This window comes from Amblyraja radiata, chromosome 14, assembly GCF_010909765.2.
Source record: "Amblyraja radiata isolate CabotCenter1 chromosome 14, sAmbRad1.1.pri, whole genome shotgun sequence".
Lineage (NCBI taxonomy): Eukaryota > Metazoa > Chordata > Chondrichthyes > Rajiformes > Rajidae > Amblyraja > Amblyraja radiata.
Window position 1 is genome coordinate 8,114,167 of NC_045969.1, and position 125,492 is coordinate 8,239,658.

Consider the following 125,492-nt stretch of genomic DNA (forward strand, 5'->3'; position numbering starts at 1 on the left):
TCAGCACACAGAACATAGTAGGCATTTACTACAAAACAGATCAGTGTGTCCATATACCATTATATAAATATATACACACAGGAATAAATAAACTGATAAAGTACAAATAACAGATAATGGGTTATTAATGATCAGAGTTTTGTCCGAGCCAGGTTTAATAGCCTGATGGCTGTGGGGAAGTAGCTATTCCTGAACCTGGTTGTTGCAGTCTTCAGGCTCCTGTACCTTCTACCTGAAGGTAGCAGGGAGATGAGTATGTGACCAGGATGGTGTGGGTCCTTGATGATGCTGCCAGCCTTTTTGAGGCAGCGACTGCGATAAATCCCCTCGATGGAAGGAAGGTCAGAGCCGATGATGGACTGGGCAGTGTTTACTACTTTTTGTAGTCTTTTCCTCTTCAGGGCGCTCAAGTTGCCGAACCAAGCCACGATGCAACCGGTCAGCATGCTCTCTACTGTGCACCTATAATAATAATAATAAACTTTATTTATATAGCGCATTTTAAGCCAATTTGCATTGACCCCAAAGCGCTTTACATAATTTAAATAATAATAAGTTCCATTGCAAACCATAGAAAAAGGTTTAAAAAAAATGAAAAAAAAAAAAATGAATAAAAATGGACACAACATATTACAGGGTTCAACACAAACATCCCCCCACAGCAGAATCAAAACATTTCCACTGCGGGGGAAAGGCACCAGAAAGTTAAGTCCTCTTCCTCTGTGAAGCATCCCGAGGTCAGGGCCCATCTGTGGCCGTGCAGCCAGTCCGATGATTTTCAGGGCCCTCTTGCCGTAAAGATGAAACATCGGCGTCGGGTGAAACATTCCTCAGCGGCTTGGAAAAGTCTGGAGCGGCTGTCCCCTCCCCGGAGACCGGAGACCGCGGCACTCGTAGTCCTCCGGCCGCGCCGGCTGGAGCTCCGACCCTGGCGAACTCGATCTCTGGCTCTGCGGCGCTCCAAATCCAAATCCAGCGCCGCCCGCGGCCGAACGCCCGCAGCCACAGCTCCGCGATGTTGGAAGTCGGCGACCAAAGCGCTCCGGAGCTTACCGCACGGCGACCCGGTAGGCATCGCCCGCTCCTTGTTGGTATCCCAGCGCTGCGCCACCGCCGCCGAAGCTGTAGTCCCAGCCGGTCCCGACAGGAAAACGCCGCTCCCCTTTCGGTGGTAGGCCGCGAGGACGGGGCGAAGAAACAGCACGGAGGGATGCTGCCTCTCCGACCAGGTAGGGGACTAAGAATAAAGTTTCCCCCTTCCCCACCCCCACCCCCCACATAGAAGACCTCCACTAACATAAAATAAAATAAAGAAAGGTGTAGAGGCGGACTGCAGGCAGGCTGCCATACACAGACGGCGCCCACTCCCGCACATCCGCCATCTATTCAACATCTATTAAACTGTAGAAGTTAGAGAGAGTCCTCCTTGACAAACCGACTCTCCGTAATCTTCTCAGGAAGTAGAGGCGCTGATGTGCTTTCTTGATAATTGCATTAGTGTTCTCGGACCAGGAAAGATCTTCAGAGATGTGAGAACTTCAGAGATATCAGAGTAATGGCAAGATCAAAGTATGGAGGAGAGAAGGAACTGCCCAAGATCCAAAGCATACCACCTCATCTGTGAAACATGGTGGTGGGGATGATAACGATCGCTTACTGAAAAACAGACAACACACAATGAGTTAGGTAAACCAACTCAAGCTTTACTGCCCGCGGGCGTGTCGGGGGTACACCAGTCAAGTAAGCAACAGACAATTGACCCTCCCGAGCCACCATTCTAATGAACCAAGACATACAGGGTCTTTTATAGTGTGTAGGAAACATGGTCACATGCTTATACAGCGTTGCAGCAATGGCGTTTTAACACAAATCAATCACAGGCTGTACCCATTCAAAGTATACTTGTTACTAATACAATTAGATTAGATTAGAGGTTAGATTAGATTCCTTTATTTGTCATTCAGACCTTTCGGTCTGAATGAAATTTCGTTGCCTGCAGTCATACATATAATAATAAATAACAAAACACACAATAAACACAAATTAACATCCACCACAGTGCGTTCACCAGGCACCTCCTCACTGTGATGGAGGCAAAAGTCTTAAAGTCACTGTGGTCATACTGTGGTTATATCAATCACAATCTGTGTTTACAAAACTTCTCCATACAGGAACTAGTTAATGGTAATGGTCCTTATCAGTTACACACAGAAATCACTGTTTACACCATTTCCAGTCCACAGATAACCAGCATCCACTCCCAGTATTGTCAATTATTCTTTAACAAACATAACAGGATGAACTTGGTAACAGAAGAGCTTAGTATGCAAACTTTTATGATTCCCACAGCTCCTCCAGCTGAATCAGTACCCAAAAGGTCTAGCTGATCTTTTACTTATTCTACTATTTTATTGCCTCTGTATGAGATCTATCTTTTGAACAACATAAAACTGCAATTCAGACATTGTACATTGATTAACCCAGCCTCTTCTCTTGTTTCACCCCAAGAAGAGCAATCAGAAGCAGGACATAACTGTCTATTTGTCATAAGAGTACTTGAGGGATGCACCCATACAGGACTCTGACATCACATTATATGTGGACGGAAGTGCATCTATTGGACCATGGGGTGAGAGATTGTCTGGGTATGCAATTGTTGATCAGAAAGCGGAAATTGTAGACGCAGCTGCCTTATTCAGCACAGCAAGCTGAATTATTTGCTTTAATTCGGGCTTGTATTAGTGTGGAAAATTTAAAAGTAAATTATTACACTGAATCTCGGTGTGCATTTGGAGTGGAGCATGATTTTGGACAATTATGGAAAAATAGGGGATTTCTATCTTCCGCAGGAACCCAAATCTCAAATAAACAATTATTGAAGGCCTTAGTGCTACCCAGACAAATTTCTGTTATGAAATGTAGCACCCACACTAAAGGACAGACTCCAGTGGATATTGGGAATCGTAATGCCGACTTGGTAGCTAAGAAAGTATCATGGGAACATAAGATGGTAGTACCCAAAATGATGAGGCAGAATAAAAGTATAACTAACAAGTCCCCCTCGGAGAGACTGATGCCAGCCATCCAAGAAATTGTTCAATTACAGGAGGAGGCTACTGAAAGAGATAAAGAACAATGGAGACAGCTTGAGTGTGTACTGGATTGTATGACTAGACTGCGGATCACTCCAGCAGGGCAGACTTGCATGACAGACTCATTGGCAGTATAGGTTATAGAGTGCATGCACTATGCAACCCATTGTGGTACAAGGGCGGCAGGGGACACTCTATTGACTACTTGGTGGCATCCAAAACTACAAACTTTAGCTCAGAAGGTAAGCAGTAATTGTTTGGTCTGACAGAAATACAATCCAGGGAAAGGAATAGGATGTGAAGGAGGAAAAACACCATTGCCTATGGGTCTGTTTGAGACATTGCAGATGGACTATATCGAATTAGAAAGATGCCAGGGGTATAAATACGTACTTGTCATAGTCGATGTATACAGCCGGTGGATCGAAGCTTACCCAGCCCTTGATAACAAAGCGGCTACTGTTGTCAAGGTGTTAATGAGAGAAATTGTCCCTAGATTTGGTATCCCCATTCGACTTAGTTCAAATAATGGTCCACACTTTATTGGACAAATCAATAAAGAATTTTGTGAACAGCTGAGGATCCAGCAGCAATTGCACTGTGCTTATCAACCGCAGGCTACTGCACTTGTAGAAAGGGCAAATCAAACCCTTAAAACAAAATTAGCAAAATTAAAGGTGGAGACTGGACTTGGATGGATTAAATTACTCCCAATAGTTCTATTTCGGATGAGAGTCACGCCTGTAGGGAAATCTAGATTAAGCCCAGCTGAAATTGTTTATGGTAGACCCTTGAAAACACCTTGGAACCAGAATGCGATGAAAATAATCAACTTCCACTATATGACTGCGAAGATGACCGACTACATTCTAGCTTTGACCAGAGCCTTAAGAAACTCACATTGTAGAGTGAGAGCAGCCTATAGCGAGATGCCTTTGTTAGCAACACCCATTAAAGTGAGAAAGTATCAGTGAAAGAATGAACTGCTAACTTACTTCATCCCAGGTTCTCTTAGGAACTCTGTACTCTATTATGTTCCAGGGTAAATGTTGCATTATTCAGTGAGCTAGCTTCCTTCCAGAAGCTTCTGCAAGAAACATTGTTTTAGGTGCTTGTAATTGGATTGGGGAACTGTCAATAATGCATTGATGTAATTGATATGTTTGATTGGATTGTAAGGGGACCACTCCTATGTAGTTCGGCCCCTCAAGGTTCGTGGACCTATAAAAGGTAGCCCCATTTTAGATCGGTGTCGATCTTCTGGAAGGGCGCTTGGGATTGCGTGACCTTTTGGGAAATGACTGCTTGCACGAGGCTGAAGGGCTTGGCCAGGCAGAGACAAGGATCGAACCCAAGGTATCGTATAGGGGAATTTGCTGCTCGTTCTAAAAATGAAGATTAGTTGGTCCAGTGCTTGAGTCAGTGTTTTTTACTGAACTAGACTAACTATAAACCCACTGACTACCATGGCTATCTGGACTACACTTCTTCCCATCCTGCTTCCTGTAAGGACTCCATCCCCTACTCCCAATTCCTCCATCTACACCGCATCTGCACCCAGGATGAGGTGTTCCACACCAGGGCATAGGAGATGTCCTCATTCTTCAGGGAACGGGGCTTCCCCTTTTACTATAGATGAGGCTCTCACCAGGGTCGCTTCTATACCCCGTGACTCTGCTCTCACTCCCCAACCCCCCACTCGTAACAAGGGCAGAGTCCCCCTTGTCCTCACTTTTCACCCTACCAGCCGTCACATTCAACAAATAATCCTCCAACATTTTTGCTACCTCCAACGTGATCCCGCCACATCTTCCCATCTCCTCCCTTGTCTGCTTTCCGCAGAGAAATGCTCCACTTGTCGCTTTACCTCCCCCCTTGACTTCATTCAAGGACCAAGCAGTCTTTCCAGGTGCGCCAGAGGTTCACCTGCACCTCCTCCAACCTCATCTATTGCATCCGCTGCTCTAGATGTCAGCTGCTCTACATCGGTGAGACCAAGCATAGGCTTGGCGATCGCTTCGCCGAACACCTCCGCTCGGTTCCCAATAACCAACCTGATCTCCCGGTGGCTCAGCACTTTATCTCCCCCTCCCATTCCGAATCAAGTTCAAGTTCAAGTGAGTTTATAGTCATGTGTCCCAGATAGGACAATGAAATTCTTGCTTTGCTTCAGCACACAGAACATAGTAGGCATTTACTACAAAACAGATCAGTGTGTCCATATACCATTATATAAATATAAACACTTGAAAAAATAGACTGATAAAGTGCAAATAACAGATAATGGGTTATTAATGATCAGAGTTTTGTCCGAGCCAGGTTTAATAGCCTGATGGCTGTGGGGAAGTAGCTATTCCTGAACCTGGTTGTTGCAGTCTTCAGGCTCCTGTACCTTCTACCTGAAGGTAGCAGGGAGATGAGTGTGTGGCCAGGATACTGTGGGTCTTTGATGATACTGCCAGCCTTTTTGAGGCAGCGACTGTGATAAATCCCCTCGATGGAAGGGAGATCAGAGCCGATGATGGACTGGGCAGTGTTTACTACTTTTTGTAGTCTTTTCCTCTCCAGGGCGCTCAAGTTGCCGAACCAAGCCACGATGCAACCGGTCAGCATGCTCTCTACTGTGCACCTGTAGAAGTTAGAGAGAGTCCTCCTTGACAAACCGACTCTCCGTAATCTTCTCAGGAAGTAGAGGCGCTGATGTGCTTTCTTGATAATTGCATTAGAGTTCTCGGACCCGGAAAGATCTTCAGAGATGTGCACGTCCAGGAATTTGAAGCTCTTGACCCTTTCAACCATCGACCCGTTGATATAAAGTGGGTCCCCATCCGACTCCTTCCAAAGTCCACAATCAGTTCCTTGGTTTTGCTGGTGTTGCGGGCCAGGTTATTGTGCTGGCACCGTATGGACAGTTGCTCGATATCTCTTCTATACTCTGACTCATCCCCATCAGTGATACGTCCCACAACAGTGGTGTCGTCAGCGAACTTGATGATGGAGTTCGCACTGTGGCCGGCTACGCAGTCATGCGTATAGAGTGAGTACAGCAGGGGGCTGAGCACGCAGCCTTGATGTGCTCCCGTGCTGATTATTATCGCGGCTGACACATTTCCACCAATACGAACAGACTGCGGTCTGTGAATGAGGAAGTCGAGGATCCTACTGCAGAGGGATGCGCAGAGATCCAGTTCTGCGAGTTTGGTAACCAGTTTGGAGGAGATGATTGTGTTAAATGCCGAGCTGTAATCAATGAATAACAGCCTGACAAATGAGTTTTTGTTGTCCAAGTGGTCCAGAGCGGAGTGGAGGGCCAGCAGGATCGCATCCACCGTTGATCTGTTGTGGCAGTAAGCGGTTTTTGTCGAGGTTTTGTCCAGGTTTTTGTCGAGGTAGGAGTTGATTTGCTCCATGATTAACCTCTCAAAGCACTTCATCACCACAGGCGTTAGTGCCACTGGTCGATAGTCATTGAGGCACGTCACCTTACTCTTCTTGGGCACCGATATAATTGATGCCCTTTTAAAGCAGGTGGGAACCTCAGACCTCAGAAATGAGAGGTTGAAAATGTCCGTAAAAACTCCAGCCAGTTGGTCCACACAGGTTTTTAGAACACGACCGGGTATACCATCAGGTCCAGGCGCTTTTCGAGGGTTCACCCCTCTGAAGGATTTCCTGCCATCGGCCTCTGTGACTGAGATTGAAATACCATCTCAGCGAATGGGGGCTCGGGAAGGCACATCAGTATTCTCCCTATCAAAGCGTGCGTAAAACGCATTGAGCTCATCAGGGAGTGATGTTTCGCCGACATTCGAGCTGCCTCCTGGTTTCGCCTTGTAGGAGGTGATTACATTCAGGCCCCGCCACAGCTTCTGAATATCTGTCTCATCCTCCAGTTTGGAGCAAAAGTCCCTTTTGGTCCAAGGTCATATCTGGACTTCTTGTAGGCCACTGTATCATCAGACGTGAATGCCCGGTGTCTGGACTTCAGAAGAGTGCGGATCTCAAAGTTCATCCAAGGTGTCTGGTTGGGAAACACTCGGAAGGTTTTTGTATGGATGCAGTCCTCCACACATTTCTTTATGAAGTCTGTAAAGACTGTGGCGTATTCGTTCAAGTCCGTTGCCGAGTCCTTGAACATTGCCCAGTCTACAGACTCCAAACAGTCCGGGTGTTGTTCCTCTGCCCCCCCCCCCCCCCCCCCCCCCCCCCGACCAGCTCTGTACTGTCCTCACCTCTGGGGGTGCAGTCTTCAGGAAGTAGCAGCACCGCGGTATGGTCGGATTTACCGAAGTGAGGGTGAAGGAATAGAACGATAGGCATTCTTGTTGGTGGTGTAGCAGTGGTCGAGGGTGTTTGGTCCTCTGGTGCAGCAGGAGACATGTTGGTGGAAGTTAGGGAGTGATTTCTTTAGGTTTGCCTTATTGAAGTCCCCAGCAATGGTGGTAAATGCGTCGGAGTAAGACGTCTGGTGTTTGTTGACCATGGCGTGCAGCTCCTCCAGTGCCAGACAGAAGTCTGCCTGATGGAGGTGAATTCCCTTGGGAGGTAGAAGGGACGGCACTTCACCGTCAGATGTTCCAGGTGCGGAGATCAGGAGAGCAGGAATCCAACCTTTCTGTCCTGCGCCTCCTCCAGGGCCAGGGTCAGGACCACTGTAAATTGGAGGAGCAGCACCTCATATTTTGCTTGGGCAGTTTGCACCCCAGCGGTATGAACATTGGCTTCTCTAATTTCAGGTAGTCCTACTTTCTCCTCCCCTTCTCAGCTCTCCCTCAGCCCACTGTTTCCGCCTCTTCCTTTCTTCTTCCCGCCCCCACCCTCACATCAGTCTGAAGAAGGGTCTTGACCCGAAATGTTGCCTATTTCCTTCGCTCCATAGATGCTGCCTCACCCGCTGAGCTTCTCCAGCATTTTTGTCTACCTTAGACTAAGGGGGGGGGGGGTAAGCTTTCGGAGCTTATTTACTCCACCCCACCACACCCTCACAAAGCCCCGCTACACCCTGCCCCACCCTCACACCACTCCACCCTCACAGTCCCACCCCACCCAGCTTCACCCTCACACAGCCCCACTCCACCCCAGCCCACCCTCACACAGCCCCACTCCACCCCGGCCCACCCTCATACAGCCCCACGCTCACACAGCCTCACCCCACCCCACCCTCACACAGCCCCACTCCACCCTCATAGACACACTCCACCCTCACAGACCCACTCCACCCTCACAGCCGCACTCCACCCTCACAGTCCTCCATAGAAAACATTGAAAAATAGCAGGAGTAGGTCATTCAAGCCAGCACTGCCATTCAATTATGATCATCTAAAAAAATCTCCACCCTCACAGCCCCACCCACTCCGCCCGCACGCAGCCCACATACAGCCCCGCCCTCACTCAGCCCCGCCCTCACTCAGCCCCGCCCTCACTCAGCCCCGCCCGAACGCAACCCCGCCCGCGCGCAGCCCACATACAGCCCCGCCCTCACATAGCCCCGCCCGCGCGCAGCCCCGCCCTCGCGCAGCCCCGCCCTCACATAGCCCCGCCCGCGCGCAGCCCCGCCCTCGCGCAGCCCCGCCCACACTAAAGATCCTATGGCAGAGCGCTCCGCTAAAGTATCTTTCAAAGATCTTTGCTGAACAGCAAAGATCCTCCAGTGCCAGACAGGCGTAAGGGTGGGGTGGAGTAAATAAGATCCTAAAGCGGATTCTATAGCTATACGATCATTGCTGAACAGCGGCTGCTGCCGGGCGGATATTGCCGTCGTCAAGGGGAAGTCTGTGGGCGGGACGGAGGGCGAAAGAGCGGGCTCTGGGGTGCGAAGGTCAAGACAGGGAGACAGTCCGTTAGTCGGAGACGGCGTTCCCGCGAGCGGTAACGACTCTTCTATCTCCGTCCCGTACCCATGGGCGGGCGAAGAGATGACAAGGACAAGATGGCTGCGGGTTTGCGAGCGACTGTATTACCGGGCCATGGGATCCCCCTCAGCGCAGTGAGTGGCCTCGACTCAGCCCCACACCGCTTCCACCGCCTTCTCCTATTGCCCCCCCCCCACCTAACTATCTCCTCTCTTGTGTTTATTCAAACAGTTGAGCCCCAACTTCCTCCATACCAACTCCACCAGTCATACTTGGCCCTTCAGTGCCGTGGCAGAGCTGATAGGTGAGTGAGTGTCAGTCCCCAGACTGTGGGCTGTTGCTTCAAATGTAGTTTATATCAAAGATCTTATAGCTCCGCTAAAAGATCAGAGCGTAAAAGATCATAGAGCGGAGCTCTCCCACCCCCCCCCCCCCTCCTCCTCCCCCCTCCTCCTCCCCCCTCCTCCTCCTTCCCTCCCTCCTCCTCCTCCCCCCTCCCTCCTCCTCCCTCCCCCCCCCCCCCTCCTCCTTCCCCCCCTCCTCCTCCACCCTCCCCCCCCCCCCCACCTCCCCCCCCCCCCCCTCCCCCTCCCCCCTCCCCCCCTCCCCCCCCCCCCCTCCCTCCTTCCCCCTCCCTCCTCCTCCTTCCCCCTCTCCTCCTCCTCCCCTCCTCCTCCTCCTCCCCTCCTCCTCCTCCTCCCCCCCTCCTCCTCCTTCCCCCCTCCTCCTCCCCCCCCCTCCTCCTCCTCCCCCCCCCTCCTCTTCCTCCCCCCTCTTCCTCCCCCCCCCTCTTCCTCCCCCCCCTCCCTCCCCCCCCTTCCTCCCCCCCTCTCTCCCTCTCCCTCCTCCCCCCCTCTCCCTCCTCCCTTCCTCCCCCCCCTCCCTCCTCCCCCCCCCCCTCCCTCCTCCCCCCCCCCCCTCCTCCTCCTCCTCCTCCTCCTCCAACCCCTCCTCCTTGGGAAGGACTTGTTAGGATATGCAAAATGAATGGTAGAGTTCAAGAGAGTTTTGAGGAAAGGGATTTGCGGTGCAGGACTGTTGATCCTTGAAGGTGTTAGCGCAAGTAGATAAGATGGTGATGATGCTAGCCTTTATTTGTTCGATTACTGAAGATAATTGCATGAATGTTATGGTACATTTATATTTTAGGGGAAAAAAAGGTTAGGCCATAGCTGAAATACTGTGCGCAGTTCTGGTTGCCTATTAGAAGAATGCATGGGAGAGATTGCAGAGGATATTCACCAGGATGTTCCCTGGGTTGGAATGTTGTCAGTTAAATAATAGTGTATAGTTACAGGACCTTCCATTAGTATTAATCTCACATTATGAGTGGAAATGGTTTTACGGTGTTCATTTGTATTGAGCAATTGACATTTTGAGTATCTTTACATGCTCAAAGCTCATGTTAAGTAAACTGGAAAGTTTATTTAGTGCCCAATGTTCTTGGTAGCAACGTCACAAACTGAAGCAATTTTTGTATGTTGCCTGAGTAAGTACTGAGATGTATATAGTCTCGTGTACAGGTACTTCTGCTGCAACCTGATGCATTCCTAAATAACTCGGATTATAGAAAATTGCAGATAGACACAAGAGGCTGGAGTAACTCAGTAGGTCAGGCAGCATCTCTGGAGAAAAGGAATTGGTGATGTTTCAGATCGAGACCCTTCAGACACATTCAATGGGGGGAAAAGGGGGTTAGTGACCAGAGAGTTTCAGACTTGCAATAAAAAACGTTTTTCCTGCGATTGTTAAAATTAAAGGTATTTTTAATAGATATTTAAAGCTATCAATACATTGCAAATGCTACTTTGCAAATGTCAATGCAGGCGATTGTTGTCAATTGTAATGACCACCAGCACAGTAATAGACGATAATAGTGCAGTGTTCTTCAGAGATAAGGGTATCTATAGAAACAGTACTTTTTTCTCCTAGACATTTTTAAACCTAGATGGTTATATTTTTCGGCTTGCCAATTTCTAAAATATCTTTTAAGTGGTTCTTCAGTTCCTAATTTAGTGCTCCAACTAATTCGGCCCACGTGATACAAATGTAATTTCCCTTAATTCCTCAGTCCTGTTATCCAATTAGTCATAGAGTCTTATGGCGTGGAAACTGGGCCTTCAGCTCAAGTTGCCCACACCGGCCAACATGTACCATCTACACTAATCCCACCTATCCTTGTTTGGCCCGTATCCCTCCAAACCTGCCCTATTCACGTACCTGTCTAAATGTTTCCTAAACGTTGTGATAGTATCTGCCTTAACTACCTCATCTGGCAGCTTGTTACCTCGACAGAGATGCAAATTTTTTCCGTATAGTATCTCCGTACCCACGGCGGCCTAACATCATGGAGTTGGTGGCCTTTCCTGGAGACCGACCCGGCGCTCCAAGCCACGGGAGTCTGGGGGACTCTAACATCGCATAGCTTGAGATCACTTTGCCGGGGATCGAAGCTCCAGCCACGGGGCCTGTGTACTTTAACATCGTGAAGCCCGCAGTCTCTGGTCTCAGGGGCTTCGATCGTCGGCTGCAGGGACTTTGATCGCCCGACTGCGGATGGTTTGACTACCCTGACCGTAGGAGAACATAGAAAGAAGATTGAACTTTATTGCCTTCTATCTGAGGAATGTGGTGGATGTTTATGTTAACATTTATGTGGTTGTGTGTCTTGTTGCTTTTGTCTTAGGATGGCGGTGACAATAAACTGATCGTGAAACCTATATCCACACCACCCTTTGTGTGAAAAAGTCACCCCTCAGATTTCTATTAAATCTTTTCCCCTTCACCGTAAACTTAAGTCCTCTGGTTCTTGATTCCCCTACTCTGGGCGAGAGACGTTGTGCATTTAACCGATTTATTCCTCTCATGATCTGAACACCTCTATAAGATCACTCCTCATCTTCCTGCGTTCCAAGGATTAGAAACCTAAATTGCTCAACCTCTCCCTATAGCTCAGGCCCTCGAGTCCTGGCAACATCCTCGTAAATCTTCTCTGCATGTGTTATGAAAACATGCATTGTAGCATACCTGTAATGCCCTGTTTCTCTGGGCTGTCCCTCACATTTGTACCTTTTGAAAAGCTTTTTGAGATGTAGTCGCCATTGTAATGCAGTAAATGTGGCAGCCAATTCTCCCATGTACAGCAACATGTTAAGGACCAGAATTTTTTCAAAATATTATACTTGTTGAACGATGATTTGGCCAGGACACAATGTGGAGGACCAGTCCATAATATTGTTGAAACTTGCTTTTGATTGCGCTTCTCTCCACATAGATTTTTCCCTCAAGTTTTAATTATGTTGGATCATTGGTTTATTAACTAAATTTCATTTTTTGTTAATAAACCATGACCTGCGTGGGTTTTCTCCACGATCTCCGGTTTCCTCTCACACTTCAAAGATGTACAGGTTTGTAGGTTTAATTGGATTTGGTAAAATTGTAAATTGTCCCTAGTGTGTATAGGATAATATTGGTGTGTGGGGATTGCTAGTCGTCATGGACTCGGTGGGTCAAAGGGCCTGTTTCTGCACTGTATCTCTAAACTAAACTAAGAGAGGATTAATGTGTGCAATTGATGTACCTACCTGGACCTTTAAACATTGTTCAACAAAATGCCAGAAAATGGTAGAAATTAAAGATGTGGTTAAAGATGAACATGGATATTACAGTTCAAGGAAACCAGCAACATAGAATTATCTTGCTTCGTGTGAGACAGTAACATATATTTGGTTGCTTGCAGACAGGCAGGCATACTTCCTATCTCCGGGGATATGCCTCTTAACTCCAGGGACCTGTGCTATACTCTGATCTCAGGTGCTGTCTATATGGAGTTTACATAGAATCCCCATGATGACTTGGTTCTCACCCACATCCTGACAATCTGCTGGTAGGTTTAATTGGCTGCTGTGAATTAGTCCTGAGTATGTGGTAAAAGAATTGAGGCTTGGGCTTGTGACAGAATGAGCCGTTAGCTATATTCTAAAGAGGGGGGATGTGATTGATGGAAATGCTCTGTCGAGTCATGATCACATTGAATGGCGGTCGGTGCTGGCTCGAAGGGCCAAATGGCCTAATCCTGCACCTATTGTCTATTGTCATTTCATTTTCATTGGTTCCCAACACATTGAAGGTGTGCGCGTAACCTGTGATTCTATTTCTAATAATCCTTGATTCTCATGGAAATGTTATTTCTTGTTTTTTAAGCGCTTTGGTACAATACATTATCGTATCGGTTAGACAGCACATAGTCTCACCGTTGAACTTTCATCCATTTTTCACATGTGAGGTTGTTAACAAAATGTTTCTAAATCTTTGTGCAAAGTGAATGGTTTCTTGGAACAATTAGAACTTGTAATAAAATGACCTGCAAAATGGATTTATATTACTATATTTCTATTCGTGTTGCTCTCGTTTTGCTTTTTAGATAATGCATATGATCCTGATGTAAACGCAAAACAATTGTGGATTGATAAGACCACAATAAAAGGACATATTTGCCTGATATTCCTTGACAATGGCCAGGGAATGAATCATGACAAGTTGCACAAAATGTTAAGGTAAGTTGTCTGTTGGTTATAAATTGAGCATTATTGCTTGCTGCTAGGTCTTTGTGATGGTGTTGCTGGGATATTGGAATGGTTTGTGTGGCTTTTTACTTTAGAAAACTAGAAAACCTCCAGCAATATCACTGTTGCTTTTGAGAGAATTGCTATCAGACCTGTGTACAGTGTGAAACTGCACATTTGTGATGCAATGTAAAGGCAGTCCTATGTTGTCCTTCAATCTCTGGCACTGAATTATGAAATGGCCTGTGAAATTCATGTGATACTGCAACATTTTACTTTACTATTATCATTTACAATTAATTTTGTCATGGAGTCACACAGCAGAGAAGAGGCCTTGGGCCCATAATGTTTATATTGACCTGATACTAATTCAATTCATCAGCACTCAGTTCACTGCCTACCATGCCTAGGTGATGCAAATGGTTGTCTGGATGTTTCTTAAATATGTGAGAGTACTTGCTTCCCCTACCATCTCAGACAATACAGGTAGACTTCAACTACCCTCTGGGTGAAAGAGTTCTCCCTCACGTCTGTTATTCATCTGTAAGGGTTAATTGCTATTCTATCATTTGCTGCCTTATTTAACCACTTTCTGTAATGAAAGAGCTAATTGCTATTGCATTGCTTACTGGGATACTTACTTTTTTTTTGTAGCTTTGTATTTCTTCTCTCGAGCAGGCTTTCTCTAGTGGAAAAGGACTAGTAGATATGAGGGGCCAGTTAGGGAAACCAGTACTGATAAGGAGACATACACAGACTAGCACAGAAAAAAACCCTCCATGTTACGGGGCTGCCAACAATGGGTGAGAGTTGGGAGTGAGAAATTGCGAGAGACCAAGCCCGAGGGAGCGTAGCGACTGGGGAGGGGGAGGTGGGGGGTCTCCTCCCATTTGTACGGGGCTTTTGCATTTTTTAGCTTGAAATTGTGCAATATGATGCATACTGTAGCGAGTCTTTTAACTTACACTTGAATGCAATACATATGCTTTAAAGTGGATTAGCTATGAATAAGGTTAGACTAAATTACATTCCACAGTAGAGCCCAGGCTCTGATCAACACGTGCAGCACATGACTGATCTTAGTATATTCATGTATGGAAATCAGATTATAATCAAACACGGCCCATGTTGACCAACCTGGGTCTCACTGCACACCAGGTACTACTCCTGACCCTGACTCCAGTTTCATACCTTCTCTCATTCCTGACCCCGAGTCCAGCCTTACACCTGCCCCTACCCCCCCCCCCCGTAACAAACTGTCCTGAAGTCATTTTCACCCCCAATATTTTCAGTATTTTGCTCTCTTCCTCTCAGCTTCCTCTCAGCTGGGAAATCCAATAACTATAAATTTAAGTAATATTATTCTATTAAATGTGATCTTGAGAGTACGTAATATTTTCTGTGGTATTCATTACACAACAATGATAAAAAGTTGTGTCAGTCACAGATCAGTCTGAAGAAGGGTGCACTGATTGTGTGCACAGATCAGTCTGAAGAAGGGTTTCGGCCCGAAACGTCGCCTATTTCCTTCGCTCCATAGATGCTGCTGCACCCGCTGAGTTTCTCCAGCATTTTTGTGTACCAATGATAAAAAGATCTTTGTTTTGATTGCACCTACCAACATGCATACATCATTACATTACAGTTAATATGTACCGAGGACAAATTTTTGTTCCAAACCTCCCCATTCCCAATTACTTTTACATTGAAGTGATTGAAATCCAAGTGAAGTTTAAATGGCATTAGAAAAATAAAACCTCCGGAATGGATGATATTTATTACGTGGTTGGTTGGAGTCAGTATCAGCACAATTACTATATTAAACTTTGACTCTTCAGATGTCCTGGTTCAAGCTAAAACTAAAAACAAATAATAACCTCCTCACACATTCCCCTGCAAGTATCTCTGTCACTCATTTAAAATATTCCCCTTCTTTGAACAAGCTCTTAAATATCGCATCTGAATCCGTTTCCATCTGATTAGAATTTCCGCTATAATTTAGAAGATTGAGGGGGGATCTTATAGAAACTCGCAAAATTCTTAAGGGGTTGGACAGGCTAGATGCAGGAAGATTGTTCCCGATGTTGGGGAAGTCCAGAACAAGATGTCACAGTTTAAGGATAAGGGGGAAATCTTTTAGGACCGAGATGAGAAAAACATTTTTCACACAGAGAGTGGTGAATCTCTGGAATTCTCTGCCACAGAAGGTAGTTGAGGCCAGTTCATTGGCTATATTTAAGAGGGAGTTAGATGTGGCCCTTGTGGCTAAAGGGATCAGGGGGTATGGAGAGAAGGCAGGTACAGGATACTGAGTTGGATGATCAGCCATGATCATATTGAATGGCGGTGCAGGCTCGAAGGGCCGAATGGCCTACTCCTGCACCTATTTTCTATGATTACACTCCTTGAGGATGTTCATCTACGTGTTCAATTAATAAAACAATGAGATTGGGGACATTTCTATTCAACCTGTCAAAGGAATTTAGGTTGGGGGGGGGGGGGGTTAGAAATAGTCAGTGAGGTAAACACACATAATAGTTGAGTGGCAGCGTAGGCAGAGGCAGTGCAGCGTAGGTTCACGAGATTGATCTCTGGGATGGCGGGACTATCATGTGAAGAAAGATTGAAAAGACTAGGCTTGTATTCACTGGAGTTTAGAAGGATGAGGGGGTAATCTTATAGAAACATATAAATTATAAAAGGACTGGACAAGTTAGATGCAGGAAAAATGTTCCCAATGTCGGGCGAGTCCAGAACCAGGGGCCACAGTCTTAGAATAAAAGGGAGATCATTTAAGACTGAGGTGAGAAAAAACATTTTCACGCTGAGAGTTGTGAATTTATGGAATTCCCTGCCACAGGGCAGTGGAGGCCAAATCACTGGATGGATTTAAGAGAGAGTTGGATAGAGCTCTAGGGGCTAGTGGAGTCAAGGGATATGGGAAGAAGGCAGGCACGGGTTATTGATATGGGGACGATCAGCCATGATCACAATGAATGGCGGTGCTGGCTCGAAGGGCCGAATGGCCTCCTCCTGCACCTATTTTCAATGTTTCTATGTAACTGACAATAGTGCTACCTTCCCAATATTTAACTGAAGGAAATATTGGGTTATCGGAGATGTATGTTGTGACAGACAGCCTGACACCTTCCGATCCCCCTGGATATTCCAGATTAATAAATTAAGGTTTTGTCAACTAATTACAAATCGGGCTAATTACAAATCAATAACATTAGCCAAATCCGAAACATGAAGCGCTGAGCATTGGGATCCAGACATCATGGACAACTGGCCTCAGTTCCCCGCTCACATCTGGCAGTGTTCTCCGTCTGAACCAGGGACCGCGGAGCGTTTTTGAAAGTGGGGAGGCTGAGCGATCATTGATCACTGGCTTTGGGAGTACTGGAGAGGGAGTGGAGCAACCGAGTGGGGAGAGGGTATGGACGTGGGGTGTCCCTCCTCCCAGGGTAGGGACCTTTTGAAATTTGGTGTATTAAAATCATGTTTTAGTGCATTGTAGAAGTATGATTTCAATGTTTTTTGTATGAATTATTTTTAAGAGAACTTTTTAAGGGGAAACCTTTTCCACACAAAGGGCACAGGGACTCTCACGGCAGCGGCGCAATGCTTCCGACGCCTCTGATAGCCCGGGACTCTTGCACTGAGGCTGCTCCATGGCCGGAGTTGTAGTGAGCAACTCGCCAGCCCAGTAAACGCTCGCCATCCCCGCTCCCCGTCCGCACCTGTCCCCGCCACTGCTTCTGATTACAACTCCCGTGGCCCATTCAGTTGATATTAGTTTTGAAATTTTCGGTGATCACAGAATTTCTCACGACAGAGCGTGAGAAATTTGTGATCAGCGTGAGAATTTGGCAAAATGCGTGATTCTCACGCTCAATGCATTGGAGTTGGCAGCCCTGCCTCTATATCCCACTCCAAGCTCAAAGGAAAATAAACCCAGTTTATCCACATGACTAATGGATTCCATTCCGGTGATTCTCTTCTGCACTTTCCCTGGTGCAATCCTTCTCTTCCTGTGGTGTGACGACTAGGATTCCTCACAATATTCCTCCTGTGGCCTATCGAATGCTTTGAGGTTGTACCAATTTCATTTTGCTCAAAGAGAAAGCCTCAGCTAATAAAGTTTTGCATCTATATGCCTTCTTCGCCACCTATTAACCTGTGCTACCGTCTACAGACACAAAGTGCTGGAGTAACTCGGGGGAGTCGGGGGCATGTCTGGAGAACATGTTGGGTCGGGCCCCCTTTTTTTTCAGTTCAATTTAGTTTATTGGCACGTGTACCGAGGTACAGTGAAAAGTTGTTGTGTGCTATCTAGTCAGCGGAAAGAATACATTATTACAACTGAGCCATTTACAGTGTAGTGATAAGGGAATAACGTTTAGTGCAAGGTAAAGCCAGCAAAGTCCGATTAAGGATAGTCGGAGGGTCACCAATGAGGTAGATAGTAGTTCAGACTCTGGAAGAGGATCCTGACCCAAAACATCATCTATCCCAGTTGTGGAGACACTGGTATCGTTGTTTCGTTGTAGGACATTGATCATTCTTTTTTATTCTGGATTTTAATTCATGTGTTTTTTTAAATATATAATTTATGATGCTTTAATAAGTGATATACTAAGATTTATTTTATGATTTTATATGCAATGTGTTTTTATGTAATGTTGTCCCTTGTCTGGACATTGAGTCTGAAATAACGTTTATTATTATTATCCACGTTCTGCAGAGATGCAGCTTGACCCACTAAGTTACTCCAGCATTTTATGTCTTTTTGGTAAATCAGCATGTGGTTCTTTTTTTTCTGCCATCTTCCAGCTTCTTTGGACTTGTACAACAAATTCCCTTTGTTCTTCAATACTCTTCAGGGCTCTGCCATTCACAGTGTATGTCCTACCCTTATTTGTTGCCTCATAGTAGATTATCTCACACATGTCAAGATTTATTTCCATCTGCCAAACCTGCATTACCCAATTTACCAGCTGATATCTTCTTTGACCATCAATTTCTGTTTCATTAAGGATATCAATATTGCAACCCTCTGCTGCAATACTTAATGATTTGTTTGCATTTTATATTGTTTTGGGATTATCCAATCTTATTATTAAAAGTAAATGCATATTTTAAACATGAATCCTTTTAAATATTTTGATTTTAAAGCACATTTTTTTCTTTCCAGCTTTGGATTCAGTGACAAAGTTACGGTAAAGGGGCATGCTCCAGTTGGACTTTATGGCAATGGTTTCAAATCTGGATCAATGCGGCTGGGAAAAGATGCAGTAGTTTTCACAAAAGATGGAGCAACCTGTAGTGTAGGCTTCTTGTCCCAGACCTACCTTAAAGCAGTGAAAGCAGAAAATGTGATTGTACCGATCATTTCCTACAGCCATAATATCCTTTTGTTTAACTGCTATCTTCATTTCAAAGATGATTCAATGTTTATGGTATTGTATTTTCCATGCATTTGTTTTCTGATTGTCTTCGTACCCACCTACAGTGGAGTGGGCGAGTGGGGCTGTTTCTGTGCTGAACTAGTCGCTAGGAAATGTGGAGCGACTGTTAGTGCATGTTTGACATCTCTGATATTTTACGATTGGGGAACAATGTGCTGCATGTTCATAAGTGACAGGAGGAGCATTCGACCCATCAAGTATACTCCGCCATTCAAACATGTCTGATCTATCTCTCCCTCTCAAACCCAATCTCCTGCCTTCTTCCCATAACCCCTGACACCTTCATGACACCCAAATTCATATGCTGCATATGAATTCTCATTCTGTCGACCATAACATTTTTTGCACATCAGACAATCAGTGACGTTATTATTTAGTTCAATCCTGCAGTTTTCTCTTTTCCCTCATCCTAGAGATGTGAGTCCTTGTTATTATGGTTTCATGCACAATGATTGATCTCCGAGTTAGATGGAGCTCTAGGGGCTGGTGGAATCGGGGGATATTGGGAGAAGGTAGGCACGGGTTATTGATTCGGGACAATCAGCCATTATCACAATGAATGGCGGGGCTGGCTTGAAGGGCCGAATGGCCTCCTCCTGCACCTATTTTCTATATTTCTGCACCTCCATCACAAGTCACCACTTCAATCGTATTGCATGATCGAAGTAGAAATTTTGTAATAAAAGTGATCAAAAGCTAAAAGATTTTATTTTTTGGATTTATAATTTTACAAGTTGCATATGTGATAAAAAATTATTGTATTGGAACATTTCTCTTAATATTTACACTTCAACAGTTTGCCCATGTTACATATTTATATTCATTTGGATGATTGGATCATTGCTTTCTTCCCAGGTGAAATGGGGCTGAAGAGAGATGTTATTTTCTACTTTGTTCTCGGTGGGGTTCATTTTCATTTGCATAGGAAGCATTTTCAATTTGAGAAATATTGTCAAATCTTCTTACAAGAAAGCAGCTCAAGGCATGGAATAGGGATTGGGATTTGTCTTGGGTCAGGCTGTCAATTTTCATCTATTATTTCATATTCCTTTCTTTAATATTCAAAGTTGTGTGAAATGTTGGGCAGTGGATCTGATCCTAGGTGAAGTAACAAAATCACGTGAATTTAAAAAAAAATCACGTAAAATATGTTTTTTTGAATTTGGTTTTATTCCTTAACGCAGTTCTCACAAAAGCTTTTAAATGAAGACATGCAATTAAGCTTGAACGCAATTTTGACCCATTCTTTATTCAAAACTGAAAAGGAGCTTCATGCTGAACTGGATGCTATCTCTGGAAGAAAAGGAACAAGGATTATCATTTGGAACATGAGAGGGTAAGAATGATTTTAAATGCATGCGACACATTTTTGCAGGTAAGGAGATGAGAGCAAAGATAGGATTGAACACCTCTCGCTTGCCGTTGTAAGACACTCGGTTGTAGAATTCAATGTTTTGCTTAAGTGGGGGATTGTCTAACATTGACTTTGGCACCCAAATTCAGAAATTACAAAATCATTCCCTGCCCATGTAACCTTGCAAAAATCTTATTCAGAAAATGCCTTGGATTGCAATCTAAATTTGAAGAGTTATCCCATGGATTAGTTAAGAAATTACTGTGATACACCATTCACAGTGTGTGATAGACGCCTGGTTTACCTGGCCTTTAAAATGCTTAGGAAGGAACTGCAGATGCTCGCTTAAACTGAAAATGCTGGAGTAACTCGGCGGGACCGGCAGCATCTCTGGAGAGATGGAATAGGTGCCGTTTCAGGCCGAGACCCTTCATCTCGACCCGAAACATCACCCATTCCTTCTCTCCGGAGAAGCTGCCTGTCCTGCTGGCAGCATCTATCTTTAAAATGCTTAAACTGAAGTTTGTGTATTCAAGGTTTCATGGTGTTAATGTTAATTCTAGAACCAAGGATGGAAAGCCAGAGTTTGATTTTGATAGTGACAAGTATGATATCCGAATCCCTGAAGAAATTTTGAATGACAGCACGGAGAAGAAAAAATACAAAAGGCAGGATCGGGTGGATCAGTTTACGCCGGAAAGCGATTATTCATTACGGGTAAGTTAATTTCCCTTGCACACTTGCACATCATAAGTGGTTAAAATGGTGCAGTATCGTCATGCTTCTGCTTCACTTCTAATGCACAGTTTGGAATTTTCATGCTTTGCAATTTTGAAGTATTGTCTGATTTTACGAAGGCAGGCTGTTCAGCCTCGGGTGCGGCTGATACGGGAACACCACAATCTGAAAGTTCCTGACAAAGTTACATGTATCCTGACTTTATCACCTTTCTACCTCTCTGGTGACTTGATCGGACTTTGCTGGCATTACCTTGCACTGAACAAACGTTATTTACTCATTATGTATCTATGAGAAATGGATCAATTGGAATCATATATTGTCTTTCTGCTGACTGGTTAGCACGCAACAAAAGCTTTTCACTGTACCTCGCTCGGTACTCGTGACAATAAACTAAACTGAGGTTTTCTCCATTGCTGGATCTAAGACTCTGAATTCACTTACCTAATAGTACCTAATTTTTTTTAAAGCATAAATCTGAGATGATAGTTCAAATTGTTTTTATCCATCGTTGCATTTTATTTTCAGGCTTATTGTAGTATTTTATACCTGAAGCCACGCATGCAAATAATTCTTCTAGGAATGAAGGTTAAAACACAACTTATTTCCAAAAACCTTGCTTATATTGAACACGATATATACAGACCATCAGCAGTTGTATCCTTTTTGAAAATATCTTTGAACTTTAGCATAGTCTATTGCGCATCCATTTAATGTAACATCTCTTAATCGGGAGCACATATTTTACAGTATTTATGTTTGTAAAATCACAGGTTATTGCACAGGTAGTAATTTACACAATTTAGTAATCCTACTTCACTGGCCTCTTGCTAGTGTTGTCCAATTTTTCCTTTTGTGCATCTGATGTCCCCTTGCATCCCATCCCCCTTCAGGGCCTGTCCCACGAGCATGCGACTCCATGCGGCAAGCGCGACCTTTGGGCCTGTCAAACGAGCATGCAACTCCATGCGGCAAGCGCTACCTAACGTGGTCGCTTGAGCCGTATGGCCTCGCGGGGCAGACCCCACTTCGATCGCCGGAGCCGTATGGAGTTGTGCGGAGCTGGTCCCGACATCGCGCGGGGCTCCGAAATACTGACCGTGTTCAAAAATTCCGCGCGGCAACGGCCTGCTGGCCCGCAGCCGCCCCGACGCCGTACGTCACGCGCGAACTTCCCGCGGACTTCGCTCGAACTTCATGTCACTCACTCTACCTCCGCGCGGCCCCCGCAGTCGCATGCTCGTTGGACAGGCCCTTTAGGTCGTGCTTGCCGCATGGAGTCGCATGCTCGTGGGACAGGCCCTTTCCCCTCCACTCTGCCCCGATGATCAATTTCAGTTCCTAACTACTTGCTACGTTTTTCAAATATCCTTGGATCGCCCTTTCTCTCTTGGTTTCTATTCAGTTTCTATTCAATTTGCTTTGGTTCTTGAAAGTTAAGGGCTCTTCCCGCAACGGCAGAGGGGAAGCCACATTCACTGAAGAAAGAGGGCATCTCAGATATAGAATGCCTTACCTTGGGAGATGCCGTGGAGTTGGAGAAATTGAGACGTCTAATACAAACTAACTGACTCCCACAGCTGCTGTGACTATACATCCTCTCACTTTGCCTCTTGCAAGGACACCATCACTTACTCTCAATTTCTCCATCTCCTGCTGAGATATCCTCTTTCTGCAGTAAATGTGGTTTCTCCCCAGATATTGAAGATGGAGCCATCACCTGTGTCTCCTCCGTCCCATAGAAGTGCTCTCGTCCCATCTCCCCCTCAGATGGAACAAAGATAGAGTTCACCTGGTCCTCGCCTTTTATTCCATCAGTCTCTGCATCCAGCGCATTATTTTTTGACATTTCCACTGCCTTCAACTGGATCCCACCACCAGTCACATCTTCCCATCCGCACCCTTTTTTACTTTCCACAGACCATTCCTTCCTCAACTCCTTGATTCACTCATTGCTTCCCATCCATCCTGTCCAACCCCCCCCCACCCCAGATACATTCCCCTGCAATTGTATGAAATCAGGAAAGTGTCTCTCCACTTTCTCTCCTGCTACCATCCAGGGAACTCTTCAGCCCTTCCAGACTCAAGTTCGCCTCTTCCAACTTTATCTATTGCATTCAGTGCTCCTAATGTGGCATCCATCACACCGGAAAGACCAAGCATAGGTCAAGCGACTATTTTACCGATCACTTGCGTTTTGTCTGCCAACATCTTAACCCCATCTTCCCATTCCCATACTGATCTTTCTTTCCTTATCCCCTCTCCATTGCCAGATTGAGGCCACACATAAACTGGAAGAAACAGCACCTCATATTCCTCTTGGGCAGCTTGCAACCCAATGGTATGAACATTAAATTCTCCAGTTTGAATTAATACCCCTGCTAATTTCCTTTTCCCCAGCCACAACCTCACCGCCCCCAAACTGGTAGGCAGACATTTCTCCCACCATCTCAAATGCAGAAGTTTCAAGATATTTAACACAATTCTCGGTGTCTAGTTAAGATATATTTGCTCGAGTGGAAAGGGATTCCAGGAAAATGATGACAGGTCCCAGAAGTATGTGTGCTAAGTTTCATCAATATGGTGGGACACTAGTGTAATTTGAGGCAAAAATGCAGACTGTTTATTGTTAACTCAAAAGTGCAAGAAAACGATTGTTGCCTATTTTTAATTTCCAATGTAATTATGACTGGACTACAGTTTCCTTAATGCTCTTTGAAGAAAAGAAATGTAAAAATAACGTTTGGCTTCAATTGGAGAAACAAGGAACATTATGGGATAATGATGTATCACAAAAACCGTTTGATTAAACCCTATGAGAGAGTTGGCTGTCAGCTTCTTGTGAGTGTACTCCGAAATTATAAGATCTATCATCGTTGAAAATTATTATTTACTTTTGACATCCAAAATCAGAATGGTTGAATTCAATTCTCATTTTCTTTTTCAGACAAATGATGTGGGAGTGGGTGTCATTGGAGTTATTGAATGTGACTTTCTCAAGCCCACACACAATAAGCAAGACTTTGATTATTCGAACGAATACAGGTGAAAATACATTTGTGTGTGAGCTACCTTTTCACAATATGTAATATGCTTAATCATGCCTTAAAATTTAATATACACACAAATGCTTGAGTAACTCAGCAGGTCAGGCAGCATCTCTGGAGAAAAGGATTAGATGACGTTTCGCGGGCAGGTGGGACCAACGTAGCTGGGACATGTTGGCCAGTGTGGGCAAATTGGGCCGATGGGCCGGTTTCCATGCTGTATTACTATGATTCGATTTCTCAAACTTAAATGAAAGTCTTGTGTTTAGTAGTGTTCAGGCATTCTCAGTTGACCATTAAATAGTACACTTTGTTTTAATATCATATCATGAAGACCATTTGCCCACCTACGTTGATTTTGTTGGCTGACATTAGTATTTGTCTTTCAATGCCTTGCCGATGTAAGTTTAGCTCTAAATGCCTCTTAAACATGGTAATTGGGCCTAATTTCATTACCATCTCTGGCCGTGCATTACAGATATCAACCACTCACCGTGTTTTAAAGACAACTTGCCCCGAAGGTCCCCTTTAAATCTATCTTAACATAAAGCTATATCCTTTTGATTTGGCTCTGCAGTTTAGTTCGTTTGTATATGGCTAGCTCACAGTGTAATGCTGTATTGGCACCTTTCCTATTTTATATGTATTGGAAAGAACTGCAGATGCTGGTTTAAAACAAAGATAGACACAAAAAGCTGGAGTAACTCAGCGGGATAGGCAGTATTCCTGGAGAGAAGGAATGGGTGACGTTTCGGGTCAAGACCATTCTTCAAACGGGTTAGGGAAAAGGGAAAGGAGAGATATAGACGATGATGTTGAGAGATCAAGAACAATGAATGAAAGATACAGTGCCCTCCATAATGTTTGGGACCAAGACCCATCATTTATTTATTTGCCTCTGTGCTCCACAATTTGATATATGTAATAGAAAAAAAATCACATGTGGTTAAGGTGCACATTGTCTGATTTTAATAAAGGCCATTTTTGTACATTCACCCCCCCCCCCCCCCCCCCCCGCCCCCATTTCAGGGCACTGTTATGTTTGGGACAGCACTGTTATGTTTTATATGAGTGGGGCTGTGTGATGGGAGGAGGTGGAGTGGGGCTGTGAGGGGTGGAGATTTTAGGTTAGAGGGTACTGATTTTAAATGATCAGCCGTGATCATATTGAATGGTAATGCTGGCTCGAATGGCCTACTCCTGCACCTATTTTTCTATGAGGGGCTGTGTGAGGGTGGGTTGGAGTGGGGTTGTGTGGAGGTGTGGTGAAGTGAGGGTGGGGCGGGCCCGGGCGATTAAACCTCGCGTCGGGGCTGGTCGAACCTTCCGTGACGTTGGAGCTCCCGACTCAGCCTCACCCGAAACTGCGAGCCCTTGATGGTGATTCCGCGGTGGGAGTGATCCCAGGCAAGGGATCCACTCCGATGTTAAGTCTGCACCCCGCGGCGGGGCTCACGACAGTCCGAGGCGGCCTCCAGCTCCATCGATGTTAGGCCCCAGAGCCCGGAGAATGTGATCCGACAATTGATCACATCTCCGGGAAGGTAAGAGCCTGGGGAAAAAAGCTTCCCCCGATCCCCTCCCCCCACATAAAACAAACCGAAGAACATTAAAACAAAACTTTTTACAAACTAATAATAACAACAAGAAAAAACAAACAGACTGCCGGCAGGGCTGCCATCTCCCCGGCGCCCCTGGTGGTCAACCTGCATTAAGGATTAAACACACCTGAGCAATTACAAACGCCTGTGAAGCCATGTGTCTCAAACATTATGGTGCCCTGAAATGGGGGGACTATGTATAAACACAGCTGTAATTTCTACATGGTGAAACCAAAATGTATAAAAATGGCCGTTAATAAAATCTGACAATGTGTACTTTAACCACATGTTTCTTTCTATTACAAATCTCAAATTGTGGAGCACAGAGGCAAATAAATAAATGATGGGTCTTCGTCGCAAACATTATGGCAGGCACTGTATGCTAAAAAAACTAAAGATGACAAAGAAAACAGGTCATTGTTTGTTGGGTGAAAATGAGAAGCTAATGAGACTTGGATGGGGGGAGGGATAGAGAGGGGGTTACTTGAAGTTTGAGAAATCGATATTCATACCGCTGGGCTGTAATCTGCCCAAGTGAAATATGAGATGCTGATCCTCCAATTTGCATTTAGCTTCACTCTGACAATGGAGGAGACCTAGCACAGAAAGTTCAGTGTGGGATTGGTAAGGAGAACTAAAGTGTTCGTAGGCTCAGGCGGACTGCGCGAAGGTGTTCAGCGAAATGATCGCCCAGTGTACGTTTGGTCTCGCATAAGAGTCCACATCTTGAACAACAGATACAGTAGATGAAATAGATGAGTTTGGAGACGGTGGAAGTGAGCCTCTGCCTGACCTGTAAAGACTGTCGGGGTCCCTGTACAGTCTTGGGAGGAGGTATAGGGACCGGTGTTGCATCTTCTGCGGTTGCAGGAGAAGGTACCTGGGGAAGTGGTTGTTTGGGTGGGAAGGGATGAGTTAACCAGGGAGTTGCGGAGGGAATGGTCTCTGGAAGCTGGAAAGGGGTGGAGATGGGAAGATGCCAAAGATGTCTATTTTATATGTATGTCATTCTGTTATCTCTGACAGCAGAATTTTCTGTAAATTGTTTGCATAAACCGATATACCACAATATATTAATAATTTTGGGCTATGCAGAGCGCAAGCCTAAAAAAAATTCAATTTTGGTATTGCTGCACAACCTATATACAAACTGAATATAAGACTGGAACTTATTTCTTGGAAAAGAATGTTAACATTTTTATTTTTAACTTAAAGACTGACTGTTAAGGCGATTGGTATGAAACTTTCTGATTACTGGAATGAGAAAAAGAATCGACAGCGTGACTTATCGAACGTTCCTGTTGAAGATTCTCTGTAAGTACTTGCAGTAGATTTGTGCTGTGGCCATTTTCTACTTGCCAACTCCAAGTGAGAAGATCTGGTAAATGAGATGATTTCAATATTTCAACACGGTGGCACAGTGGTAAAGGTGCTGCCTTACAGCGCCAGAGACCCTGGTTCGATCCTCACTAAGGGTGCTGTCTGTATGGAATTTGTACGTTCTCCCCATGACCATGTGGGTTTTCTCCGGGTATTCCGGTTTCCTCCCACAATCCAAAAACATACTGGTTTGTAGATTAATGGGCTTTGGTGACATTGCAGATTGTCCCTAGTGTGTAGGATAGTGCTAGTGTACGGGGTGATTGCTGGTCGTCGTGGACTCCGTGGGCCGAAGGGTCTGTTCTCTCTAAACTAAACTAAACCTTTTAAAATTCATAATCTGATATTTTCCCAAACTTATATACTGTTTCATTTTTATTTATTTGTTTTTTTACAGGAAAGTCCCTGATCAAGTATGGGTTCAATGTGATGGCTGCTTGAAATGGCGAAAGCTTTCAGATATGGCAGGCCCAGATTTGCTTCCTGACAAGTGGTTCTGCGGTATGAATCCAGACACAAAATATAGGTAAACAGACTGACTTTTTGGTTTATCACGTGGATTTTTATCCTTTCACAGGCACATTGTATTGCACCTTTTGATCAACCAAATCCTGAAAGTTAAGATCTCATCTGCAGGTATGTGACTTTATGAAGAAATATACACATAGATTTCAAACTATATTTTTAGACCCTTTAGAAGAAGCAATGAATATTAAGGCTGATTCACAAAAATTAATATCATACTTTTATAATAATATATTATATAGAGAATCACCCTCAACAGAAGCACTAAGGGAAGATTGGGAACATGAGCTAATGATAAAGATCTCGAAGGATAGATGGGAAAAGTATTTGATGAATACACATAACTGTTCTATTAATACAAGACATAATTTAATTCAATTCAAATTATTACATAGACTATATTATTCAAAACGAGGTTGAATAAATTTTATCCAAACGTCTCTCCCAGATGCGATAAATGTTTGTTTCAAAACGTTAATATAACACATTCATTTGTAGGATGTACAAAGTTGAATAAATTTTGGAGTGATATATTTGATATATTTACAAAGCTCTTCAAGTCAAGAATAGAACCCAAAATGGAATGGATTATATTTGGAATAATAGGAGAAGATACCAATTTAAATAAAGACCAAAATGTTTTTTTTAATTATGGGTTAATAATTGGAAAGAAATTGATACTTAAATTTTGGAAAAATACAACCACACCAACTGTTAAAATGTGGATTAGGAATATGATGGACATAGCACGCCTTGAAGAAATGAGACTCCGACTAATAGATAAATATGACCAATTCTTAAGGAGTTGGTCTCCTTTCATCGACTTTTTGGAATCATGTGATGCAGCGGTACCATAAGGATTGCTGATTTCAGTTCATGACGTGGATAGATCTACATCTCCGAATATAGATTTGAAAAATTCTCTTTTAATGGGCCTTCTCTTCTATTTCTACTTTCCATCTTTTCTTTTTTATTTTATTTTATTATTTTTTATATAGACACTTCACATTTTTCTACTCTCTACCATCTATTTTTCCACTCTTTCCCTTTCTATTGTTTTCTTTTTCTTGTCTTGCTTACTTCCTTCTCATAACATAAAACTAGAGGTTGTACATAGAATGGATTACGGTATGACATAGTTGGCACCTAAAATTAGGTGCCACTGTATTGTTTTGTATTGTATTAACTTCTAATAAAATAAACAAAAACAAAAAAAACAAAACAAAAAAAAAGATCTCATCTGCTGTACCAGGTACGGACTCCTATTTTTCGGCGAGACCAAGCGCAGGCTCGGCAATGATTTCGCCTAACGCCTCCGCTCAGTCCACCTAAACTTACCTGATCTACCTGTAAATATGCTCTTCTCAAGCTTACTCCCCAGTCTAGTTCAGTCAAAAACCACTGAGTCAAGCACTGGAACAACTAATCTTTATTTTTAGATTGAACAACAAATTCCCCTATACGACACCTAAACCACCGCGGGTTCGATCTTTGTATCTGCTTGGCCAAGTCCTTCAGCCTTGTGCAAGTAGAAACACTCCAAAAGGTCATGCACTTCCAGAAGATCTAAGATGGAGACACCTTTTATAGGTCCACAAACCTTGAGGGGCTGAACTACATAGGGGTGGTCTCCTTACAATCCAATCAAACATATTAATCACATCAGTACATTATTGACAGTTCCCCAAACCAATTACAGAGTCTCCCATACATTGTTTCTAGGAGAAGCTTCTGGAAGGAAGCTAACCTAACTGAATAATGCAACATTTACCCTGGAACTCAAACAAACCTGCCAGGGCTTAACACTTTGGCCAATGACCAAACAGCAGGGTAACTGTCTCGCAACACTATTTACAATATTTACAATTTGTTTGCAGTAATCCAATCAACTTCATGCATTTTACACTTCTTTGGAGATCCTCTGCAAAAATCTCATTCATTGTGACAATTAAAGAGATACTTATACATTTCTTATCTGCAACTTTGATCTGGGAACTAGACTTACTGGCACCATTCTGCAGCTTGTCTTATTACATACAGAAACACAGACTTGACCAAAATGGCCTTACAATGCATGAATCCTTTGCTAAATTTTGGTTCTGTTCCTGCTCTCTTTTGGCCAGGATTTACATTCCTTCCTTTTGTCATATGGTAACCATCATTTATGATAACTAATTGTACACTGGTGACTGTTACATTCTATCAAACATATTAACAACAAGACGATGATGTATCTTCCCAGAATCTCATCAAGCTTCCTGAGTTTTCGTGGGCGTAGCATCATAATTCCTGTCTGATGAGTCTTCACCTCCCGAGTTTTCGTGCGCGCGAATCCCCTCCATCCATGTTGCCAATTCATTTGTGCTTGATTCATAGTAGAGTATAAAGTTCCTAGGAAAAACCTGGGATAAAGTAAGTTAGCAGTCCATACTTCCACTGATACTTTTACAGTGGTGAAGATATACCCATGCATTACTTTCATCTACTGTCAGCAGAAGGCCTCTCTCTGTACACTGCTGCTACTCAATGATACAATCTTTCCCACACTATAATCTTAACTAAACTGTGGTCAGTTATCTTTGCAGTCAAATGGTGATTTCCAATGTCCTCTTAATGAAGGTTCCTCATTTGAATTTCAGCTGGGTTCAGTCCAGATTTCCCTACAGGCGTGAGTTTTACTTAAATTAACCATGGGGAATGCTACAATCCTGCCAAATTCACTCGGCCTTTAATTTACTATTTTGAGTTATAGGGTCTGTCTTATCCCTTATCCCTTTTCAATCCACACCTTGTGGTCGATAAGCACAATTCAACTCAATTTCTGTGGAATACCCAGCTGTTTATATAATTTTCATCAATTTATTTCAATATGTTGTGGACCACTATTTTAAATCAAGCCAAATAGGAATGCCAAATCTAGGGACAATTTTCTTTACTCCTTGATAATAGTAGCCGCTTTATTGTCAAGGGTTGGATAAATTTCCCTTGATGTTAAATTTGCAGGAGTAGGAATACTACTATGAGGAGCTTTGTCTTTGTCTGTTGGCCTCTCCCAGATTGTAAATGTTAAAGGGACAGGACAGTATCACTTCTTTCTCTCTGTTTGTCTCTATCTGTGGGGAGCTACCTGGATGGAAATTATGGTTACACATCCTACCTGAGCTGTGTCTTCTGCCCGTTCTTGAGGGTCCACATGCCCTTTTACCTCACTCCACATATAATGGCGTTTTATAGGCAGCACTGTTCTGGAGGCACAACTCAACAAAAGGTTTACATTTGCTCCTATTCCTTGCTCCTACACCTCCTGCACAATAGATTCCTTTTCTTTTCCTAGTGCCAATCTGAGTTCCTTTGCGTTATTTTTATTTTGACACCAGCTACTTTGTGTCTTTTCTTTATTATTTTATTAATATAGTTTATTATATTTTATGCTCCTTACTATCGGTGGGCTTTTCTTGATCCCAATCAGATACAATAATAGCAGTTTCTTGGAATTGCTACCTCTTCTTTATAACTTCCTTCTAGGTATTTGTAAGGTTTTTTTCGTTCTGATTTTGAATTGTTTTTTATTTCCCCTGGACCATCTCAGTGTTATGAGGAGGGTATGTTCTATTTCCTCAGATTTAATTTATGGGCTCTGAGGCATGGGTCAGGTTACTCCGTCCACACTCTGGACTGGCTGGCAGCTCAGGACTACAGAAATTGATTTGATTGCGAGGAAGGTGTTTGGTTTCCCGCCCCCTGATCCTCTGGCCAGCGTCCTCTTCTTTGATCTTCAGGGTCCCAAGTATCCCTATAGCCTCTAGGGATCCACAAACTTCTTGGACCTCGTGACCCTCTCCTTCAACCCCTTCCTCCTTTGTTCTCTCATGGGGCAAGCTCTGCTCTCCACAAACAACACTGATCTGGCCTAACTGTTCTGTAACTTCTCCAGTGGAACTGAGGGAAAACAGTCTTCCGAACAGGCATGTCCCTAAGATAATCTGGCGGGATCCAGGCCTTCTTCTTATTTTGATTTAACTTCCAATTTTTGTATCAATTCCACTGGTCCCTGGAAGAAATTTGTAAGGGCCGTAAATATGTGCGTGTGCGTGTGTACGTATGTGTGCGTTTGTACGAATGTGTACGTGTGTACGTATGTGTGCGTGTGTACGTACGTGTATGTATGAGTATGTATATGTATATACGTGCGCGTGTACATACGTGTGTATATACGTGTGTATATACATATACACACACACATACACAGAAAACGGTCATAAATAGTAAAGGCACGGGTGAATTATGCTGCTCTAAGAGATCGATCTCTTATTGAGGCATAGTTCTCCCGTGCCTTTCATCCGCAGTACATTTAAAACGCGGAAGTGTGTGCTACTCAAGTGGCGTTGACGATGCTTCAAGCCATCAGTGGCAACGGTCCGTAAAGGCAGCTGAAATTCTGCCTTTACACCGTGGACTGCGTGCATGTGCTGCACACTGAGCATGCGCGCCTGCCTACTGCGCACGCGCAAGTTTCTTGGCGGGTTTTTGAAAGATGGATAGTGATTACCTGAAGAGTTTCTCGAAGCAAACTTACGAGGAAAAGACCAAAATAATTGAAAATGGCAGACCAACGCTGGAACTTAAAGAACAGTGCAAAGGAACAAAAATAATTAGAGCATTTAAAACAGCTTGATACAACTGGAAACAAAGAGAGAAGAATGGGTTTTGTGTACAAATAATATGGTAAGTAAATTTCTTTGAGCTATATGTTTTTAAATACTTTATTAAGAGATAGGACCTATTGAAGACAAATTACTTGATAAAAGTCGACAGACCAATCTGCGCATGCGCGGTTTCCAAGTTTTGTTAAAGCCGACTGACAGCTCGCCGGGGAGAGAATAATCTGCTCATGCGCGGTTTTCAAGATTTTTAAAAGCCACTGCCTACCCTGACTAATTACGCACGGCACGTGCCTGTACATAGGGTACCCTAAAATTGTCAACAATTCCTTAGGGGCGTATTCCTTAGGGGTGATCAATCGTTGCATTGCCTCCCATAATTATTTTGTCCGGATTTTCATTCATGGTCGTTGTTGAACTGGGCTTCGTCTGTAGCCCGGGGATGGTCTGCACCCACTGCACTATTCAAATCAAAAGTAGGAGTAGGCACTTTCCTAACAGGAAATTGCCTACGGGGAATTCATTCTGCTTCCATGATATTGGCGATATCAGGATGGGCTGTCTTATAGCCTGCAATTGTCTCACCCTCAAACACTGCTTCCTTCGCTAAAGGGATCCTTATATTTTATGTGATTCCTTAACTTCTCCTGCTGTTCATTTAATTTGTTCTGGCACCGGCTTACAAGGAATCTTCCTTCTAGCTCCCTAAACCACTACGCTATCCTTTGCCAGTGAAGCTAGAGAATCCTTTTCCAATGTCTCCGTTACAGGTTTAAATTTAGTGGGTGGAGACAAAGATGCTGCTGACTCCACTCAAGCTGCACAAGGTACTTTAGGATTAGGAACGTGAGAGGGCTGAGAGGAAGGCTGTGTCTCTGTACCAAAAAAGTCTGCCCATCCTTTTAAATACTGGGCTTCCTTCCCCTCAAGGTCTACGCCCACCTCCAGAGCATTACACAAATCTTATTTATTTTAACCTTCAATGTTCCATTTATCCTTTTCATCAAATGAAAACAATCCGTTGTCAAAGCTGATTTCTGTCGGTCTACCAAACCTCTTAATTACCTTATTCATCATAAACGACACTACAGTGCTCTTCCAATTTGTTAGACTAACAACTTCTTTAATCACTTTCTTCTCCGTATAAAACATTCTCCATAACTAAATTCATTTCCGTCTTCGCTATCTGCACACTACGGGATAATTTTCTCTATGTACCTTATCCCCGTCACGGACTTCAGGCCACCCATCGGCCATAATTCACTTCCTAACTCTTTATTTAACTTTCCCGAAAAATTTCGTAACCTTTCGGCTTTCTGAGGGTGATTCATTACATATTATTTGTAATGGGCTTTCAGAAGTGGTAGTTATATCCTTCTCCAGGCTATTCCCCATGTCCTTGCACAATAGAAACAATACAGACAAATTTCTGAGTCACTCACACCGCTTCAATAATTCACTCCTCAGTCTCCGAGGCTACCAAGATCGCTCCCGAACAATAGCCAACGTCTCCAAAACGCTAACCGTCTCACACCTTTCTCAAACAATTGCACAATCAATCTTTCCAATTGCTCTGTTCAATCGCTCTATTCAACTCTCTTATCAGTTTCGTCTCATTCACAACCACTCATCCAACTCCCAATCTGTAAACAGTTCCGGAAGACTCCTCAATCTCCCAGATTAAGGTGCTTAATATTTAAATATACTTTTTAGCAGCAGTTTCTCACACTCAAAATACATCAAATAAGGACAAATAAATGGAAGATATGCCTATATCTTCCGTTTCCCTTTCCCTTGACTGTCACTGAAGAAGGGTCTCGACCCGAAATATCACCTATGCCGCTCTATGATCTTTGCTTTTGTACGTCTGTTCGCTCGACGCGCACGCACGCGCACACACACAAGCAGATCGGTGAGGGCCGAGACCAGGAGCAGGGCGAAGGATGACATCAAATGGGTCATGGCAGCTATCGTAAAAGTCGACCAAATATCACCTAGTCCTTTTCTCCAGAGATGCTGCCAAATCCGCTGATTAACTTCAGCACGCTCATTACACTGCGAGAGGCATAACTGAAGACGGGTCGGGTTTACTGAAATGGTGCAAGTTACGCTCCGGTGCCTACTGAACGTCAGTCCATTGGATTTCGCAGGAGTGGACCATCTTGCTCCGCTCTAAGATCTTGCTCCGCTCTAAGATCCCAAACAAACCAAATTCTTATGTATTCACTTTAACCCATTTTTACCCCAGTCTTCTATATAAAAGTCCTTAAGCAATACACAATCAGTACAATGAAACAATTCACGATCTTAACACACTCTCAAATGTATCTTACAAGCAACAAAATATTTATATACAATTCAAATCTGAAAGAAATATGTACACTTGAAATTTACTCAATTCTATCACCGGCAATGCAATACACGATAAACACAATACAACGATCTTTAATATACAGTTTCAAAAGAAAATCACAATATTTTAATGTCGCATCGCTCTGCTATCAACCAGTGAACCTCTCACTCCGATACAGAAGACTTTCCCCTTCCTAGGGTACTCTTTGCTGAGGGGTACTTTTCTTAATTAGCTACTCTTTACCTTCAGGTACTTTTTTCTCACACTAAATGCTTAGACTTAGGGGTACCTTTCCCGTCAAGTTACTCTTTACTAAAAATTACTTTCCCTCTCTGTTACTCTTCGCTATCAGGTACTAATCAACAATCAATCAGAGGGGGTACAAACTCCTGGTTGATCATCCACGATTCGGAATCGTTTTACACAAACTTTATTCACACTTTGAAGTTTTATACAATACACAGATTAATCTGACAATATGTGCACACTTTATATTATAGTCCAGCACCTCAATGTGAGGTTCTATTAGGCAATTTCAAATCGAAGAATTTCAATTCACTCTGATCTGACCAATTAGCTTTTTAGTGCGTAACTCGATGTACGTCAAATTCAAATTTGTTCGGATATAGAATTCTTGAATTAGAGTATTTTCAACCAATCCTATACTCTAACCACCGAGTGCCCGATACCTTTAAGAGGGTTCTCCCCCATCCTTTCTGAGATCTGAATACCTTAAACAGGCATGGACTTAAACCAACATAGACTCACCCTGTCAAAAAGGCTTCTTGCGACAATTTAATTACAGATTTCTTACATAGCTTCAGTTTTGATAAAGAATGAGAAAAAGATGAGAGAAACTTATAGAGAAAAAAGGCGATGCAAAAGGAAACTACCAATAACAAGATTGTATTTGTATTCAATTTATTGTCATTATCTCATAAGAGACAACGAAATGGATTTTCCTTACGGCCAAGTAACATAAAAATAAATAATAAATAAAAAAAACTTTTTTTTTTTTTTTTTAAAGCACAAACAGAAGTCCACGACACAACATAACCCCACAGTGGCACCAAAGTTAAGGAAGGTACCATAGTCCAGCCAGCCTCCCCGCCGATCTTCCCAGATGTTCACCCGATGCTCAGGCCCTCTCGCCGGGAACGATGGAACCCCGACGGAGAACATCCTCAGCAGCCCGGACCTCCAGATCAGCCACCTCCCACCAGAGTCCGCGGCTCCCGAAGTCCACAAGCCGGGCGGAGTCGCAGGACTCCGCGATGTTGGTCAGCGTCGCCCGCGTTGGGAGCTCTGCGAACCACAGCTCCGCGATGTCGGTGCAGCAGGCCCAGCGCTCCGGAGCTCCAAACGGCGATCCCCGGTGAGGCATTGCCCGCACCGCGATGTATCCAACGCTGCGCTGCTGCTGGAGCTCTGGTTGGTCTCGGCAGGAAAGGCCGCGCCAATCCAGTAGGTAGGCCGCGACTCGAATAATAATCGCATCCTCTCCAGGAAACTACTGAAGGACGGTATCCCCCTTACCGTGCCCTCTTCCCCCACATAAAGACATTTTAAAAAATCGCGCAAAAAAACGCTCTTCAAACATAACAAAAAACAAAAAGATGCCGGACTGAAGGTGGAGGCAGCTCGCAACAGTGCCACCGGATGTCCAATTGTGGAGATAGATCCAGGAAATGTTGAGTATAACTATTCATCCAATCCCAAACTCAGGTTTCAACCCTGATTTTGTGTTAACAAAAGTGAACCAGTTCACTTTTTCAAAAAATCAATAAATGGAGACCATATTCTAACAAATAATTCTGGTTTGTCAATTAAGACAAATCTTATTTTTTCCAAATGCAACATCTCAGTCATTTCCATAATCCACATTTTAATTGTGGGGGCTGCTGGTTTTTTCCAAAATTTTAGTATTCATTTGTACGCAGTTATTAGACTGTAATCAAGAAATTGTCTCTGACATCGTAAAGTTTGTGCTATGTTCTGATAATCCTAATATTATTAATTTTGGCTCTGGGTCCAGTTGCAGTAATCCAATCACCTTACGTGCATTTTACACTTCTTTGGAGGTCCTCCGCAAAAATCTAATTCATTCTGTCAATTGAAGAGATACTCATACATTTCTTAACTGTAACATTGATCTGGGACCTAGACTTACTGGCACCATTCGACAGCTTGTCTTATTACATACAGACACACAGACTTGACCAAAATGGCCTTACAATGCATGAATCCTTTGCTAAATTTTGGTTCTGTGTCTGCTCTGTTTTGGTCAGGATTTACATCCCGGTTGCTAAACACTTTGCCACCCCATCCCATTCCCACATTGACCTTTCTGTCCTAGGCCTCCTCCACTGTCAGAGTGGTATGAATATTGACTTCTCTAACCAACCATGCTTTCCCTCTCTGTACATCCCTTCCCCTTCCAAGTTCTCTGACCAGGCTGACCTGATTAAAATTTTATCTGTTTTGACTTCCGGTGGCGCTATGGAGGCTTGAGTCCAGCGCCAACTAGCTCCGTGCCGAAGAAATTTAAAACGGGAGAAAATCGGGTCTTACCTGCAGCGATCGCGATCTGAACGGCTGCCTGCGTGACGTCATCAGGCGCACGACTTTAAGGTATGTCGTCGGTACAACATACCCCCCCCCCGTGGGACACAAAAAAAAGTCGGTAAAGGGAAACCGCAGAAGGAAGAGGAAGGCCCTACAGAGGCCTCGACCTCAGTTACAACGACGGCCCAGGAAGACCCTCCGAAGAAAACGAAACCGAAAAAGTCTGAAATGGAGGATCTTAAAATCTTTCTCTCTGCCGAAATGAAAACCTTTGGAGAGAAGTTTGGAGAGAAGTTTAAAGAGGAACTTGACTCTTTTAAGGTAGATTTTAAAGCAGAAATGCTTTCTACCGTTCAACAAATGCTGGAAATCTGGAAGAAGACGAGGGAGGAAGAGATCAAGGATCAGATGGAAGTGCTGGAAACCAGGCTTGTTTCGGTGGAAACGAAGGTTAAAAAGGAGGTGGACCCCATTTATCACATACTTGATCAGCATAGAACAGCGATAACCGAACTTGAGAAATCGGTGACGACAAGTGCGGAAACTGTAAGTCGACTCCTTACTGAAAACCAACGCCTCTCCGATATGGTGATCAAATTAAATGATAAGTGTATTGATTTGGAGGGGCGTCAAAGACGTAAGAATCTAAGAATTGTAGGGGTGAAAGAAGGAAGTGAGAAGGAAATGGGCACTCGGGATTTTGTGGCAGACCTATTACAAAAAGCCTTAAAATTGGATCACAAACCTTCACTCGGTCGAGCTCATAGAGCGCAGGGACGTCGTACACAAGATGATGGCCGTCCAAGACAAATTATCGTAAAGGTGCAATTGGATCATGAATTTGATGATATAATGAAGAAAATTGTTCGAGGCGGACAGCTCCTTTTTGAAGGTGCGAGATTCAGTATTTACCGAGATTATCCGGCAGAAGTCTTCAAGAAAAGAGCGCTGTTCACTGATACAAAGAGAATACTGAAGAATGTACCTGATTTGAAATACAGCTTGTTTTACCCCGCAAGACTAAGAGTCCTCTACAAGTCCAAGGAGCACTTTTTTACAGACCATGAAAAAGCACTGGAATATGCCAAAGAAATCAGTAACATGACCATAGACTGAAGAATTTACATTACTCCTTAGGAGTCAAGCCAGATCTAAAAGGACCTTTAAAGTTATTTTAAGAGCTTTAAGGACATTCGGAAATCGAAATGGACGGAGGACATTGGATAAAACCGTGATCTTTGTATTTTTGTTTATTAATCAATATTATTACCTGTATATTCATGCCTAACTATATATGTAACAACTAATACTTATTAAATATCTATATTACCACTAAAATTATTAACATTAACATTTCTCATAAAAATTTAATACTGTATATGATTGATAACAATGATTAATAATTAATAGTCTTCGATTAACGTAGAAATGAATTACATACTTATATTATATAGGAAGATATGCAAGAGGTAAATTAGATTACGTCATTAAAAAAGTAACGGTTTTTCTCTTTATTTTTCGATTTAAAATTAAATTTATAGATTTAGCGAAAAAATTAATATGATATGTGAGAATAATAACGTTGTGAATTTTTGCTGTTTTTGAACTTTTCTGCAGGGTTACGTGCTTATGTATGTATGCATATGGGTATATATATATATATATATATATATATATATATGTGTATATATATATGTATATGTGTGTATATTGTGTGTGTGTGTATGTATGGATATGTAAATAAGTTTGTTACTCCCAAAGAAGTTATTTGAATGTTAGAAATAATCTTTTTTTTTTTTTTCTTCAGGCACGGAGCTGGAAATTTTTTTTTTTACAAAGGCTACGGAAGTCTTTAGAATTCTAGCCACGTTAGTGTGGCTATCACTAACTACACTAATTGTAGATGTAGTTCTTTTTCTTTCACCCTATACTAACCAACTCTATCACTTTTTTCACTTTAAATATTTTTATAACTTAATGTTTGAATGGAAAAATAAGACTAATACAAGGAGATGTGTTCGGAAGAGCGATGTATATGATTTTAAATTCATCTATTTGAGGTTCGGGAGCAGGGTCAGGTTCTATGTGTTGTACCTTCTGATCGGTTATAGACCACCTTAGAAACAATATGCAAGATGTTAATATGATAAGAGGGGGTCAGGGAATAACATTTTGTAGTTGGAATGTCAAGGGAATTAATGAACCAATTAAGAGAGGTAAAGTTTTGGCACATCTAAATTTAATCAAAACAGATATAATATTTCTACAAGAAACACACCTTAAAAAGGAATCTCAACATAGACTTAAAGCTAAGTGGATCGCTGAATCATATCATTCCTCCTTTTCCCATAAGTCCAGAGGAGTTGCAATACTAATTCGTAAAGGAATACCTTTTAAGAACTCTTCAACAATAGTGGATATTGATGGTAGATATATTATATTAGTTGGAGAGTTAAATGGAGAAAAAGTGATTCTTCTTAATGTTTATGGGCCTAATTTTGATAACCCCAAGTTTTTTAATAAAACATTTAATAAAATTCCTGAATTTACACAATATAAATTAATAATTGGAGGAGACTTCAATTGTACATTAGATCCATACTTAGATAGATCATCAAGGCAAAAAAAAGTAAAATCTCAATCAAGTGTATTTCTAAATTCATTTATTAATACCACTAATATTAAGGATGTCTGGAGAATAGAAAACCCAACTGGACGGGAATATTCATTTTACTCACCAGTGCACAAAACATACTCAAGAATAGATTATTTTTTAGTTGACTACGTTTATCCCATTTATTTATAATTCAAAATACCATAACATTATAATCTCAGATCACGCACCTGTAACATTCATGATTAAATTAAATGGAATGTCCGAGAAACAAGCATATTGGAGATTTAACCCACAAATTTTGAACGAAAGATCATGCCAGGAATATATTATTAAACAGATTCAAATATTTTTTGAGGTAAATGACAACCCTGACACACCTACTTCTCTTATGTGGGAAACGTTTAAAGCGTATGTTCGAGGTACATTAATTTCTGCTCAAGCATTTTATAATAAAGAGAACAGGATTAAGCAACAAACATTGGAAATTGAAATCAAGCAACTAGATATAGAAAATGCGAGAATGCCATCTACTTTAAAACATAATAAAATTGCTGCATTGAAATATAAATTAAATAAAATGTATTCAGAACAAGTAATAAAACTTTATCAAAAAACCAAACAACTACATTTTGAATTTGGAGACAAACCACAAAAATTATTAGCACGTCAGTTACGAAAAATGGAAGGGGAAAAAACAATTCATAAAATTAGAACAGAGACAGGAGAATTATTAAAAATGCCCAAGGACATAAATGATAGATTTCTCCAATACTATCATAACCTTTATTCAACTAAAACCGTAGCACAATCAGAAGGAATAGCAGATTTTTTAATAAAATGTAATTTAAAATGTTTAGATTCAAACGATAGAGAATTATTAGAAAGGGAGATAACGATAAAGGATATTGAGGAGTCTATTGGCTCTTTAAAAAATGGTAAAGCAGTAGGACCAGATGGTTTAGGTTCAGAATTTTATTAAAAAATTTATGATTTGCTTAGCCCACGTTTACAAAGACTGTATGAGTATATATATACTCAACAGAAACTTCCAGACACTTTAAATGAATCAATAATAACACTTATTCCTAAAGCTGATAAAGATCTGGAAGACCCGGGATCATACAGAGCAATTGCACTTTTAAATACAGATCAGAAAATTCTAACTAAAATACTAGCGCATAGATTAAGTACAGTGATGAATAAATTAATACACCCTGACCAAACAGGCTTTATTCAGAAACGGTACTCATATTATAATCTAAGAAGATTATTTAATATTATATATTCCAAGAGAATTATTAATGAAGATCTAGCAATAATTTCACTTGACGCTGAAAAAGCATTTGATCAGGTTGAATGGCCTTATTTATTTTCGGTGATGGAAAATATGCAGCTAGGGGAGAAATTCTGTACATGGATAAAACTGTTATATACAAATCCCACGGCTAGAATATTTACAAACCAAAGGTTGTCACCTAAATTTAGCCTATCTAGAGGTTGTAGACAAGGATGCCCATTATCTCCATTATTATTTGCGCTTGCTATTGAGCCACTGGCAGAAAGAGTTAGGGGGCATCCGGAAATATATGGGTATAACACAAAGGACACAGTGAATAACATTTCTCTATACGCAGATGATGTATTAATTTACATTACAAAACCAGAAATTAGTATTCCAAACTTATTAAAGCTAATAACCCAATTTGGTTCACTTTCAGGATACAGAATAAATTGGAATAAAAGTGAAATTATGCCAATAAGGGAACATAACAAACAGACAATACAACAATTTCCATTTAAAATAGTAAATGAAAAATTTAAATATCTAGGTATTTATGTAACTAAGATATATACATCATTATTTAAAGCAAATTTCCCCCCATTACTGAACAAACTACATAAGAATATTCAATACTGGAAAACACTTCCTATCTCAATGGTAGGCAAAATCAATGCCATAAAAATGATTTTTTTACCGCAAATATTATATCTTTTTCAGACAATTCCGATATATCTGGCAAAAAACTTTAAAAAAAAATTGGACTCTATTGTTAATGATTTTATCTGGGATTATAAGAATCATAGGATAAACAAAAGACACTTGTGTAAATCAAAAATAAATGGAGGCTTGGTTTTACCCAATTTTTTGTTTTATTTCTGGGCAGTTAACATTAAAAATATGAATTTCTGGTTGGAAGAAATAGATCATCAACCAGACTGGTTAAAAATGGAAAAGGAAGATTGTTTACCTTTTGATATCGGTTCAATATTATTTGCTACGTCTAAATTAAACAAAAAAATTTATAGGGAAAACCCTATAATATTTAGTGCTATACGAATTTGGAAACAATTAAAAAAGACATTAAAATTAGATAATTTATCACTTTTTCTTCCAATTGTGAATAATCCTTTGTTTAAGCCTTCATGGTTGGACGGGGGTTTTACACAATGGAAGAATTATGGAATTAAAAATATGGGACAACTTTACAAGGAAGGCACTTTTCTGACATTTCAGGAATTGCAACAGACTTATGGACTTCGAGGAAATGATTATTTCAGATATCTTCAATTTAGAGATTATGTAAAATCGAACTCCCAAAATTTTCGAATTAGAAATTCAGAAATTCTTGATGAATGTTGGAACAAACATCCTAATACAGAAAAATTAATATCTTATATATATAATATCTTATTAGACAGTGACATTCCTTCGACGGACTTACACAGACAAACATGGGAAAAAGAATTAAATCAAGTAATAACGAAAGATACTTGGGAAGAAAGTTTGCAACACATACATCAGTGTTCACTAAACGCCAGACATTCTCTAATACAATTTAAAGTAATACATAGGTTACATTATTCAAAAACAAAACTACATAAACATTTTCAACATATCTCACCTATATGTGATAAATGTCAACATTTAGAAGCTACATTATCTCATATGTTTGCAAACTGTATAAAAATTAAAAAATTCTGGGTAAATATCTTTAGTATAATATCTAAAGTAACCAGCACACAATTGGACCCAGATCCAAAATTAATAATACTCGGAATATTAGAATTAAATCAAACACTTAGAACAACACAAAGAAACTTTATTGATTATAGTTTAATAACAGGAAAAAAATTAATTCTAAAATTTTGGAAAGGCCCTACGGCCCCCACAATCAAAATGTGGATTATAGAAATGACGGAGACCTTAAACGTGGAAAGAATCAGATTTTCCCTGTTGGACAAACAGGAATTATTCGTTGGAACATGGTCTCCTTTTATTGATTACTTAAAGGGTCAGAATGGTTCAGCACAGGAACCTGACTAGCACGCGGGCTAAAGAATGGATGAAATACTATACTCTGAAATGTACGAATATATCTCGAATGAAGTCTTTTTTATTTTAATAAATTTTTCCATTCTTCTTTAACTATCTTTTTCCTTTTTTTTTGTTTTTTTTGTTTTTGTTTTTCTTCTCTTTCTTTTCTTTCTTTACTTCATCTATCTCTAGTTCTATCTAGTTTAAAAAAAAAAAAGGCAAAAAGTATTGGAGACAATGTAATAATAATTGACAATATTATCAATTTTAAAATGTAAGACTGTAATGATGTAATTAGTTTATGTACCTATCTCCAATAAAAAATATTGTCTTCACCTTTTCCTAGCTAACAATGATCTATTCTGCATTTTCCTTGATCTCATCTATCTTGAAGTCTCGTATTCACACCTTGCACTTCCTTATTTATGTATCTCCCTCTTCCCTGAAGAAAGGTCTCAACCTGAAACGTCACCCATTCCATCTATCCAGAGATGGTGCTCCAGCATTTTGTGTCTTATCTTATTGTTTAGGAAGTGGTTTTGAAAGTGATTACAACTAACACAAGTTTTTGTGTATTCATTCGTCCCGATGGCATGAACGTTGAATTCTCCCAGTTTTGCTAGCCCTTGCTGTCTCCTCCCCTTCCTTAACCCTCGAGCTGTCTCCTCCCACCCCCCCCCCCCCCCGCCCTCGGGCTCCTCCTCCTCCCTTTTTCCTTCCTTCTCCCCCCCCCCCCACCCCCTATCAGTCTGAAGAAGGGTTTCGGCCCGAAACGTCGCATATTTCCTTTGCTCCATAGATGCAGCTGCACCCGCTGAGTTTCTCCAGCTTTTTTGTGTACCTTTGTGTATTCATTGTTCTTTAAACAATTCACAGAGTTAGTTACAAGTGGATACATAGTTGAAAGTTGTCTTTAAAAAAATGGTGCCCTGAAATTGGGGGACTATGTATAAACACAGCTGTAATTTCTACATGGTGAAACCAAAATGTGTTTTTTTTTTAAATGGCCTTTAATAAAATCTGACAATGTGCACTTTAACCACATATGATTTTTTAAATTACAAATCACAAATTGTGGAGTACAGAGGCAAATAAATGACGGGTCTTTGTCCCAAACATTATGGAGGGCGCTCTATTAGAAGTCTAAACTAAACATAGTTTGCATAAAACAGTCAGCATCCAAAATCGGAAGGTATGTCATTGCTTTACATGAGCTCAGTCACTGTAACATCATAACATGACAACTCTTCTTTCAGTTTCTGTATACACTGTAATTTATCTTTATTCTTTTATTACTCTTTAATTTACTTTTGTTCCCTTTTTTTACATCGTTAGCAATTGCAGTGTCCCAGAGGAACCTGAAGATGATACTGACGATGGCCCCAGTTATTCGAAAAAACATAAAAAGCAGTAAGTCCCTCTCATTGATGAAAGATTAAGGTTGACACAAGGAACTGCAGATGCTGGCTTACAAAAAAAACACAAAGCGCTGGAGTAACTCAGCAGGTCAGGCAGCATCTCTGGGAGACATGGATGGATAACATTTCGAGTTGGGCCCCACCTGTCTAGATCCCGACCTGAAATGTCACCCTTCCATGTCTCCAGAGATGCTGCCTGACTCGCTGAGATATTGCAATTATTACCTAATGTCTATAAAAGTATTAAAATATATGTAACATACTTCTGTGTATTCCAGAGAACAGAAAAAACATGAAAAAACTCAACAAATTGTGGATAAAACCAATCAGGTCAGATAACCTATTGTACGAGTCTTATCAACTTCCAATCTAAATTTGTGCTAACTGCTGTTAAAGATGAATATGAAATTGTTATTGTAGCTTCCAGGCGTATGAAATTGTCTTCATTTTAACCCTTTCCATTTAATGTACCCACTTAATGTATGCAAGAGTTATTTGGGATGCCATGCAAATTGATGATACCTTGCATGTACAATATATCCATGTCCCTTTAGTCCTAGTGTAATCACCTGCCTATCTAAAATCCACTATTGGCACCTTGGTGCTTCCCCTGGCAGTGGGTTCCAGGCACCTTCCACTCTTTGTGTATCGTCCGCCTCTCAACCAAAAGCTATGCCCTCAACAATTGGATATTTCCACCCAGGGAAATATATTCTGTCTACCCCATCTATTCCTGTTATTTTATAAACTTCTAGCAGCCTCAATGCTCCAGAGGATATAATTGAAGCTGTGCCAATGTATACTTATAGCTAATTCCCTCAAAACTACTACTGCACCTTCTCCAAAGTCTCCAGACCTTTTCTATAATGGGGCAATCAGAACTACATGCTATACTCCAAATGTGTCAGAAGCAAAATTTTATAAAGCTGCAACATGACTTCCTGACTCTTAAACTCAGTGTCCCAACCGATGAAGGCAAACATACCATGCTCTGCATTTACCACACTTTCTACTTGTATTGTTACTTTCAGAAAGCAATAAACCTGGACCCCATGATCCTTGTGTACATTAATGGTGTCAAAAGTCCTCCCATTAACTGCATTCTTTACCCTTGAATTTGATTCCCCAGTGCAACATCTTGTACTTGATGGGATTAAGCTCCATCTGCCATTTCTCCCCTTTCTTCATCCTTATCTATAACCTACCTGTATCCTTTGACAGCCTTCTTCACTGTCTGCAACTCTGCCATTTCTTTCCAACCCATCTGGGTTTTTGTCCAATTAATTATATATAAGAATAAAAATGACAAGCAACAGGGGTTCCAGCACTGATCTGCGCAGAACACCACAGATCACAAACCTTCAGTCAGAATAACACCCTTCCACCATTACCTTCTGTTGTCTATGGGTAAGCCCATCCTGACTTCAAACTACCAAGTCATCATGGATCTCAGTCTTCTGGATCAGCCTACCACAGGGAGCCTTGTCATAGGCCCCTTGTTAAAATCCATACAGACAACATCCACTGCCCTCTCTTCATCAATCTCGTTCATTAAATTCCTCAAAAAAACAAAACCTCATCTAGTTTGTAAGGTATGAACTGTGCTGCGCAAAGCCATGTTGACTGTCCCGAATTAGACCATACTCTTTCAAATGCAAGTTAATCCTATCAATGAGAATCCCTACCATTGATATGAGACTCACTGGCCTATAATTTCCTGAATTACCCATATTTCCAGTCTTCCAGAATTTCAATTGGAACTAAAGAGAATGCAAAGATCGTTGTCAAAGGCCCAACATTCTCTCCTCTGTTGTTTCACCCAATAACTTATGATAGACCCATCAGGCTCCAGGGACTTATCTGCTTTAATGCTCTTCAAGAGACCGAACACCACCACATTATTTATCTCAAAATGCTTGAGCGCATTAATTTTTGATGATATTTGCTGGAGTGTGGATGTGACCATAATACACTGAACCATTTAACCATTTATTGATAATCTTGTTTCATTATTGAAAGTGGTCCTTAGGAAACCATACAGCCAAATTAAGGAACAGCTATGAGCAGCAATGAATGAGAAGAAATTAAACTAAATAGAGGTTTTAATGGAACAAGATTATAAAGTTAATTATGTTATTGCTTTTCGATTCACAGACAAACCTACAGAAAATAATTCAGAATTATGGTCGGGAAGCTAACGCTCTTCTAATGGAACAGAAGAGGTTACATGCACGGGTATGGCATTGAATATTTAATATCTATCTTCTATATTACTAAAAGTCTGATCTTGACTGCTTTTGGCTCGCTGTGGTGTGATTTCCGAGAGAACGCCGCCACCTACGGCCGTCATTTTTGGCCACATCGCTCAGAGCCTCCCTACGCCTTCCTGGACCAGAGGATTTTTCCCATCGATGAAAAATCTGAGAAATTAATGTGTTTAAATAATTTGACATTCTCTCTGCTGCCCCTGGGGGAGGGACTATAAAACCAGGAAGTGGTGTGCCTCACTCAGTCTCTGCAAGATGAAGGAAGCCAGTGGGTCACTTGTCTCTGAGCTTTGAATAACGCTGACTACATGTCTACTCAACTGTGAGTGCCCTTAATGTGGTTTGAAAATATGGTTGGTTTGAAGTAAAAAGGCACTGCCTGCAAATGGTTGTTTGGGGAGTTTGGGTTGAAGTAAAAAGGCACTGCCTGCAAATGGTTGTTTGGGGGGTTTGGATTGAAGTGAAAAGGCATTGCCTCCAAATGGTTGCTTGGGGGGTTTGGGTTGAAGTGAAAAGGCACTGCCTGCAAATGGTTGCTTGGGGGGGTTTGTGTTGAAGTGACAAGGCACTGCCTGCGAACGGTTGCTTGGGATGGGGTTGAAGTGAAAAGGCACTGCCTGCAAATGGTTGTTTGGGGGGGTTTGGGTTGAAGTGAAAAAGCACTGCCTGCAAATGGTTGTTTGTCTAAACTTGACAACTTCCTGTTTGCACTATATTGATTTTAGATAAAACGCTACCACTTACGTCTGTGATTTTTGGCCATCTTACTCAGTCCCCCTCTGCTCATCAGGTGCAGAGGATTCTTCCCATCAATGAAAAACAAAAGTGTTATTAGTGTTTTAAAAAATGTTGAGAATCTCCTGTCAATCACGCCATGAAGGCCACACCTTTTCCGGTGGGAAGGGGAGGGATTATAAAACCCGGAAGTGTGGGTGTGGCTCAGTCTCTGCATGATGGGGGAGGGAGAGGTCACGACTCTGTCTGAGCTGTGAATCAACTGAACACACTGAATGTCTACTGAACTGTGAGTGTGGGGTTTTGTGTGGTTTTATGGCGGTTTCACCCTGCATGAAATAGTGTGAGACTGCATTTGAATGTGGTGGCCTTGCACCCTGCATGAAATGGTATGAAACTACATTTGAATTTGGTGGCCTTGCACCCTCCTTGAAATGGTATGAAACTGCACTTGAATTTGGTGGCCTTGAACCCTGCTTGAAGTGGTATGAAACTGCACTTGAATTTTGTGGCCTTGCACCCTGCTCGAAGAGGTATTAAACTGCACTTGAATTTTGTGGCCTTGCACCCTGCTTGAAATGATAGGAAAATCAATGTGAATTTGGTGGCCTTGCACTCTGCTTGAAATGGAATTTCAAGGAATAGCCGTGAGTCAACTGCCAGCCCACCAGCCGTTAGTGAGCTGCCAGCACATCAGGCTTGAGGGACTGAGCTGCCAGCCCAAGAATCCATTTGGCCCACAATGTCCATACTAGCCCTCTGGAGACCAGTAGTCCCTGCAGCCAGCAACACCCATACTAGCGCTCCAGAAAGCCCCCCCCCCCTCCCTCCACTGGCCACCAATATTGGAATTGGTGGAGAGGTGGAATATTGTGTCGGGGGACCAGCCCTCCCGTGTGGACATGGGACCCAACGGGTCCCACTTAGTAATCTATAAATTCTTGCTTGGTTATAGCTGTATCTCCAATCTTTTCCGATTAAATGGAACTAGATGAATAACCTGTAACTGGTTGCTGTCCAACAAGAGAACTGAACCACAGTTTAGATTTTAGTTCAGTTTAGCGTGGAAACAGGTCCTTTGGCCCACTGAGTCCACGCTATCCGACACACACTAGGGACAATTTACAATTTTACCGAAGCCAATTAACCTGCATACCTGTGCATTTTTGGAGTGTGGAAGGAAACCGGAGTGCCCGGAGAAAACCAATGCAGGTCACGGGGAGAATGCACAAACTCCGTGCAGACGGCACCCGTAGTTCGGATCGAACCTGGGTCTCTGATACTGTAAGGCAACAACTTCACCGCTGCACCACTGTGCCGCCATAGGTGATAAACCTCTTATCAACACCTTTATAAAATGCAAGAACACTTTTAGTTATATAGCTTGATAATAATAATATATGGTTTAAATAGACTGCAACACGGAAATAGGCTCCCCATGGTGTAATATGGGCATTGGACACTCGATGGCGGTTACTTTTTTAATCTCATTTTCTATTTAGTTTAATTACTGTGCAACTTTTGGCACTGACGAGTTATGACTTCCTTATCAGTTATTTTATCTAAATCTGTGCAAAATTTCATGTAGTTGATTTCTAGACACATTTTTGATGCTCGGCCCACAGCCTATCTGTCCTGCTGCTACTCTTTCCCATCTTTATTTTCCGCTCACTCTTCAATCAGTCTGAAGGATGATCCCGACCCAGAATGTCACCTATCAATTTTCTCCAGACGCTGCCTGACCCTCCAGCTGAGTTACTTACTCCAGCACTCTCCTTTTTTGTAAACTAGCATTTGCCGTTCCTTGTTTCTACTCGGTAAAGAGCTTGCGTGGTGTGAATGACCAGTTCCTATGCCATACTAAATATGAATGATCTGCATTTTGTGCCTTTCTTTGGTAAACTAACATCTGCAGATCTTTGTTATTGGTATAGCACATTCTCAGTTCAACATTGAATGGTCTTTGTATGTTTAAGTCCTCAAGTCTGTTGTACTTGAACCAATAAACCTGCTGGAGAAAACTAGTAGAATCCTTGACTTGTAAAAGATAGCTCATGGAGAAAACAGTTGTAATGCTTTTATTTGGGGTCAGTTGATCTATTTGTATGTTGTTAATTAACATGGAAATTATTACAATAGTTATCATATCGACCTGTTAACAATCATATGCAAAGGATTGAACACTGCCTTCCAACATTGTGGCATCCTGTTTCACTTGGCCTGTCATTACACTGAGGCTGGATTTGAAGACTTCTGCTAATTTCAGATGTGGTTAAATTTGAACTCTGTTTTTTAATGTAATGGTAGAATTGATATAAAAGTTACGTCTATAATTTTATTTAATAGATGTTAAGGCAGCAGGTAATCTGATGTCAAATACGTGGTTGATAGTGTTATAATATATTTGTCTTTGTATTTGTCTTGCACAATGTTCAGCTTCAAGTGCCTGGGCAAAAGGATTCTCCGGAAACTGCTGGAGTATCTTCGAGTATACCAAAGATCACAATCTGTGTGGTTAGTGGAGAAATGAGTGTGAAATCTGATATGGAAGGCACTTCATCTCTTACTTCTGTCTCTCCTTTAAGTAGTCTTAAAATTATGGATGTCAAATCACTGTCATCTCCACAAATATCAACTGATGGTGAAAGGTTAGTCACATTTTGAATGCTGTTCATATCATAGGACATTTCATAGCTGTAGAGTAAAACCCAAGTACTGTTTTCAATGGCATTGTTCTGGTCCAGTCACATTTAACTCCCCTTATTAATGCGAACAGAGTCATACAAAATGGAAACAATACTTTCTCGTCCTTATCAACCAAGATGCCTATCTAAGCATATCATTAGGTCCTTATCCCTGTAAACCTTTCTTATCTGTATACATGTTCAAGTGTCTTTTAGATGTTGTACCTGCCTCAACTACTTCCTCCGGCAGCTCGTTCCATGTACATATCAGCTTGAAAAAGTTGCCGCTCAGGTTCCTATTAAATCCTTCCCCTCTCACCCGCTGCACGGGTGGGTTTAAACTAAATAATGGAGGGAGGTGGAGTCAACAACATGGAAGTGTATGCATGGAGTTATCAGGAAAAAGAGTGCAGGAAAGGTCACGTCAGTCTCCAGAAATAATAGGACAAAGTTTAAAAAGGGAGAAGAGAAGGGGACTATGAAGGCATGAGGGAGGAGCTGGCAAAGGTTGACTGGAAAGGGATCCTAGCAGGAATGACGGTGGAACAGCAATGGCAGGAATTTCTGGGCATAATCCGGAAGACGCAGGATCATTTCATTCCAAAAAGGAAGAAAAATTCTAAGGGGAGTAGAAGGCAACAAGAGAAGTTAGGGATAGGATAAAACTAAAGAAAAGATGTGTAGCACAGCAAGAGTAGCCAAAAGCCAAAGGATTGGGAAACTTTCATAGGACAACAGAAGGAAAAGAAACGGGCAATACGGGCTGAAAAGATGAAGTACGAGGGGAAGCTGGCCAGGAATATGAAGAAGGACAGTAAAAGCTTCTTTAGATATGTTAAGGGAAAAAGAATAGCAAAGTCAAATGTGGGTCCCTTGAAGGTAGACACAGGTGAAATTATTATGGGGAACATGGAAATGGCAGAAGAGTTGAACAGGTACTTTGGATCTGTCTTCTCTAAGGAAGACACAAACAATCTCCCAGAGGACAAAGGATCTAAGGGGGTAGAGGAACTGAAAGAAATTTTAATTAGTCGAGAAATAGTATTGTGTAGGCTAATGGGACTGAAGGATGATAAATCCCCTGGGCCTGATGGTCTGCATCCCAGGGTCCTCGGGGAGGTGGCTCTAGAAATAGTGGATGCATTGGTGCTCATTTTCCAATGTTTAATAGATTCAGGATCAGTTCATGTGGACTGGAGGTTAGCTAATGTTATCCCACTTTTCAAGAAAGGAGCGGGAGAGAAAACTGGGAATTACAGACCAGTTAGCCTGACCGGTGGTGGAAAAGATGCTGGAGTCAATTATTAAAGAGTTAATAATGGGACATTTGGATAGCAGTAAAAGGATTAGTCCAAGTCAGCATGGATTTATGAAAGGAAAATCATGCTTGACTAATCTTCTGGAATTTTTTGAGGATGTGACAAGTAAAATGGATGAAGGGAAACCAGTGGATGTAGTGTATCTAGACTTTCAGAAAGCCTTTGATAAGGTCCCGCAAGGGAGACTGGTGACTAAAATTAGAGCACATGGTATTGGGGGTAGGGTGTTGACGTGGATAGAAAATTGGTTGACAGACAGGAAGCAAAGAGTAGTGGCGAGTGGAGTGCCGCAAGGCTCGGTGTTGGTGCCGCAACTGTTTACCATATATATTAATGATTTGGAAGAGGGAATTAGGAGCAACACTAACACTCTGCGGATGACACAAAGCTGGGTGGCAGTGTGAACTGTGAAGAGGATGTTAGGAGGTTGCAGGGTGACCTGGACAGGTTGAGTGAGTGGGCAGATGCATGGCAAATATAGATAAATGTGAGGTTATCCACTTGGGCGGCAAAAACAAGGGGGCAGATTATTATCTCAATGGGGTTAGGTTAGATAAGGGGAAGGTACAGCGAGACCTGGGTGTTTTACACCAGTCACTAAAAGTTGGCGTGCAAGTACAGCAGGCAGTGAAGAAAGCTAATGGAATGTTGGCCTTCATAACAAGAGGATTTTCGTATAGGAGTAAAGAGGTTCTTCTGCAGTTGTATAGGGCTCTGGTAAGACCACATCTGGAGTAGGTTCACAAGATTGATTCCTGGGATGGCGGGATTGTCATATGAGGAAAGATTGAAAAGACTGGGCTTGTATTCACTGGAGTTTAGAAGGATGAGGGGGATCTTATAGAAACATATAAAATTATAAAAGGACTGAACAAGCTAGATGCAGGAAAAATGGTCCCAATGTTGGGCGAGTCCAGAACCAGGGGCCACAGTCTTAGAATAAAGGGGATGCCATTTAAGACTGAGGTGAGAAAAAACGTTTTCACCCAGAGAGTTGTGAATTTGTGGAATTCCCTGCCACAGAGGGCAGTGGAGGCCAAATCACTGGATGGATTTAAGAGAGAGTTAGATAGCGCTCTAGGGGCTAGTGGAATCAAGGGATATGAGGAGAAGGCAGGCACGGGTTATTGATTTGGGACGATCAGCCATGATCACAATGAATGGCGGTGCTGGCTCGAAGGGCCGAATGGCCTCCTCCTGCATCTATTTTCTATGTTCTATGCATAAGGTTGGGTAAAATCAGGATGTTTGTGAGAGGAGGGGTGGTCAACACCGAATTGAATGTATTGTATTTGAAGATAGACACAAAGCCGGAGTAACTCAGGGGGTCAGGCAGCAACTCTGGAGAACAGGAATGGCGGTGCTGGCTCAAAGGGCCGAATGGCCTCCTCCTGCACCTATTTTCTATGTTTCTATGTAACCACATGTTATTTTTTTCTATTACAAATCTCAAAGTGTGGAGTATAGAGGCAAATAAATAAATGATAGGTCTTTGTCCCAAACATTATGGAGGGCACTGTGTATATAATGTTTATCTTCCAGTAGTGCAATTCAATAAACTTTACCTAACAGTGATCAATTTGCATATTTGATGGCTGGGAACTTCATTGAATTTGATTGAGGGCTCTATTAATACCAGTTATCCAGCAGAAATATGAAAAATAATGACGAAACAGCATGTAAGCATCTCAAGCAAAGAGAAAGGTTGGAATATTCTGTAAATTGAGGATATGGTACAAAATAAGATTATATATTTTACACATTTCAAAGTGAATGCATAAGGATTTCAAAATAATAATAATATAATAATAATAATAATAATAATAATAATAATATATCTTTTGATAACTAAATGGGAACTTACTTACTTTAGAAGCTTAATTGTTTACATCCGACAATTGTTTTCCACTTGCCGTATTAAGTGAGTGGTATAGTCCTTCAATTATTGTTGTTAATTTTTTTTTTTCTAGTCTTAAACGAAAACTTGCCTATACCGATGCAAGTCCAAATCCAAAAAACCAAAAACTAAATGATGGACGTCCACACGACATGTCTAAGAATGGTGATGCAGCCAGAGACCTCAGTTTTGAAGATGACATAATCCTTCTTGAAGAGAAAAGTACACCAAAGCATGAAGAAAATTGTGACTCGTCAAAGGTTAAAAAAGAGGACAGAGGGAGTGTGGACATGTCATGCTTTAACAACTGCAATGGTAATGATTTGCCCAGGATTCGTGAAGAAATATCTTCAGCTACGCAAACAATGAACTTGAAAGTCTTTGTCAAGGAAGAGGGAACTACATCTGCAGATCAGAGCTTCTCTGGAGGTGCTACTGAAGAGAGAGTACAAATTCACCCGCCCCATAATGTCTCACTTTCTTGCTCATCAGAAAGTGTAGATGAAAGTAGCAAAATGATAAAAATCCAGCAAAACTTGCTGAAATCCATGACCGAACAGAGGGACAGCTTGAAGGCAACAAATGAATTGTTAGAAAAGAAACTGAAAACGTCAAAAAAGTTTCTTGAAATATCTGGTAATCACGTTAAAAAGGAGCTCCGCCACCAGTGGACCCAGTATGAGTTCATCATGGGGGATGAGACCGAGCGCGTGAAAGATTTCAACAACTTGAGCAATGTTCGAAAGACAGTCCAATACATGCTTGCACTGAAGGAGGTGGAATTGTTAAAGCAACAGAGCCAGGCATTGGTGAATCCCAAGCAGGAATGCTGCATAGAAAAAGAAGAAGACAAACAAGCCCAGCAGCTCGAGGACATGTCGCGGCAGCTAGATACCTGCAAATCTGAGCGGGATCAATTAAAGGATAAAGTAAGTGATTGAACTAAAAAGGATAATATTATTGTGTCTTACTGCTAGCAGAAAACTTATGTTGAAAGTATTATGTAACTCAAAAATCCAAAATTGAATATTTTACTGAGGCATATTAGTTTATTTTACCACTTGTAATTTTGTAATGTGTAAAGCATTTTACATATGGACTGTCAGCACGAAGATAAACTATATTTAATTATATTCAAAAATTTAAATTCAGTGCAGTATCGCTGATTGGTTTAGTTTATTGTCACGTGTACTGAAGTACATTTAAAAGGTTTTTGTTTTGTTGTTGGATACACTATGTATTTACAGGAACATCTCAGTCAAACCTCAATTCAACGTTTAAAAATGCATTAACCTTCAGTTTGTTTATTTTTGCCTTTAAATTCTCCCTTAAATATCATTAACAAAACTTAACAGCTGTATCTGATTCGGCATTTGCTGCTGTAATCTGTTACATCAACTTGTGTAACTTCCCTCTTTGCAACTTGGATATCTGTCTTTTATTAATCCTGGGTTTACCATCTTCCTCTTATTACTGAAACTTCATTCAACAGATAAACAGAACTTAAAGAAAGATGCCGTTGTATGTTAGAACATCCTTCTTTGAGGTGCAGAATTTGAATATAGGCATCTCGCATTTTACGCCAGGGTTCCGTTCTTGTAAAGCAGCGCGTAATCAAAAACATGCAAATTAACCTTTGTCACTACGTTTTCCAAAAATACGAGCGTGTAAATCGGGCTTTAGTGTTAAATGAACAAGTGCGTTATACTAAAAACACATAAATCGTGTATCTGTACATCGTGGACAGCTCGATTGTAATAACGTGTAGTCTTTCCACTGCCTGGTTGGCACGCAACAAAAAGCTTTTCATTGTACCTCAGTGCATGTGACAATAAACGACATGCACGTAAAACGCAAGGTGCCCGTATCAGAAATCAGACGGTGCATTCAATTGAGTTCTTTCTTTTGCTGTCGATCCTGTGGACTTTTATCCACCTTAATCACAGTCATTAAATAACAGGTACACAAAAAAGCAGGAGAAACTCAGCGGGTGCAGCAGCATCTATGGAGCGAAGGAAATAGGCGACGTTTCGGGCCGAAACCCTTCTTCATGAAATAACAGTGTCATTGCTCATGTAACGAATGCTACAATTACTGGGAAAACATACAAGTTACAAGTTACAATACCATTTATTGTCATTTGAGCCTCAGTGAGGCTCAAACGAGATTCCGTTTCCACAGCCATACAAACAAAGACAATTTCCGACAGACATACACACAATATAATTCACACAAACATCCATCACAGTGAACCCACTGAGATGGAAGGCAAAGTCTTTTCTCTCCCCTGTTCTCCATTTCTCTCCCGATGTCCAAGCCCCAGGCGGGCGATGATAAGTCCCACGGCCATTTTAGGCCGTGCCGGGCGATTTCTGGCCCCGCTCCCGGTCTAAAAGTCACAGTGTTGGAGCCCCCGGCGGGCGCTGGAATGTCCCATGGCCATGAAGCCGTGCCGGGCGATGTACGTCCCGCTCCGGGTCGTTCCAACCCCGCGACACGGGCTGGAGAAGTCGCGTTGCGGGAGCTCCGGGAAGCGGTCTCTCTCTCCACCCGGACCCGCAAGCTCCCGATGTCCCAGTCCACCGGACCTGCGGCTGCTTTGCTGGAGCCTCCGAGCCCCAGGAGTCGAGTCGCAGCAGCGAATCACCGCCGCTCCCCACGCTCCGAGGCTGGTCAGCCCCACGATGGTGAGTAGTCCGCAGTCTCCCGAGCCCCCGGGTCGTTCAGGTTGGAGGCCGCTCCACGGTGCTAGGTCCCAATGACAACGGAGACCCGACAGGGAAAAGGTTGAGTCTCCCGGACAGGGAAGAGATTTTAAACAGTTTCCCCCTCCCCCCCCCCCCCCCCCCCCGCCCCCACATATACACATTTAAATCCAGTATTAAAAAAACACCAACACTACATTTAACTAGACAAAAAACAAAAAAAAGACAGACAGGCTGTAGGGGCCGCTGCAACGGGTAAGTCGCGCCGCCCACAGTACCGTGCCCTCCATAATGTTTGGGACAAAGACCCATCAGTCTGAAGAAACGTTGCACATTTCCTTCGCTCCATAGATGCTGCCTCACGCGCTGAGTTTCTCCAGCATTTTTGTCTACCTTCAATGTTCCAGCACCTGCAGTTCCTTCTTAAACACCCATTATTTATTTGTTTAAGAAAGAACTGCAGATGCTGGAAAAATCAAAGGTAGACAAAAATGCTGGAGAAACTCAGCGGATGAGGCAGCATCTATGGAGCGAAGGAATAGGTGACGTTTCGGGTTGAGACCCTTCTTCAGACTGATGTGGGGTTAGGGGGAGCGGGAAGAAGAAAGGAAGAGGCGGAGACAGTGGGCTGTGGGAGAGCTGGGAAGGAGAGGGGAAGGAGGGATAAAGCAAGGACTACCTGAAATTGGAGAAGTCAATGTTCATACCGCTGTGGTGTAAACTACCCAAGCAAAATATGCTGCTTCTCCAATATGCGGTGGGACTCATTCTGGTCATGGAGGAGGCCCAGGACAGAAAGGTCGGATTCGGAATGGGAAGGGGAGTTGAAGTGCTGAGCCACTGGGAGATCAGGTTGGTTAATGGGGACTGTGCGGAGGTGTTGGGCGAAGCGATCGCCAAGCCTGCGCTTGGTCTAAATTATTTATTTGTCTCTGTACTCCAGTATTTGAGATTTGTAATTGAAAACATCACATGTGGTTAAAGTGCATTGTCAGATTTTAATAAAGGTCATTTTGCAGCCATCTTTAGCTTATGCTTGTTTTGGGGGCTAGACCTCTTAAGTTTTCTCTTCAGCATATAAAAGGCATGCTCAATTGGATTCAGATCAGGTGATTGACTTGGCCACTCATGAATTGACCATCTTTTAGCTTTGAAAAACTCCTTTGTCACTTTAGTAGTAAGTTTGTGGTCATTGTCTTGTTGTAGAATGAACCTCCGGCCAATGAGTTTTGAGGCATTTGCTCTTTTAAGTACTTCTTGGCAAACTGGAACCTGGCCATCCTATTTTTGCAGCTAACTAGTGGTTTGTATCTTGCCGTGTAACCTCTGTATTTCTGTTCATGAAGTCTTCTGCGGACATTGATCATTGACAAATCCACACCTGACTCCTGAAGAGTTTCTGATCTGTCTGACAGGTGTTTGGGGATTTTTTCTTTAGTATAGAGAGAATTCTTCTGTGATCAACTGTGGAGGTTTTCCTTGGCCTGCCAGTCCCTTTGCGATTAGTAAGCTCACCAGTGCTCTCTTTCTTCTTAATGATGTTCCAAACAGTTGATTTTGGTAAGCCTAAGGTTTGGCTGAGGTCTCTAACAGTTTTATTCTTGTTTCTCAGTCTGATAATGGCTTATTTGACTTTGATTGGCACAACATTGGTCCTCATGTTGATAAACAGCAATAAAAGCTTCCAAAGGTGATGGAAAGACTGGAGGAAAGACTGGGTGCTGAGAGCTCACTAATACCTGCATTAAGGAGGCAATTAAAAACACCTGTGAAGCCATGTGTCCCAAACATTATGGTGCCCTGAAATGGGGGAACTATGTATAAACACAGCTGTAAGTTCTACATGGTGAAACCAAAACGTGTAAAATACCTTTTAATACAATCTGACAATGTGCACTTTAACAACCAGTGATTTTTTTTTTCTATTACAAATCTCAAATTATGGAGTACAGAGGCAAATAAATAAATGATGGGTCTTTGTCCCAAACATTGTGGAGGGCACTATTTTAATGTTAATGTCTGGTTTGGGACAAGTGGCTTTTAAGTGGCTTGTTTGGAAAATAGGGAAGGTTTATTCTACGGAGTGTCAGAATTGTGAGTTTGGTCCCCTAATTTGAGGAAGGACATTCTTGCTATTGAGGGAGTGCAGCGTAGGTTTACAAGGTTAATTCCCGGGATGATGGGACTATCATGTGCTGAGAGAATAGAGCGGCTGGGCTTGTATACTCTGGAATCTGGGAGGATGAGAGGGAATCTTATTGAAACATATAAGATTATTAAGGGATTGGACACGCTAGAGGCAAGAAATATGCTCCCGATGTTGGGGGAGTCCAGAACCAGGGGCCACAGTTTAAGAATAAGGGGTAAGCCATTTAGAATGGAGATTATGGGAGTATATTGTCTTTATATTTTATATTCTTGGTGTTTGTAATACTTGAGATGGTTAAATATCATCCTTTATCTATTATGCTTTGTATTAGCATTGCTCTGCATGTTTGGAATTGGCTTTGCTCTGCATGTTTGGATTAGCTTGTTTATGTTGAGATAAGACATTTGTGCAAGATAGTTGTGCTCGCCTTTGTATGTTTTGTTTATATAAATTGAGGGGGAAGATGTTTGGGTTCTCCCCCTCGAAGCTAGCTCACCACTTAGCGTAAATTAGTTGTCACAGTTATATGACCTTTGTAACTTCGCTGAGATGACTAAGAGAGATAAAGGAGGCCAAAGATAGGGAAGTAAACATTGGGTTCTGCTAGCTTAGCACGTAGCGTATATCAATTGTGACAATTATATGACCGTTGTAAATCTGTACCAAGCCCTAGCTCAGAGAAATAAGGGGCCCAAGAAAGGGAAGTCGTGTGATTTAAAAATAGGAATAACGGAATGGAAAATAACTGGGAAGGAGGAAAAAAGTAAATGCAAGTGATTGGCTATTGCTGAGGGAATGTTTGCAAGTGATTGGTTGCCGATAAGGGAATGTGTGCAAGTGATTGGGTAAGGAAATGCACAGGGGGTGGGACATACAGAGTTAAACATGCCATAAAGAGGGACAGCTCTTTGTTTTGGACTGAACTCTCAAGTGATTTGCACTTTGAGTGTTCTAGCCTTAATGTGCAAATCAAGGTTTGAACTTCTTGAAGAATTCTCTGCGTCACCTGAGCTAATTTTGAGTATTAGCAACCACAACAAGATGAGGAAACACTTTTTCCACACAGAGTTGTGAGTGTGAAATTATCTGCCTCGGTAGAGGCCGGTTCTCCGGATACTTTCAAGCGAGAGCTAGATAGGGCTCTTAAAGATAGCAGAGTCAGGGGATATGGGGAGAAGACAGGAACGGGGAACTGATTGGGGATGATCAGCCATGATCACATTGAATGGTGGTGCTGGCTCGAAGGGCCAAATGACCTACTCCTGCAACTATTGTCTATTGTCCATTGATATATTGAAGGTAGTTTTTTTATTCACGATTATACTGTAAATTCTTTAGCTAGATGCTGGTTTTGATGAGTAAATAAATCGGTCTTTTACCAGCTGTAGGCCCTTGCAGCACTTGCTATAATCTTGTTTTAGCCGTGATGGTGCCACAGTCGTCTCTGGCTGTATGTTCCTGCCCTATCAATGGTTGGAAAATTGGCTGTGCTGAGCTCTCTTCTGACTTTCCAATCACTATTCTGGTTAAAAGAAAATGTTTCAGAAGTGTTCTTACGATAAGAAGCGAAGTTTCAAAGCATGGTCAGTAAATAGTGGCCACAAAAATAAGGTGCTGCATTTGGAAGTAACCTTTACAAAGGTGAGATTACCTTCTGTTTTTTTTCCAAAGGTTGACCAACTGCAAAAAGAAAATGATGCATTTCAGTTGCACTGTGCAAATCTTTCGAATGAAGTTGAATGTTTAAAGCAGGAAGTCACTGAAGCAAGGCCGAGCAAGTCTTCAGCAAATACTGGGTAAACATTGGAATACAGTGACCAATTTTTGTGTTTGAGGATCACACCTGATAGAAGTTAAACTTTCAAATTGATGTGTTGAGTGGTTTAGTTTAGTTTTTAGTTTAGAGATACAGCATGGAAATAGGCCCTTCAGCCCATCGAGTCCTCACCGAGCGGTGATTACTCATACACTATTTCTATCCTACACCTGGGGAGTATTTACAGAAGCCAATTAATCGACAAACCTGCACTTTTTTGGAAAGTGGGAGGAAATCGGAGTAAACCCACACGGTCATGTGGAGATGCTTGCTCGAAGGGCCGAATAGCACCCATAGTCAGGATTGAACTCGGGTCTCTGGCGCTGTAAGGCAGCATCTCAACTGCTGCGCCACTGTGCCACATATAGTGGCTGATTGTCAATGTTGGGATGTGGATGGCAAACGTTTATTATATAGCAAGAGTTAGTAGTGCTTATCAAGGGTAGGCAGAGGATGTGCAAAAATTCCGAATTAACTGGAGAGAGAAGGTTCAAGGTAAAGCACATTTACAAATGAATTATGGGTAAATTATAATGCACAATGTGAAATCATAGCTTGAAGTTGTGCAGCTGCCAGAGCTGCTGCCTTACAAGCTGGGTTTAAACTTCTGGTGCTGTCTTTGTGGAGTTTTTCAAATGATGAGTCGGTTTCCTCCACGTTTTCTGTTTCTTCCAATGATGGTAGATTCACTGGTCACTGTTGGATTGATTTATTAATAAGAATTGACAAATTAATAAATGCTTCAAGTTTGATTAGTTGGACGACAGCTCTGAGTTACAATGAGTTCCTCAGTTGAATGTTTTTTATCCATTTGCAAGTTCCTACTCTACAATCTGTATACATGTAAACCATGAATATTTCTAACATAGAATTATCTCCATTATCTCCAGGGTATTTGTTATTCAAAAGTTTTTTTGGTTTGATGCCATTGAAAATAGGCCATGGTGGCATAGCGGTAGAGTCTGTTGCTGTAAGGCAGCAAGACCCCTGTTCGATCCGGACTATGGGTACTATCTGTATGGAGGTTGTGCGTTCTCCCCATGACCGCATGGGTTTTCTCCGAGATCTTCCTCCCATATTCCAAAGATGTACAGGTTTGTAGGTTAATTGGCTTGGGGAAATTGTAAAAAATTGTCCCTAGATTGTGTGTAGAATAGTGTTCAGGTGCGGCGATCGTTGGTCAGCACGGACTCGTGGCTGATAATCTAAAATCAATACCCCGTTCCATCTTCTCCAAAACCATGCAAGAACGGTTCTCGCTACTGTTATTGCATCACACGGAATTATGTTACAATTAATATAGGAACCTGTTTTGTCCTGTTTACAGTGTGGAACTCAAGTCTCTACGGATTGGTGTTGCACAGCTTCTGCAAAATATTATACCTGAACTGGACTTGGAACAAATAAATTACGAATCAAATGTTGTTGATGGGATTTTGGACCAGGTTATCTCTGCATCTTGAAGATCATCTCCTGTTTTGCAATCAAGATGCAATGTGAAGAAATTAGATGGATTATATAACAAAGCCAATAGCCTTGATAAACCAGAGCTTAAAGTGAAGCAGACAATGCACTTCTGTCATGAAAATGATTTCTCTTCTGATCTAAAATGTTAATTTCTCGTCTGGTATACAGTTGATGCCCCAGGAAGTCTATTGGAGCAGTTTGAAGCAAATGGAAATTATTCATTTGCAGTAAACAGTTCAAACTAGTATTTAAATATTCTTGGAGGAAAAGAAACTGCAGGTGCTGGATATCTGAAAGCAGAAAAACGGTTAATATTTCAGGTTAATGATAAGTCGTTGGTCTGAAACAGTAACTATGCTGCCAGACTCGCTGAGTATTCCCAGTATTTCCTGTTTTTTGTTGTTTTTTTTTTTTACTGCGCGTGTAGTTCAAGAGTTTCAGTACATGTCATGCTTGCAATGCCGATTTGATGAGCTGTATTGTAGCTCGTTTTTTCCTCAAGATCTCACAGAACTTTTACTGTAAATGGACATGGCATAATATTTAGTAAAGCTTGCAGCACAAAAGCAGGTCATTAAGCCATTGGAATAATAATTGTAATCAACTGGTTCTTCCATTGGTAATGAATTTGCACTGCACAATCACTGTCAAGTTTCAGTCATCCAAGTTATTTTTGTATTATAGAAAATGCAGTTGATGCACCGTGCAAAATGCCAGTTAATTCCTTTCTGCAATTGAAACTAGTAAAACAGTGAAGAACAAACTTGTACATATTTGTACATTTTGAAAAATAAATATTCAAATTTAGTTGATACAATGTGCGGATATAAAGTGAGGTAATGTAACTTTACCCGGTTGTTTTTCCTCAATCTCTTCATTTTTTTAACATTTACTACGATATTTTTATTGTTCTGTTGGTTTGTAAACAATGCATGTACAATTGATTGCGGCACTGTTTACCATTTATGAACATTGTTAAACAAAGTTTACTTCAAATACAATATCGTGTTGTTCAGGGAAAATATATATATGTATAGTCAATATTCAGAATGGTAATCCTTTGTTTTTATTATTTCTTTTGTCTAATGTCTTTGTACTTGCTGGGAGTTCTCTTATTATCTCATCTTTAGCCTGTGGTGGTTCGAGGCTTTTCATTTGTGGAATGTACCTCATCAGGTTTCTCATTAACTGTTAACATTGTCATATCCAGTATTTCAATCTGGGTTTTCAGATGCTATCAGTATCAGTGACTTGGCATGTTCATTCTTCCATGAAGCCATGAGTTTTCAGCTCAATAATTTGCCTTGGTGTACATCATTTAACAATGGAAAAGCAGGTTGAGCAACTTTACTGATCAATATTATTTGCTGGAAGTCACCATGTTCTAAGGGCAGAAACAGGTTTTGAGTTCAGGCTCTCTCATGACTTGTCCTTGATTCAAGTATTAGAAACCAACCAGTGTCTCATATTGTGTCTCCCAATTACAATTCAAAATCCTCAGTAGAAGCAGCACAGAGAGTAATTCTATGTAATGTGTAGTATTAAATGGAATGATCATAATATTTAACTTCAGTTTCGATTTTGGGTATAAACTTTCCTCCCATGCACACCAAATTTAAAATAATTTGTCATGCATAAATTATAAATATATTGATTTATCTCCTGCTCCAGATGCAGATAAAGGATGCTTTGCATTGCTTGAGTTCCTTCAGTAGGTTACTACACAATGGTTGTCAAACTACTCCATGGCAGTTTTATATCCTATTCATCCTTATGAAATGGTTTTACATTGTTTTCTTCCAATATCAAATGGGAACAAAGTCTGTTTCACAATTTGTTTCGATGCAGTCTATTTATCTCTATAAGACGTGGGAATCACCATTTGAACATTTCTATAATGTTATTTGACTTTCGCGGACGGTATTGCCCTGTCATTTATGTTACCAAGATGATGACTGCTAACATTCAGCTTCAGTTTTGACATTATATGCCCTGCATTGGCAGAAATAGACTTCAGTTGTGACTGACTTTCAAATGAACATACTGTAACTCAAGATAGACACAAAATGCTGGAGTAACTCAGTAGGACAGGCAGCATCCGTGAAGAGAAGGATCTCGCCAGTTACTCCAGCATTTTGTGTCTATCTTCTGTTTAAACCAGAATCTGCAGTTCCTTCCTACACATACTGAAACTCAAGGCCTTATTTAAGCATGTCTACTCTTCAGGCAAATGGATCTCGGACTCTAACTATGTGCTATTTATAAGTTGACTAGCAGGAGATATGGAATGACAGTGAAGGGTGATTCATCTTGGAAATAACCTCCCTCTGGAGCACTGTGTCTTCCCACTAATTATATGTACAAAGTCTTTACTCAACCTCTGTCATGCCCATCCAACCATGTTTCCATTTTGAATGTAAAGTTGGAAATGACTGTCATTTGTACTAATTTAGACTCTTAGATTTCTGCAACGGGCCAGGTTATGAATTCCAGTCTTAACTATTTCCTTTTGAATTTACAGAAGCTGTCTTAATATTTTATTAAATCAATTCAAGAATTTCTTGCTGATCCCTTGTTGCCCTGTAAAGATGCCACACTGGTCTACTGCAACTCAAGTGGTGGAAGTGTTCCATTGTTACAGTTGGTAGGGTGTTCCAGAACATTGTTGCAGCAACAATGAATGTCTGAAGGAATGACGGTCCATTTCCAAGACGGGATGACATGCACCTTCATGGGGAATTTGGAGATGAAGACGGTCTTTTACATCTGCTGACATTATTCCTCTATTTAGTGGAAGTCCTGAATTAGTGGCACCAAAATATCCGTGGCAAATTGCTACCGCACATTGCAAACGTGGCTATAGAATGAAAGACATGAAAAATAACCGGAATACTTCAGAAACAAAGGTTTAATTAAAAAGCAATTATTTTACCAGGCGGCACGGTGGCGCAGCGGCAGTGTTGCTGCCTTACAGCTCTTGCTGCGCCGGAGACCCCGATTCATTCCCGACTTCGGGTGCTGTCTTACGGAGTTTGAAAGATCTCCCCGTGACCGCGTGGGTTTTCTTCGAGATCTTCAGTTAGCTCCCACACTCCAAAGCGGTACAGTTATGCATGTAAATTAGCTTTGTGTGAGTGTAAATTGTCCCTAGTGTGTGTAGGGTAGTGTTAATGTGCGGGGATCGCTGGTCGGTGCGGACTCGGTGTGCTGAAGCGGCATTTCCGCGCTGTATCTCTAAAACTAAACAGCTACTCTGCCCACAAAGGCGACAGTGTGAAGGTTCACTCGTAAATTGTTTTTCAAATATTTCCTGACAAAGTTTTTTTCAAAGTCTATTTTGATTTGATTGGCTATATGGGAATTTCAAATCTATGTACAAATCTACAATTTAGTTTTCCTTAATGTTTTTTGATATTATTTCCAGTACATACAAATGTTCGTATGGTGTCAGGATTGAATTCTAAAAATCCAGCTAATGGATTGGAAAGCTGGGCTTTTTGGGTCTTGGTTTAGCATCAGATAATATCATGGACTTATTTTTCTCCAGAAGCAATTTGGTAATAAAAATGAACTGCAGATGCTGTTTTATACCAAAGGTAGGCAGAAAATGGTGGAGTTACTCAGTGGTCAGGCAGCATCTCGGGAGAATTCCTCCAGAGTTGCTGCCTGACCCATTGAGTTATTCCAACATTTTGTGTCTATCTTTTGCAATTTGGCGAACTCAAGGAAGGAAAATATTTATCAACTTCTGTATTTTGTGCGAGAGCTAGCACAAATAGATTGGGTATTGGAATAAAAAACATTTAACAGAAGTTCCTTAAAGTATGCTATTGAAACTTCAATGTTTTGCACGTTTGCCACAAAAACGATGGTGGTGTCGTCATGGTTGGGTGATACATGCCAAGATGCTTCCTGTCCCGTTCTCCCCATTAAGAATTTTCAACCACTAACCACTTATCTTACGGTTGAGAGATGAGATGAAAAATTGCAACCAGTGTTCAAATTGTCCAGCTGCTAGTTTTAATTATTAAACAAAGTTGACAGGAAATTGTGGTCAATTAATGTAATGCTGAGTTTTGTATTCAGAACTAAACATTGAGAGAGAATAGATCTGTGTCTGCTCTAGAGGCAATATAATTTGGCATGAATCTAATACCCAACGTGGGAGAGTTGAGGCGTTGGGATAGGCTAGAAAAATCTGACTTAGATATTCATATTCAAGTATCTGAGCGAGTAATGGGAAAGAAAAGGTAAATCTGAATATCACAAAATTAAACCATAGCACGCAAAAGAATGCAGGTTTAAATCACACATTGAGAAATCTGTGATTTATTCCATTAAAATGTATTTAATTAGATTCAATCTAAACACAGAGCTTTGGAAATATAGGAATAGTACTTTATTGTTACATGTACCTGGATACAGTAGAATTCTTTGTTTTGCGCACAATTCAGTTAAATTATTCCATACGTAAGCACAGTAGCAGAGAAGTGCCACCTAACTAATTGCTGATGTTGGGAACTACTTGCCCCCCCCCCCCCCCCCCGCCTAATTGGGAGGAGGTGTGGCAGAACATTTAAAATCCAATTTGCAGACTTTCAAAGGGAATCTAATTTTACAAGAACTACAAGATATAACTGAATTTGAGGCCTGTTTGAAACCGGAGCTTAACCCCAGAAAAAGGTGTTTTAACAAAAACAGGGATGGTTTAAAAGTGGGTATTGTAACTTGGGATAGGGTTGAAATGAGCAGCAGTGGAAATCTACACTAACTGGTATTTTGACAGAGTATGTCATGCATGTCCAACACCAATCCTGTCTTAATTTTGATTTAGAAACAGAACTGCAGATGCTGGTTTATACCAAAGTTAGACAAATAGTTCTGGATTAACTCAGAGGGTCAGGCAGCATCTCTGGAGAAATAAAATGGGTGACGTTTCGGGTCGGGACATTCCCGAAACGTCACCCATCCGTTTTCTCCAGAGATAGTACCTGACCAGCTAAGTTACTTCAGTACTTTGTGTCTATCTTAATTTTGATTTCCCCACTTGGGGTGGCAACGAGTTGCAGAAAAGGGCATTTCCCTACAAACCTCTTAGCCCTTGCCCTCACATAAACAGAACTACAACATGCAGTGAAGGTTGAGATTTAAGAGTACTGAATGTTCTAAATTAAGAAAGTTGTCATGCTGCAATTCCATTCTAATCTTTTCCAACTCTTCTCAGACAGGTGTCGAAATCTTGACTCCTAGTAACTCTTGATACACAAAACACATGGTCGTCAGACTAACTTTATTTTACTTGCATACAAGGCCTAGTCAAAGGCTAGGCTAACAACTCCAAAGATTAACAGCAATCACAGCATATTTATACATTCAAGTAAGCAAGTTTTATGTATTTATTACTTGCAATGCAAATCTTGCAAAGTAACCTTGGATGCAGTTACAAAAGCAGATGAAGTAGTATCAGTAGTTACTTCCCAAGTGCTGCATTTTCCAAAGACAGTGTTGGCATAGTAACAAGAGTATTATTATCAGATGTGGCTTTTGTCTTAAATTAGCAATCAGAGAAGTGATTTTTCTGATATCCTATCTGTATGGTTCACGCTTGTCTTAAGCAACGAGTGCCCTTTGTGCTCCTTTCTTATGCAAGATGTTGTCTCCTATTCTGCTGCCTATGTGGCTTGGCCTTATTTTCCATTAACCCTTGCAAACTATGTTGCTCATTTTTCTAACCTTCCCTAATGAATGCAGAATCTCTCACTCCTTTATTTACCAACTATTTAGCTACCTTTGCCTGAAAAATATTGTGACTGCTTTCACTGCCATTTGAAAAGTTCCACTCAACCGTCTGTGAAGAAAGAAAGTCACCTACATTTACAGAAAAAAAATCACGCGTAGAAGAGAAAACCTAATCATTAGGCAATGTTTCTCATTTTCCAGCTCTAGTAATCAACATACTAAGGTTCAGAAAGCAAATGTACTATTAAATCAACAGCTTTAAAAAATTATTGCACACAAATTGCTTTCTATTTATTTTAACACCTCCTGTTTACTATTTTGTCTCTTGGGCTGTAAAATAGCAACTTTAACGTGGACTAAGTGCTATTGTAACGTGGGCTAAGTAATATTTAACATAGATCTGGAAATGCTGGAAACACTCAGTAAGTCTGGCAGAATTAACATTTCTGGGACTTTCTATCAGAACTCGCGGTAGTTAGGAGAGTGAACGTGCAAAGTGAATTGTGATATATATCATGAGACCATTTTTATGCAACACAGTTATTCTGTCCTTTAGTTTTTACAGCTGATGCAAGGTCCGAATCTGAAATGCTAATTCAGTTTCACATTCTAGAGTTGCTAAGTGTTCTCAGTATTTTCTGTATATATTTCCATTTCAAAAATTTGCTGTTCAAAATTTTCACTTTAATTTCAATTTCTGCACTGATCACTTTTGAAAAGTGGAATTTACAGTGTTCCAAGTCAAATCCCCACACGTCTCCAGTTCGCATTTTGTCCCAGTTTGATATCCAGATGCAAAACTCAAGCTTCTTTCAGGATATATTTTTTAATTTGTTCACTGATTCCTCAATGGCAGAATTATTTCAATTTGTTTTATCAGTGTTATTTGGAGAAGAAAAATGTAAATATCAAACTATACAAGTTTTACATTGGAAAACTAAACCTACTTCCTATAAGGTGTTCTATATCAAATTAATCCAATGATTTACACTTGGTTGCTGCAATCTAGATTATTTTCATGTATATGGTACAAAATAGCTTTTTTTACGTCAGATCTTGAACAAAATTCAAATATTCTCCCTTTATAAAAAGCATTTGTTGTGTTAAAAAAATGTGGGTACTTTATAGTGTTAGCAACTCCTGGGGGGAAAAAAGCTTTAATTTCAGTCTTCTAAAATGTGCTTATTTAAGTAATGCTTTAAAAAAGAAAGGAAAAAAAAAGTGAATTCTGAAGACTTTTTCATCCTTTCTCACCCACAGAAAGAAAGTGAATGTTATGGTAATATTGGGAGTGCATACAGCAGCTTTAAGTTTCATGATTCAACCACTGTTGGTGATGAATGTGTAATTAATATTAGCAAGTGGTAATTCATTGGTTCTCAGGTATTTTGACAAAGTGATGGTACCAATGTATTTGAATAAACTTGTGACATTTTTCAAAGTCTACTTTTTTACATTTCGGTTTGAAAAATTGAAATGGCCTTTCGCAAAATGCGTTGAATGTATTTTTACTGTGTTGACTGTGTAATAGTTATCTTTCTGTTCTGTGACCTCTCCAATTCTTGAGAAAATGTTTAGCAGAAACTCTTGATAAAATAGAACCGGCGGGCATGAAGAGTTTTATCAATGCATGTAATATTAGTATATTTTTATAATTTGCTCATTATTGTAAAGAGAAACGATGTGATTCATTTAGTAACATCAAAACTTATATTTCTGCAAAGCTTTTTAATTTGAAACAATAAGGAGAGAATTGATCTCGTGTGAATGTAGACACAAAATGCTCGAGTAACGCGGAGGGACAGGCAGCATCTTTGGAGAAGAAATGAGTGACGTTTCAGGTTGAGACCCGATGCGACCCAAAATGTCACCCATTTCGTCTCTCCAGAAATGCTGCCAGTCTCGCTGAGTTACTCCAGCATTTTGTGTCTATACCTTCGATTTAAACCAGCATCTGCAATTCTTTCCTACTCATGTGAATATATATCATTTTGTAAACAAGATGATTTTAAATTGAAAATTATGTACATAAACAGTTTTATACTTTGTCTTGCTGAATAAATTTCCACTTTTAAACTTTTGATAGTCTAATTACTGAATCTTGTGTTTGGGACGGAAGAAAAATTATTTCCCACCTGGTTAAACATTTATCTGGAGGCACAAGAGACTAGATGCTGAAATCTGCAGCAATAAAGAGCTGCTTGAGGAACTCAGTGGGTCAGGCAACATCAATGGAGGGAAATGGTCAGTTGACATTTCTGGTTTAAGTGTGCCATGCCAAGCAGCGATTTCTGCACACTTAAACTATCCTACACACAATAGAGACACTTTGCAATTTTACCAAGCCAATTAACCTACAAACCTGTACATTTTTGGAGTGTGGGAGGAAAATGGAGCTCCCGGAGAAAACGCACACAGGTCATGGGGAGAATGTACAATCTCCATACAGGCAAGCACTGGTCAGGATTGAATCCAGATCTCTGGCACTGAAAAGGAGCAACTTTACCACTGCGCCACCCTACAATAAACTGCAAATGCTGGCATCTGAAGCAAATTCTGAAACAAGATCAGTTTTTTGTTTGCTGCATTTCTATGTCTTGTGAGCTTGTGAAGGCAAACAAATGTGTGAGACAGCAGATTCCATCACATGCAATAGGAGTGTATGTTCTGGGTGGTCTATAGATGGTCTCGACCCGAAACGTAACCCATTCTTCCTCTCCAGTGATGCTGCCTGTCCCGCTGAGTTACGCCAGCATTTTGTATCTATCCACTCTTTGCTAATCGTGGAGAATCCTGAGCCCCCCGTCACACCTCTTACCTCAGCCTGCCCTGTGGAAGGCTGGGCTTCCCAGCACAGCGACTCACAGCCCAAGCAGGATGTCTTAAAAACAGAAGGTACATACCTGTCGATGTCTGGACTCGAGAACCAACACTTATCAGCTCCATAAAGATGGAGTAGAAGGGGAAGTGGTTACAGGAAAAATCACAAAAGCTAGAGGGAGAAAACTTGTTTCCTATGTTGAGGGAGTCCAGAACCAGGGGCCACAGTTTAAGAATAAGGAGTAAGCTATTTACAACGGAGATGAGGAAACACTTTTTCTCTGAGTGGTGAGTCTGTGGAATTCTCTGCCTCAGAGGGCGGTGGAGGCAGGTTCTCTGGATGCTTTCAAGAGAGAGCTAGATAGGCTCTTACAAAATAGCGGAGTCAGGGGATATGGGGAGAAAGCAGGAACGGGCTCCTGATTGGGGATGATCAGCCATGATCACATTGAATGGCGGTGCTGGCTCAAAGGGCCGAATGGCCTACTCCTGCACCTATTGTCTATTGAAAGCTACTGGTGTATTGCATAGAACAATGTAAGCACAGAACAGGTCCTTTGGCCCAGCTTCTGCGCCAAACATGATGCCAATTTGAACTGATCTCATGTAATCCTTGTGTGTAATCCTTCTCAAGAGAGGTCTTGACCCTTTACCACCAAGGGCCCGACGATGGCAGCCTTGCCAACAGTCTGTCTGTCTTTTGTTGTTATTTTTAGTATTTTAAACGTTTGTGTTAATGTTCTCTGGTTTGTTTTATGTGGGGGGAGGGGGTTGGGGGAAACATTTTTTCAATCCCTTGCCGGAGATGCAATTTTTTTCCGGGGCGTATCTCCGGTAGCTCTGCGGCCTAACATCATGGAGCTGGAGGCTATGCTCGGGACTGACTTTGAGCTCCACAGTGGGGACGTGGACTCGCCATCGGAGCCTGCGATCCCATGACAGGGATCGACGCTCCAACCGCGGCCTGCAGATTTTACCATTGAGGAGCTCGCAGTCTTGGGTAGAGACCGATGTCGGGAAGCTCCTAACAATGCAGAAGGTTTCGACCAGCCCCGACCAGGGTCAAATCGCCCGATGCGGGGGAGCTGAGAATCCCACCCCCCCCGCTGCAGGAGCTTGATTGCCCAGATGCGGTGGTGTCGACCGCCGACTCCGGGACCCAAGATCGTCCCGTCAACGCAAGGCTCTAAACCCCCCCCGACCGCGGGAGAACAAAGAAGGGAAGAGAATGAACTTTTTTTTGCCTTCCATCACAGTGAGGAATGTGGAGGATGTTTATGTTAAATTTTATTTTGTGTGTTCTGTTGCTCTTTATTGGTATGACTGGCAAATGAAATTCCTCGTATGTTGCAAAAAATACTTGGCTTATAAAGTATGATTAAGATATGATGATGAAATGCCACTTATCCATGTTCTCCAAAGATGCTGCCTAACGTGCAGGAAGGCACTGCAGATCTTGGTTTAGAAGATGTAGACACAATATGGAGGCAGCATCTCTGGATATGGGTGACGTTTTGATAGAAGAAATGGATGACGTTTTGGGTTGAGACCCGACTACAGACTCCAGCATGTTGTGTCTATCCTGGAAAAAGTTAACTGTTTAGAGATACAGCATCTTGACGCTAAACGTCACCCAATCATTTATATCCAGAGATGCTGCCTATCCCGCTGAGCTACTCCAGCATTTTGTGTCTATGTTGCCTGACCTGCTGAGTTACTCCAACCCTTTGTGTCCTTTCATGTGATAGGAGCAAAGACGTGAGACAGCAACTTCCACCACATCCAACAGGAGTGCATATTTTGGGTGGTCTTTTGAGCCATAGGGCAGAATAGTCCATTCGGCCCATCAAGTCTACTCTGCCATTCGATCATGGCAGATCTATCTCTCCCTCCTAACCCTATCCTCCTGCCTTCTCCCCATAACCTCTGACACTTTATCTGTGCTTCTGTGTGGTTGTGCTGATGTATAGTATGTTTTCACTGGACTGACTGTATGTAATACATAAGAGTTTCACTGTATACAGGCACACGTGGCAATACAGTAGTAGCATTGAACCATTGCCACCCTAGTGCCAGCGTGTCCCAGACCCGGCCCCCAGGTGGCGCAGCCGAGCACCTTCCCCCGGCTCCACCGGCAGCCGCTCCGCCATCTTGAATCCCGTTCTCCCGCCTCCCACGGACCCATTTATTGACGAATTCTCCGCATTTATTGACGAACCCGCCGCATTTATTTCAAACTAACGCGAAAGCAACATCCACCCGCCGTGTGCAGGTCGCGGGAAATGTAAACGACGCCGCTCCAGCGGGAAAAAAAAACCTCTTCCTGCAGCCAAGCGCTCTGGGCTGATTACCCTCTAAACCAAAAGGTAAATGAGACAAATAAAATCCTACCGCTTGTAGTCCGCTCCACTAAATTGTTTGTTTCCGCTAGGATAAAACTTTCCCCGTCTTTAGCGGGTCTGTGCCGCGCTGCGCGGTCGGGCACCGCCTGCGGTTCGGTTACTCGCCGGGTTGCGCGCTGTGGGAGGACCGCGCCGAGCGGGCGGAGGCCCATCTTGCCGGCCGGCCCACACCTCTTTCGTTGGCGGGGATCGCGCGCGCGCCGGAAAGTGACTTGTTGTTGCAGGCGGTTGGAACCAAAGGTCCTATCGCGGAGCAAAGGTACGAGAGCGAGGGCAAGATGGTCCACTCGGCGAAAAAGCCGAAGTAGGTTATGGGTAATTTTTTTGCGCCATCTTGGGAATCGCCTTCCGTCATGGCGTCCACATCTACAAGTGTAGCTTACTGTTCTGCTATAAATTGCTCGAATCGCCAATGTAGGCGACCCGACCTGTCTTTCTTCAGGTTCCCCATTCAAAAGGAAAGGTGAGGATAACATTATTACTTTCTGTTGTGTAGTAAACATATTATTTTGCCTGCCCGATCTCTCCCTATAGCTCAGATAGTCGAGTCCTGGCAACATCCTCGTAAATCTTCTCTGCACTTTCTCACTGGTTGGAACCAAAGATCATAGAGCAAGAGCAAGATGGTCCTCTCGGCGGAAACCGTCGTAGTACGTCATGGGTAATTTTTAGCACCATCTTAGGAACTGTCTTTGCGATAACGGCCATGGCCTCCACATGCTCATCTACAAGCGTAGCTTGCTGTTCTGCTATAAATTGCTCAAATCGCCAATGTAAAAGACCCGACCTGTCTTTCTTCAGGTTCCCCAAGAACAACGAAAGGTGAGAAACAATTATTACTTTCTATCAATATTCTGTAGTGAAAATATTATTTTGTGTTATCCATCAACGATCATGGGGAAACTAGGTTTATCGGTAGATGAGCAAGATATTAGAATTTTTTTAGTAGATCTACAGTCTAGACTTGCCATAATAATAAAGTAGACATATTTCGGATGCAATAGACAAGCGCAGGCTTGGCGATCGCTTCGCCCAACACCTCCGCTCAATTCGCAATAATCGGCTTGATCTCTCGGTGGCTCAACACTTGAACTCCCCCTCCCATTCCGAATCCGACCTTTTTGTTCTGGGCCGCCATTGTCAGAGTGAGTCCCACCGCAAATTGGAGGAACAGCACCTCATATTTCGCTTGCGTAGTTTACACCCAAGTGGTATGAACATTGACTTCTCCAATTTCAGGTAGTACTTGCCAAAGATCCTATAGCAAGCAAGATAGTGCACTCCTGCTAAAACCAATGGGCTGACGTGTGGTACACAACTGAGCGGATGTCAGCCTTTTCGGCGGCCATTTCAGTAACCCGACTTTGTATATCCCTCTCGCAGTGTAATCAGCGTTTGTGTGTGTGATATAGTGTTGGATTCATGATTCATAATTCTGTTACTATTTGTTAATGATTAATATGTTAATAAATTATAATTCTGTTAATATTCATTTTTAATGTTTTGGATTCAAAGCTCCGGGATTGGGATCGGACTGTGCAAGGGTGGAGGGGGTACTGAGGGCAAAGAGGCTGTGCCCACACGGCAGTGTAAAAGGGGAGACCTTTCCAAATCATGCTTCCCTCTTTCTGTCTCCACTGTCCCTTTTCAAAATTAGTTGTTCTGCAAAATATTTTTTCTGCAAAAAGAGCAGACCGGTCCGGAATTTGGGAGCTGGACAGCGAGCATGATGGGGGAAGAAACCGAAGGGACGTCTGTTCTCAGCTTCGGATCTCATGCCCGCCCTGTACCCCCCCCCCCCCCCCCCGTCAGTGAGTCTCTTTAACGGGGCAGAGAGGCTGAGAGAAAATGAGGAGAAGATTTTTACCAAAGATCTTTGATTTTTACGAGGATGTTTCTGTAAATGGCTTCCGTCTCCGCACTAGTATCTTTGCTCCGCTATGGTGGACAAAGATTGCGGAGATGGAAGCCGGTTACGGAAATGGGGCCGAAGATTAGTCATGAACCTGTCCATGACCCTACTACGTCTTTTTCGTCGAGTGCACTATCTTGCTTGCTAAATGATCTTTGGTACTTGCTTTCTCCTTCCTTCCCCTCCCCTTCCCAGCTCTCCCACAGCCTACTGTCACCGCCTCTTCCTTTCCTTTTCCCGCCCCCCCCCCCCAACATCAGTCTGAAAAAGGGTCGCCTATTCCATCGCTCTATAGTTGCTGCCTCACCATGTATTTAATTCAAGTAAACCCGCTGAGTTTCTCCAGCTTTTTTGTCTTCCTACAATAATAAAGTTATCAGTTTTTGTACTGCTGCACATTTTTGGTTTTATGCTTGTTGTAAGGCATGCATGGTAGTGCAAGAAGATTTTAATAAGCTCTTCTACATTTAAGGTAAATTGACATATTAGAGGAAAAATGCATCTTCAATATACATGTCTCGCCCCACCCCTGAAAACAATTGCATTTAAGTGATATATCATCCATTCTGCACGTATGTAGTTATAATCAAATTTGTTCTTATAAGTTAATCCTTTATGATATATTCTCTAATTTCAGATGTCGACAGTGGGTCCAGAACACTCGTCGAGTAGATCTCCGACACCGAACAACGGAGTACTTGTCAAACAACTGCCGTCTTTGTGCTGAACACTTCGAACTTGAGCAGTTTTCCAACAAGCAGACCAAGAACAGGCTAAATTGGAATGCAGTTCCAACGCTCTTTGACATCCCTAATCCGCCGAAACGTCTGTCTACCCAACGCAGGTTACTCAAGAGGAAGAATGAGAACCTCCCTTCACCAAAGCCTTCAAAGCAGCAAAGAGGTAGGCCTATTTGCAAATACATTTTTCCTTTTCAAAATAACAATTATTTTCTCACTTTGGCTAAATTACAAATTTGTATCCTAACTGATAGAATTGGTAATCAAGATTCAAGATTCAAGATACATTTAATTGTCACATGTGCCAGATGGCACAGTGAAATGAAATTCCCATACAGCCATACAATAAAATTAAAAATAAAGAACACAACACACTATAGAATTTGACATAAAACATCCCCACACAGCAGAATCAAAGTTTCTCACTGTGTGGGAAGGCACCAAAGTCAGTCTCTTCCTCCACTGTTCCTCGTGGTCAGGGCCTCCCCAAGCCCTCCGCAGTTGCAGCTACGGGCGGCCCGATATCCAGGACCGCTCGCCGGGATGATACAAGTCCGACGTCGGGGCTGTGGGACGTCCTCAGCGGCGTGGACACAGAGTCGGCCCCCTCCTACCAGAGTCGGCGGCTCCCAAAGTCCGCTGGCCGCGCCGGGTGGAGACTGCTGCTGGCGGCCCTCTGCAAGGCGCCCCAGGACTCCACGATGTTGTTCAGCGCCGCCCAACAATGTTGGAAGCTCTCCGCACCAGAGCTCCACGATGTTGGAGCAAAGGCCCAACACTCCGGAGCTCCGGTCCGAATGGTACAATATGTAATGGCATGTATGGTGCTTCTATTTTCATCTGTGAAATGTTCACAAAGCTATAATCACACATAAGGCTACACATTGGAGGCTTATAGAATGTGTACTTGTATTTAATTCAAGTAAGAACATCCATTTAAAACTTCCTCAAGCATAATTTAGATAACATTTAAATGATTTAATGGGACTTCAAAAAATCAAGATTATGATTTTCTTGTGGTAGACTGAAATTGGTGCATCACATCTATTTTAAATGATAATTAGTAGTAAATGCTGATTTATTTACATGTATATGCTCAATTTTCATTTGTATACTTCTCATTTTTTTTCCCCTTTCTCATTTCTTTAAGTCTTGGCAGTGTCACACAGCATAAAGACCGAACATTCTTACTGCTTAAGTGCAGACCAAATTCGTGGTATAGATGATCCTCAAGTCACACCAAGTGTAAATTTCACCAGAGCTCTGAAGAGGGAAAGACAGCGTACTTTTCGCCTCAAAAAAAAAGTACAACAGATGGAACGATCAATGGAAAAGGTAACTAAAGAAAGTGAAACAATTAGTGACTTGATCAGAGGAGCAGGTGAACTTTTACAAGGACCAGCACTGTCTTTCTTTGCGTCACAATTGCGGAATGCGTCAGGACGTAGAAGAGCAAGAGCAAGATGATGGAGTTATTCAGACAAGGTAGTTGCCTTGTCTCGCTACCACCAGAGTCCCCGTGCATACCGGTTCTGCTAGCGCATTTTCACACTTTCATCAATTACATCACTGTGTAGTTGGTTGAGTAATATCGAAGTGGGCCCTGGGTTTCCCCTTAAGGTCTTTGAAGTGTTGAAAGGCAGGGTAGCAGGAATGACAGAGAGGGATAAGTTCTGTGTAGTCTCCTTTGATGAAATAAGTATGTGTGCAGGCCTCTCATACAATATTACAGAAGGTTCAGTAGAGGGTTTTGAGACTTTGGATCCATAGGGAAGACGCCACGGCTTGCCAACCATGCTCTCGTTTTCATGGTTAGCGGCTTGATGGGGAAATGGAAATAATCTTAAGGTTACTTTCTGTCGCGAGACACCACAACGGCTGACAAACTGGAACCATGACTAAAGGGATGCTTACAAAAGGTGAAGGACACTGGACTGCAGCCAAAGGCCGTGGTTTGTGACCAAGGCTCAAGCAATGTTCGACTCCACACCCACTTGGGTGTGCCAGAAGATTATCCTTTCTTCGTCCACGGGGAAGCCAAGATCTATTGTATGCATGACCCACCACATTTGTTAAAAAAACACTAGGTCAAATCTGGAAAGGTATGTATTTGAAGTCAAGGGAGAGGATGGCAGTAAGAAACATATCAGATGGGCACATATTCACAACTTTTATGAACATGATTCGCAGTTGCCCATTAGAAAAGCCCATAAACTGACCAAAGGTCACTTTGTTCTAAACAGCTTCTCTAAAATGAGTTAACAAGGCAGCACAGGTGCTCAGCCATTTGGTAGCAGCGGGCATCTGCACATATTCAGCTCTTGGAAAGTTGCCTGGGGAGGCTGTACATAGGGTGGAGTTCATTGAAATGATTGATGGACTGTTTGATTCATTTAACAGCAGGTTTTTCAAGGACCCCAAGAAGTTGAGGAGACCTATTTCAGAAAATTCTGCGCATACGTCATTCGTCGATTCATGCTTGCCTGTACTCCAAAGCTTGAAAGTGCTTGGATCAAAAAATTGTCAAGGGATGGTGGCTTGCAATTTCACAGCTGTGGCAGCACATGATGGAAAGCACAGACATTTGTTTTCTGTTCACATCTCGGCTTAATCAGGATATTGTTGAGAATTTGTTCCCTACTATTTGGCGAAAATGCAAATTGAGAGACAATCCACCAGCGAAGGTGTTTTGATGTGCTTTTCGAATGGGTAAGGTAGCTGAGCTGATAAAGCCAGCCGTGAGTGCAAACTGTTCCCCCGACTCTGACCAATTTATCTTAACATTGCAAATACTGACAAAGAACAGAGTAAATAAACCATCTCCATCTATCTCCCATGCCAATAAGACAAAACAGAACAATGCAGTCTGCAGCATTTCACTTGATCTCCCTGAAGAGAATACACTGGCTTACATCGCAGGTCACATTTGTTGCAGAATCAGCACTTCGCATGAACTGTCCTCAAAATACCACACATGCAGAGATGTTCTATGACCTGATGCACCATTAGATGATCCTGCCCTCATATTCATCCATCATAAAGCATATGACACATGATGTGTCTTGACTTTGGTTCCTTGATGGTGCCTTCTGAATACTTTCTAGCGTTCTGTGAAGTGTGTGAGAAAGTGTTTCGCACAGAATTTGACAATGTCAAAATGACCAGGAACAACATTTCCTATTTGCTAAACCAAGCAAAACACAACACACAAGAATACAAGGACAAGAACTTGTGCAGCGAAGGAATCATGGCTAGAATTGTCTCAATCTTTGTGAGTGTTCACATACATTATGGGCTCAAATTTAAGAATAGAGAACTGAAGGACATGACCGTTAAAAGGAAGTGTAAGAAAGTTCAAAAAGTGGGACATAAGTAAAGTACACATGTTGTTACAATACATCCGATAAAATATCTGGGTCAAGAACTTGATGTAGACATGACAAAAGACTGATTTTAGATATTGTTATAATGCATCATTGACCAGATATTGATTCATTGCACTAATGTAATATTTTACGCCAACTCTTTATTATGAATAGATTCAGTACCATCAGAATATCAAAATCATCACTGAAAGCACAGAGCTTGTTTAATAATTTCAAAATACATATTATTAACCATAAACATAAACCATAAAGTTTGAATCGCCTTTATGGTTTATGTACATCACGTGAGAACTAAGATAAAGAGATATAGAGTGTTGCTTTAAATCAATGTTGCTTCTAATCCAGGAGAAGGAACTTTGAGATCTATTTATCTCTATCTTGCCTCTCATACACTGCACTAAAGAGGGGGCTGGGGAAGAAGGATGGAGGGGAACGGGCAGAAACTGTAAAATAGAATAAAATCAGAGAGATTAAGCAGGGGGAAAACATTTTAAAAGAAAAATAACGAAAATATGTGAATTGATAGATGAGCTACATTCTGCATTTTTATGGTATCATCACACATACTGTTTCACCACAACACTGATTACACTGCGAGAGGCATAACCAAAGATGATAAAGCATCGTACGGCGCTTTATCATAATTGGGCATAACGGCGGGTGTTGCTTCCTAAAATGGCTGAAATTCTGCTCCGTTGTGTACTACACTTCATTGTACGTGATTGCGTATGAGTGGTTTATCGTGTGCCTGCGGGTGCTTTATCATTTTTGGTAGCATTTGCAGTTCCTTGTTTCTACTCGGTAAAGAGCTTGCATGGTGTGAATGGCCAGTTGCAATGCCATACTAAATATGAATGATCTGCATTTTGTGCATTTCTTTGGTAACCTAGCATCTGCAGATCTTTCTTATTGGTATAGCAGATTCTCAGTTCAGCATTGAATGGACCTTGTATGCTCTAGTCTTGCTCTTGAACCAATAAACCTGCCTGAGAAAACTATTAGAATCCTTGACTTGTAAAAGATAGCTCATGGAGAAAACAGTTGTACTGTTTTTTGGGGGGTCAGTTGATCTATTTGTATGTTGTTAATTAACATGGGACTTATTACAATAGTTATCATATCGACCTGTTAACAATCATATGCAAAGGATTGAACACTGCCTTCCAACATTGTGGCATCCTGTTTCACTTGGCCTGTCATTACACTGAGACTGGATTTGAAGACTTCTGCCAATTTCAGATGTGGTTAAATTTGAACTCTTTTCTCTTTAATGGTAGAATTGATATAAAAGTAATGTCTATTATTTTATTTAATAGATGTTAAGGCAGCAGTTCTGTTCTGATGTCAAATACTTGGTTGATACTGGTCTCATAATATATTTGTCTTTCTATTGCACAACTTTTAGGTTCAATTGCCAGGGCAAAAGGATTTTCCGGAAATTGCTGAAGTATCTTCGAGTATACCAAAGATCATAATCTGTGTGGTTAGTGGAGAAATGAGTGTGGGATCTGATCTGGAAGGCACTTCATCTCGTACCTCTGACTCTCCTTTAAGTAGTCTTAAAATTATGGATGTCAAATCACTGTCATCTCCACAAATATCAACTGATGGTGAAAGGTTAGTCACATTTTGAATGCTGTTCATATCATAGGACATTTCATAGCTGTAGAGTAAAACCCAAGTACTGTTTTCAATGGCATTTTTCTGGTCCAGTCACATTTAACTCCCCTTATTAATGCGAACAGAGTCATACAAAATGGAAACAATACTTTCTCGTCCTTATCAACCAAGATGCCTATCTAAGCATCTCATTAGGTCCTTATCCGTCTCAACCTTTCTTATCCATGTACATGTTCAAGTGTCTTTTAGATGTTGTACCTGCCTCAACTACTTCCTCCGGCAGCTTGTTCCACGTACATTTCACCCACAGCGTGAAAATGTTGCCACTCAGGTTCCTATTAAATCATTCCCCTCTCACCCGCTGCACGGGTGGGTTTAAACTAAATAATGGAGGGAGTCAAAAACATGGAAATGTATGCGTGGAGTTAACGGGAAAGAGAGTGCAGGAAAGGTCACGTCAGTCTCCCGAAATAACAGGACAGAAAGTTTAAAAAGGGAGAAGAGAATAAGGTTCAGTAAAATCTGGATGTTTGTGGGACGAGGGGTGGTCAACACCGAATTAAATTTATTATATTTGAAGATAGACACCAAAAGCTGGAGTAACTCAGGGGGTCAGGCAGCAACTCTGGAGAGCATGAATGGGTGACATTTTCGGATCAAGACCCTTCTTCAGACTGTTTATGGATAAGTGAAGCGAAAAATATAGACGTCATTATATTTGAATGAGCATAGCATAAGGAACAAAGTGGATGAGCTTGTAGCACAGTTGGAAATTGGCAGGTATGATAGATAGATAGATATAATTTATTGCCACACAACCAGGGTTGGTGGAAATTTGGGTTGTCAGCAGCAGTACAATAATAAAGAACACATAATAAAACTGTAACACAAACATCCACCACAGCATTCATCACTGTGGTGGAAGGCACAAAAATTTGGCCAGTCCTCCTCCATTTCCCCCCCGTGTACAGGACCAGAGTCCAGTCAGTCCAGGATCGGCTCTTCCTCACCGGAGACCGCGGCTTTAGATTGTTGTAGGCCGCAGACCGGCGATCGAGATTTAAAGTCCCCGCCGCGGCCAGAAGCACCGTAGTCTGCAGGGCCGGCGGTCGAAGCTCCCCTCCAGGGGTGATGGTAAGTCCATGCCGCACCCACGGTAGAAGTCGGCCGCGGGCTGGCAGTGATGGCTTCTTCTCCCCCCGGGTCCCCCACGAGGGATCCCGGGCTGTAGACGCCGCACCAGCTGGAGCTCTGCAGACCGCGGCTTCAGGCTGCGACTTCAGGCTGCCGGCAGCCCCGGGCCAGCGAAACGGAGCGCTCCCCTCCAGCGAGGGCTCACCCGCTCCACATCGAGAGTCCACGCAGCGCCCGCCGCTGAAGCCCCGGGCACGTCTCCGGGAAAGGCCGCGTCGATCCTTGATGTTAGGCCACGGGGGAGGCGACCTGGAAAAAGTCGCCTCTCCATGGAGGAGGCGACCGAAGCGGTTTCCCCCTTACCCCCCCACACCACCCCCCACACAAAACACACGAAGAAACATTAAATACATACTTTAAAACATACTAAAAAATAAAAAAAAGCTGGAAAAACTGACGCGCTGCTGACATGGCTGCACACAGAGGGGCGCCCCCTACATGATGTTGTAGGCATTACGGAGACGTGGCTGCAAGAGGATCGGAGTTGGGAGCTGATTATTCAGTGTTATACGTCCAATCAGAGAGACAGAAATGTGTGCAGAGGAGGTGGGGTAGCTCTAATGGTTAAGAATGAAATTTAGTCAGCTAGGAGTGACGTAGGATCAGAAGATGTCGAATCATTGTGGATGGAGTCTAATGGGAGTTATTTACAGGCCCCCAAACAATAGCCAGGAAATAAGGTGCAACATATCAAGAAATAAAATTGGCATATGAAAAAGGCAATGCTCCAGTGGTCATGGGAGATTTCAATATGCAGATAGACTGGGAAAATCAGGTTGGTACTGGACCCCGAGAAAGGGAATTTGTAGTGCCTCTGAGATGGATTCCTCGAGCAGCTTGTAATGGAGCCCATCAGGGAAAGGGCAATTCTGGATTTAGTTTTGTGTAATGAACCAAATTTGATAAGGGAACTCAAGGTAAAGGAACTATCAGGAGGTAGCGACCACTACATAATAAGTTTTACGCTTCTATTTGAGAGGGAGAAGAGGAAATCGGATGTGTCAGTATTGCAACTGAGCACATGCGACTAAAGAGGCATGAGGGAGGAATCTTAGAGGATCTCTCTGAGGTACCACAACAGCAGTAATGCCAATGATGATTGGTCTGTGTTGTGAGGGTGGTATTGGCTCTAAGACTAGTTTTTTGCTTTGACATGTTATTCAGACACTTGTAAAGGCCAGGTCTGGTCTATTTGATGATAGGCTGGGAAAATCATTGAATTTGATTGAGGGCTCCTAATTAATACCAGTTATTCAGCAGAAATATGAAAATTAATGATGAAGCAGCCCGTAAGCACTTCAAGGAAAAAAGAAAAGTTAGAATATTGTGCAATTTGAGGATATGGTACAAACCAAGATTATATATTTTTACACAATTAAAAGTGAGTGCTTAAGGGGCCTGTCCCACTGTACGAGGTAATTCAAGAGCTCTCCTGAGTTTCACCCTGATTTGAACTCGGAGAATGTCAATAGCGGGTACGTAGGAGTTCGTGGATGTCTCGTAGCGGCTCGTACGAGTAAAAAGTAACAATTTTTTTCATCACAAGTATTTTTTTACTCGTGAATTTTTTTAACAGTGTTGAAAAAACTTCACGAGTTTACCGGATTTCCCGAGTACCTACTGTTAGCATTACGAGTCGCTACAAGACATTCGCTACGGACATTCTCCGAGTTCGAATCAGGGGAAAACTCGGGAGAACTCTTGAATTACCTCGTACAGTGGGACAGGCCCTTAAGTATTTAAAAATGAGAATTAAATGGGAATTTACTTGCTTTAAGAGGCTTAATTGTTTACATCCAACAATTGTGTTCCACTTTGCCGTATTAAGTGGGTAGTATAGTCCTGCAATTATGTTGTTAATTTTTTTTTCTAGTATTAAACGAAAACTTGACTGTAACGATGTAACTCCAAATCCAAAAAAACAAAAACTAAATGATGGAAGTTCACACGACATGTCTAAGAATGGCGATGCAGCCAGAAACGTCAGTTTTGAAGATGACATAATTCTTCTTGAAGAGAAATGTACACCAAAGCATGAAGAAAATTGTGACTTGTCAAAGGTTAAAAAAGAGGACGGAGGGAGTGTGGACAGGTCATGCTTTGTCATTAACAACTGCAATGGTAATGATTTGCCCAGGAATTGTGAAGAAATATCTTCAGCTGAGCAACCACTGAACTTGAAAGTCTCTATCAGGGGAGAGGGAACTGCATGTCGAGATCAGAGATTCTCTGGAAGTGCTACTGAAGAGAGAGTACAAATTCACCCGCCCCATAATATCTCGCTTCCGTGCTCGTCAGAAAGTGTAGATGAAAGTAACGAAAAGATAAAATGCCTGCAAAATTTGCTGAAATCCATGACCGAACAGAGGAACAGCTTGAAAGCAAAAAATGAATTGTTAGAAAAGAAACTGAAAACGTCAAAAAAGCTTCTTGAAATACCTGGTAATCACGTTAAAAATGTGCTCTGCCACCAGTGGACCCAGTATGAGTTCATCATGGGGGATGAGACCGAGCATGTGAAAGATTTCAACAACTTGAGCAATGATCAAAAGACAGTCCAATACGAACTTGCACTGAAGGATGTGGAATTGTTAAAGCAACAGAACCAGGCATTGGTGAATTCCAAGAAGGAATGTGCTGCTTGTAGCATAGAAAGAGAGAGGAAGACAAACGATCCCAGCAGCTCGAAGGCATGTCGCGGCAGTTAGACACCTGCAAATCTGAGCGGGATCAATTAAAAGATAAAGTAAGTGAACTAAAAAGGATAATATTATTGTGTTTTACTGCTAACAGAAAACTTATTGAATATTTTACTGGCATATTAGTCTATTTTACCACTTGCTAATTTTGTAATGTGTAAAGCGTTTTACATATTAACTGTCTGAACTAAGATAAAGTATATTTTAATTATATTTGAAAAATTAAATTTTTGGAAATGACAGCTTCAGTGCAGTAATGCTGATTTAGTTTAGTTTATTGTCACATACACCAAGGTACATTTAAAAGGTTTTTGTTTTGTTGTTGGATACACTGTGTATTTACACTAACATCTCAGTCAAACCTCGATTTAACGTATAAAATTCCGTTAACCTTCAGTTTGTTTATTTTTTACGATGTTAAAATTCTCCCCTAAATATCTGTCTATCTATTTTCTATCCTTATCCTTATAACTATAAAACTCTGATCTAGGATGTGGATGTGTGAGTGTATTTATTTGTTTGTGTGTGATCACATCTACTCGAAAAAAAGACGCGCGAACGGGAAAACATTTACATATTCCGGTAGAGATTTCCCCCCTGGAGTCAAAAATCACCTTTTCTGAAAATTTCCTACTTTATTTCTTGAGTTACTAATAAAAATGTTCACAAATCCAATCCAACTTTGAATTCAAAACGTCTGGTTTTTTTTGGGTTTTTTCCCGCTGATGACGTGATAATGGATCTGCCTGCCGTCTGTTCGTGCGGCGACTGATGTCAACTCCCACCTCTCCCTTCTTCCCCCGTTGTTCAAAAGTCGCCCTGTCGAACTCACGAGAGCTTTGGTCAGCATACGCTCGCACCTCAGCTCGGGTTTCCCGAGAACTCCCAAGAGCTCTTGCCCCCTTACCCTCTCTCGAGTGCCTTTCGCTGATGACGTGACAATGGGAGAGCTAGAATTTCGAGAACATTCTTCAAATCCTTCACCAACAGTCATTCTCACTTTGTGAACGAAGCTTCATGCTGACATCCAAATCTTTAAAGATAAGAGTCCGATTGAACTTCATTGTTTTGGTTTAACTTCGAAAATTTTAATACATTAAAGTTGAATTTATTGTTCTTTAAAACAGTGTACTAACTCTTAAAGATAACATTTAATTTCAAAGACTGCGTTTTTTTACGTGCGATTTTAACTGCTGTTCCGCTCCCCCCCCTTTACCCCCCTCTCCCTTCTCCCTCTCTCCCCTCTACTCTCTCTCCCCCTACTATCTTCCCCCCCTCGCTCTCCCTCCCCCTCTCCTCCATGCCTCCCCCTCCTCTCTCTCTCCCTCCTTCTCCCCACCCCTCTCCCTCCTCTCCCCCTCCCTCTCTGTCCCCGCTCTCTACCCCTGTCTCCCTCTGTCTCTGCCCCTCTCTTTCTGTCTCTTCCCCCCTTCTCTCTGCCCTCACTCTCTACCCCCTCTCCCTCCATAGCTGCGCCTGTGAGTTGGGGGCTACGGGTCAGTGGATAGGGCGGCAATGGGGTAAAAGGAGCCAATGAATAATATTAATATAATATCAAGGGGGGTGGTTAGTGTGTGTGTGTGGTAGTTTGTGTGTGGGTAGTTAGTGTGTGTGACGCCGCCGCCCCCCCCCCCCCCCCCCCGCAACCCCGCTTTGAGGGGATGGGACCCAACGGGTCCCACTTGGTCTAGAATATTACTAAAAGTCTCGTCTTGTTGCTATCTATCTATGTGTATGTGATTTGGGACCTACGCCAAAACGGTACACGGTGGCACAAAAATGTTTGCACCACCTTACTCTTCTTTGTCCTGCCGTCGTTCCCATGAAGTTTCGTTCAGATTTATGTTATATTTCACAAGTTATTCATAATCTTTAAGTTTAAAAATTCAAGAAGAATTTAACAGCTAAATCCTTGCTGGCCCAGCTTGCAACAAAGTTGCATGCAAAGTCCTCGAAGCAAGAGGAGGGGGAGGCAGTGCTGGGGATACATCCTGCACAGTTGGGGGCTATGGGTGAGTACTGGAATATGGGGGAACGGGTGAGTGGTGAAATATTGCGTTGGGCAACGGGTTGCCTTGGGGGACCAGGCCTCCTGTGTGACAGGGACCCAGTATCATATATCTATCATATCATATACTTATTAAAAGTATGATCTTGTACGTGTGTATATGTGTGTGTATATGTGGTTGTCTTTACATCTTCGCAAAAACACTACGTGGTAACGATTACATTTTTACATATTCTAATTGACATTTTTGCCATCGAGGCAGAGTCACCTTCACTGAACATTTTATGTTTTATTTCTTGACATTACTGATTAAAAGTAAGTAAGAAGTTTAAAAACACCAAAAGACTTTGAATTTAAAACAACCAGCTTTCACAGATTACATCACAATGGCTCGGCTAGCAGTGATCAGCTTCACTGAAGATTTTATCATATATTTCATGTTATTTGCGATTAAAGGTTTAAAATTGCCAGCTTTCACAAGATGTTTACATATTCTGATTTGCACTTTTTCCCTCTAGGCAGACACCTTCACAGAACATTTTATGCTTTATTTCACGACTTGTTACTGATTAAAGTTTAAAAAAATCAAAATACTTTGAATTTCAAACAACCAGCTTCAACTGATGACGTCACAATGGCTCGGCTAGCAGTGATCAGCTTCACTTACGTTCGGAAACGGCTTGAGTTGGAGGATCACGACTCCCATGGGAACTACGGGTAGGGAACGGGTGCATTGACGGAGCAGAACCAACGGGTCTGCACTTGGTCTAGTCATATATTAAAAGTCTGATCTTGTACGTGTGTATATGTGGTTGTCTTTGCATACTCGCAAAAGCACTAAGCAGTAACAATAACATTTTACCATTTTTCTGATTCACATATTTCCCTTCTAGGCCGAGATCACTTTATCTGAAAATGTTTTGCTTTATTTCTCCTTATTACTGATTAAAAGTAAGTTTAAAAACATCAAAGGATTTTGAATTTAAAACGACCAGCTTTCACTGATGACGTCACAATGGCTCAGCTCGGAGCCGTCTCACACACCGAATCTTCCACGTGCTTCGAGTGATGTCACCCCCTCAACCCCTCCCCCCCTGGGTTATTCACAATCTTCCATCCCCCCGGGTTATTCACACACACACACCCCTCCCACCCCCCCCCCCCCCCCCCCCCCCCCCGCCTTATTCACACTCCCCCGCCTCCCCTCCAGCTTATTCCCCTTCCCCCCCTGGGTTACTCACAATCCCCCCCCCCGGGTTATTCACACCACCCGTACCGCCGAAAAATACGCCGCTGATGGAACAAAGATGGAGTCGGGGCCTGCCCGGAGATGAAGTCAGGGTATGGACTGGAGACTGCGGCGGCCGAACTGACAGAGAAGAATCCGAGACCCCCCCCCCCCGGGTTATTCTCACCCTGCTGAAAAAGATGCCGCTGATGGAAGGATTAACCCAGAGACGAAGTCGGGCCAGGACTGGAGACTGCGGCGGGTTATTCACACTCCTACCTCCCCCCGTGTTATTCACACCCCATGCACCCTCCCCCCCCCACCCGGGTTATTCACCCCCCCCGGGTTCTTCACACCCCACGCACCCCCCCCCCCCCCCTCCGGTTTATTCAGTCCTGTTCTCCCCCTCCCCCCCGGGTTATTTACACTCTCCCCCCCCCCCGGGTTATACCCACACCCCGCATCCTCTCCCCCTGCTGCCTCAAAAAAGCATCCTACATCCCCCCTCCCTCTCTACCCCCTCCCCCTCCTTCTCTGCCCCCTCACCCACTCCCTTTCCCCCCTCCTCCACCCCCCCCCTCCCTCTCTAGCCGCGCCTGCGCAGTTGGGGACTATGCGTGAGTGGATAGATGATGACTGCTAACATTCAGTTTCAGTTTTGACATTAAGCTGCCCTGCATTGGCAGAAATAGACTTCACTTGTGACTTTGAATTTCAAGTGAACATACTAAAACTCAAGATAGACACAAAATGCTGGAGTAACTCAGCGGGGCAGGCAGTATCCGTGGAGAGAAGGATCTCGCCAGAGATGCTGCCTGGCCCGCTGAGTTACTCCAGCAGCATTTTGTGTCTATCTTCGGTATCTGCAGTTCCTTCCTACACATACTGTAACTCAATGCCTTATTTAAGGAAGTCTGCACTTCAGGCAAATGGATCTCGGACTCTAACTATGTGCTGTTTATAAGTTGACTAGCAAGAGATATGGAATAGCAGTGAAGGGTGATAACTGGAAATAACCTCCCTCTGGAGCACTGTGTCTTCCCACTAATTACATGTATAAAGTCTCTACTCTACCTCTGTCATGCCCAACCAACCATGTTTCCATTTTGAATGTAAAGTTGGAAATGACTGTTGCCATTTGTACTAGTTTAGACTCTTAGATTTCTGTAACGGGCCAGGTTATGAATTCCAGTCTTAACTATTTCCTTTTGAATTTACAGAAGTTGTCTTAATTTTTTATTAAATCAATTTATAAAATTGAAGTGATGCCAGCACTGCTGCGTTTCTTGTTGATCCCTTGTTGCCCTGAAAAAATGCCACACTGGTCTACTGCAACTCAAGTGGTGGAAGTGTTCCAATGTTACCGTTGGTAGGGTGTTCCAGAACATTGTTGCAGCAACAATGAATGTCTGAAGGAATGACGGTCCATTTACAAGACGGGATGACATGCACCTTCATGGGGAATTTGGAGATGAAGACGGTCTTTTGCATCTGCTGACATTATTCCTCTATTTAGTGGAAGTCCTGAATTAGTGGCGCCAAAATATCCTTGGCAAGTTGCTACCGCACATTGCACACGTGGCTATAGAATAATTATGGTGCGAGAAAATTGGCCAGAAGGACAAATGATTTGGTCAAAATTGGATGGGATTAAATCCAACTTAAGCTTTCATAGCAATGGGGAATAATGTTTCACCTAAGATATTACGAAAGCATCTGAAAAAAACATTCCTTTCTGCAGATGAATTCAACCAATCCTATTTATTCAAAATGCTGCAGTTACTCCAGCATTTTGTGTCTCCCTTCGATTTAAACCAGCATCTGCAGTTCTTTCCTACACATCCTACCTATTTATTAAAATCTATTTTAAAGTATTGGATGGTATTGATCATTTATAATGACTTAACCTTTGGTACATGTTTCTCCACGTGGAATAATGAACATAGAAAATGTGTTAATCCAGCACCTTTTGCTTGGATAGAGAAATAGCTGCTGTTTATTTGCATTTCCCAATAAAATATGAAATGCATTTGAAGATTATTATTAAGAATCATGCATACTTTAGCTGAATTATTATTCTTTAGCAATTTGACAGTTCTAGATGTAATGTTTACATGAGCATGAATAATAGTCTTGTGAAATCGATTGACCTATATTCTTGGTAGTATTGCTCAGAAACATAGATTTATATTGATGCAGATAGAGTCAAGAGTCAGGTGAGTGGGCCTCAGTCCACTCACCTGCCTTCCTCCTGCCACAACCCCCATCCTTGCCATGTGTTCACCATCCCCACTGACCTCCCCCTATCTGATACCGAATGGTTTGTTCTCAGCCGAGACCTCACCTTTGTCCCCCTCCGTCCACACCTCAATGAGTTCCGCACCCGCCACGATGTGGAGCTCTTCTTCCGTCGCCTCCGCATCAAGGCGTTCTTCCATGGGAAGGTGTCCTTGCCCCCCATTGATGACTCCTTCTCCCGTCTCCAATGGACACCCTCCTCTTGGACTGCCCCTCATGGCCATCTTCCAGCTTTAGACCTTTTTATTTTAAACAGCCGGCGGGACATCAACCGCCTCAACTTCTCCACTCCCCTGTCTCACTCTAACCTCTCCCCCCCTGAACGTACAGCCCTCCACTCACTCTGCAACAACCCAGAATGGATGATCAAACTCGCCGACAAGGGAGGTGCCATGGTAGTCTGGCGCTCTGATCTCTACAAGACTGACGCCATGCGGCAACTCTCAAACACCTCTTCCTACTTATCCTTGAACCATGACCCCACAGACGAGCACCAGGCCACTATCTCTAGCACCATCACTGACTTCATCAACTCTGGCTCCCTGCCCTCCCAAGCCTCCAACCTCATCGTTCCCCAGCCCGGCCCGGCCCGATTTTACCTTCTCCCCAAAATTCCACAAACCTGACTGTCCTGGCAGACCCATTGTTTCTGCCTGTTCATGTCCTACCAAACTTATTTCCACATACCTCGACTCCATCCTATCCCCCGTGGTTAAATCCCTCCCTACCTATGTTCAAGACACCTCACATGCTCTTCGTCGATTCCAGGACTTCCGTTTTCTAGGCCCCCATTCCCTCATCTTCACCATGGATGTCCAGTCACTCTACACTTCCACCTCCCACCAGGAGGGTCTAAAAGCCCCCCGTTTTCTCCTCGACCGGAGAACCAACCAATCCCCATCTACTGATACTCTCCTCCGCCTAGCGGAGCTGGTCCTTACCCATAATAACTTTTTGTTTGACTCCTCCCATTTCCTCCAAATACAAGGTGTCGCTATGGGCACGTGCATGAACCCTAGCTTTGGCTGCCTCTTTGTAGGATACATCAAACAATCCTTGTTCAAGACGTACCGTGGCCATATCCCTGAACTCTACCTCCGCTACATCGACAACTGCATTGGTGCTACCTCGTGCACCCACACACAACTCACTGACTTCATCCATTTCATCACTAACTTTCATCTGGCACTCAAATACACCTGGACCATTTCCGACATTTCCCTACCATTTCTTGACCTTATTATCTCCATCGCAGGTGATAGACTACTGACCGATATCCACTATAAACCCACTGATAAAGAGCGTGACCCGAAACATTGCCTATTTCCTTTGCTCCATAGATGCTGCCTCACCCGCTGAGTTTCTTCAGCATTTTGGTCTACCCAAGAATCAAGAGTGTTTTATTGTCATATGCCCCGGATGGGACAATGAAATTCTTACTTGCTGCAGCACAACAGAATATGTGAATATGTAAACATTGTATATAACAGGAAAAAAAAGAAACCGTTCAATCAATAACAAATGTAGTGCAAATAACAAATAATAATATAGTCTTTTGCAGTTCAGAGCTCATAGCTTATTCGTTGTGTTTAATAGCCTGATGGCTGTGGGGAAGGAGCTGTTCCTGAACCTGGGTGTTACAGTCTTCAGGCTCCTGTACCTTCTTCCTGATGGCAGTGGTGAGATAAGTGTGTGGCCAGGATGGTGTGGGTCCTTGATGATTTTGGCTGCCTTTTTGAGGCAGCGACTACGATAGATCCCTTTGACGGTGGGGAGGTCAAAGCCGGTGATGGAAAGGGCAGTGGTCACAACTTTTTGTAATCTTTTTAGCTCATGGATGTGTTAAAGGTGGTGAGACTTGATGAGTAGAATAAATCAAAGTAAAAAATCTCTGTGAATAGCCTTTACTAGGTCACCAAGGTGAAATAGAAATAACAGCCAGTGATGTGCACAGAGAGTCCACACCAAAGGCTGGCGCTGTTCAGACTGGCGATACAGAGGATTTACACACATCTTTATACTCCTAAAACAGCCATAAGCACATGGTTAATAACAAAGAGGCTTCAGTTAAACACAATGGATCCCCTCAGTTACATTGGGGAAGAAACAAAGTATAAACTATTAGTCTGGGAACAGAACAGCTGCAAAGGTAAGAACAGGCCTATTCTTCTTACAGCTTGCTGGTATCAGTATTGGAGTTCCAGACGCCCGGGAACATCCCTTATCTCTATTCTCATTGAGTGGCTGCAGAGTGGAATGTGAGCCATGTGGTCATATTTTGAAATTTGTATATATAATAACTTTATTTCCTCCCATAATTTAAGAACAAAGCAATACTATGCTCCAGATCTGCAATTTTTGTATTTTTAAATAATACTAGACTAAGTGCGACCCGTTGGGTCCCAGTCACATGGGAAGCCTGGTCTCCCCCAACGTTGTGGGAGTGCGGTGTGGGGGGGTTGTGGGGGAGGGGTGGGTGTTGGGGTGGGATGTGGGGTGATGGGGGAGGGGGTGTGGGGGAAAGGGGGTGATGGGGAAGGGGGGTATGGGGCAGGGCTGCCAACTCTCACGCATTGAGCGTGAGAATCACGCATTTCGCCAAATTCTCACGCTGATCACAAATTTCTCACGCTCTGTCGTGAGAAATTCTGTGATCAATGAAAATTTCAAAACTCATATCAACTGCATGGGCCGCGGGTGTTGGAGAGCCGGGGCTGAGAGAAGGATGGAAGCAGAAGCAGCGGCAGGGACAGATGCGGACGGGGAGCTGGGACTGGCGAGTGTTTGCTGGGCTGGTGCGTGTTTGCCGGGCTGGCGAGTGTTTGCCGAGCTGGCGAGTGTTTGCCGGGCTGGCGAGTCGCTCGCTGCAGCTCCGGCTATGGAGCAGCCTCAGTGCAAGAGTCCCGGGACGTCAGAGGCGTCAGAAGCATTGTGCCGCTGCCGTGAGAGTCTGTGCAGAATTCGCCCAGGTGACCGGTATGGATCAGGCTGCGGCTCGGTTCATCCTGGAGGATAACCAGAGGCTGCTGGAAGTAAGTACCAAGCACTGGGTAGAAATGGTGGAAGATAAAATCCTTAAAATGGGGGTGGTTGGAGAAAGCATCCTGCTTGCCTGTTAGATTTTCACTTTCTGTAACTGCAGGAAAAATGTTCCTGATGTTGGGGGAGTTCAGAATCAGGGGTCACAGGTTAAAAATAAAGGGTAGGCCAGTTAGGACTGAGATGAGGGCAAACTTTCTTCACGCAGAGAGTTGTGAATCTGTGGAATTCTCTGTCACAGAAGGCAGTGGAGGCTTGGATGTTTTCAAGAGAAAGAGTTACATTTAGGTCTTGGGGCTAGCGAAATCAAGGGATATGGGAAAAAACAGGAAATGTACCTATTTTAGATAAACAACTATGATCATATTGAATGGCAGTGCTGACTCGAATGGCCTATTCTTGCACCTATTTTCTATGTTTCTATGCTTGAGTATATGGTAGTATAACTCGACCACTTGATTTTGAAGCATCCATGCATGGTGGAGGTAAAATGTAGTCATAGAGTGATACAGTGTGAAAACAGGCCCTTCGGCGCGTTGACCACACCCGCCAACATGTCCCAGCTACACTACCTGCTTTTGGTCCATATCCCTCTAAACCTGTCCTATCCATGTATCAGTCTAACTATTTCTTAAATGTTGGGATAGTCCCTGCCTCAACTACCTCGTCTGGCAGCTTGTTCCATACACCCACCACCCTTTGTGTCTTGTATGGGGGGTGGTGAGGGGGGGAAAGGGGGGAACCGCTTTCGGTCGCCTCCTCCACGAGAGGCGACTTTTTCCATGTCGCCTAACACCATGGGTTGGTGCGGCCTTTCCCGGAGTCGGGCCCGGAGCTTTAGCTGCGGGCGCAGCGTGGACTTTCACTGGTAGATGTTGACGGTTGCGTCTGTAAATGGCTCCATCCGTGTTAACCAGGTAGGAGCACGGTTCTTTGGCAGGGCTGTGGATGTGACCCAGACGGCCGTAGCCCTTGTTGGTTTGGAGGCGAACCACCTGACTCACAGCCCAAGCAGCATGTCTTAAAAACAGAAGGTACATTCCTATGGATGTCTGGACTCGAGAACCAACAACACTGTTATCAGCTCCATGAAAGTTATTGGTGTATTGTATAGAACAATGTAAGCACAGAACAGGTCCTTTGGCCCAGTTTCTGCGCCAAACATAATGCCAATTTGAACTAATCTCATGTAATCCTTGTGTGTAATCCTTCTGAAGAAGGGTCTTGAACCATTACCACCGAGGGACACTGACGATTGCAGCCTCGCCAACAGTCTGCCTGTCTTTTTTTGTTATTTTTAGTGTTGTAAAAGTTTGTGTTAATGTTCTCTGGTTTTATGTGGGAGGTGGGGAGTGGGGAGGGGGTCGGCGGAAACATTTTTTCAATCTCTTACCTTGCCGGAGATGCGATTGTTTTCCGGGTCATATCTCCAGTCGCTCTGCGGCCTAACATCATGGAGCTGGAGGCCATGCTCGGGACTGACTTTGAGCTCCACCATGGGGACGTGGACACACCATCGGAGCCTGCGATCCCTTTCCTGGGATCGACGCTCCAACCACGGCCTGCGGATTTCACCATCGAGGAGCTCAAGTAGAGACTGATGTCGGGAAGTTCCAAACGATGCAGAAGGTTTTGACCAGCTGCGACCCAGGGTCAGATCACCCGACGTGGGGGAGCTGAGATTCCCCCCCCCCCCCCATGCGGGAGCTTGATCACCCCAGTGCGGATGTCTCGACCGCCAGCTACGGTAGCCAAAATCCTCCCTCAATGTAAGGCTCGAGCCACCCGACCGCGGGAGAACAAAGAAGGGAAGAGATTGAACTTCTTTTCTCCTTCCATCACAGTGAGGAATGTGGAGGAGTCGCTGTGGTGGATGTTTATGTTAAAATGTATTTTTTGTGTTCTGTTGCTTTTTATTGGTATAGATAATAGACAATATGTGCAGGAGTAGGCCATTCGGCCCTGCAAGCCAGCACCGCCATTCAATGGGATCATGGCTGATCATCCCCAATCAGTACCCCGTTCCTGCCTTCTCCCCGTGGCTGTATGACTATATGGAAAATGAAATTCCTTGTATGTTGCAAAAGAACACTTGGCTAATAAAGTATGATTATGATGTTTAAATGACAAAAATGCTAGAGAAACTCAGCGTATATATCTATGGATATATATATAATGATGAACTGTTACTTATCCATGTTCTCCAGAGATGCTGCCTAACCTGTGCAGGAAGTCACTGCGGATCCTGGTTTAGAAGATATAGGCACAAAATGTAGGCAGCATCTCTGGATATGGGTGACGTTTCGGGTCGAGACCTGACTTCAGACTGCAGCATGTTGTGCCTATCCTGGAAAAAGTGAACTGTTTAGAGATACAGCATCTTGACCAGAAACGTCACACATTCCTTCTATCCAGAGATGCTGCCTATCCGATGAGCTACTCCAGCATTTTGTGTCTATGTTGCCTGACCTGCTCAGTTACTCCAGCCCTTTGTGTCCTTTCATAAGTGATAAGAGCAAAGATGTGAGACAACAGCTTCCATCACATTCAACATGACTATATATTTTGGGTGGTCTATAGAGCCATGGGGCAGATTTCACTGTATTGACTGTATGTAATACATAGAGTTTCATTGTATACAGGTACACGTGGCAATACAGTAGTAGCATTGAACCATTGCCACCCTGGTGCCAGCGTGTCCCAGACCCGGCCCCCAGGTGGCGCAGCCGAGCACCTTCCCCCGGCTTCACCGGCAGCCGCTCCGCCATCTTGAATCCACTTCTCCCGCCTCCCACGGACCCATTTATTGACGAATTCTCCGCATTTATTGACGAACCCGCCGCATTTATTTCAAACTAACGCGAAAGCAACACCCACCCGCCGTGTGCAGGTCGCTGGAAATGTAAACTACGCCGCTCCAGCGGGAAAAAATGCTCTTTCTGCAGCCAAGCGCTCTGGGCGGATTACTCTCTAAACTGAAAAGTAAATGAAACAAATAAAATCCCACCGCTTGAAGTCCGCTCCACTAAATTGTTTGTTTCCTCTCGGATAAAACGTTTCCCGTTTGTAGCGAGTCTGCAAATCGGCGTCTCACCGGGTAGCGCGCTGTGGGAGGACGCGCCGAGTGGGCGGAGGCCCATCTTGCCGGCCGGTCCCCTCCCCTCTCGTTGGCGGGGAGAGAGCGCGCGGGAAAGCGACTTGTCAGGCGTTTGGAACCAAAGATTATAGAGGATCATTTTAAATACAAATGCAAATGTTACATCTCCCCCTTCAACTTTGGGGTTTCATTTATGTGTACGTCCACGGTATATAAATCAAGAGTCAAGTCAAGAGTGTTTTATTGTCATATGTCCCGGATGGGACATTGAAATTCTTACTTGCTGCAGCACAACAGAATATGTGAATATGTAAGCATAGTACATAACGGGGGAAGAGGAAAAAAAAGTTCAATAAATAACAAATATAGTGCAATAATAATATTGTCTTTTGCAGTTCAGAGCTCAGAGCTTATTCGTTGTTCTGTTTAATAGCCTAATGGCTGTAAGGAAGAAGCTGTTCCTGAACCTGGACGTTACAGTTTTCAGGCTCCTGAACCTTCTTCCCGATAGCAATGGTGAAATGAGTGTGTGGCCAGGATGGTGTGGGTCTTTGATGATTTGGGCTGCCTTTTTGAGGCAGCAACTACGATAGATCCCTTCGACGGTGGAGAGGGCAAAGCCGGTGATGGACTGGGCAGTGGTCACAACTTTTTGTAGTCTTTTCTGCTCCTGGACGTTCAAGTCAGAATGCAACCAGTCAGAATGCTCTCTACCGTGCACCTGTAGAATCCGAATTTCCGTAATCTTCTCAGGAAGTATAGTAGCTGATGTGCCTTCTTTATAATTGCATCGGTGTGCTGGGTCCAGGAAATATGCACGCCCAGCGATTTGAAGTTTTTGACCCTCTCCACCATCGTCCCATTGATGTAAACAGGATTGTGGGTCCTCAACCTTCCCCTACCAAAGTCCACAATCAGTTCCTTGGTCTTACTGATGTTGAGAGCCAGGTTGTTTTGCTGGCACCATTTGGTCAGTCGGTCGATCGCAGTTCTATACTCTGACTCATCCCCATCTGTGATTCTTCCAAAATCATCCCCATCTGTGATTCGTCCAACAACATTGGGGTCGTCGGCAAACTTGATGATGGAGTTTGCACTATTTCCAGCTACGCAGTCATGGGTATAGAGTGAGTACAGCAGGGGGCTGAGCACGCCGCCTTGAGGTATTCCCGTGCTAATTGTTACTGAGGATGAAGTGTTTCCGCCAATTCGAACAGACTGTGGTCTGTGGGTGAGTCGAGGTCCAATTGCAGAGGGATGCGCAGAGACCCAGTTCCGTGAGCTTGGTAACCAGCTTTATTTATTTAATCAAAAATATTTATTCAAATATTAAAATAATATTTACAATACAATAAAAAACAGAACCCACCACCATAATACAAGACAAACAAATATACTAAGTAAACTACTAAACAACTATATTGCAGAATGCTCTCTACCGTGCACCTGTAGAATCCGAATTTCCATAATCTTCAGGAAGTAGAGTCACTGATGTGCCTTCTTTATAATTGCATCGGTGTTGCAATGTACAATATAACTATATTGCCTTTTTGTCCAGGATACATTCAACCCCCTTCGGTGCCCAGCGGTCTCGGAAATCCCCCAGGGTTCTCGTGGACAGGGCGTAGTCCCTCTCTAGTACCACCCGGGCGCAGACGTAATTGATAAACAGCTTTTTTTTTATTAATCAAAAAATTTATTCAATTATTAAAAAATAATATTTACACTACAATAAAACAAGCCAGAACCCACCACCATAATACAATACAAACATATATCCGTAGTAAACTATTATACAATTATGATACAATCCTTATTGAGGATACATTCTACACCCTGCGGAGCCCAGCGGTCCCGGAACTCCCTCAGGGTGCCCGTAGACAGGGCGTATTCCCTTTCTAACCGCACCCGGGCACGGACGTATCCCCGGAAAAGGGGCAGGCAGCCGGCTCGGGTAGAGCCCTCCAACGTCTGGTGCCTTGGCTCACGGATGGCCAGCTTGGCCAGACCCAGGAGCAACCCAACCAGGACATCTTCAGCCCTACCCTCTCCCCTACGCACAGGGTGTCCAAAGATGAGGATGGTGGGTGAAAAATGCAGCCAGAAGACTAGGAGCAGCCCCTTTAGGTATTCAATTGATAAACAGCTTGGAAGGGGTGATGGTATTAAACCCTGAGCTGTAAACAACAGCCTGACGCAAGTGTTTTTATTGTCCAAGTGGTCCAATGCAGAGTGGCGAGCCAGTGAAATTGCATCCTGTTGTGGCGGTATGCAAACTGCAGTGGGTCCAGGTTCTTGTCGAGGTAGGAGTTGATGTGCACCATAATCAACCTCTCAAAGCACTTCATCACCACAGACGTTAGTGCCACTGGTCGAGTCATTGAGACACGTCACGTTACTCTTCTGGGGCACCGGTGTTATTGATGACGTCTTAAAGTAGGTGGGAACCTCAGACCTCAGAATTGAGAGATTGAAAATGTCCACAAAAACTCCCGCCAGTTGGTCTGCACAGGTCTTGAGAACTCGACCGGGTATACCATCAGGTCCAGGCGCTTTCATAGGGTTCACCCCCCTGCAGGATCTTCTGACGTCGGCCTCTGACTGTAATACCGTCAGGGCGAATGGGGGCTCGGGAAGGCACATCAGTGTTCTCCCTATCGAACTGTGCGTAGAACGCATTAAGCTCGTCAGGGAGTCAATAAAGTACCATTAAATCAAAAATGACAATTAAGTGCAATTAAAGCGATTTAGATTTGGCTTCATTTAATTCTGCAGAACATTTGTACATTTCCCATATATTTTCCGTCAATACTCTTTAGCATTCGATTTAAATTCTGCCTATGAACTTTGATAGGTTTTGCGCCCCGTCTGGGAGACTTGCTCCGGCGTTTGGCTACAGGTGGCCTATCCCTGGCTACAGCGGTCTATCCTGGGCTACAAGGCACTATCCTGGGCTACAGGGCTTTATCCTGGGCTACAGGGCTTTATCCTGGGCTACAGGGCTCTGTCCTGGGCTACAGGGCTCTGTCCTGGGCTACAGAGCTCTGTCCTGGGCCACGGGGCTCTGTCCTGGGCCACGGGGCTCTGTCCTGGGCCACGGGGCTCTGTCCTGGGCCATTGGGTCTATCCTGGGCTACATGGTCTACCCTGGGCTACATGGTCTACCCTGGGCTACAGGGCTCTGTCCTGGGCTACACGGTCTATTCTGGGCTACAGGGTCTATCCTGGGCCACAGAGTCTATCCTGGGCCACAGGGTCTGTCCTGGGCTACATGGTCTACCCTGGGCTACATGGTCTACAGGGTCTATCCTGGGCTACAGGGCTCTGTCCTGGGTTACATGGTCTGTCCTGGGATACAGGGCTCTGTCCTGGGCTACAGGGTCTATCCTGGGCTACGGGGCTCTGTCCTGGGCTACGGGGCTCTGTCCTGGGCTATAGGGTCTATCCTGGGCTACGGGGCTCTGTCCTGGGCTACGGGGCTCTGTCCTGGGCTACGGGGATCTACCCTGGGCTACAGGGCTCTGTCCTGGGCTACGGGACGCTCTTTCTGCAGCCAAGCGCCATGGGCGGAATATTACTCTCTGAACCAAGAAGTAAATGAAACAAATAAAATCTCACCGCTTGAAATCCGCTCCATTAAATTGTTTGTTTCCTCTAGGATAAAAACTTATCCCGTTTGTCGCGGGTCGGTGCCGCGCTGCGCGGTCGGACACCGCCTGCCTTTCGGCGTCTCGCCGGGTGGCGCGCTGTGGGAGGACCGAGCCGAGCGGGCGGAGGCCCATCTTGCCGTTGCCCCCTCCCCTCTCGTTGACGGGAAGCGCGCGCGAGAGAAAGCGACTTGTTGCAGGCGGTTGGAACCAAAGATACGAGAGCGAGAGACCCGGCGAAAAGGCCTTAGTACGGCTCGGGGAAATATTTAACGCCATCTTAGTAACCTGCTTCGCGATTACCGTCATGGCGTCCACAGGCACATCTGCAAGCTCAGCTTACTGTTCTGCGATACATTGCACAAATCGCCAATGTAGACGACCCGACCTGTCTTTCTTCAGGTTCCCCAATAACAAAGAAAGGTGAGAAATAAATTATTACTTTCTGTCGATATTATTCTGCCGTGAAAATACTCTTTCCTGTTCTCCCATCAACGGTCATAGGTTTGTCGGTACATTAGTAAGTTATGGGGACCCTTCTTTTAACCGCTCCGGCAAAGGTATTGGGGCATTTGGTGATAAAAATAGGAGAATACGTTTTGGGGGGCTTTTTTTTCTCTCAAGTTCTAATGGGAACATAAGGATGGTTGCTCCTCCACTCTCCCCAATCCAGGAAACCTGGCTATGCTGTTCAAAAGGGGACTGCAGATGCTGGAATATCGAAGGTACACACAATTGCTGGGGAAACTCAGCGGATGCAGCAGCATCTATGGAGCGAAGGAAATAGGCGACGTTTCGGGCCGAAACCCTTCTTCAGACTGACTATGCTAATGACATATAGTAACAACAATTTAGAAGAATATCATGTATGCATTACTTAATAAAGGTTTTTTTTAATGATCTAGAATTACCACACTAATAAAGTTAGTGCTTGTACACTGCTATACATTTTTGGTTTTGTTCTTGTTGTAAGGCATGCATGCTAGTGTCTTAGGTCCAAAAGACGATAGAAAATACTAAAAGGGTCTATGTAAGAAGATTTTAATAAGCTCTTCTACATTTAAGGTAAATTGACATATTAGAGGAAAAATGCATCTTCAACATATAGGTCTCTCCCCACTACTGAAAACAATTGCACATGTGATATATCATCCATTCTGCATGTATGTAGTTATAATTAAATTTGTTCTTATAAGTTAATCCAATATGATATTTTCTGTAATTTCAGATGTCGACAGTGGGTCCAGAATACTCGTCGACACGATCTCTTACACCGAACTCCAGTGTACTTGTCAAACAACTGCCGTCTTTGTTCTGAACACTTCGAACTTTACCAGTTTTCCAACAAGCGGACCAAGAACAGGCTAAATTGGAATGCAGTTCCAACGCTCTTTGAGATCCCTAATCAGCCGAAATGTCTGCCTACCCAACGCAGATCACTCAAGAGGAAGAATGAGTACCTCTCAACTTTACCAAAGCCTTCAAAGCAGCAAAGAGGTAGGCCTATTTAAAATAACATTTAATTTCTCACTTTGGCTAAATTACAAATTTGTATCCCAACTGATACAATTGGTACTGGTACATAATAGCATGTATAGTACTTCTATGTTCATTTGTGAAATGTTCACAAAACTATAATCACACATAAGGCCACACAGTGTAGGCTAATAGAATGTGTACTTGTATTTAATTCAAGTAAGAACAGCCATTGAAAACTTCCTCATGCATAATTTAGACAACATTTAAATGATTTAATGGGACTTCAAAAAATCAAGATCATGATTTTCTTTTGATAGACTGAAATTGGTGCATCACATCTATTTTAAATGATAATTAGTAGTAGATGCTGATTTATTTACATGTATATGCTAAATCTATTTCATTTGTATACTTCTCTTTCCCTATCTCGTGATTTTTTTGGCAGTGTCAGACAACGTACAGGCCGAACATTCTTACTGCTTTGATGCAGACCAAATTCATGAGAATGAACCCAGCAGTGTTTCTCCACCTCCTGATACAGATGATCCTCAATTCCCACCAACTGGAAATTATGGCAGAGCTCTGAACATGGAAACACAGCATACTTTACACCTCAAAAAAAGAGTTGAACAGTTGAAACAATCAATGGAAAAGGTAACTAAAGAAAGTGAAACAATTAGTGACTTGATCAGAGGAGCAGGTGAATTTTTACAAGGACCAGCACTGTCTTTCTTTGCGTCACAATTGCAGAATGCGTCAGGACGTAAAAGAGGAAGACGATGGAGTTATTCAGACAAGGTAGTTGCCTTGTCCCTCTACCACCAAAGTCCCCGTGCATACCGGTTCTGCCAGCGCATTTTCACCCTTCCATTAATCACATTACTGCATAGATGGTTGAGTAATATCGAAGTGGGTCCTGGGTTTCCCCCTAAGGTCTTTGAACTTTTGAAAGACAGTGTAGCAGAAATAACAGAGAGGGATGTTCTGTGTAGTGTCCTTTGCTGAAATTAGTGTGCGTGCAGGCCTCATACAATATTACAGAAGATTCAGTGGAGGGGTTTGAGGACTTTGGATCCCTAGGGACGACGTCACGGCCTGCCAACCATGCTCTCGTTTTCATGGTTAGAGGCTTGATTGGAAAATGGAAATAATCTTTAGGTTACTTTCTGTCGCGAGACACCACAACGGCTGACAAACTGGAACCATTACTAAAGGGATGCTTACAAAAGGTGAAGGACACTGGACTACAGCCAAAGGCCGTGGTTTGTGACCAAGGTTCAAGCAATGTTCGACTCTACACCCTCTTGGGTGTGACAGAAGACATCCTTTCTTCATCCACGGGGGAGCCAAGATCTATTGTATGCATGACCCACCACACTTGTTAAAAAACACTAGGTCAAATTTGGAATAGTATATATTTGAAGTCAAGGGAGAGGATGGCAGTAAGAAACGTATTAGATGGGCACATATTTGCAACTTTTATGAACATGATTTGCAGTTGCCCATTAGAAAAGCCCATAAACTGACCAAAGGCCACTTTGTTCTAAACAGCTTCTCTAAAATGAGAGTTAACAAGGCAGTGCAGGTGCTCAGCCATTTGGTAGCAGCGGGCGTCTACACGTATTCAACTCTTGGAAAGTTGCCTGGGGGGCTGTACATAGGGGGGAGTTCATTGAAATAATTGATGGACTGTTTGATTCATTTAACAGCAGGATTTTCAAGGACCCCAAGAAGTTGAGGAAGCCTATTTCAGAAATTCTACGCATATACGTTGGCGATGTTACAAAGCTTACCTTCAGCGGCGCTGCAGTTCTGCCACTGGCTGTGTGCTGGAATTTGGCGCCTTTAAGGGGGGGTGGGGGAGGGCAGCGGGATTAAAATGCGGTTTTCTCCTGCTTATCGGAGGCGGCTTTTCTCGGGCTGCTAAGCCGCTGAAGGACAATCGTTCCGACTTCAGTTCCCGATTTTTTTATTTATTTAGTCGTGAGTCAATTCAATAATTACATTAAAATAAAAAGCGGCTTCTAACGCCCTCAATGCCTACGGATGGATCGCATGAAGGGGACAAAACATAATGTAAGTAGTTTATTTTACATATAAACCTGTTTCTCGGGATGACTTTAATCTAATTTTCATTTGCGTAAATGTGATTTGGGCCCCATACGAGCCAGCAGTGTTTTTCCTGCCGATATGGGGTTCAAATTCACTGCAAATGCAACGTTCCGATCGATCACGTTCCAGAAAAACCCACTCACAAGATGATTTTAATGCTTTTTTTTTGGACAATCATTGCATAAGAGCATCTAAATCGTCTATATTTTGTGTTATTGTCTACACATAGTCAATATTTTTAGACTAAATATCAGTTTTAGTCCCATGTATTGTGCAAAAAAATAATAATTTTAATTATATTGAGTGGATGTTTCTAGATTAATTTAAGGGAATTAAACATTAAATTCCTTCCATCTGGGATATAAATTCATGACAGTGAGATTTAAAAATCATGTTATATTGTGAATTCTTGTGTGAATGGGATTAGTTTGTTATTTGGATACTTAGGCTATTTAAAAAAAATTATCCTTTTCTTAAGAAATGGAATCTACAGGACATTGTTAATAGGAAAGTAGTGGGCAGAAAGGCATGTCTTGTGTGGTTTGAAGAGCAAAAACTTGTATTTTACAATGCCAAAATGGAAAAGTTGAGGAAAAACAAGGTGTACAGAGTTGCTTATTGGTTACAATCTGAGGAGTATGATGATGCTACTGATTATGATATGCCAATGTACCAGCTAGCAACTGATCTTCTCCATAAAGACTTGGTCTATTGCTAGAAATTATAATTTATATACCTATCTGTTACGGATTTACAGCATATAATACAAAAATATTAAAGTTCTGATCTTGAGAATATCACATTTTTGAATTTTCAGGGCAGTCTGGGTGTTTATTACTATTTCCGTCACAACGGTCAATTTTGTAATTAACTACAATTAGGTAATTAACTCATTATATGCTTTAATTTCAGGTCATCCAAGTAAAATGTTTTATATTTGTTTCAGAATGCTTCAATCTAAAATAACTGAAAATTTCATTCAGTTCTCTTGATTTTTAAGAAAGTTATGGGCTTTTGACTGTCCTCAATCACAGCTTTTGTCAATGGAAAAGCAATAGGGAACAAGATGATAATTTCCGAGTATGAAAAGGGCCATAACTTTTTTAATACTGAAGATATGAAAGTGAATTAGGTGTCAAATTAAACTTTTTATGCTTTATCTGATGGGATAAATTGCAGACTGGATTTTTTAAATCTCAAAATTTTGTAACATTGCTACATACGTCATTCTTCGATTCAAGCTTGCCTGTATTCCAAAGCTTGACAGTGCTTGGATCAAAAAATGTGTTGTTTCTCAAGGGATGGTGGCTTGCAATTTCTTACATTTCACAGCTGTGGCAGCACATGAAGGAAAGCACAGACGTTTGTTTTCTGTTCACATCTCTGCTTAATCAGGATATTATTGAGATTTGTTCTGTACTATTCGGCGTAAGGGCGGATTCCGAGACAATCACATCTGTCGCAGAATCATCACTTCACATGAACTGTCCTCAAAATGCCACACATGCAGAGAAGTTTTCCTACGACCTGGTGCACCATTAAATGATCCTGCCCTCGTATTCATCCATCATAAAGCATATGACACATGATGTGTCTTGACTTTGGTTCCTTGATGGTGCCTTCTGAATACTTACTAGCGTTCTATGAAGTGTGTGATAAAGTGTTTCGCACAGAATTTGACAATGTCAAAATGACCAGGAACAACATTTCCCATCTACTAAACTAAGCAATACACAACACACAAGAATACAAGGGCATGAACATGTGCAGCGAGAGAATAAAGGCTAGAATTGTCTCAATCTTTTTGAGTGTTCACAAACATTATGGACTCAAATTTAAGAATAGAAAACTGAAGGACATGACCGTTAAAAGGAAGTGTAAGAAAGTTTAAAAAGTGGGACATGAGTAAAGTACACATGTTGTTACAATACATCCAATATAATATCTCTGGGTCAAGAACTTGATGTAGACATGACAAAAGAATGATTTTAGATATTGTTATAATGCGTCTTTGACCAGATATTGATTCATTGCACAAATGTAATATTTGATGTCAACTCTTTTTTATGAATAGATTCAGTACCATCAGAATATCAAGTTCATCGCTGAAAGTTCAGAGCTCGTTTAATAATTTCAAAATACATGTATAATTAAACCATTAACATAAACCATAAAGGTCGAATGCCTTTATGGTTTATGTACATAATGTGAGAAATAAGATAAAGAGAGAAATAGAGCGTTGGTTAAAATCAATGTTGCTTCTAATCCAGGAGAAGGAACTTAAAACAGTAAAAAAATAATAAAATCAGAGAGATTAAGTGTGGGGAAAGCATTTGAAAATAAAATAACTAAAATCTGTGAATTAATAGATGAGCTATATTCTGTATTTTTATGGTATCATCTCACATACTGTTCCCCCATAACACTGACTACACTGCGAGAGGCATAACCAAAGATGATAAAGCACCGTACGGCACTTTATAATCTTTGGGCATAACGGACGCGGTGCAAGGTGGTGGGTTTTGCTTCCTAAAATGGCGACGTTCCGCTCTGTTGCGTACTACACTTCATTGTACGTGATTTCGCATCGTGCGCCTACGGCCCTTTATCATCTTTGGTAGCATTTGTAATTCCTTGTTTCTACTCGGTAAAGAGCTTGCATGGTGTGAATGACCAGTTCCTATGCCATACTAAATATGAATGATCTGCACTTTGTGCCTTTCTTTGGTAAACTAGCATCTGCCGATCTTTGTTATTGGTATAGCACGTTCTCAGTTCAGCATTGAATGGTCCTTGTATGTTTAAGTCCTCAAGTTTGTTGTACCTGAACCAATAAACCTGCTGGAGAAAACTAGTAGAATCCTTGACTTGTAAAAGATAGCTTATGGAGAAAACAGTTGTACTGTTTTTTTGGGGGTCAGTTGATCGATTGGTATGTTAATTAACATCGGACTTATTACAAAAGTTATCATATCGACCTGTTAACAATCATATGCAAAGGATTGAACACTGCCTTCCAACATTGTGGCATCCTGTTCCTCTTGGCCTGTCATTACACTGAGGCTGGATTTGAAGACTTCTGTCAATTTCAGATGTGGCTAAATTTGAACTCTTTTCTCTTTAATGGTAGAATTGATATAAAAGTAATGTCTAATATATGTTAAGGCAGCAGTTATGTTCTGATGTCAAATACTTGGTTGATAGTGTTCTCATAATATATTTGTCTTTCTATTGCACAACATTTAGGTTCAACTGCCCGGGGAAAAGGATTCTCCCGAAACTGCTAAAGTATCTTCAAATATACCGAAGATCATAATCTGTGTGGTTAGTGGAGAAATGAGTGTGGAATCTGATCTGGAAGGCATTTCATCTCGTACTTCTGTCTCTCCTTTAAGTAGTCTTAAAATTATGGATGTCAAATCACTGTCATCTCCACAAATATCAACTGATGGTGAAAGGTTAGTCACATTTTGAATGCTGTTCATATCATAGGACATTTCATAGCTGTAGAGTAAAACCTAAGTACAGTTTTCAATGGCATTTTTCTGGTCCAGTCACATTTAACTCCGCTCATTAATGCGAACAGTCATGCAAAATGGAAACAATACTTTCTCGTCCTTATCAACCAAGATGCCTATCTAAGCATCGCATTAGGTCCTTATCCCTCTAAACCTTTCTTATCCATTATCCATATACCATATAAGTGTCTTTTAGATGTTGTACCTGCCTCAACTACTTCCTCCGGCAGCTCGTCCAATGTACATGTCACCCACAGCGTGAAAAAGTTGCCGCTCAGGTTCCTATTAAATCATTCCCCTCTCACCCGCTGCACGGGTGGGTTTAAACTAAATAATGGTTGGGAGGTGGAGTCAACAACATGGAAGTGTATGCATGGAGTTAACGGGAAAGAGAGTGCAGGAAAGGTCACGTCAGTCTCCAGAAATAACAGGACAGAAAGTTTAAAAAGGGAGAAGAGAATAAGGTTGGATAAAATCAGGATGTTTGTGAGAGGACGGGTGGTCAACACCGAATTGAATGTATTATATTTGAAGGTAGACACAAAAAGCTGGAGTAATTCAGGGGGTCAGGCAGCAACTCTGGAGAGCAGGAATGGATGACGTTTCGGGTCAAGACCCTTCTTCAGACTGGTTATGGATAAGTGAAGCGAAAGATATAGACGGCATTATATTTGAATGCGCGTAGCATAAGGAACATAGTGGATGAGCTTGTAGCACAGTTGGAAATTGGCAGGTATGATGTAAGTAAGTTTTATTTATATAGCACGTTTTAAGTCAACTCGCATTGACACCAAAGTGCTTTACATAAATTAAATAATAAGTTTCCATACAAACCATAGAAAAAGGTTAAAAAAATGAATAAAATGGACACAACACATTATAGAGTTCAACACAAACGTCCCCCCACAGCAGAATCAAAAATTTCCACTGTGGGGAAAGGCACCAGAAAGTTAAGTCCTCTTCCTCTGTGAAACACCCGAGGTCGGGGCCCATTTGTGGCCTTGCAGCCAGTCCGATGATTTTCAGGGCCCTCTTGCTGTGAAGATGGAACTTCGGCGTCGGGTGAAACATTCCTCAGCGGCTTGGAAAGTCTGGAGCGGCTGCCTCCCTGGAGACCGGGGCACTCGTAGTCCTCAGGCCGCGCCGGTTGGAGCTCCGACCCTGGTGAACTCGATCCCTGGCTCTGCGGCGCTCCAAACCCAACGCCGCCCGCGGCCGGACGCCCGCAGCCCCAGCTCCGCGATGTTGGGAGTCGGCGGCCACAGCGCTCGAGAGCTTACCGCACGGCGACCCGGTCTGCTCCGTGTTGGTATCCCAGTGCTGCGCCGCCGAAGCTGTAGTCCCAGCCGGTCCCGACAGGAAACGCCGCTCCATTTTCGATGGTAGGCCATGAGGATGGGGCGAAGAAGCAGCTTGGAGGGATGCTGCCTCTCCGACCAGGTAGGTGACTAAGAAATAAAGTTTCCCCCTTCCCCACCCCCACCCCCCACATAGAAGACCTCCACTAACATTTTTCAATAGGACTTAAAATAAAATAAAATAAAAAAGATGTAGGCATTACATAGACGTGGCTGGAAGAGGATCGGAGCTGGGAGCTGAATATTCAGCATTATACGTCCAATCGGAAAGACAGAAATGTGTGCAGAGGGGGTGAGGTAGCTCTGTTGGTTAGGAATGAAATTCAGTCAGCGAGGGGTGACTTAGGATCAGAAGATGTTGAATCATTGTGGATGGAGTCTAATGGAAGTTATTTACAGGCCCCCAAGCAATAGCCAGGAAATAGGATACAACTTGGATAAAAATTAAATGCGAACCAGTATAAAAATTAAAGCGAAGAAGTACAACGTAGCAAAGATGAGCGGGATGCAAGAGGATTGGGTAATGTTTAAAGAACAACAGAAGATAACCAAAAAGACAATACGGGGAGAAAAGATGAGGTACGAAGGTAAGCTAGCCAAGAATATAAAGCAGGATAGTAAAAGCTTCTTTAGAAACATAGAAACTAGGTGCAGGAGTAGGCCATTCGGCCCTTCGAGCCTGCACCGCCATTCAATATGATCATGGCTGATCATCCAACTCGGTATCCTGTACCTGCCTTCTCTCCATACCCCCTGATCCCTTTAGCCACAAGGGCCACATCTAACTCCCTCTTAAATATAGCCAATGAACTGGCCTCAACTACCTTCTGTGGCAGAGAATTCCAGAGATTCACCACTCTCTGTGTGAAGAGGAAAAAATTAGTTCAGACCAAAGTTATAACCATATAACAATTACAGCACGGAAACAGGCCATCTCGGCTGAGGAATTGAATAACTTTTTTGCATCAGTCTTCACAATGGAAGACACCAGCGATGTGCCTGAAATTCAAGAGAGTCCGGGGTTGGAAGTTAGTGGAGTGGCTATTACCAGGGAGAAGGTGCTTGGGAAGTTGAAAGGGCTGAAGGTGGATAAGTCACCTGGGCCTGATGGACTGTACCCTAGGGTTCTGAAAGAGGTGGAGGCATTGACAGTGATATTTCAAGAATCAATAGAGACAGGAGCGGTCCCTGATGATTGGGAAAATTGCCAATAATACCCCGGTGCACAAAAAGAGAGCAAAGCAGAATAGTGGGAACTATAAGCCAGTTAGTCTGACCGATAGTTGGTAAGATTTTAAAGTCCATTAAAAAGTATGAGGTTACGGAGTACTTAGAAATTCACGATAAAATAGGCCGAAGTCAGCATGGCTTTGTGAAGGGGAGGCTTGCTTGACAAATTTGCTGGAATTCTTTGCAGAGGTAAATCGCAGGACAGACAAAGGAGAGTCAGTAGATGTTATTTTCCTAGATTCTCAGAAAGCCTTTGGTTAGATGCCACATGGGAGGCTGCTAAGAAAGATGAGAGCCCACGGTTTCAAAGGGCAGATACTAGCATTGATAGCAGGTTGGCTGAATGGCAGAAGACAAAGAGTGGCAATAAAGGGGGCTTTTTCTGGTTGGCTGCCAGTGACTAGCAGAGTTCCACAGGGGTCAGTGCTGAGGCTGCTACTATTCACGTTATTTATATTAATGATTTGGACGAAGGGATTGAAGGCTTTGTGGCCAATTTTGAGGATGATATAAAAATAGGTGGAAGGGCAGGTAGTGTAGAGAGAGCAGGGACTCTGCAGAAGGACTTGGACAAGAGTGGCAGATGTAATATAGTGTAGAAAGGTGTGGAGTCATGCATTTTGGTAGTAGGAATAAAGGCGTAGACTATTTTCTAAATAGGGAAAGAACCAGAAATTAGAGGTGCAAAGGGACTTGGAAGTGCTGGAATCTGCAAGTCGAATCGGTAGTAAAGAAAGCAAACTCAATGCTAGCCCTTCAAGAGGGCTTGTATACAAAAATAGGGATATAATACTGAGGCTCTATAAGGTGCTGGTGAGGCTGCATTTGGAATATTGAGCAATTTTGGGCACTATATCTGAGGAAGGAGTGTCCAGAGGAGGTTTACAAGAATGATCCCAGGAATGAGTAGGTTAACCCATGATGAGCATTTGTCGCACTGGCCTGTACTCGCTGGAGTTTAAAAGAATGAGGGGGGACTTCATTGACACATACAGAATAGCGAAAGTGGATGTGGAGAGGATGTTTCCACTAGTGGGAAAGTGTAGGACTTGAGGTCATAGGCTTAGAATTAAAGGACGTTCTTTTAAGAAGGAGATGATGAGAAATGTCTTTAGTCAGAAGGTGGTGAATCTATACAATACAATACAATACAATACAATTTTCTGTGGAATTCTTTGTTACAGAAGGTTGTGGATGCTGTCAGTGGATATTTTTATGATAGAGATAGATTTTTGATTAGTGCAGGTGTCTGATGTTATGGCGAGAAGGCAGAAGAATGGGGTTCGGAGGGAGAGATAGATCAGCCATGATTGAATGGCGGAGTAGACTTGATGGGCCAAATGGCCTAATTCTACTCCTATCACTTATGACTTTTAGCCAATGCCCTCTAGTTCTTAATTCCCCAACCCTGGGAAAATGGGAAATCAAGAACCTCACTCTATTTGTGTAAGAAAGAACTGCAGATGCTGGATTAAATCAAAGGTAGACACAAAATGCTGGTGTAACTCAGCGGGACAGGCAGCATCTCTGGAGAGAAGGAATGGGTGATGTTTCAGGCCGAGACCCCTCTTCAGACTGATGTCAGGGGAGTGGGCGGGACAAAGAAAGAATGTAGTCGGAGTTCGAGAAGTCAATGTTCATACTGCTGGTGTGTAAACTACCGAAGCGAAATATGAGGTGCTGTTCTCCCACCAGTCTTACTGTTGTCTTTCTGCTGACTGGTTAGCACGGAACAATTAATTACAATTAAAACACAAAGTACTTGTGTTGCAACACCAGGATAAGCGCTCAACCAACAAGTAAAGTCTAAACTGATTATACAAAGTTATGCTAACTGTAGCAAACTGTACCTCAGTACATGTGACAATAAACTAAATTAAAAGTTTCTCATAGCCTTTTTTGTCTTCTCTTCTCTGGCTTTTGTCCACCCATCTGCCAGTTAAATTGCCCCTCACCTCTGTTCACATCACTTGCCAGCCTTTATCCCGTCCACACCTCTCATCCCACTTTCTGCGCCCACTACTACAATCAGTCAGAAGAAGGGTTCCGACCCGAAACAGTGCCTATCCATGTTCTCCAGAGATGTTGCCTGATCCGCTGAGTTACTCCGGAATTGTGTGTCCTTAGATTTGGAATTTTGCTTGACAGGAAATCAATTGCACTTGCTGTGTTGATCAGTGAATAAAAAACTCCAGTCATGAGAGCTCCCAAGTGCTGTCCCTCATCTGTATATAATGTTTATCTTCCAGTGGTGCAATTCAATAAACTTTACCTGACAGCGATCAACTTGCATATTTGATGATAGGCTGAGAACATCATTGAATTTGATTGAGGGCTCTGTATTAATACCAGTTATTCAGGATATGAAAAATAATGATGAAACTGCATGTAAGCACGTCAAGCAAAGAGAAAGGTTGGAATATTCTACAAGTTGAGGATATGGTACAAACTAAGATTATATATTTTACACATTTCAAAATGACTGCTTAAGGATTTAAAAATGAGAATTAAATGGGAACTTACTTGGTTTAGAGGCTTAATTGTTTACATCTGACAATTGTCTTCCACATTTCCGTATTAAGTGAGTAGCATCGTCCTGCAATTATTGTTGTTTTTTTTCTAGTACTATACCAAAACTTAACTATGATGATGTAACTCCCAATCCAAAAAAACAAAATCTAAATGGAAGTTCACACGGCGTGTCTAAGAATGGTTATGCAGCCAGAGACCTTAATTTTGAAGATGACATAATCCTTCTTGAAGAGAAAAGTACACCAAAGCCTGAAGAAAATTGTGACTTATCAAACGTTAAAAAAGAGGACAGAGGGAGTGTGGACATGTCATGCTTTGCCATTAACAACTGCAATGGTAATGATTTGCCCAGGAGTCGTGAAGAAATATCTTCAGCTATGCAAACAATGAACTTGAAAGCTTCTGTCAAGGAAGAGGGAACTACATCTCCAGATCAGAGCTTCTCTGATGGTGCTACTGAAGAGAGAGTACCAATTCACCCGCCCCATAATGTCTCGCTTCCGTGCTCGTCTGAAAGTGTAGATGAAAGTAGCGAAAAGATAAAAATCCTGCAAAGTTTGTTGAAATCCATGACCGAACAGAGGGACAGCTTGAAGGCAAAAAATGAATTGTTAGAAAAGGAACTGGAAACCTCAAAAAAGCCTCTTGAAATATCTGGTAATCACGTTAAAAAGGAGCTCTGCCACCAGTGGACCCAGTATGAGTTCATCATGGGGGATGAGACCGAGCGCGTGAAAGATTTCAACAACTTGAGCAATGATCAAAAGACAGTCCAATACGAACTTGCACTGAAGGAAGTGGAATTGTTAAAGCAACAGAGCCAGGCATTGGTGAATCCCAAGCAGGAATGTGTTGCTTGTAGAATAGAAAGAGAGGAAGACAAACGAGCCCAGCAGCTTGAGGGCATGTCGCGACAGTTAGACACCTGCAAATCTGAGCGGGATCAATTAAAGGATAAAGTAAGTGTTTGAACTAAAAAGGATAATATTATTTTGTTTTACTGCTAATAGAAAACTTATGTTGAAAGTATTATGTAACTCAAAGTCCAAAATTGAATATTTTACTGAGGCATATTAGTCTATTTTACCACTTGCTAATTTTGTGATGTGTAAAGCCTTTTACATATGGACTGTCTGCACTAAGGTAAAGTATATTTAAGTATGAATGAATGAATGAATACGTTTATTGTCATTGCACAATACTGTGCAACGAAATTACATTACATCTCCAGTTTAAAAAAAAAAAAAAATACAAACACGACAACCATTGACACATATGTACACTTATTAGTAAAATAATAAATAAGTATTTAAAAAGAATTTTAAATAATTTGGCGGCATTTCTTGGAATTACATTTTGCTTCCCCAGTGTTCTCTGTTGGAATTAAGCTCTTTTATCGCACATGGGTAGAAACTATTTTTTAGCCTTCAGAGACCTGAATCGCCTCCCAGAGGGTAGCAGAGTGAAAAGGTGGTTGGCAGGGTGGGATGTGTCCTGCTTGATATTTGTGGCCCGGCGCAAGCATCGGGCCCTATATATCAGATTCAGATTCAGATTCAATTTTCAGATTCAATTTTAATTGTCATTGTCAGTGTACGGTACAGAGGCAACAAAATGCATTTAGCATCTCCCTGGAAGAGCGACATAGCAAATGATTTGAATAAATAATAATGTGTCCGGGGGGGGGGGGGGTGATTGGCAGTCACCGAGGTACGTTGTTGAGTAGAGTGACAGCCGCCGGGAAGAAGCTGTTCCTGGACCTGCTGGTTCGGCAACGGAGAGACCTGTAGCGCCTCCCGGATGGTAGGAGGGTAAACAGTCCATGGTTGGGGTGAGAGCAGTCCTTGGCGATGCTGAGCGCCCTCCGCAGACAACGCTTGCTTTGGACAGACTCAATGGAGGGGAGCGAGGAACCGGTGATGCGTTCGGCAATTTTCACCACCCTCTGCAATGCCTTCCGGTCGGAGACAGAGCAGTTGCCATACCATACTGTGATGCAGTTGGTAAGGATGCTCTCGATGGTGCAGCGGTAGAAGTTCACCAGGATCTGAGGAGACAGATGGACCTTCTTCAGTCTCCTCATATATCATCCAAGGAGGGCAGTTGAGCGTTTGTAATGCTCTGTGCAGTTTTTATAATTCCCTGCAGCGCCCTCCTCTCAGCCACAGTACAGCTAGCAAACCACACCAGGATTCCATAGGAGAGGATACTTTCCACGGCGCATCGGTAGGACAGCAGCAGCGGCTGTGAGACGTTTGCTCTCCGCAGAGACCTCAGGAAATACAGCCGCTGATGTGACTTCTACACGAGAGTGACGGTGTTCATTTGCCATTTGAGGTCCTGGGAGATGTTTATTCCCAGGAACTTAAAGCCAGTGACTCTCTCCACCATGTCTCCTTTGATGTATAAGGGAGCAGGTTCCTCTCCTCTTCCTCCTGAAGTCAACGACCAGTTCTTTTGTCTTTGATGGGTTGAGTACCAGGTTGTTTTTGGTACACCAGACAGTCAGTTTTTGGACTTCATCCCTGTAGGCAGACTCGTCGTTGTTGTTTATCAGTCCCACCACAGTCGTGTCATCCGCAAACTTGATGATCCTGTTTGTACTGTGTGTTGGTATACAGTCATAAGTGTATATTGTATACAAGATGGGACTCAGCACACAACCTTGTGGCGCTCCTGTGCTGAGCGTCAGGACTGGGGAGTAATTGGACCCCATCCTGACAGTCTGTGGGCGGTCTGTTAAAAAGTCCTTAATCCATCCGCATGTGTTTGCATTAACACCCAGATCAGACAGTTTGTCCACCATTCTGCTGGGGATGATGGCATTAAATTCAGAACTAAAATCTACAAATAACATCCTCACATATGAGCCAGGACGCTCCAGATGTGTCAGTGCAGAATGTAGAGCTATGTTGATGGCATCCTCCGTTGACCTATTAGCTCTATATGCAAACTGATGCTGATCCAGGGTGGATGGGAGTGAGGACTTAATGTGGGCCAGGACCAGCCGTTCAAAACACTTCATCACCGTTGAAGTGAGAGCAACAGGTCTATTGTCATTCAAGCTGGTAATGGATGTTTTTTTGGGTACAGGCACGATGGTAGCAGTCTTAAAGCATTTAGGGACAGTGCACGTTGACAGAGAGAGGTTAAAGATGTCGCTAAAAACCTCCGCTAACTGGTCTGCATAGTCCCGCAATACTCTCCCTGGGATGCCATCTGGGCCAGCAGCCTTCCTGGGGTTGACCCTGCGGAGTGTTCTTCTGACGTCCTCCGTACTCACAGTGAGTGGCACAGTGAGTGCCAGGTCGTCAGTGCTGGGTGCGGCTGCAGGTGCAGGCTCCGCCTCATTCAGCTCAAAACGGGCGAAAAAGTGGTTGAGCTCCTCAGCTAGCGAGTTGTTACTGCTGCTGATGATCGGCCCCCCCTTGCCCTTGTAGTTTGTGAGTTGCTGAATGCCCTGCCAGACACGCCGAGGGTCCCTCTCGTTAAAATACCCCTCTAACCTTCTTCCATAGGCTGTCTTTGCCTCTTTAATGGCTCTCTTTAGTTTAGATCTGGCAGTGCTGTACAATTCATCACTGCCAGATCTAAAGGCTGAGTTGCGTTCCCTCAGCAGTTTCCTGACATCCCTGGTCATCCATGGTTTGTTGTTTGGATAGCACCTGACCTCCCTGTCGACAGTGACGTTGTTGATACAGTTCTGTATATAGAACATGACTGTGTATTCTTGTATGTCCTGGTTTGCAAACAGGTCCCACTCGGTGCGCTCAAAACAGTTCTGAAGTTGGGCGGCAGCGCCCTCGGGCCAAGTCTTTGTTTCTCACACTTTCGCTGTGTTTTCATTTGGCACAGCCACTGGGGTGTCCTGCACTCCACGGTTACTCCACTTTCTCCCAGTCAGCCACCTTCGCTTTTCCTGTATCTTTGGCATGACAATCTCACTGTAGGTCCTGTCCACAAACTCTTGTTTTCCCAGTTGGCCCAGAGGTCATCCAGCTGCTTCTCCAGTTCCCTAAAGACTTGCACTTTACTCACAAGGCACTTTCCTCGGCAAGGTACTTTCCTCGGCAAGGCCGCTCCCCTAGAGCAAACCTTGCTTATATTGGCTGATTAATTGCCTAATTCACCAATTTACCAATTTGCGAATTAAATTCCTCAACCAATCCCCGCACTCCCCGCTGCCGATTAGGTCTTGCCGCACTTTTTAAACAGTCTTTCCCTGTCACTCACCATCTTACTCAAGGATTTTCAAGCCAATACTCCATTCTCTCTGCTTCTGCTTGCTGGTTCTCCGAGCTCCACGTAAGGACCGGATCTTGGCGCTCTTTTTAAACTGTCTTTCCCTGTCACTCACCTTCTTTCTCACGGACTTTATCTGGGGATTTATCTACTGTAGGCCCTTACAGCACTTGCTATAATCTTATTTTAGCTGTGATGGTGCCACAGTCATCTGTGGCCGTATGGTCCTGCCCTAGGTTGGAAAATTGGCTGTGCTGACAGTTCTGCTTTTCCAATCACTATTCTGGTTAAAAGAAAAAGTTTCAGAAATGTTTGGGATTTCTCTTACTATAAGAAGCAAAGTTTCAAAGTATGGTCAGTATATAATGGCCACAAAAATATAGTGTGACATTTGGAAATAACCTTTACAAAGGTGAGATTACCTTCTGTTTTTTTTTACAAAGGTTGACCAACTGGAAAAAGAAAATGATGCATTTCAGTTGAACTGTGCAAATCTTTCGAATGAAGTGGAATGTTTAAAGCAGGAAGTCACTGAAGCAAGGCCGAGCAAGTCTTCAGCAAATACTAGGTAAACATTTGAATAGTGACCAATTTTTGTGTTTGAGGATCAAACACAGAAGGAAGTTAAAAATACTTTCAAATTGATGTGTCGAGTGGTTTAGTTTAGTTTTTGTTTGGAGATACAGCATGGAAACGCCCTACAGCCCATCGAGTCCTCACTGAGCAGTGATTATTCAATTTTTATTGTACACACTAGGGAGGATTTACAGAAGCCAATTAATCGACAAACCTGCATTTATTTTGGAATGTGGGAGGAAACCGGAGAAAACCCACACGGTCACGGGGAGAACGTACAAATAGCACCCATTGTCAGGATCAAACTCGGGTCTCTGGCGCTGTAAGGCAGCATCTCAACCGCTGTGCCATCGTGCCACTTATAGTGGCTGATTGTCGATGTTGGGATGTGGATGGCATGTTTATTAAAACAGGATGGGTTGTGAATCAACAGATTCAAAGGTGGGGCTGATGTATAGCAAGAGTTAGTAGTAATTAGCAAGGTCAGGCAAAGAGGATGTGCAAGAATTCTGAATTAACTGGTGAGAGCAGGTTCAAGGCAAAGCACATTTACAAATTAATTATGGGTAAATTAGCACAATTTGTTAAATAATCACAGATTGAAGTTGTGCAACTGTTAGAGCTGCTAACGCTGAGTTCAAACTTTTGGTGCTGTCTTTGTGGAGTTTTTCAAGTGATTTGTCGGTTTCCTCCACATGTTCTGGTTTCTTCCAATGATGTGCAAATTGGTAGATTGACTGGTCACTGTAGGATTGATTTATTAATAAGAATAGACAAATGGATAAATGCTTCAAGTTTGATTAATTGGACGTCAGCTCTGAGTTACATTGTGTTCCTCAGTTGAATGTTTTTTATCCATTTGCATGTTCTTACTCTACAATCTTTATACATGTAAACTATGAATATTTCTAACATAGGCCATTATAATTACCATGGTATTTGCTACTCAAAAGTTTTTCTTTGGACTGATACCATTGAAAATATGCCATGGTAGCGCAGCGGTAGAGTTACTGCCTTACAGCACCAGAGACCTTTGTACGGTGCTGTCTGTATGGAGGTTGAACGTTCTCCCCATGACTGCGTGTGTTTTCTCCGAGATCTTCCTCCCACATTCCAAAGACATACAGGTTTGTATGTTAATTGGCTTGGTAAAATTGTAAAAAATTATCCCTAGTATTTGTAGGATAGTGTTAAGGTGCGGCGATCGTTGGTCGGCAAGGACTCGGTGGGCCGAAGGGCCTGTTTCAGCGCTGTATCTTTAAACATAGAAAATAGGTACAAGAGTTGGCTATTGGGCCCTTCGGCCCTTCGAGCCAGCACCGCCATTCAATATGTTTATGGCTGATCATCCAAAATCAATACCCCGTTTCACGCTTTCCCCCCCGTATCCCTTGATTCCCTTAGCCCTAAGTGCTAAATCTAACTCTCTCTTGAAAAAACTAACTTAAATTATATTAATGCAGATTTTACTGCTATATAACACTGGAATAATCAAATATTTGATCTGAAAAACAAAAGATTTTTACAGTTGCACCTTGCAATAGATTTAATTGGAGCATTCCTTCAGTGGTAGCTTCTCCAAAACCATGCAAGGACGATTCTCTCTACTGTTATTGCACCACACGCAATGATGTTACAATTAATATAGGAACATGTTTTGTCCTGTTTACAGTGCGGAACTCAAGTCTCTACGGATTGGTGTTGCACAGCTTCTGCAAAGTATTATACCTGAACTGGACTTGGAACAAATCAATTACGAATCAAATGTTATTGATGAGATTTTGGACCAGGTTATCTCTACATCTTGAGGGTCATCTCCTGTTTTGCAATCAAGATGCAATGTGAAGAAATTAGATGGATTATATAACAAAGCCAATAGACTTGATAAACCAGAGCTTAAAGTGAAGCAGACAATGCACTTCTGTATTAAAATGATTTCTCTTCTGATTTTACATTAGATCTAAAATGTTCATTTCTTCACATTCTCGTCTGGTATACAGTTGATGCCCCAGGAAGTCTATTGGAGCAGTTTGAAGCATGGAAATGGAAATGATTCATTTGCAGCAAACAGTTCAAACTGGTATTTAGAATATTCTTGGAGGAAAAAAAACTGCAGGTGCTGGAAATCTGAAGGCAGAAAAGCAGTTAATATTTCAGATTAATGATAAGTCATTGGTCTGAAACAGTAACTGCTGCCAGATTCGCTGAGTATTCCCAGTATTTCTGTTGTTTTTTCCTCACGATCTCATAGAACTTTTACTGTAAATGGGCATGGCATAATATATATATATATATCTCTCTCTCTCTCTCTCTCTCTCTCTCTCTCTCTCTCTCTCTCTCTCTCTCTCTCTCTCTCTCTATCTCTCTATCTCTCTATCTCTCTATCTCTCTATCTCTCTATCTCTCTATCTCTCTATCTCTCTATCTCTCTATATCTCTCACACACACACATATATACTAGGACAACTGCAGACCTATGCACCCGTTCCCTACCCGTAGCCCCCACGGGTTGTGTGGTCCTCCAACTCAAGCTGTAAGAACGTAAGATTCCAGCACTCCCCTTGCCTTCCTCAGCAGAGAGACTCTGTGAGAGAGAGAGAGAAGGGGGAGAGGATGGAGAATCAATTTTAGACATTTTTCATCTTTTTCTGCAGATCACAGCAAGGAGGAAAGTCTTTCCTGGCCTGGATCTCACATGGTGCCAATGAAGGGAGGGAGATAAATACTGGGCTGAGGTTTAATACCTGCAGGGGGAATACTTACTGGTGGGCCGAAGGGACTCCTGGGCTAGTACAGGCCTAATGGTCCGAAGGGGCTCTTTTAAAAAATAAATAAAAAAATATATGAGTGAAATCTCAGTGAAAGGCACGTATATATTTGGACGTAAAGTCTGGACTTTTCCTGGCCTGGCACGGGCCTTTTGTGCCAAAATGCTCCTCCTGGGCTAATACTGGCGTTTGGGGCAAAGGGGGCCGGTTTCTTGGCTAATAGGGGCCTTGTGGGCCAAAATTAGTGGTTTCTGGCAGGCCAAAGAACTCATTTAATTTCCATTTCAATTTCAAGCACAGGACAGGCCAAACAGCTCATTGCATTTTCACTTCACTTCCATTGCAGTTTCAAGCACATGGCATGCCAAACAGCTGATTGCATTTTCATTTCCATTGCAGTTTCAAGCACAGAGCAGGCCAAACAGCTCATTGCATTTTCATTAAGAGCTAACAAATCATTTCTTACAAGTACATTGCAGACTCGCAGTTCAGTTGATTCACAGCTTAGAATGAGAGTCGTGGCCTCTCCCTCGCGATCTTGCAGTGACTGAGTCCTGTCCAGGCATCCAGGGTTTTATAGTCCTGCCCCCCCACCCCCTCAGAAGGGGTGTTACCTTCATCGCAGTGATTGACAGGCGAGAGGATCTCAAGGTTTTTTAAGCACTCATAACTTTTTTATCTTTCATTGATGGGAAAAATCCTCGGGGCCTGCTCAGCGGAGGAGGACTGTGAGTAAGATGGCCAAAAATCATAGCGATATATATTAGCGTTTTTTCTAAAATCAATATATAGTGCAGGCAGGAAGTGGTCAAGATGAGACTTAATTATATAAATATTATTTTTATATATATATATTTTTGTACATTTTGAAAAATAAATATTCCAAATTATTTGATACAAACAATGTGGGTATATGAAGTGAGGTAATGTAACTAGACCAAGTGCAGACTCATTGGGTCTGCTCCCCCAACGCACCCATCCTCTACTCGTAGCCCCCATGGGAGGCGTGGGGGGGCAGAGAGGGAGGGGGGTAGAGTTTGAGCGGTAGGGGGTGTCATCACAGCGGTGGGCTGGTTCCCAAACGCAATATTCTCTCGCTCCTGGCTGGCGGCTCCAGGCAGGGCCCGAGTATAGGGGGGAGGGTGACATCAAGAAGACAAGAAGTTTTTTCAGATTTTTGAACATTTTCATTAATAACTCAAGAAATAAAGCATGAATTTTTCAGATGTCGATTTTGGACTCCAGAGGGAAAATCTCTACCAGAATATGTTTCATATTTTTTTACATTTACTGCTATATTTTTATTCAGTGGGTTTGCAAACAATGCATGTACAGTTGATTGTGGCATTGATTACTATTTATGAACATTATTAAACAAAGTTTATTCAGTTACAATATCGAGTTGTTCATGGAAAAAAAAAATATATATATATATATATATTGTCAATATTCAGGATATTCTAAATATTCTCATCTTTAGCCTGTGGTGGTTGGAGGCTGTTCATTTGTGGAATGTAACTCATCAGATTTCTCCTTAACCGTTGTCACATTGTCATATCCATTATTTCAGCGTGCGTTTTCCGATGCTATCAGTATCAGTGGCTTGGCATGTTCGTTCTTCCATGAAGCCATGAGTTTTCAGCTCAATAATATGCCTTGGTGTACATAATTTAACAATGGAAAAGCAGGTTGAGCAACTCTTTACTGATCAATATTTTTTACTAGAAGTCACCACGTTCTAAGGACAGAAACAGGTTTTGAGTTCAGGCTCTCTCATGACTTGTCCTAGATTCAAGTATTAGAAACCAACCAGTGTCTAATATCGTGTCTCCCAATAAAAATTCAAAATCCTCAGTAGAAGCAGCACAGAGGGTAATTCTATGTAATGTGTCGTATTGCATGGAATGATCATAAAATTTAACTTCAGTTTCGATTTTGGGTAGCCTATAAACTTTCCTCCCATGCACACAAATTTAAAACAATTTGTCATGCATGAATTATAAATATATTGATTTATTTCCTGCTTCAGATGCAGATAAAGGATGCTTTGCATTGCTTGAGTTCCTTCAGTAGGTTACTACACAATGGATGTCAAACTACTCCATGGCAGTTTTATATCCCGTTCAAATTCAAACTTATGAAATGGTTTTACATTGTTTTCTTCCAATATCAAATGGGAACAAAGTCTGAGTTTAACAATTTGTTTTGATGCAGTCTAGTTATCTCTTTCAGACGTGGGAACCACCATTTGAACATTTCTATGATGTTATTCGACTTTCGAGGACGGTATTGCCCTGTCATTTATGTGACCAAGATGATGACTGCTAACATTCAGCTTCAGTTTTGATATTAAGCTGTCCTACATTGGCAGAATAGACTGTTCTTTTGTGACTTTGACTTTCAAGTGAACACACTGTAACTCAAAAGTAGACAAAAAATGCTGGAAAAACTCAGCGGGTGAGGCAACATCTATGGAGAGAAGGAATAGGCGACGTTTCGGGTGGAGACCTTTCTTCAGACTGATGGGGGGTCGGGAAAAAGAAAGGAAGTAGCAGGAGACAGTTGGACTGTGGGAGAACTGAGAAAGGGGAGTGGAAGGAGGGAGGAAGCAAGGGCTATCTAAAATTAGAGAAGTCAATGTTCATACAGCTATGGTGTAGACTACCCAAGCGAAATATGAGGTGCTGTTCCTCCAATTTGCGCTGGGCCTCACTCTGATAGAAGACCCAGGACAGAAAGATCAGATTGAGAATGGGAGGGGGAGTTGAAGTGCTGGGCCACCAAGAGATCAGGTTGGTTAAGACCGACTGAGTGGAGGTGTTCAGCGAAACGATCGCCGAGCCTGCGCTTGGTCTCACCGATATAGAGTAGTTGACACCTGGAACAGCGGATGCAGTAGATGAGGTTGGAGGAGGAGGTGCAGGTGAACCTCTGCCTCACCTGGAAAGACTGATTAAGTCCTTGGATGGAGTCGAGGGGGGAGGTAAAGGGACAGATGTTGCATCTCCTGCGGTTGCAAGGGTAAGTACCTGGGGAGGGGGTGGTTTGGGTGGGAAGGGACAAATTAACCAGGGAGTTATGGAGGGAACAGTCTATGCAGAAAGGGAAGGAGATGGGGAAAATGTGGTCAGTATTGGGATCCTGTTGGAGGTGGCGAATATGTCGGAGGATTATATGTTGTATGCGACGGCTGATGGGGTGGGACAAGGGGGACTCTGTCCTTGTAACAAATTGGGAAAGGGGGAGTAAGAACGGAGCTGCGGGATCTAGAGGAGACCCTGGTGAGTGCCTCATCTGTAATAGAAGAAGGGAACCCCCGTTCACTGTACAATGAGGACATCCCCGATGCCCTGGTCTGGAACACCTCATCCTGCGCACAGATGCGGCATAGGCGGAGGAATTGAGAGTGGGGTCAGTGAGGTCATGGTCCAAGGTGACCTCACTGACGAGCCTGGCCTGCTGAGCTAATCCAGCATTTTGTGTCTATCTTTGGTTTAAACCAGCATCTGCAGTTCCTTCCATACTGTAACTCCAGGTCTTATTTAAGCAAGTCTACTCTTCAGGCAAACGGATCTCGGACTCTAACGATGTGCTGTTTATAAGTTGACTAGCAAGAGATATGGAATGACAGTGAAGGGTGATTCATCTTGGAAATAACCTCCCTCTGGAACATTGTGTCTTCCCACTAATTATGTGTACAAAGTCTTTACTCAACCTCTGTCATGCCCAACCAACCATGTTTTCTTTTTGAATGTAAAGTTGGAAATGACTGTTGCCATTTGTAGTACAAATTAGACTAATTTAGATTTAGTCGATTTCTGTAACGGGCCAGGTTATGAATTCCAGTCTTAACTATTTCCTTTTGAATTCACAGAAACTGTCTTAATTTTTTTATTAAATCAATTTATGAAATTGAAGTGATGCCAGCACTGCTGCATTTCTTGCTGATCCCTTGTTGCCGTGAAAAAAATTGCCACACTGGTCTACTGCAACTCAAGTGGTGGAAGTGTTCCAATGTTACAGTTGGTAGGGTGTTCCAGAACATTGTTGCAGCAACAATGAATGTCTGAAGGAATGACGGTCCATTTCCAAGACGGGATGGCATGCACCTTCATGGGGAATTTGGAGATGAAGACGGTCTTTTGCATCTGCTGACATTATTCCTCTATTTAGTGGAAGTCCTGAATTAGTGGCGCCAAAATATCCTTGGCAAGTTGCTACCGCACATTGCACACGTGGCTATAGAATAATTACAGTGCGAGAAAATTGGCTAAATTATTTGGCCAAAATTGGATGGGATTAAGTGCGTAGATTTAAGCTGTCATAGCAATGGGGAATAATGTTTCACTTAAGATATTATGGAAGCATCTGAAAAAAACATTCCATTCTGCAGATGAATTCAACCAATCCTATTTATTCAAAATGCTGGATTTACTCCAGCATTTTGTCTCCATTCCATTTAAACCAACATTTGCAGTTCTTTCCTACACCCTACCTATTAATTCAAATGTATATTAAAGTATTAGATGATACTGATCTTTTAAAATGACTTAACCTTTGGTACATGTTTCTCCATGTGGAATAATGAACAAAGAAAATGTGTTAAACCAGCACGTTTTTTTTGCTAGGATAGAGAAATAACTGCTGTTTATTTGCATTTCCCAATAAAATATGGAATGCATTTGAAGATTATTAATAGGAATCTTGCATACTTTAGCTGAATTATTTTTCTTCAACAATTTGAGAGTTATCGATGTAATGTTTATTAACAAGACTCATTAACAAGAGCCTTGTTAACTTTGTGAAATCGATTGGCCTTTATTCTTGGTAGCTCTTGATACAAGTATTGCTCAGAAACAAAGATTTATATTGATGCAAATAGATAAGGGATTTGTACACGTTATTCAGTCAGACCTCAGTTTGGCTATGTGATAACTTTTAAAATTTCCTTTGTGATCTCGCTGTTCTGCAATTCATCCTCTGTTACCAATTTGTAAATATATATATATTTTTTTTACACTTCAAAAAAAAAAGACATGTGATGTGTGCCATGAGAAGGAAACGTTTAAGTGGCTGCAGAGTGGAATGTGAACCATGTGGTCATATGTTGAAATTTGTATGTAAAATAACTTTATTTCCTCCCCTAATTTAAGAGCAAAGCATTACTGCTTCAGATCTGCTATTTTACTTTGTATTTGTGTGTGTGTGTGTGTGTATATGTATATATAATATATTATATGTATGTATATGTATTTTGCACCCCCTTCTAACTGAACGATATATAAAAAATAACCGGAATACTTGAGAAACAAAGGTTTAATTAAAAAGCAATGTTTTGCCAGGCAGTATGGTGGCGCAGCGGTAGATTTGTTGTCTTACAGCTCTTGCAGCGCCGGAGACCCGGATTCGATCCTGACTTCGGGTGCTGTCTGTATGGAGTTTGTACGTTCTCCCCGTGAGTATCAGATAATATCATGGACTTATTTTTCTCGGGAAGCAATTTGGCAATAACAAGGAACTGCAGATGCTGTTTTATACCAAAGGTAGGCTGAAAATGCCGGCGTTACTCAGCGTTTCAGGCATCATCTCAGGAGAATTCCTCCAGAGGTGCTGCTTGACTGACTGAGTTATTCCAACATTTTGTGTCTATCTTTAGCAATTTGGTAATACCTGGCAAACAGCAGTCAAAATTAATTCAAGGAAAACATTTATCAACTTCTGTATTTTGTGCAAGTGCTAGCAGAAATAGATTAGGTATTGCAAAAAAAAATAATTTAACAGAAGTTCCTTAAAGTATGCTATTTAAACTTCAATGTTTAATGTTTGCCACAAAATGGGGGTGGTGTCGTCATGGTTGGGTGATACTTGCCAAGATGCTTCCTGCCCCCTTCTCCCCATTAAGAATTTTTAACCATTTACCAATTATTTTACGGTTGAGAGATGAGATTAGAAATTGCAACCGGCGTTCAAATTGTCCAACTACTAGAGTTTCAATTATTAGACAAAGTTGACAGGAAATAGTGGTCAATTAATGTAATGCTGAGTTTTGTGCTCAGAACTAAACATTGAGAGAGAATAGGAGGTACACAAAAATGCTGGAGAAACTCAGCGGGTGCAGCAGCATCTATGGAGCGAAGGAAATAGGCGACGTTTCGGGCCGAAACCCTTCTTCAGACTGATAGGGGGTGGGGGTGAGAAGGAAGGAAAAAGGGAGGAGGAGGAGCCCGAGGGCGGGGGGATGGGAGGAGACAGCT

The 125,492-nt window shown here is 42.6% G+C and overlaps 2 protein-coding genes across 2 annotated transcripts; both read left to right on the forward strand.

Annotated features, from left to right (window-relative positions):
• The first annotated feature begins 8,715 nt into the window (after positions 1-8,715).
• Positions 8,716-118,422, forward strand: morc3 (MORC family CW-type zinc finger 3). The gene is made up of 30 exons (XM_033033492.1): positions 8,716-9,078; positions 9,176-9,248; positions 13,368-13,500; positions 18,707-18,918; positions 20,172-20,316; positions 20,898-21,051; positions 21,601-21,729; positions 23,794-23,913; positions 24,020-24,117; positions 26,936-27,034; positions 27,498-27,626; positions 44,473-44,547; positions 44,834-44,885; positions 46,710-46,790; positions 49,994-50,205; positions 53,531-54,386; positions 59,983-60,107; positions 61,455-61,581; positions 72,585-72,859; positions 73,129-73,377; positions 75,105-75,370; positions 76,358-76,542; positions 79,999-80,210; positions 83,281-84,110; positions 101,348-101,556; positions 106,533-107,117; positions 110,900-110,919; positions 111,744-112,611; positions 116,338-116,462; positions 118,143-118,422. The coding sequence occupies exons 1-30, from the start codon at positions 8,992-8,994 to the stop codon at positions 118,276-118,278; spliced, it is 6,867 nt and encodes a 2,288-aa protein (XP_032889383.1). The 5' UTR covers positions 8,716-8,991; the 3' UTR covers positions 118,279-118,422.
• On the forward strand, positions 99,564-102,737 carry LOC116980324 (THAP domain-containing protein 1-like). The gene is made up of 3 exons (XM_033032434.1): positions 99,564-99,846; positions 100,652-100,920; positions 101,348-102,737. Exons 1-3 carry the CDS (start codon positions 99,731-99,733, stop codon positions 101,905-101,907), a joined length of 945 nt encoding a protein of 314 aa, XP_032888325.1. The 5' UTR covers positions 99,564-99,730; the 3' UTR covers positions 101,908-102,737.
• Positions 118,423-125,492: the final 7,070 nt, after the last annotated feature.

What these genes read in the sequence shown, in the direction of transcription:
- morc3 (XM_033033492.1), top strand. Translation starts at nt 8,992, where the DNA reads ATGGGCGGGCGAAGAGATGACAAGGACAAGATGGCTGCGGGTTTGCGA. An exon ending in AATCCAGACACAAAATATAG is followed by an intron (nt 27,627 to 44,472) that starts GTAAACAGACTG and finishes TTACATCGTTAG; the next exon opens with CAATTGCAGTGTCCCAGAGG. An exon ending in TTTTGGACCAGGTTATCTCT is followed by an intron (nt 61,582 to 72,584) that starts GCATCTTGAAGA and finishes TGTTTCCGCTAG; the next exon opens with GATAAAACTTTCCCCGTCTT.
- LOC116980324 (XM_033032434.1), top strand. Translation starts at nt 99,731, where the DNA reads ATGGCGTCCACAGGCACATCTGCAAGCTCAGCTTACTGTTCTGCGATA. An exon ending in TTCCCCAATAACAAAGAAAG is followed by an intron (nt 99,847 to 100,651) that starts GTGAGAAATAAA and finishes CTGTAATTTCAG; the next exon opens with ATGTCGACAGTGGGTCCAGA. An exon ending in GCCTTCAAAGCAGCAAAGAG is followed by an intron (nt 100,921 to 101,347) that starts GTAGGCCTATTT and finishes TTTTTTTGGCAG; the next exon opens with TGTCAGACAACGTACAGGCC.